Source organism: Sabethes cyaneus, chromosome 3 (genome assembly GCF_943734655.1).
Source record: "Sabethes cyaneus chromosome 3, idSabCyanKW18_F2, whole genome shotgun sequence".
NCBI lineage: Eukaryota > Metazoa > Arthropoda > Insecta > Diptera > Culicidae > Sabethes > Sabethes cyaneus.
The window spans coordinates 76,393,172-76,537,350 of record NC_071355.1 but is presented as its reverse complement, the minus strand read 5'-3'; the positions used below and the strand labels follow the sequence as shown (position 1 = coordinate 76,537,350).

The window sequence follows — 144,179 nt, the reverse complement described above, 5'->3', positions numbered from 1 at the left end:
AAGAATCCCAGATCATTAAACCCGCGCTGTTCGGGCGGCATCGTCGTCGTCGTTGTCGTTGTTGACAACAACCAGTTAGGGAATTGATAACAGTCGTCTCCGCACTTCGCATGAATATTTTACGCTCCGACAATAATGGATGGGATGCTGCTGGACTGCGACTTTCTTTCGTATCGTATCCGTCAGAGTTCCATCACTGCATGCTTTGCCGAGCCAACTCAATTTTGGTTCGAGCGCAGATCGAATGAATTTGAATTGTGTTTTGAAGTGGAAAGTACAATTCCGATGAACGAAGATATCGGAAAGTTTATTTTTAGTGCCGCTTTTCACTTCTATTTGCTTTGACATAAAATAATATCTACGGTACAGACAGATGCATGCTCTCCGATGGTATCGGAATAAAAGGATTGAAATTTGTTTACTTATCGTTCGCAGATGAATTATCATGGCTCTGTGAATTCATAGTAATGGCTGAAAGTAAAAACTCTTTTCTTTCTTCAGTTTTTCTTCGAAAGGGAGCTTTTCAAATAGAAACAGTGTTATATACTCTTTGACTTAGTTTTGCAGCAAAGTTGTTTACCCTGTTGAACACACTTCTTATGTTTGTTTAACTTCTGCCATCTGTCCAAAGGCGTTCCTATACTAGGATTGTGAACAGCTTTCAATAGAAAAGATTTCAATTTATCACTAAATGATTTTTTTTTAAATTTTTGTTTTACGACGCTTTGTTCAAGGAAATTTTTGAAAATAAGGGATGTTCGAAAATTGAAAAATTTCCTTTGGGGTTTTTGGACAAAATAGACGTTATCGCGCACCGTCTTAATCCAAACAAATCCTTATTCTTTCTTGATTGTTTAAAAATTCAATTATTTTTAATTCCGCATAACTGTGATACCACTGACATCGGCTAATACAAAGCCGTCTTCAATCACGTCAAATCCACCAAAATCTGTTGTATTAAGGGAACAACGAGATTACAAAAATGCCAAACAGAATTATTCCTTATTTGTGTGTAGATTAGCGCCATCAACCCTGTCTTCTCTTATCGTTGCACAGCGGTTTATTTTAGGCGAGTTTTGCAATTGTTGTGTACGATTCGTTTTGTATGGATTCTTAATCAAAATTGAATAAAAAATCGACACTATATGCTGCTATTGGATTTAATAATTTGAACATCAGATATTATAGTATTTAATCATACATTCAACAGAAATAAAATTGCTTTTGTCGGAAACAACGTCATCAATTATTTTTCCCATACCTAGCTATATACATCCATTTTTGGCTACTTTACAAAAATACTGTTTTGCTTTGGCACCGAAAACTTTTCCGCTGGTCAAATATTTGCCAGATTCGTCGCCCCTCTTTGAACCATTGTGTCAGGCAGCGGCAGCGGTTGGAAAGTTCATAATCCCCTTCCTTTCCCGGCTTACATAAGAAATGAAATTAAAACTGAAGTGAGCTTCGACGGCGAGATATTAATTCCCGCGCGCTGCCGAGTAATGGGAAAAATGGAATTCGTGACAAGTCAGTTGATTTACCGGGACGTGAATTATGCGCCGCGAAAGCCTGCAGGTGAACAAGATGTAGCCTAGGTATGCTTCCCATTACCGGCAAAATATTTCGAATTAATTAAACATTCACGAATCACTTCCACTGCTGCACTCAGCTGGTAGCAATTATCCTGTACGTGTTCTCGTTTAGAAGAAACCCCTTTCGCCGGGGAAGACTGTGTTGACAATCCGTTGGCAATTTTCACTGTTTGCCGTACGCTCATTTTCCTTTGAATGATGTCGACGATTTTCTCTCTTTGGTCGTTCGTGCTGTAGCTAACTGTTTCCATGTTCGAGGTGAAATTCCCAGAACGTACCCTTTGATGGCACCGGTTTGATGGATGCGAACGTTTGACGGAAGCATTGAAGCTGATCGTTTCGCTAACCATTTTTGATTCGATTATTTTACGAAATACGATTGTGTGATTAATTTAAAATGAAAACTTAATTTCAGTTGATTTGCCTCGTTGGTTGGTTTCGGTAAGTGACGTTATACACGAATTTTACTTTTACCTAACTATAGTTTCTGTTCCCTGAATCAAGAAGCGAAATTGATCTGAATTGAAACGGCAATATCCGTATGTAAGATAATTAATTAATTAATCAATTGACTCTAAACTTAAAATATGTCATCTGCATCATTTATGATACATGAAGTAAGTATTTTACTTTCTGTCAAGGTTTCGACACTAACTGCGTAAAGTTTGTTTACTTAGCGTTATCATTCTTAGCGATAATATGTTATTCTTATTATTGTTATTCTTAACCAAATTTAAAACTATAATATGATATGGTATACATCATTCGTTATCTATAAAAAATCCCTTCCAACAAGTTAAACTTACATCTAACAGCATAGAATCGGGGTGGCTCCTGCTGTAACGAGAAATTCTCTCCACTGTACTCGGCCCCGGGCTACTCGTCGCCAATTCGTTGAGCGTCTCGACACACGCAAGTCGGTTGAAACCTGGTCCAGCCATCAAATACGTTGGACCCCCTATCCCTGGTGCCGGTGGGATTCTTGACGAGAGCGAATTTCACTGCACAGTCATCTGACATCCTTGCGACGTGACCGGCTCACCGTACTTTCCCTACTTTCACCGGGGGTACGATGGGAATCTCTCCTAGAAGTGCCTGCAACCCGTGGTTTATATGCCTGCGCCACTCTCCGCTTTTCGTTTATACTCCACCAAAAATAGTCCGCAACATCTTTCATTCAAATATGGCAAGTGCACGTATGTCTTCCGTAAGCAAAGCTACTGTCTCAAATCCCTAGACGACCAGAGGTCTGATTACCATTTTGTACATCGCATCGTCAGCTTTGTGCGGCGGTGTATGCTCCTTGATCGCAGCGTCTTGCGAATGGATCAGTAGGCTCGAGTTCCAGCCTAAATGCGTCGTTAAATCTCATTAGTTGGCGGTGACCAGAGATTCCAAATATAAGAGCTCTTCAACCATTACCGGCTCATCGTCATCGATAGTCACTGTCGGTGGGTGCCGAACATTGTTTTCTCTGGAGCCTCTTGCTATCGTATATTGAATTTTTGACCATATATATATATATATATATATATATATATATATATATATATATATATAGTCTGGTGTAAATATTGTCCGTCATTATCTGCCAGTGCTGTTCACGCTCGACTGTATCGTATGCTGCCCTGAAATCCACGAAAATCTGATGCGTGGGCACGGTGTACTCTCGTTTATTCTGGAGGATTTACCGCAGTGTGAAAATTTGATCCGTAGTAGCACGGGTCCACATAAAGCCCGCTACTGGCCTACAAATTCTCTTGCTATTGGGGAAAGACGTCGTGACAAAATCTGGGAGAACACCTACTTGTAGGCAGCGTTAATCAGCGTAATATCGCGGTAATTATCAGGCTTTGATGTGTATCAGCTATGTGTCAGCTTTAGTTTCGATACATCATTTTTCTTAATTCAGCCGCCGGCTCCGGATCAAACGCTGTCGTGAGCCGCTCTTAACCCGTAGTGCAGGTTAGTGAGCTACCTTGAGGAATGTAGAACCGTCAAGAGCCGCCCCTAACATGAGGACAGACGCTAATGGCTGGCAAGGCTACTCCTCGTGCTGACACCCAGCATTTATGTAAGTGCCCCCTTCCCTGTCTGTATACGACCTTAGTTTCCACCAAGGTTAGTTACCCGATCTCGGGTCGGTTGCACGATTTTCTCCGAAACCGCTCAACCGGTTTCAATGATTTTAGTATCAAGTGAAAACTTGCAAGAGTTTTGTTGAAAACAAACAACTGGTTTAAAAGTTATGCTTAAAAATGTTTTTTACTAAGTCCAAGCATTTCGGAGTTATGGCCTTCCCCCCTCTTATGAACCCCCTACTCTGTTATGACCCCCTCCTCTTTTGTCAAACCCTTGGTTTCTGATTCCCTTATGCCAAGGAACAGGTATGCCAAGTTTGGTGAAGAATTTCCTTATATCAAGGAACATGAGTGCCAAGTTTGGTGGAGATCGGTCAAGGCGTTCTGGAGTTATGGTTGAACATACATACAAACATACAAATATACTCACGCCCACTTTCATATATATAGATAGATGAATGGTTCTGCACGTCACCTGATAGCTGATAGTTCAACAAAAGTATGTTTGATAATTTTCATAATCCATGGTAATACCTTAATTTTGTATCGAACAATCAATAGTGATAATAAATAATAAAAATTTAAAAACCGTTCGCTTTTGGTACGCTTCGGTTTGGCATCATATATTTTTCTGACGTGTTGCCACAAGCTAACCGATGCTGTGTTTGTTTTACCTTTGTTATACTATAACTTTAGAAATTGGTCGAAAAACACGAAAATGATCTAAGGCCCGCAGGGCCGAGTGTCATATACCAATCGATAGGGTTCAACGAACTGAGCAATGTCTGTGTGTGTATGTGTGTGTGTATGTGTGTGTGTATGTGTGTGTGTGTGTGTGTGTGTAACGATGTTTTTAGTCGCCTGTTTCTCGGAGATGGCTGAACCGATTCGTTTGCTATTATGCTTATTTGAAAGGGGTTATCACCTTGTATATCACTATTGAATTGTTTTGCGGTCCGACATTTTGTTTAAAAGTTATAAGCAAAAATGTAAAAATTACGTGACATGATTTTCTCCGGAACCGCTCAACCGATTTTAACAATTTTAGTATCAAATGAAGGCTTTTACTACTGCAAATTTTTTGTGGAGAGTTTTATCGAAAACAATCAAGCGGTTCAAAAGTTATGCTTAAAAATGTGCTTTTTCAAGGTGTCAATTAGTCGAACGTTTCTCAGAGATGACCAAACCGATTTAGTCTCATTTGGTAGGTAATATAGCCTCATAGATCACTATTGATTTGTTTTTTGATTGGATGTTTAATTTGGAAGTTATGAGCAGTGTCGTGTACAGCACAATAATATTTAGGCTGTGAACCATTTCGCGAAATATTTAACTTTTTGGTTAAAATTTGACAGTTCGATGGTTTTCCGAAAATAACCCTGCTCGGGAGCATGGTTAGTTTTAACCAAGTTCTGAGAGCCAATGAGATATGCACAGGTGAGGAAGAGAGCTTCGACAAGTTTCACTGATTTTTCGTTAGATTTTTTTTACATTGCTATGGATGCTTATCGCATTATAAATTTGTTCAAACAACCCGGGTTGAAATGAGATGAATTTTATCTATCAAATAAAAGCAAATGAAAAGCAAAAATTCCTCCGATTTTAACTCGGACAGAAAAAAACAATATTTTCATCCTCACCTTATATGCTCTCATTGAGCAAAAAAACTATCAATCCGTCAAATATGAAATGGTTCACATTCTGAACTGATTTTATACACTCGAGGAGAAATAACCATCGAACTGTCAAATTTTAACCAAAAAGTTAAAAATTTCGTGAAATGGTTCACAGCCTTACAATTATTCATAACGATTTTAACCAGATAATTAATCAGATTTCAATTATCTTAGTATCAAACGACAGGCCTTAACGCTGTGAACATATCTGCTAAATCTTGTTAGAATTGGCCTTACCAGTCAAAAGTTATTTGAAAAACATTGATGAAATTATTTAAGTAAACTCTACTGATATGAACCAAATAGAAAAAAAACGCGATCATGTGCTCTTGCGCAAAAATGCTTAACTTTCCAGGTAGTGTGTATTTGGAAGAGTTTATTTAAAAAATATGGCGCAACTTTCTACAGTATCAGGCTACCATCAATCTACCTATTAGTACTGAGATACTGAGATACATTCGATGAAAACATATGGCTTCAAGGAGAGCACGTTTAAACTATTGTACAGCACTGCACTTTCCTTCAAGTGATCCCACAGTTTTACTGCAAATTCTCAACGAGACCCCGTACCGAAAAATACTTTGGGCTCAACATTTCTGAAGGTAAAAGGCTCCTGAACATGCATAACAAACAAGTTTTTCGACTTTCCAGTGAGGGAAATCCCTTAAATATTAATCCTGCCCAAGAACTTTGCACACGCTTTTTTGATTGATTTGAAATATTCTACAAATTTATCAGTAGACTAGCTGACCCGACAAACTTCGTATTGTCACAAATTAACCTGTGTTGTACATAAATCATGAATCTCGGATGATCTTTGTCACAATCTCGAGTTTTGCAAGCCCCCCAGTGGGCGGCACTTCCGACGGCGGGTCACCGGCAACACTCGCGACCGTCTCGTCCTGAATGATCTAGTGTTACTATAGATAGTTTTTGTGGTCTTGTATTGACTAATGTTTCATGGAAGAGTCTCGAATTTCTCGAGTTCGATTAGTTTTTGAGTTTCGCAAAAATATCTGTTTTATTTGTATGAGAGTCCATATTCCCCTACCACAGGGGTGAGAGGTCTCTAACTATCGTAAAATAAATTCAAGACTCCAAAATCTCCCACATGCCAAATTTGGTTCCATTTGCTTGATTAGTTCTCAAGTTATAAGGAAATTAGAATTTCATTTGTATGGGAGCTCCCCTCTTAAAAGGGGAAGGGGTCGTAATTCACCATAGAAAAAATTTCTGCCATGTAAAACTCCCACATGCCAAATTTGGTTCCATTTGATTGATTGGTTCTCGAGATAAGAGGAAATTTGCATTTCATTTGTATGGCAGCCCACCCTCTTAAAGGGGAGATGGACCATAACTCGCTTTTTAAAGAAGAGAGGGGTCTCAATTCACCATAGAAAAAAATCTTGCGTCCAAAACCACTTACATGTCAAATTTGGTTCCATTTGCTTGATTAGTTCTCGAGTTATGAGGAAATTTGTTTTTCATTTGTATAGGAGCCCCCCCTCCTAAAGTGGGGAGGGGTCCCAATTCATCATAGAAAAAAATTTTGTCTCCAAAAACACCCACGTGTCAAATTTGGTTCCAGTTGCTTGATTAGTTCTCGAGTTATGAGGAAATTTGTATTTCGTTTGTATAGGAGCCCCCCCTCTTATAGTGGGGAGGGGTTCTAATTCACCATAGAAAATATTCATGCCCTCGAAAACTTTCACATGCCAAATTTTGTTCCATTTGCTTGATTAGTTCTTCAGTTATGAGGAAATTTGTATTTCATGTGTATAGGATCCCCCCCTCCTAAAGTGAGGAGGGGTCCCAGTTCATCATAGAAAAAGTTTTTGTCTCCAAAAACACCCACATGCCAAATTTGGTTCCATTTGCTTGATTAGTTCTTGAGTTATGAGGAAATTTGTATTTCGCTTGTATAGGAGCCCCCCCTCTTAAAGTTGGGATGGGTCCCAATTCACCATATAAAATATTCATGCCCTAGAAAACTTTCACATGCCAAATATGGTTCCATTTGCTTGATTAATTCTCGAGTTATGAGGAAATTTGCATTTCATTTGTATAGGAGCCCCCCTTCCTAAAGTGGGGAGGGGTCCCAATTCATCATAGAAAAAATTTTTGTCTACAAAAACACCCACGTGCCAAATTTGGTTCCATTTGCTTAATTACTTTTCGAGTTATGAGGAAAATTGTGTTTCTTTGGTACAGGAGCCCCCCCTCTTAAAGTGGGGAGGGGTCCTAATTTACTATAGAAAATATTCTTGCCCTCGAAAACCTTCACATGCCAAATTTGGTTCCATTTGCTTGATTAGTTCTCGAGTTATGAGGAAATTTGTATGGAAGCCCCCCCTTTTAAAGAGGAGAGGAGTTATAATTCCCCTTATAAAGAGGGGAGGGGTCTCAATTTACCATAGAATAACTTCTTGTCACCGAAGACACCCACATGCCAAATTTTGTGCTGTTTGCTTGATTAGTTGTCGAGTTATGCAGAAATTTGTGTTTCATTTGTATGGGAGCCCCCCCTCTTAGTGGGGGGAGGGGTTTCCAACCATCACTAAAACCTTTCCTGGTCCCAAAAAACCTCTACATGCATATTTTCATGCCGATTGGTTCAGTAGTTTTCGATTCTATAAGGAACATACGGACAGACAGACAGACAGAAATCCTTCTTTATAGGTATAGATTACATACACATGCACATGTGATGATGATAACTACCATTACTGCCCATAAATGCATAACAGTCCCATGTACTTTCACCACTTTGGGGATAAGCCTGGGGATCATCTTTGAATTGTTCATGCTTTCAATATTTCAAACAGTAATGTTAGGTTTGTTCCCAAAATTTTTAAAAAATATCAAACTATGTCAGTCACAAGTTACAAATAAACGCATACCTAACAGTCTCAGTAGTAAAAATATAACAATAAACATCTGCTTTAAGGAAATGCCTGGATCGATTTGACTGAATAACTACCAAACGCAAAGTTTTGTAGCCTAGAATAACTCTATTGAACAGAATTTGGAACGGATGCACGGTGCCGAAGATATGTCTGGAACAAGTTCCGGAATATATGAAGCTTGAACTTAGAAGCACCTTGAATCATAGCAAACCCGTCATGCGACACCTCCAAGCACACGATATTGCAAAGCTAGACCATTGGTAGTCGTATAAAATGTTCAAGACATCATCGACCACGTTTGAACACGTCCGGGAACGTTCCGGATCGGGGATCAATTTCTGAATTGAACTAAAATAAAACTTGTGACATCTTTAAGTACTCAGAATTGCAAAAGTAGTTCATTTGTCGTCATATAAAGTGTCCAGGATTACATTGGCTACAGCCGGACACGTTCTAGGAGCGTTCCGAATACTTCCAGGAAAATGGCTAGTTTCTAACTTAAACCATACCCCAGAATGCGACCCCCCAATTAACTCAAAATAACAAATTACAATTAAAAAGAAAACATTTTTGGATTGCTTTGAAATATATTTGTATAATATAACCAGTATATTACATAGACAAGCGTATGTATTGATGATAACTACCATAGTGTTATCAAAAAGCTGAATTATGTTCCGAAGGCGTGTCGAATTCTAACTCAAATGACAAATGAGATGGTATAACAAAGGTTCCTTTCACCATTTGGTGTGGGGACTAAAAAGACCTCCAATTTTTATATTTTTTTCTGGAAAGCTGAGAACTCTTTATATAAGATGTCAAAATTTAGAAGTGTATACTTTTTAGATTTTAAAGAAATGAAGTTGTGAGAATACGATGAATACGCATACGCATGTTGTTTTGTTTTTGTCGAGCATGTATTGTCAACGACACATTTATTTTTTGGATTTTTTTTGACAAAGATGAACCAGAAATATTTGTTTCTTTGCTTTAACAAATTACTTATTTAGAAATTTTAGGGTACACGTGTTGCAATTTTTTTTTCCAACTATCAAACGGTAGTTGCAACTAGCTGGTGCAAGGTTTAGATTAAAAGTTGTGAAAATCTCAGAAAAATCGAGGTACAGTGGCTTGTTCCGAGCGTGTCGAGAGCACATTCATTTACACAGCAAATGAAAACTCTAACCTCGATTTTTTCAAAACTTGTTTTTCAAAACTGGCCTCAAAATTCGTTTATTCTTTTCACTTACTCTTTTCTTAGCTTTGAATCTTCTGAAATTATCCCGCTTTTTCTACATTTCAGGGTACCGCTTTTTTGTGTCTTTATGTTTTTGAATGACCAACTTCATGAAGCGGTAAGGAAAGAATTTTCAACTGAATCAAATCAAATGACGAATTTGGTTTTTATAAATCTAACCATTTCTTCTCTGGGCAAACCTGTTGTATAACCCACATTCTTTCAGGTATAAAATGGCTCTAATGAATCTTGCAAACATCTGGTGCGCCAGATTCTCTTAAGGGCTTGTAACGAGCAAAGAATGTGTTCTGTGTCATATTAGTATAATTAAATGGAATATAAAAAAATCTGAACTTTTTTTGACTAACGATAATTTAAAAATATCCTGCTGAAAACAGTATGGAGCACCAGCCAAATATTTAAGAGGAGGCATAACTTTTCTGGTAATTACCGTTGGACGTTCGACCGACATCTGCAGATAATTAAAATTACGATGCGAAGCTTATAAAAAGAATCGACGTTGAAAACAACTCACTAAAATTGCGGACAGAGGTAGCGGAAGTCCTCCAGCGCCGGACAGCTCCCAGTACCGGACACTTCTGACTTTCATAATTCAAATGGTGCACCTTAGAATAGCTAATATGATAATATCAATAAAAAAGACAAAAAATTAACATGTGTGATTTTATAGGTCATTCCTGAAAACAGAGATTTGTTTGCTTTTATCTACCGACGATCGAATTGTTATGTTTCGGTTAATTTTCGAATCAACATTATAGTATTATTCGGTCGCATAAAATTTCGTTTTTCATGTATAAAATATCTTTCGTTAAAGATTTTTCAAGCTCCATAGCTCATTTTTCCACAAAGATATTCAATTCGCCAAAAGCTATAAATTGTAAGTACTCAGTTATTCCCGTCACCCAGTACCGGACACCGAGCTGTCCCCCAATATCGGACAGCAAAATGCGTTGCTTGGTTCAGTCAAATTCTTGAATGAAGTCAAGACTTTGCAAAAAAAGAGATTGAGAAGAAAGAAAACATCACTTATACCGAACCGGTTATCTTAAATCTGAAAAGGAACAAGGAAACCAGCTGATGACTAATTTTTTAAGAAAACAGGAGGGCTTCGATGTAGTGCAGAAAAAACCGTTAATTTTTATGCAAAGGAATTTTTCAAACATCTTTAGTCAACAAGTAAGTATGCAAGCAAGAAGAGATTTTAAACATTTTTACATGTATTTTTCATAACTGTGAGCCCTGAATTGCTTTATTTCATGCTTTCTATTAAGTATCCGGTACTGGGAGACATCATTTTTAAGTAACTAATGATTTTTATCGATTTCTCATTTGGCTTCTAAAATGGTTATCATTAGTGATGCAAGTATGTGTAACCTATTTTTATTGGAAAGTAGTCTTCTAAATTATTCTTCCGGTTAACAAAAACTGAAGTAATGCAAAATGTTGATTTTATATATGTCAAAATCCTTAGGTGTCCGGTACTGGGGGACTTCCCCCTATATCTTGGCAGGTAAATTGCTGCTTTTCTTTTACCCAGTGATTAGTTACACATTCACATGTGCTACCATCGCTGAAGTTAATTTAACTACCTACGATTCTATTTAAATTTTATTGCTGCATTCTAAAATAATCATTATGACAGTTGTAATTTTGCTGTACTGTTTATATATTATACAATTTCATTTAATTTCTAACATGAAGTTAAAACCTTAATACCTCCTTTTCTTGTGTTTATTTTCTATTGGTGTTCGTTCACCACTATTGTGTTATTCTCGGAAGTCCAGGGAGGTAAATCCACCCATGACCTTAACCTAACGAACCGTGTCGTAACTTTTGTTTACTCGCAAAACTCAATGGATCTGTTACTTTTCATACCGTTTCATATCGTGGCATATGTGTCTAGGTATGTTTCAAATCAAACTGAATCTAGAAACTGCTCACGGTTGGTACTTCTATAGCAGTTTGTTTTTCTGGTTCGGTGGTCAACTCGTATCATCTTTGTATGCTATTTTCAAGCACGATTCCCACACTCGTGAAATGGAAAATAATTTGCTACAAACGATCGTTATTTTGATTTACTGCGCTGGACAGCTTATTTTTAATACAGGAACACACATGCCGCATGTTGATGGTTCGCGCGAAGGCGTTGATATACGTTATTAAGTCTTCTTTTAGACGCACTGAAAATTTACTCATCAAACATACCGTGAAGTGTGTTGTTTCCAAATTTTTTATATTTTCACAATGATGTCTAGTACGAAAGACCAAGTTTAGAGTTTATTTTCTGATTATTTTTATTGATTTCTTATCGTTCGCACATCGCCGTTTTGAAAAAAATAGTGAATAATGTATATTTTGCTATTTCCAATCAATTTACTCCCGTATCGATAGAAGACATGAATTGGAACGCGCACCTCTGCGGATATAACAACGCAAAATATATACAAATACATATCACTTACCTTTCCGGTATATCTTTGCAGTACCGACGGACGCCAGCAAAGCGTGCATATGTACATAACGTAGCTTCCCCAGGTTGATGCGATCCGTGGTCTTCTATCGCTCACCATAACCGGTGCCAATAAATCAAATCCATTCGTCCGTCAATTCAATCATCCCTTCTGGTATGAGCTGGTAGAACGAACAGCGGCTATTTACTAGAATCGACCTTTTTCGCCCGCTTGGCACCGGAGAAGAGAAAATTTTCACTGGCTTTGTCCTTGAACATGATACGGGAAAAGCCCGGTGCGGTCGTTCTGAGCCCCGCACCGCACCGCGTTGGTTTTGTTTGTTTGAATGTTATCATGCTTGATAATCTCTTGATTCACGTTCACTTATGTTTGACCCACGTGTTGGTCATTTGATTGGGTTGAAAGAGGAAAATTCGAATTAATGTTGAACCACTCAATAACATATAATCGATTTAATCATCCTTGTCTGCCACCTTTTTACGGTTATTGCTCCATTCGTAAAATCAACTGAACTCTAGCAATTTATTTTGATTTTTTGCCACTTGTTGGTAGCTTTCCATCTCCTCAAAATCTGAGCAAAAGTATTTTCTAAGTCCAGTATAAGTCTAATTTTATAATATGTCCCTGAACTTCCATTTATTAATTCATAAAATATAAAATAGCCAACAAAAGTATCTTAATTCTAGGAATGAATGGTGTGAAAATATTCTGAAAAAATGTGGAGTATGAGCACAATTTTTGAGAGGAAATATAAACTTTTCAACAATTAACTCTAGGCGCTTGAGCGACGTCTATAGATAATAGAAATTTCAGTAAAGAATTCATAAAAGTATTCATATGTTTCGCGTGACATAAAACCAATCATCATCAACAACTCCAATGAAATAACGGATAGACTTTGGTATATATATATATATATATATATATATATATATATATATATATATATATATATATATATATATATATATATATATATATATATATATATATATATATTTACAGGCAAAGGCAGCATTGCTGCTGACGGTCGATTATATATGTACCATTTTAACCCACTTTTGGCCACAACAATATATATGTACAACAAAATATTGTACGATTCTGATGGTTTATCATATTATGTGAGAGTATTAATACTATTAAAATCAGAAATTTTGTAGAAATCCGAAAATAAAGAAATGCTTTTTATTCTTGTTGATCGATCCATCGATATTTGTCTGCCACTATTATGCTAATTTCCGAAAGCCGGTGAAACGAACCCACTCATCATTCTAACCTAATGGTCCCCGTGTATTTACTTTCCGATGCGATGAGGAAACTAACAGTAGCAGTTCCATTCTGTACTGCCAGCTAATAACGAGCAAATATGCTTTTCTTCACGCATACCATCTCTAAATCCGGATATTATTATACCCTTGGGCTGGGAGTGGGTTGAACGGTCAACAATCATTAATTGAGATTGGTTTTGGGCTACAGTAGGATATAGTTTCCTGCACCGGACATCCGGAATCGATTCTGGTGAAGGTTACAGATCGTAGAGGAAAAGTTTGCTGTCTCAATATGCCAATAAATATAATCTATTAGATGATTCGGAGCGCATTGCCATTTAAAAAACTGTAACTGTGTATTGCTGAAGATGTTCTTACTTGCAGTCATCCAACAAAGAGTTGTATCTATGACTATCCAAGATAATCTTTATTTATATCGCAAACTTTCAAAGATTCGCCTTGCGCCTTATAGACAACATATTGAATGTAAGATAAACCGGAAAGTCGTTTAAAATCGAATGGAAAATCGACCGGAATCAATTACGATGTCTTTGTTTTTTTGTGAAGTCTTTTGGATTTTCAAGGCCGAGCGTTAACTAATCACTGAACTTTGAATGATAAACTGGGAAGTATGACGTGCAATCTGTGAAAAATAATTTTCTTGACTTGGTGCGACTTGAATCCACATTTCTCAGTCTGTAGTCGAATACTGGACATCAGACTGTCTAATTATAAAGCGTAGTTGTTCTAGCTCATGTTAAGAAACAGTAGGAAAGAGAAGAACAATTTTATGTGAATCGAAACTATATAGAATTTTCAGTTCGCACATACAATAACGATGTTATTTGGATAAATTTGTATAAAAAATGTTTTTTTTTAATTTGCACATATAAATAAATTTTTTTCTAAAAACGCCACAATGATTTACTCTAAAACTTCCAACATCAGGTTCGCAACGGCATTTCGTTGTATTGCATTGAGATCAATTCAGCTGTCAAGTTAATTTTGCAGAGTGAAAAGCTATCGGATCAGAACTCCAGCTACTGACGATTTTCCGATTTCTCTGGGGCATTCGAACCCCAACCAACGGCATTCTATACAGAATTGAAGTTTCGTAATCGATTTTTTAATATTTCATTCCGAAACAACAGCCGTCCAAATTGCCTCCTGAGAAAGAAAACAAACAAATAAGGTACCCCGGGGCAAGTGGGAATACGGGGTAAGTGGAAACGGAACCCATAAATCGCTTCAACTTGATTTTCTCTGATTCACTGATAAATATAGACACGGCGTTACCAAGAGATCTTACACATGAATTTAAACGTGCAAAACGTGCAAACGTGCACGTGAAAAATTTGCACATACTATTCATATGCATATAATTTTTATGTGTATTTCTGGGAGGATTGTGTTTATATGCGGCACATGATAATCATATGGAATTTCATATGGAAATTTACTATTAGTTATGTGCAGAATATTTTGAGTGTAGATTGTTCGTTTTCGGTCAGAAAGCAAAAATTAAAAATTTGGTGCTGATCGGACATTCCCTCGATTAATGGGAGCACCTACATTTTTAAGGGAAATACCCTTTTTTGTCAAAATCTCTTATATTTTCTTTTGCTTATATCTCCGGAAGTATTGAGTTTAGAAAGGCACTTTTTTACATATTTAAAGGAAATTACCCAAGGAATTCGAAAAAAATATTATTTTTAAGCACCAATGCCGCCAAATATTTTTAAACTCAATTTGAAAACTGAATTTTCATTTTTCTCTCACAGGGGTGAGAGGTCTCTAACTATCGTAAAATAAATTCAAGACTCCAAAATCTCCCACATGCCAAATTTGGTTCCATTTGCTTGATTAGTTCTCAAGTTATAAGGAAATTTGAATTTCATTTGTATGGGAGCTCCCCTCTTAAAAGGGGAAAGGGTCGTAATTCACCATAGAAAAAATTTCTGCCATCTAAAACTCCCACATGCCAAATTTGGTTCCATTTGATTGATTAGTTCTCGAGATAAGAGGAAATTTGCATTTCATTTGTATGGAAGCCCACCCTCTTAAAGGGGAGATGGGCCATAACTCGCTTTCTAAAGGAGAGAGGGGTCTCAATTCACCATAGAAAAAAATCTTGCGTCCAAAACCACTTACATGTCAAATTTGGTTCCATTTGCTTGATTAGTTCTCGAGTTATGAGGAAATTTTTTTTTCATTTGTATAGGAGCCCCCCCCCTCTTAAAGTGGGGAAATCCATAGAAAATATACCATAGAAAATATTCTTGCCTACAAAAACACCCTCATGATAAATTTGGTTCCATTTGCTTGATTAGTTCTAGAGTAATGAGGAAATTTGTATTTCGTTTGTATGAGAGCCCCCCCTCTTAAAAAGTTAAGGAGTCCTAATTCATCATAGAAAAAAAGGTTGCCTCCAAAAACACCCACATGCCAAATATGGTTCCATTTGCTTGATTAGTTCTCGAATTATGAGGAAATTTGTATTTCATTTGTGTAGAAGCACCCCCTCTTAAAGTTGGGAGGGGTTCTAATTCACCATAGAAAATATTTTTGCCTCCAGAAACATCCACATGCCAAATTTGGTTCTATTTGCTTGATTAGTTCTCAAGTTATGAGGAAATTTGAATTTCATTTGTATAGTAGCCCCCCCAGCAAACATTTTCGTACGTATATCAAAGTAACAAATATGATATATGTACCGATATATATCTAGAAAAATCGCATTCAATGCACGAAACCAGCATATGCGTACTGCTTTGGAGGCGATATACGTACTGCAAATTATATGAAAACAATTCACATTCATAAGTATTTCTGTACGATGAAATCTGACTCAACATGATTAGATCCATAATGCTATACAATTCTGTGACGAAAATCGTATGTGAATCAGTTACTATCATTTTGTACGAATAAATGTAAACTAGGGTGCACTTTATTAAGCTCTATGTACGATTTCGATTTTGTTCAGCGATATTTAAGATGATTTTCACACATTATTATACGATTTGTGGTTTGCTGGGCCCCCTCCTAAAGTGGGTAGGGGTCCCAATTCATCATTCCATTTGCTTGATTAGTTCTCGAGTTATGAGGAAATTTGTATTTTGTTTGTATAGGAGCCCCCCCTCTTAAAGTGGGGAGGGGTTCTAATTCACCATAGGAAATATTCATACCCTAGAAAACTTTCACATGCCAAATTTGGTTCCATTTGCTTGATTAATTCTCGAGTTATGAGGAAATTTGCATTTAATTTGTATAGGAGGCCCCCTTCCTAAAGTGGGGAGGGGTCCCCACAGAAAAAAATTTTGTCTCCAAAAACACCCACGTGCCAAGTTTTGTTCCATTTGCTTGATTAGTTCTCGAGTTATGAGGAAAGTTGTATTTCGTTTGTATAGGAGCCCCCCCTCCTAAAGTGGGGAGGGATCCTTATTTACCATAGAAAATATTCTTGCCCTCGAAATCTTTCACATGCCAAATTTTGTTCCATTTGCTGGATTAGTTCTTCAGTTATGAGGAAATTTGTATTTCATGTGTATAGGATCCCCCCCTCCTAAAACGGGGAGGGGTCCCAATTCATCATAGAAAAAATTTTTGTCTCCAAAAACACATACCAAATTTGGTTCCATTTGCTTAATTACTTCTCAAGTTATGAGGAAAATTGTGTTTCTTTGGTACAGGAGCCCCCCCTCTTAAAGTGGGGAGGGGTCCTAATTTACGATAGAAAATATTCTTGCCCTCGAAAACCTTCACATGCCAAATTTGGTTCCATTTGCTTGATTAGTTCTCGAGTTATGAGGAAATTTGTATGGAAGCCCCCCCTTTTAAAGAGGAGAGGAGTTATAATTCCCTTTATAAAGAGGGGAGGGGTCTCAGTTTACCATAGAATAAATTCTTGTCACCGAAAACACCCACATGCCAAATTTTGTTCTATTTGCTTGATTAGTTGTCGAGTTATGCAGAAATTTGTGTTTCATTTGTATGGGAGCCCCCCCTCTTAGTGGGGGGAGGGGTTTCTAACCATCACTAAAACCTTTCCTGGCCCCAAAAAACCTCTACATGCATATTTCCATGCCGATTGGTTCAGTAGTTTTCGATTCTATAAGGAACATACGGACAGACAGACAGACAGACAGAAATTCTTCTTTATAGGTATAGATTACAAATATTTTATAAAGTTTTTGTCCTTCCGGTGTTCGGCCACTGAAGCGGGGGGGGCGAAAAAAAAACAAAGTGAATTTTTTAATCGAGCAAAAAAAACATGGATTTTAAGAATTTTTCTTGCTTATCGAACCGAATCTATTCTTGCTTATAATATATATACTTTATTATTTTCTATGCAAAAATATACCCTTTGTTCGAATTTCCATTTCTGTTTCGTGCGAGAAGCGTTAATTCAACTCGGAGACTCATTTTTCGAGTTTTTCAGACTGTAGAGCCCACAGACAATTGATTTTATAAAAAGAAATTTGACTCATATCCTACAAATTATTTTTTTGCTCCCCGATTTTTCAATCCAATTTCCAAGGGGGGGGGGACAAAAACTTTTAATATGATTTGCAATGGCCTAACTCCGGAAATATTAAGTTTAGAAAGACACCATTTTCACATTTTCAAAAGAAATCACCCAAGGAATTTGAAAAACATATTATTTTTGAGCACCAGTGCTGCCAAATATTTATAAACTCAATTTGAAAACTAAATTTATATTTTTCTCTCAAAGAAGACAATTTTATCTCGTGTTTCGTGTTTCATCGATTTCGACATCGACATCGACATCGTGTTTCGCTGATTGTTTTACATAAGAATCACTCATCGCCCCGAGATATTCTTTGCCGGTCCCGAGATACAGCGTTTTAAATCAAGCAATTCCCCATTTTTTATGTAAAACTATAAGCAAAATAACTTTTTTGAAGCACTGATTCTCTACGCAATGTAAAACTACTTTGCCATATCGGGAAAACATTTACACAATATATAGCAAAGTTTTTCTTAAAAGTATTGCCAGCTTTTCAGTTTTTCGTTTGATTTATAGCACTAGATGAGGAAATGTTACATCAAAAAGGCGTAAAATATACGTTAGTTGTTGGATCATAGGCTTGTAATCTTTTTTTCATCTCGCTAATAGGCATGAGCTCTTACCTTCCTTGTTTATTACGTTTATTGTTGCTAGGAGACTAATATTCCCTTAATTAATGTAACTAATCATGCGGTTTTACATTAAAAATGGGGAATTGATTGCTTTAAAATGCTGTATCTCGGGATCGGCAAAGAATACCTCGGTGCGATGAGTGATTCTTATGTAAAAAAATCTGCGGAACACGATGAAGTTGAAATTTTTGAGATAAAATTGTCTTCATTGAGAAAAAAATGTAAATTTAGTTTTCAAATTGGGTTTAAAAATGTTTGGCAGCACGGGTGCTCAAAAATAATATCTATTTCGAATTCCTTGGATGATTTCCTTTGAAAATGCGAAAATGGTGTCATTCTAAACTTAATATTTCCAGAGATAAATTCAAAAGAAAAAAAGAGGTTTTAACAAAATCGGGGTTTTCCTTAAAAATGGAGGCGCTCCCATTAATCGAGGCAATAATCCATCCGTACCAAATTTTGGATTTTTACTTTCTGGCCGAAAACGAACAATCTGGCAAAGGTTCAAATCCGTGAAGGTCGATTACACGTTTGAACTTTTTCTCGGTCACTTGGCATGGAATGCCCCTATGCATTTTTTACCGGGGGTGTAAGTGAGACAACGAGTATTGTATTCTGAGACACCTATTTGAATTCAATCTAAATCATATTTTTGGGTTATAAAGAATAGTTTAGAGGTCATCCTGTTCATTGTGTCTATAATGGATACATTTATCGTTGGTTGAAAACTCCGAATATTTCCACATACACATACGTATTTATATAAAAGAGAAATCCCGGTCATCTGGCTTTTAACTTAAATTTACTCGAGTTGTCATTTACAGTTAATCCCTATAGATTGATTTACAATTCAACACAAAAAAAAATTAAAAAAAATTCATGGCGAAAGTAATGTCTCAGTGTGTTACCACGTCTACTTGTTTCGCTGTTTCCAACAGGAATGTTTTATGAAAAAATGGCCAAGCGGATGTTTTAACAAACAACTCTATTGCTATATTTTTATCATTTTCTCTCATTACTATGGAATTCCATGTTGTAAATTCAATTTGAATTAAACATGCGTTTTGTTGTTGAGAAAACCTGAAATGATTGCAAAACATTTTACGTTGATTAAAATGGTAAATGCAAAACAAAATGATTATAAATGCGTTATTGGGGATGGATATTGCTGGACAGTTCATAACGGTATTTCAACAGTTAGATATCATCACTTTTGTTTTTTATAAAGCGCTATACCCAACATACCAACAAAGTTGCACTCTTGCATCAAAACTAATTTGCAAACACTATTTTTCCATTCCTACAAATTTAGTTTACTTTGGAGCACGGTTGTTGTTCAATTATTATAATTGGAATGGTTTGGTACTTTCAAAAAGGCTTCCCCAATTGCTAAGTGGAATAAATATGTTTTTTTTTCTGCTGAAGAATGACTTCAACAAATGATGATTGATGACCATTTAATTAGTTCGTAATCGTTAATCCAACAGCACTCTGTTGTAGCAATCAATATTTTGATTGATTCCGACATGCCATTGTTTAAAGTTGTTTTTATTTCACAGCCACTAATTTACCACTTGCTACGACCTTGATTTTTAATTCACCAGAGTGCATTAATTTTTCTTTTTCACACATTATTTATTCTACGGACGTTATTTGTAACGGCTAAATCGTTTCTAATTTGTAGCTTTGCTACGTGCTACATACGCTCTATGAACAGTTGTTCGAAAAAGCAGTAAAATTATATGGATTTTTCCTTCAATATAGTATCAGAGAAAAACACCTCGAACTTTAAAGACGGTGCATTTATAGGACCAAACTTTTACAATATGGACTCCAATGCGTGCTTGAACTTAATTACGTAAAGTAAAACGACTTTCTTTTTTGATAACAGGTAAAATGTTTTGTGCCATGAATATTTTATTTGTTTGGTCTATGCATTCTTGTTACGTCTATCTACGTACCTTTACTATGTTTACGATAAAAAGGATAGCCCTTGTTTGAATTCTTTATTATCCTTCTGCTTCGACCATACACCACTAAATGGATTCTATCACCATCTGTTCACAAATTTATTTTTTGTTAGCACAGGTTACAGCGCTCGTGTGAACCAATTCCAACGTTTATAAACAGACACGTCACTCACGATCCTAAAAATGCTGAGTATTTCATCAATATTCAAACAGAGGTAACGAACGTGACTCGAACTTCCCGCGGTATTTATGTGGTTTGGTTTTCACTTTCAACACTGCAGCATTCCAAACAAAGAAAACTTATGGTTAGGCGAAGCGTTCGCTACACACTCGTTGAAGTTGCACGCACTACTGTTGTTAAAGAAATGCTTTGCCCGTCCCGAGCGGTCATACATTTAGCTACACAGAAATCTGCTCATAAAGTGCTTCCCATGGATTAGCACACGGTGGTCCTTCAGTGCATTGGGTCATGCAGTCTGGGAAATCAGCACGAGAAATCTTCACTTTTACCCGGCAGTCACTACTGTATAATTCCACTGCTGTCCTCCGCCGGTCGTAAACTGTATTGTAGTCGGCCGTCGCACATTTACAAAAGAGGTCCTTATTGCTTCTTCAAGAGCCGTCGTTTGTGCTGACGGAGGTTAGATTCAGAAGGCTGACCGGATGGGGGTGGGAACAGGGTGGTATTTTTTCGTTACTATATTTAAGTTCAACAACTTTTAGAAGTCCGCCGGGGAGTGCGGTGAGCAGAGCGCGGCGTTACATATTATGGGTATCACTACAGCGAGAATTCTCCCGAACCGACCGATTCTCACAGATCCAACGCTACCGAACGACTGGTTGGGAGCAAGCCCGCACTTGAATCTTTATACGGTCGCAGTAATAAGCCGGGGCGACTGGAAATGGTCGCGAAGCGTCGTATTCGAGCGGGATGCTGGAGTTGGATGGGATGTCTTTGTTTTACGTTCAGTTTACTAACTAAAATGTATTAAATCTGTGTGTTAGTAAGTTGGATGCTAATAAATAGAAAAAATAGTCTGCAATAATAAAAATGTTGAAATATTTTATAATGGGGTTGGTGAGTATGAATTTTGAAAAATGCAAAATTAGCAAAATATAAAAGTGAAACAAACGAAGTTTCAGTTACTCCCTGGCGTACGCTTGCTGCAAATATCCCCGCGCACGCTACAGGTGGTTCTGTTGCTGCGGGGTTTTCTCCAGAACCCCCCCCCCAACGAAGCTGAATAACTTGACAAATGTGCACGCTTCCAACGGGTTCGGTTGGCTCGGGGAAGATTTTTCCGTCTGAATCTCTCGCACATTTCTCCGTATGCCCTACGATGGCACTCTCATCCAGCGAGGCGGGAAACCGTTCGTACTATCTTCGGCCGCGCGCAAGGTTGTACAGAAGAGAATGTTTCAATAATGAAAAACTGAGAATGAGCAACAACCCGATCCTGCCTGCCCGCTGACTGGCTGGATGCTAACCCCACATTTTCAGACACCTTTTCCTGTTGCGCGCTAGAAGCTGCAGACGGACGGGCAGCCTCGTCCATTAATGAAAATGAGAGTCTCAGTATTCATACTACAAGCTGGTTCGCCACATGTCGGTTCAGTTCAATTACTGGGTGAAATGAGTTCGATTGAAGCATGGTATGGGAATCCGATTCTCGGAATCCATGATAAAACGTTCATTCACTGCGTTCCAAAGAGGATTAAATGATGCTGTGGCGATATTTTTATATATTCAGGGTTCAATTATGCTAACAACAATAGAATAATAATGCTATTTCTCTTTATGATGTAAGGTTTGCTCAACATCAGTCTAAAAGCTGTTGTTTTCAAATCATATATATATAGGTACGTGACTAAGAAAATTTCTTTGTATATGTGTTACCGTCATCCTCTTCGGTAGCCAAATGATGGGACGAGCCCAAATTCGGCGAATGACTGTAGACATATTTCTTTCCATACCAAAACACAGAAACGGTATCGTACGGCTTGTCGGTTGTATACACGAAAATGACACGTCTCGCCATAGCCACTAAATTGCTACGTTACACGCTGATGCCCTATATTTTAAACAACGCCAGGCTAATCCACTGCAGTATCGTTAAACCGATTACATATAAAAGCTTCCCAAATTCGATATAACAAAACATGATAATGGCGACAGCGGTTTTCCTCAATCCGAACCATACGACCATGTATCTGAAACATTGCATAGGATTACCTTCCTTTTATAACAGTGTGGTGATTTCAATCGAATCACCAATTGTTTAAAGTTTTCCACTGCAGTATAAACTCAAATTTATCAGAAAATTACAGCATTTATTTTGCTTCATTTAGCTTGTCGCAAATATTAAATTTGGGGTCAGTCCTGGTGTAGTGGTTAGCATTCATGCCTCTTACGCCGAGGACCCGGGTTCAAATCGCAACCCCGCAGAAGTCACGAATGATTCAAGCTGTTAAAGTGACTATAATCCAACAAAAAAAAATATTAAATTAGCTTAGATTAAACGTTCGAAGTTGATACGAACATCGCATCGTCATATTACACATCTCAACTCAGTTCGCTTTACTGAATCGTACGCTGCCTTGAAGTCTGTTAACAGATGGAGCAGGTAATGCGGGATGTCAGGATATTGTTTAACCAGAGAGTGGCTTTTTTGAACCAACTGGTACAGCTTCAAACGAATCGTTTGGTCACAGTTAGCCATAATTAAAACAGAAATAGAGTTCAAGAAAGTACGTTTAGAGCATTCTTATGAACCTGTTTCATTTTTGCTATTAATTATTAGGTTTTTTTTCTAATTTGTTTCAAAGGTTTACCAATTTTTGCAATCCACAGGGCCTAAGAGGAAAACTTGGGTTCGACCACGGTATAAATGGCAATCATTATAGCTTGGTTCGCTCCGCAAATTCCCCATCTTGGGTAAAAAGGAACGTTGTACAAACTTAACACCCGTTGCTCCAATGACTCTCCATTACCTAATGTACCGCTCTTTCCGCTCCATGTCATGTCCTGCCTTGGAGACACTACCAACACTTTTATTTCATTACTTTCTTTTACCGTTCCCTCCGTCGATTGTAAAAAACTACCGTCATACTTTATTTTACTTTACTTTACCTTATCGGTGACGGATCGTCATCGATCATCGTCCTGCGCCGAATGAATTATGGTCCTCCAGTAATGTCGGTCCAGGGCTGACGTTCTCCAATCCACTCGAATAACAGCTTACCGTGCGTCGTCCTCGACAGCGCTTTTCCATCGGAAGCGGGGTCTGCCCCGAAGTCTACGGCCTCTTCTCTGCTGAAATAGTTTTGGATACTCTTTTGTCGGGCATTCTGGCCACGTGCCCAGTCCACCACAACCTACCGCAGCCTGCAACATTGTATTACCTTTAGTACATCAGCATATTTGTATACTTGATACAGCTCGTGGGTCATGCGACTGCACCATACTCCGTTTTCCATTTCACTAACATGTAATGATCGCTCAGAACCCCAAGCACTCGTCGCTCAGCTTCCGTACAGGGGTCCGTACAGGGCCACCGGGAGAATTAGTGTTCTGTAGAGTACCGGTTTTGTGCGATATTATTTATTTATTTATTTATTATATAATTCATCTGACCTTAAAATTGTCTACATGAATAAAATCTTATCCTAAGTTGGCTCTACGTAATCTCTGTGCAAGTGTGACGGTACACCAAAGTCAAAAAGTTCCTCAACATTAGAAAAGGTCCTGATACACTCAGTTATCGGTTCGCTATATCCGAACGCAGTCCGATGAAACTGCGTTTGAACTAGTCCAGTTGATCGCAACAAAGTAAAGCAAGTTTGGAGAGTCGATTTCGCCATTTATAGTTTTTGCCACGAATATTGCTTGTTGCATCTTGCATCGGTGTTCGAGGGTGTCCAAGTCGAGTAAACGGCACCTATCTACGTAAGCAGGTAAGATATCAGGATGTTCCCAGGACAAGTGTCGCAATGCTAGTCGGATAAATCTCCGTTGCACACGTTCAATCCGTAGATTCCATGTTAGCTGCTTAGGAAACCAAACAAGACTACAATTCTCCAGTAGTGGACGCACTAGGGCGCAGTACAATGATTTAAGACAGTGTGGATCCTTAAAGTTCCGACCAATTTTAGAGATGAAGCCAACCTGTCGAGATGCTTTGGAGATAATCAACTCACGATGTAGATTAAACGTCAGTTTGGTGTCCAGCAAGCTATGGAACTTCAGCTGGCTACGTAATCCGTTGAAAGCCCGACTCACAGCTGCAATTTGTCGTTTTACTTCGCGGCTTGCATTGTTGTCACATGTCACGAGCGTACTATGGTATATGAATTCTTCAAATATTTCATATCGTTCTCCATCTCCACCTCGGCACCAACACCATTTGGACTCTCACGTTCCCTGCTATCAACCATGTACTTCGTTTTGGTGGCGTTAATAGGTATTTAAATCCTAATCACGCTGCTTTCCGTTAGAAAGATTTAAAGGTCTCTTCCATAGTTCTACGGTCGATTCCGATGATATCGACCCCATCCGCAAATCCAAGAAGCATGTGATACTTCGTGATGATAGTTCTGTTCCTTTCCGCGTTTGCTTTTTGTGTTGCACCTTTCAAGGCAATGTTGAATAGCAGGTTAGAAAATACATCCAACTTCACAAAAGCGGTTGAGGTCTCGACCGCTATTCTGACACACGATATTGATCCATTCAGCGTCGCACGAATCAGCGTAATTAGTTTCGTCAGAAAACCATGTTTTAGCATTATCTACCACAGCTCATTTCATTTGACTAAATCGTACGCCGCCCTAAAGTTCACAAGCAGATTTTTTTTGTATGTATTCATCACTGCGACCGTTGATCTATTGTGATATCGTCCGGGTGTTTGCTGTACAACCCGCATTGCATTTATTTTTGCTATAATCGCTATTGATGAGCGATATACCTATTGAATTTTATGCGTACTTGTGTGTAATTGGGTACCCTCCCTTCAATCCTTTTCCCTACTTTACCCACCTCGTTCCACATGAAAGCGCGCAGTCCCCAGTTATAGCCATCCCTGGCGTGGCAAAACCAGTGCGTTTTACTATAAGGGTCTCATTTTTGCACTGTCAATAGGCCATCGGGATATTCGAATTCAGAATTCAGCATGAAGGAAGGGTGATGAGAGACCTGAGAATAAACCCATGCTAAAGTCACTTTGACATAGTAAGATTCGAACCCATGGCCATTTGCTTGTCAAAGCAGACTCGGTAACCTTGCGGTTACAGAGCCCCCTCATAAACAGATGATGAGTCTAAAAGTTTTACAACCCGTAACCAGGCTTGTTATTTCCTCATTCATTGTGCAAAAAATGCAACTATTTTTTTCAACACAATGAGCAGAACTGCTCTCAGAAATGAGAAATAAATCCACACAAGGAGAAACAGACTAAACATAAAGAGTAATACTGACGCGCAGAAAAACTTCTTATTGCGCTCTTTAAATGAGAAACCTTCGGTTTTGCTCTCGGTCCTCTCGGTAGCTACAGCAGTAAGCGTGAAAATGAAACAACCGGTGAGCATACAGAAACTTTAGACTCAGAGGCGTCAAGGCAATCAAAATTTGTTAAATTTTGAATTTTAGTGGAGAATTACCTTTGTTTATAATAGAACTTTCCTGTAGGTGTGCGTTAAGAAGCAAGTGCATGGGAATTCCAATGTTGCCATATCTGAATTTTTCGCACTGTTGCCGTTGTGACATGCCTAACCATATAGATGCAGTTGCGTCCATGAGCAGCCAAACTCCACTGAATGTAAAAATCATGATTCAACTGCATTAATGGATTAATATTTTTCTGATGACAATGACCGCTATTTACAATCGTCGTTTTTTCTCAACGTACTAACCATGTTAAAACTACCCGTAGTTGTCATACGTCAGCGCATCGCATCAACGTATTCAAAGTGTATTAACATTCTGTTGCTCCTCAATGTGCTCAATGTTGCTCATACAACCGCGTTCAGCAAGAAAGAGAAAAATCAAAATGAAACGGAGAAGAATAAATCGCGTTGAAGACTGAGCACAGTTTGAATTTTTCTCTTGTCTTTTTTCCTCTGAGGAGGAATTATCCCTGCCCGTAACTGACGCAGAGTAAACATCAGATCCATCGTGAAGCGACCCTCACAAAATCCAGCTTGGTATTCGCCGACGAAGGACTCCGCTAACGGTCTCGGTTGTTTGAAACTAGGCAAATGAAACTATCCAATCACTCCTCCGGCATATGTTCTTACCGTTTTTCAGATCACTGATTGCCTTCCTAACCTCTTCCTGTGTTGGTGGCTGACAATTCTGATCCTGTTTCAACTGATCTCCGTGTTTGATTCTCCATTCAACAAGCGCCGTTTCTTCAGTAAGCAGGTTGCCAGCGCTATCATTGCATATCACAGGCGATCTGAGGACGGATTTGGACGCCTCCAGATGTGTTTCCGAATATTCAGACGTGGAAAGTAGATTGTACAGATGGCCATTCCTCTGACCGCGGCGAGATTTATGAGCCTCAGACCAATATCGTTGGTCGACAGATGAAGGCTATGTGCTCCAATGACATGACGATCTATGCTTTTTATTTTTCCGATGATGATTTTCACGTCCTGTTCTGGGCACTCTCCATAGGTCCTTTTAAGTCTATCGCACGCTATGTCCGAAGGCAATTATTATTTAACTTCCATGCACCTCAGATTTTTATTCACAGGATGTTAGTATTGACCAAAACAATTAATTTAGTGAAGGTCCTAAAATATTCTATCTTGGGCTTTTTACAAAATTTAATATTCAAGATTATATAGGGGTCATTCCCTCTCAAATGATCATAGCCGTTGTAATCGACCACCTCCGATTTCAACCAAATTTGGTATAATTGCTCATTCCGACCCCACATTCAATTTTCCAAAGTTTTGTACAGATTGATCAATCCCCCTTGCAGTGACGCTTTTCCATTTTTCTCAGATTTTCGAAAAAACTCATTTTTCATTGCATATCACTGTAAGGGGGATTGATCAATGCGTACAAAACTTTGGGAAATTGAATGTGGAGTTGAAATGAGTAATTATACCAAATTTGGTTGAAATCGGAGGTGGTCGATTACAACGGATATGATCACTTGAGAGGGAATGGCCCCTATCCAGCTTTTTACGCGCTATAATGGCGGACGCTATAAATTGTGTTCGTAATATTCGAACAATCTTTTTGACAACTCTGCATCCATCAAAACAGGGCACTCTTCTCATGTACGGCAGTGTTGCTCTTTCTTTCGTTTACGCAAAAAAGGAGAGCAATAGTTTTGTTTACATTTCGCACATTTTTGCTCTCCTTCTTTGACGTAAACGAAAGAAAGAGCACGGTAGTGTTGCAAGAGAAAAGTGCCAGATTTGATGTATGCAGAGTTGTCAAAAAGATTGATCGCATATTACGAACACAATTTATAGCGGCCATCATTATAGCGCGTAAAAAGCTGGATATAACCTTGAAAATTAAATTTTGTAAAAAACCCAAGATAGAATATTTTAAGACCTTCTATAAATTAATTGTTTTGACCAATACTAACATCCTGTTAAGAAAAATCTGAGGTGCATGAAAGTTAAATAATAATTGCCTTCGGACATAGCGTGTATCGTAGAACTCGTCCTTAGCATCATCGGATTTATCATTTGTTAGTGCGTAAACGTTGATTAGACTGCAGTTGAAAAATTTGCCCTTAATTCTCAACACACATATACAGTAGAGTGTTCCAAAATAGCACTATGTCAGAAAACCCGGCCGCTCACCCCTCAAATGATAGCTTAGGGTGTCACAAAGAAACTTTTATGTGGCGTCAACATTGGTTGTCGCGATTTTAGGGGTCGTACATTTGAGTTTTATGAAAAAATGACATTTTTTAGGACTAAATTCAAAAAAATATTTTTAGAAATGTTAAGGTAGGTGAAACAAAGTATCTAACTATTTTTTTCACAATCATTGAGATCTGATACATTCATAAAAAAGTTATGGTGGCATGTCTGGAGTCATATTTGGTTACAGAAATTTATTGAATTCGGCAAAATTTTGAAATTTTAGAAATTTCATTAAAATAAACGTCAAAACAGGGTATCGAAAAGAGTCTCAGAGCATCGTAGATGGAAAATTTTATGACGAACAACTTTGCCGAAGAAAGTATGGACGTATGTTCAAATCTCGATTTGCGATTTACGATTTTATGAAGGTGGAGAAAAACACATTTCTGTAATTTTCAAGTTTTAGCAGTTTTATGTGAAAGAGGTAAATCACAACTACTATTGAACTATTTATTCTAAATATTACCTAAGTTTTTGATAAGAGAAAATATGCACTTTACACAGAATTTGGCACCATTTAGGCTCAAGAATCACTTTTTATAAGGGTGTATTTATTTTGTTTAATAATTAAGCTTACCTTCAACCGGCCCACAAAAGAGTGCGGGAACTCACTCAAATATACAGCAATACAGCAATAGTGTTATCTGTTATCTATAACAATAGCCAGGCAACTTATTTAAATACTGATATCAATCGAATTATAAAAGCTCTTACACGTTCAATATAAATAAATCGTTCAACGTGATCGCGTCGTTCTGTTCCTCAAGTACGTGTCTAATTTATCGAATAAAGATAGTGCACTTTAACGATTGTGCCTTCGTTTATTATAAAAAGAAACAGCGACCAGCGACATTATCGAAGAAGAACAAACATATTTTCTTAGGTACAAGATTTGAAAATTCGTATCTGGAAACTAGGTCTAAAACAATGTCGAATCGTTAGTTGTAGAAAATTGATTTTTAAACATGAAAAACTAAACACTCAAGTTGTTTTACCAGTTTTGTACAATCAGTAGATGGTGGAATCAGAAAGATGTATTCGGAAAAATTGTAAGGTAAGATTTACTGTAGTTTATAAAAATTTCATAGCTTGGTGATATAACACGGATAACATATGAAAAGGGCGCATTTAAAATAAAAAATAAAATATATTAAACTTTTTTTTTTTCAAATATCTCGAATACGGCTGCATTTAGAAAGTCAATTATTATTTTGATCAATGTGTTGTCAAGCACATAATAAGTTGTTCTTTAAATTCAAATTAGCTACATATATGTATAACGAGAAATATCTCAACTTGCGAAAGTTGCATAAAAGTCGTTGTTCTACAAAATTCTTTGATGAATATTGCCCCATTTCAGAAAAAGTTTCAAAATGCATCAAATCGCCACTATTTTTCCTGAAAATATAAAAATGTCGAAGTTACCATTTCCTGTAAGGGTAAACGGGGTAACAACGCCCGCCGGGGTAAAACCGCCCACCATGGTTTTACAGGGCCTTGCTCAAATTGGTGTTAAATGTTGATGACAGTCATATTACTGAATACGTACGCAATGTTTTACAATACCTTGTACAGCAATATCGTATAAACTATCGGAGAAATAAATAAAAACAGATTTTTCGTTATAATCGTTTCGTTTTTTATAACTTTGTTCCCGCAGAACTTAGGGTTTATTTTATTCAAAACGTTAAAACTTTTAGTAAATCCAACCCATATCGCATCTCTGATCCTGTCCCCATCCGACAGTACCTAAATTAGGTAACTGTTCATGCAGTTTTGTTGAAATAAATAGAGAAATGTGTAAATCGGTCATTTGGGGGTAAAACCGCCCACAACGAACGGCGCAAGACCGTCGTTCATAATGCTAGTGCGATAAGGAATTTTTTTAAATAATTGCATAGTTTGGACCAAAGAATCTCAGATTTACATAAAACAATATAAATGTGCTTAGTTTATAGCTGGTAGACTGTTTGGAAAAATCTAAATCGCCAATTTTCCCTGCAGGCGCTATGGACATTTTCTTGTTTTCTCGGATATAGCTTTTTTCAATAATTCCTCCCTCTTGGAACAAATATCATGGAATAAACATTTTTTTATGAAAATATAGCAAATTTTCTTAGCAATGCAAAAATAATATGTATCTGGTTTATCAATCAGAATAATTTGAAATGTTAAAAAATGACCCACCGGATCAATTGCAGGAACTTTAATACCATATTGTTATATTTTATCTTAGATCATCTCTAGTCCTTAAAGATTGACTCCAGGATGCCTAAACCGATCCCTCTTGTTGTCTCAGGAAACACACGGTATCAATTTCAAGACTGTTTGTACCTATATTACTGATATTCTTCAAATACGAGTGGTTGCCGGACACTCTTTCGAAATTGCAAATCTCGGGAAACCATGTATTGTTTGATGGCAAACTGATTTAATTTGTTTAAATGAGATAAATTCACGAATCCAATGCCACCAGTTTCGTTGAAATCGGTTGAATATTGTTAAAGTTATAGGCTATGGCGGTTTTACCCCGTTAGTGGGCGTGTTTCACCCCGCATGGAAAAATACTCTATTTTTTTGGACGTGTTTCCAAATCGCAATAAAAAATGGAAAATCATTACAAATATTTATGTTTTTATTTTTTACATGTAGGTAATAGATGAATTGTTCATTTAAAGCAGATAAATTAGAAATTGAGCTACAACTTTTTTTTATACAGGTGGTTTTGCTTAGGCGGGCGGTCTTGCCCCGATACCCTTATACCTTAATTTAAATTTTTTCTGACTTTAGAACATAGTAAAAGTTTTTTTCAGTGTTTATTTTTTTATATTTAAAAATCAATTTTCTACAAGTCACGCTTAAATATCACTTAGAAGCAAACCTAGATTTCGAGATACGCAAACGATTTTTCAAACATTGTACTGTACCTAATCAGCCCGGTGTCACCATCAATACACTCTCACAGAGGATTTGCCAGTACCCCCATACTGATGGGACTTGGGGCCCTCGATGCTGGGCCCCAAACAACAATGGCCGCTCCATAGAATTTCTATGAAGTGATTTCCCACCCAGTGCTTTTGACGTTTAGATTTTAGTCATAGAAAAATTGCGATGTGCCGGGGATTCGTACCTAATAAAATAAATACGGCCTTTTTAAAAGTGATTTTTGAGCCTAAATGGTGTCAAGCTCTGTGGAAGGTGTATATTTCTTCTTATCAAAAACGTAGATGGTGTTAAGAAATAATAATTAAAGTTTTGTGATTTATCTGTTTCACATAAAATTGCTAAAACTTGAAAATTACAGAAATGTGTTTTGTTCCGCCTTCGTAAAATCGTAAATATCTCAGCAAGATTTGAGCATACGCCCATACTTTTTTCGTCAAAGTTGTTCGTCATAAAATTTCCCATTTATACAGTATAGCTACGATGCTCCGAGACACTGTTCGATACACTGTTTTGACATTTACTTAACTGAAATTTCGAAAATTTCAAAATTTTGCCGAATTCAATAAATTTTTGTAACCAAATATGACTCCAGACATGCTACCATAACTTTTTTTATGAATGTATCAGATCTCATTGATTGTGAAAAAAATAGTTAGGTACTTTGTTTCACCTACTTGACCAATTCTAAAAATATTTTTTTTGAATTTAGCCGTAAAAAAAATGCCATTTTTTCATAAAACTCAAATGTGCGACCCCTAACTCGCATCAACCAATAAAAGTTTTGTTGTGACACTATAAGGTATCATTTTAGGCATGAGCCCCCAGTTTTTCTGGCATAGTGCTATTTTGGGACACTCTAATATACAGTCATCTACGGGCCCCCACCAGATAACTCATTGCTTTTGCTTTCCCAACACTTCAAAACCGACACCATATTATGTCTTTCTATCGCCACTGTAGTGAATGTTGTACTTGAAAGAAGTGCCTGCAATAGGGTCCAACTGAGCGGAACTCCCTTTCTCCGGAATTTGGCCATCGAGCTTCCTGAATAGCAACGATCTCCACTCCGAGACGATGTATCGTGAGCAAGCAAACCAAATCGTGCCAGTTCATGAAGAGTTCGGACACTCCTAGTACCAATTTTCCAATCGTTATCCACTAATCGTTTCTTCGTTCGTTGCCATGTCCTATGCCGATTGATCCATTTTCCATTCTCGTTTGTCGGATTAACGGAGTGGTAATGTATCTCCTGACCGGCAAATATTGTTTTTTCTCGAAGGCTGATTGTAAAATTAACTAGCGAACCAACACTTTGAGTACCGTGAACTCCCGTTCGTTTGACTATTTTCAATCTGAACACTTTGTAATTTAAATCGTGCTAGTTTGCACGACGTAAAAATTAAAAATGGTTCAAATGTCATTATCAAAATGACATCATTTGCTTATGAAGACAATGCATGTAAACGCGATTTATTTGTGTTGATCTAGCGTTTTTAATCTGTTTCACATTTCGTTTCCCGACGATTCTGATAGACATTCGATCGGAGAATGAAATATTCGCTGCTTATAATTTCCAACTAAATCACACCACCGAAACAATAACAAAGAGCAGGGCGGCCACTTCATACAAGTTTCACCATATTTATGGTTGCCAGTTGTTCATTTTGAAAATTAACCTCGTTAATTGGCATTAGGAATCGTTCAAATTAGCGGGGTTTCACGGTATTGTGAATTGTAAATAAATTCGGAGGTGTCTTGGGAATCATAATTTGAAATGTTTTGAATGACGCAGCGTGGAAAATGGTTTTATTCTCTATGAAGACCGTACTCGAGAAAATGCAAAAGACAGAAATGATTACCAAAAACTCATTATAGGTCGGATATTTTTAGAATTCTCAGAGAATAAATATACACATACTAGCTTTGTTTTTTCAAAGGTGGTTTATGCAACCTCTCCTAGGCTAAATGTCCGTACCTTGGACGTAACGCTACCCATCAAATCTTGTGCAACACTTGCGTCGTCATTCAACTTCACCCACACTTTTCCAAATCCTTGTCATTTTTGTAGACCTTTCCTGTTTTCCGGAGCTTGCCCTTCATAATCGCCCAGTATTTTTCTATTGGGCGAAGTTCTGGCGAGTTTGGTGGATTTGCCTCTTTTGGACAAAAACAACGTCGTTGGCTTCGTACCACTCCATCATGGGGGGCCCCATACTGCCGTTATATGCAAAAGTGACGTAAACGCCAATTGGTCAAAAATGGTTTCATTTTGCCAAATGGTGCTTTACGCAATGCTTTTGCTTCTGCTGTTGAGAACTCGATGTATTTTCATCGAAAACTATATAAAAATATTGAAAAAACAAAGTGACGTAACCGCCATTTCGCTGTAAAAGTGACGTTATAGTGTTAACTGCGGTATAAGTCACTTTGTGACACATTAATTCAATTGAATATGTCACATCAGATGTTTTTATTGAAAAAGTGGCTCAATTCACCTAAAAGTGCATTCTTGATTTTCTCATATTTAAAAACAATATTTAGATAATTCAATGTTTACCCAGGTTAACCCACATCTGAAACACATCCAAATTGTTCCAATATGGCCAGAAATGCATGCGATGGCCAATGCATGGTTTGCCAATAAGTAAGTTAAAACGACAAATTTGATACCCTGCATAACAGGGTTCTAGATATCCAGATCGGAAATTAGTCTTTTCCCTCGGGTAATAAGCAAAACGTCTAAAACTATTGCAAAACGGTGAATTAATTATCCCGCAAACACAGGATTGTGAAAAAATGGTATGTGCGGAAAAAATTATCGAACATTAAAATAAGCGCTTTATATTTGACATAAATTATATATGATAAATCTCCATGGAAGTTAGTTTTAGAGTTACTTTTTAAAAAAAGCTTCAATAAAAAGCATCTGCAAAGTTATTGTTATACAATGATTTTAGACGATTTTTTCTAAGTCATTATATGTTACAAAAGAGTTAAGGTATTTATCAAAGCTGCTTATTTTAATGTGTTCCAAATTGTTCATGAAGACGTCATATTTTTGTATCGATTTACAGGAAACAAATTTTTTATCACCCTAATAGGTGGATATATGATCACCACGATGAATTAAAAAGGTGGACAATATTTTTTTAAATAACTTCTCCAAAGACACCATCCATGTTAAAATCCGCATTTGCATGTTGTCCTTGCCGTTTTGTTCGCCGACGTCACTTTTGCAGCGAAACGTAAAAATTGAATTTGTATTTATACACAAAAGTGACGTTAGGCCTTGGATTTCACAGTAATCAACAAAACAATTAACGAAACTCCAATGGTTAAATAAAATACATCAAAATAAGCAATTTGTACAGAAACAAATTCCGAAATTGGGCTTTACTTAGAAATTGCCACGAATTTTCGTTTTTTTCTTGCACTGAAAAATGTGCAAAATGGATTAAGGTCACTTTTGCATATGACGGCAGCATAGCCGCAAGGTTACCGAGTCTGCTTTGACAAGCGAGTGGTCGTAGGTTCAAATCTTAGTAGGATCAGGCCATTCGGCGTCAAGTGACTTTAGCATGGTTTTATTCTCAGGCCCCTCATTACCCTTGCTTCATGCTCAATTCTATATGACCCCCATAAAAGCACTTTTGACAGTGCAAAGAGTCACTCTTATAGTTAAATGTACTGGTCAGCCTCGTCAGGGATGGCTGTAATTGGAGACAGTACTGACATTGAGGAGCAAGGTGGGTAAAGTAGATAGCATTGAAGGAAGGGTAAATCCCAAGTTGTTACTTGGAACTCCATCATTTGTTTCGCGTAATGGCACAATGCCAGATCCGACCAAAACAGAACGTCACCATCGTGGGACCGGAAAAAGGGCAGCAGGAATTCTTTTTTGACCGTTGATCGTCAAATGGTCGTTATGTACGGCTTAGTGAATTTGCCGCACCCACAAATTGCCCGCCACACCAAACACTTCTGGGCAAATTTGTCGACCTTCTTCTTCCGGAACTTCTCCGGAACATCCAGGCGGGACTTGCCGACGAAAAACTGTAGACTCCAGATTTGCTTGGCACCCGTTTTAATAGAGGTCTCGTTATCTATTACGATACATTTCGGCTGCACCAACCACTTTATTTATTTGACTGACTTTCGGTAAAGCTTCCTGGCGCGGGGTTCGGTCACCGTATTCCATTTATCGGTTTGGTTAAGCGCCATCCTTGCCTTGAAGACATGAAGTCCGGCCCAGTTCATTATCTGTTGTACCAGACGCATAAATAGATTTTCTGGCCAGTTTCGGCCTGTGCTCGGAGCAATTCTTTACATTCCTTGCCTTCACGGGGTCGGCCGTCTTCGCTTTTCTTCGCTGTCAGGTTGCCGTTGGGTAGTCTGGGGCTCCTTGAACGATTATAACACACGGGGCACGGTTGAATGGTCAAATCCCAACTGGTTCGCGATCCACCTGCGGAACTAGCCTGGATTTTCCACGACCGCGACCATAATTTTTTGCCGAAGCACTTCTTGCTTGGAAACCATCTCAATAACTACTTGACAGATTGTGACGAAAGTTTGCACATGTAAACATTACAGTCTAAAATAGTTTTTCTCAAAATTTCATTAATTTTTACCCATACAATAAAAGTTATACACAAAAGAAAGTGTTGCATTTTTTTTAAACAATCTGAAAATTAAAATGAAAGTTTATTTTTGCGGATGCTATTCTGTGGTACACACATATCCATAATATTATGTATTTAACAAGCTCGATTACACTGCAACTGCAAGCAATAAAGTTATTTTAAACATTGAATATATTAAGAGACGGAAAGCTCCAGCTTACAGTTGCTCCAAATACCGCAAGGGAGTATAATACTCATTACAATTTTCTTCCGCTCTCTATACGAGCGACACGCTGCGATTTTCCATTAACCTTCTCATCCCCCGCCAGATTACAGTGAACGTTAGTTTCATTCGATACGCTTACACACGTGAGTATAGCTGTAGCGCGTCCGTTTGCAACCTAACTGACCTACGGTCGTGTGGCCAATATTATCATCATTCGATGATGAAAAAAGTGCATTTAACAGCGGGCAGCTGAGTGAACATGATATCACACTCAGCGCAATATAAACACAGATACGCCGTATGATTGATAGCTTTCTCGGTTGTTTATCCCCGTGTTTGCGTCGGTATATTTACGGGTCGGTACATTTTTTGTTTAGCTCAAATTGCGAACAATTTATTGAATTTTTCACGAGCTATTGATTTAAAAATCGCAAGTCAGTTGATCGTCGATAAAATAACTGAAAAAAGTCTATGCATTCGCTTCAGTCTACGTCGTGTTTTTACAATTTTTTATTCATAGTTAGTGTCACGCCTACTCATTATCTTATTTTTTAGTCTCAAATTAAGACCGATGAAGATTTCAAAAGATAGTCGGATTTCTAGTATTATCTTATTGCATCGTTCGCGTGAAATTGTTTTGTGAAGTACGTTAAGCTGCTACTAACAGTTGGGTAACGATACTAAACACTTGTCGCTTTGCAACAAGAATTTTCCGAAAAAAGGTCACGTAACAGAAACCCAGCTGGGAAATGGCTCTCTTCCACGTTACCTCCACAGATTTCACTAGATTAAAGTACCTAGTCGTCACGAAAGTTGTGCCGCCCCACCCGTCGCAAATCATTCGGCTGTAAATTGTCAGGTTATGATTGCGGTCAGTCACGCACTGGGACTCGTTTATTTCGCGCTCGACCATCTGAGCTGAGCGGCAACCGAAATTCTGCTTTGGACACTTCATTATCCTCACTCTACTTCGGTTCGGTGTAGCAATTCGGTATCAAAATATGAGGTGCAGAAAGACAGATTCATAAGGATTGGATCCTTATGAGAAGTTAAACCCAAGTGTACAGACTGGGTTGACGGAAATTATGTCTCCAGTATATCGTTACATTTTATTTCAATATCTTGCTTGTTGAAAGCTTTCGTTTTGAAGATAAAACATAGTGAAGGTTGGAAACTATTTAAAGCTTCTAAGTGGAGCTCCAACAAACATATTTTTCGCAAAAAATAAAACAAAACATCCTTTTTGATTGTAAACTTTTAGCCGCGTTGTCTTCATAGTCATTATTTTTCATCTACCGCGTTTGATAGGTATCACAACGATAAAAGTATGTAAATTCCAGAGCAGTATCACTTTTCCCTCATTTAAAATATTCCTATCATTATGGTACCATTCATCTTTCGGCACGGATCATATGACACTTTAGCTTGGGATTTTATCTTTGCGTGAAACAAGGATAACTGCCAGCTCACTCATCATCCAGTATCCGATTATGCTATTCAAAAAATCATCACGGCACGGGTTGAGTTTATAAAATATTGCGGGAAAAAATTAAGGCGGCATTGATGGTACAAATGTTTGGTTTAAGCTTACCAGTTAAAGTTTCATGCTTACCAGCTCCCTGATTGATAAATATTGTTGCTTGGGCTAACGAAGATAATGCTTCTATTTATAACAATAATATAGACACAGACGACCTGTTTGAAACCAAGCTCTACAATGTTGTTTCGTCACAGGATAAAATTGCAAATTTATTGAATATACTTTTCCTACAGCATTTGACATAACTTCAAATTACACATAAGGCAAGAAGATACATATTCTTGTGTAGAAGTTTGTGCAGGCGACACAGATTCACACTTACGAGACAACGAATGACAAAAAACGAAACCGAATTAACCACAATATAAACGGAGTGGGGCTCGAACGAAATGACGTCATCGTTGGCGTCATTGTCACCATCATCGATGTTATTATAGAGTGCTGCTGCTAAGACCGAGTATCATTGTCGTCGTCAAGCATTGTGCTGATTCTTTGCCACATCCGGCTGTTTGCGTCGAAGGTACAAATTCAATCCAAATCTAGAAAAGGAATCACATTTGCTAGTGTATGCGGATTAGTCCCGAACCTTCTTACCGTCGTCTTATTGTGGGGCTCGTTCGTTCGTTCGTCCCGTCAATCCTTATTCCGAAGTTGATCCTGAAGAGGATGCCGTACTTGACACGTTCCTCGCATGCTGCGGCTTCTTCGAGCGTCCCCGACCAGTTTGCTTTTTTTCATGAATTATTTCGAACTCACTTGTATCGTTATCGTCCCACGTATTCCGCCCACCAGCTTGGACCGTCGCCGTCTGCGGTGAAACGACAGCATCTTCAGCATCATCATCTTCACCATCATCATTAACAGCGCCATCATCATAATCAATGTTGTCAAGTTCGCTTTCACTGAAGTTTCTGTCCTCCTCAAGGCACCGTTTGCTACCGCCACGGTCGCGTGCGGTTCGGCGTTGTTCTTTTCTGCGAAAGAAAGAGTGAAACAATCAACGTAAGAGCGAGACCAGGCTTCTACTTTGGTATGCTTATTATGGAGGCGTACTGTCATTTAATGATAATAATCAATGGAGAATAATTTTTGGATAACGAAGGGTGAATTTGGGTATAAGATTGAATATGCAAAAGAAAGAAAAGAGTTTGAGTATCAAGTTGTATCACAGAATATTTCGGTTTAATATTATTTTTTTCTAAAATCTGTTCTTTAGATGAGTGTTCTTGACATTGAAGGTTATTTTGCAATTCAACTTTGTATACCTACGTATTTAGAAAAATTATTGTGAGCTAACATCTTTAAATGACATTGAAGCAAAGATTTTTTTCCTCATTTATTTTCGATCAGTATCTTTTTGCCACTTATTGTGCCAATCACCTATGTCAGGGGAGACGACCCTAACCAAATAATCCTTGTATGATGGGACCGGTTTCGCCGGCTTTTTTAGCTCGTGTGTGAAGGCGTGACCCAGAGATTTTTTTAAGGGAGGGTCTGTTTGTATTTGAATGTTTTACTGTGTGATCAGGCCTTTATTGTACTCCACTGAGGAGGAAATTCTATATATTTTTTGCATTTGACCTTGAATCCTTTAAAGTATTTTCCTCTTCATTTAGCTTAAACAATTAACTCGTTTCCATGAAACTGATTGATATATGGAACAACTTTCTGCAAGAGTATTATGTATTAAAACCTCTCAGCTGAGGTAGGCAAATCAGAAAGTAAAATGGAAATAGTTTTAATGAGGTATTTTTTTCGTATTATTAGTTGAGCGGATGTTGAAGTGGCAAAAAAATAATCGATTTTCAATTACGACTTCTCACCTGTCAGTGGATTTTTTTGTGCCCTCCCTGCTGCGGTTTCGCTGACTTTGCCGTTCACTGGTCTGCTCCATCTCCGGCAGGTCGTAATCTATCCGGCTGTCATCCATTAGCGTTGTGGATCTTCCTTTCCTGGACTTTTCATGACCCTTTTTATTGTGCTTTTTTCTAGCCTCGACCTCACCGGTTGTTTTAGTTTTATTTTTCCGTTGATTCACTGCCGTTGGACTGCTTGCTGTTGAATAACCGGTGTCCTTACGAAGCTTCGAAGATGTACTGTTCGTAAGGATAAACACGGTCGGTAGCCCCGGAGAGAAAGAAAAATTACCATGATAAACAAGGTTCATGGGCATCGAAAACAAAGATACAAACAACAATCAGCCCAGAGTATGGGCGGATGCCGTTTTGGTTTTTCGTTCCAACGAAAACGATTCTATGTTTCTAATTAACATTCCCAGTGAAGAATCAGTCGGTTACCGTTTCTTCAGCTGGCTTATATCAAAACATGCAAAATACAGCTTGGAACATTTTCGAGCAAGAGGCAAAAGGATCGGGTGAAGATTGATTGTAAATAGAGCATGAACCTGATGCGAAATAGTCTACAGTACCTACCTTCTCGATTTGCGTTGTTGCTTTAACTTTCGTGCATCGTGAATATCTTCTTCATTCAAATCAGCAACTTTCCTGCTGTAAAGGAGAGGAAATATAAGTATATCAACTGTGCAAAGAAAGGTCACGAAACAGCATAAAGTGAGTGTAATTAAAATATGGAGTGTCACGGCTCTAACGACTGTAAGGTGTAATTAACTTTTAGACTGTGGAGCAGAATGAAGAGCGTGAAACAACTCTGTTGTGTGTTAAATTGAGAAAGTCAAAATCTTTTGAAGAAGGTGGAAACGTTAATTTTGATTTAGGCCTTTCCTTGGTAGTTTCCAACATCCACCCCGTAGAAAGATACACATGCCCATGAAGGGAGACATCGTATACATTGCTGAAACTCAAAAATTATAAAAGGATATTTCTAAGCTGAAAATCTTAAGTGAAGTAGCCGGTTACGTTAGGTTGAAACAGATTGAATGATTCAGTACGATCTGACCGACCGAACAACGATGAAGACTTTCATTCAATAACACTTAATTAGGTCAAATTGCTTTGTTTGCCACAGCAGAGAGGAAGTGGATTCCATTCCACTTCCGGTGCGGTGCGATGCGGACGCAATAGCTGGTTTGCTTACCTGCGATGAGTCTTCCTGAGCTGTTGCTGTTTCGCAGGACGTGCTGATCTGGCGTTGTTGGGTTTTTTCTTCCACTCTGATGTGGAAGATTTTTTTGCCGCCTTTCGGTTTTCCGAGTTAAGCACATACAATCGGTACAGTTGTAACAGTATTACCAATGTGTTTTTACCTGTGTGGTGAAGAATCATTGTCGTAGGCATTTTCCAGCGCGGTCGGTGGGTCATTGTGCCGAAGTATGCATGAAAGAGAAAACAAAGAAGAAAACCCATTAAATTGGACCGGGACATAAATTGATTTCGCACGTTAATAAGATATCCAGCTTCGTACTGCAAAGTCCACTGGGAGACTTGAAGCCTTGTATCGATTTTTACTGGTAATAATGGTTATGTTCTTCTGAGTCGGTTCAAGATAAGATTTCTTTGAATCAGTTTTGCTTTTCGTAAATTGATACATCGTGCCTGTCCAAAGGACCGTGACTACATTTATTTTGACGTGATGTGCTTTAGCTTAAGGAGACAAAATCCATTTTTTACAGCAAGAGAAATTGAATTCTTCATTTCACTATATTTAAGGCGACAAAATCGGGACACCTCAATTTAGCAATAAAACAAATTTGCTAGAAGTTTAATCCATGAAACAATTTTATATCATTTATGTGTGTATCGTTAGTAATTATCAAACAAATTAGCATTACTTATTTGGACTGCATGAAAAATTGGCGAACTTTGGAGTTTACCATTGCCATGAGTCAGTGCAGACTTGTTGGCAACCAATTTAGCTGCGTTTGTCCAAGATTTTCGAAATTTATCTATAGTTGTTGCTTGTTGTTTGTGCTGGGACAGCTCTCTCTAGACCAAAGCCCAATACCGCTCGATGGGGCGTAACTCTGGACTGTTAGGTGGATTCGCCTCCTTCGGTACAATATGGACTCCATTAGCATCATACCATTCCAAAAAATCTTTCGCGTAGTGACAGGATGCCAAATCAAGCCAAAACAGCGAGGGTACATCATGGCTGTGTAGGAACGGTAACAATCATTTCTGCAGGTATTCTTCACGGTATATTTCCTTGTTAACCGTTCCCGTAGTGATGTAACTTTTGCTTGCTCGACCACCATATGGCATACCACTGCATATGGCCTGCCATACTAAATATTTTTTGGGGAACTTGGTTTTCTTCTGCAACGCCATTCCGTTTCATGGCAGTGTAAAAAGACATACCAGAAAGCTGTTTAAAGTCTTCTAGGACATACGTTTCATCGTCTATTATAACGCATGGAAACTTCGTTAAATATTCGCGACAAAGCTTACGAGCGCGTGTTTTGGCCGTCGTATTTTGCTTATCATTACGGTTTGGCACAGTCCTCGCCTTGAAACACTTCATGCCTTGTCGTTGCTTAGAAGTGTGCACGAATGTTGGCGACATTTTTATTTCACGAGCAATGCAATGGTACGTACAGAAAGATCTGGTCTCCTCCGTAATATTTGTTTTACCTTCGCATCCTTGTGGTGGTTTCTCGGATTCGTTTTTGTTTCACTTCTCTTTTTCCTAGCTGTTGTCAAACGAGTATCGAACGATTTTAAAACACTGTGAATAGTGCTTGGAGAAAATCCAAGCTTTTTGACATTTTTTCTTAACGAGAGATCCGGATTTTCATTGCGACTGCACACAATTGCTTTTCGCGCCTGCTCTTCTTTAGACGCCATTTTACTCTGAGCGCTTGTAATACCTATAAACAAGTGTTATATTTTCAGAAAGAACAGACATACGTCTGCCACTCTGCAAAATATTTCACTCATTGTTAATGTATTTCCGAAGCTGTGTGTGTTTAGAGGTGTCCAAATTTTGTCGCGAACAAGCCTTATATGAAATGTTCCAAAAAATCTTTAAGACTTTAAGTCAATTTTGATTCATTTGATAGTACCGTCTCAGTCAAGCAAAATTTCAAAAAGTTAAATATTGGACATTTATAGAACTAGTTATTATCTACAAAATTGCTGAATGAAGTTTTGCTGTGTCGTTTGTATCTATGATGACATTCTCGGTGCTACTATTCCGCTGGTAGCCAAGCGAACGTTTATTTGATTATCAACGGGGTTTCAGCCCTATACCACTATAAATACAAAAGTTACTGTCTAGTTTCATTCAGCAAACTTGTAGATAATAACTAGTTCTACATATGACCCATATATAGTTTTATCAAATTTTGCTTGGCTGAGGGGGTACTGTCAAATGAATTAAAATTGAGTCAAAATGATTGAGCCATCCCTGCGGTCATTATTTGTTAATGATCCCACAACAACGAATGAAGGACACAGCAGCATCGATATTCATTGTTCAAATACGAAAGAAACCAAAAAGGATGAATGAGAACGCTTTTAAGGTTTTAACTGCCAAAGATTCTCAGTAAGGATTAGTGGGTACAGGTGTACCCGCTTGGTCAGATTGCGTTGTAATTTTGGTTGATCAATTGAGGGTTAAGGTTTTTCCGTATAACATATACTGCCCCTCACTCAAAAGCTCCCTGAAGGATAAAGTTTATGCCACTTGGCGATTAAATTTCGCATTTACGGTAATATTGAATGATTGCAAAAATACACAAAATGACAAAATCCGTCACAAAAGTTCTTCCAAGGCGTATTGCTGCAAGACATCAGCAGGAAGTCCGGATTCTTTCAACTACATGAAACAACAAACAATGAACAAGCATTCCAAAAACTGTTTCATTCTTGACCGCTGCTAATTTGTTTGAAGTTCACGTTTGCCGGTTAAATTTTCATTTATATGCTTGAGATATCACTAAGAAGTAAAATCAATAATTTTATTATAATATGTTCACTGACCATCTTACCCACACTAGCAGTTGTCCATTTCACCCCATCATTATACATTTTTTTAAAGCGTTCACAATTTTTCATACGCAAATGAAATTACGTATTATTTCAATGCAGACGTTACTAGAAAAGGTATTAAATCGAAATACTTCATGCTATGGGCAATATTTTGGAATTAAACCGCTCAAAAAGCTTAATTTCGATGGACAAAAAGTTACATCCAGACGCAGAATCATTTCCAATTTTTAGTTTTTCTGTACTTTATCAAAATTGGAAAGCACTAAATGATGATGGAAACGTTCAGACTTCATGAGATAGCAAGATGGCTGGATGCCCATCAAAACATTTACGAATTTTAATGCCTAACTGGTAGAAGCAACCACCTGTCCGCCTTACCCACCCTGTTCGTCTTACCCACAGTTCCCCTTTTAATTGCCGTTGCCGTGACGTGACGTAATTTCTCAGGGGGGTCATGAATGTGTGACAAAATGTGACAAGGGGGGAGGGGAGTTTGATTTTGGTCAAAATTTGCGTGATGTACTAAATGGATGTCGCCTAATAACCCAAGTAGCACCGGTTGTGGCAGCCGATTTGTTACTAATTTTAGTCATAGATGAGTTGCTGCTATTAAAAGTGCCAAATATGTGCTGCTTGGGAAGAAGATATTCGAGTTTGACCAAGGGTACTGAGGCCTCGAGATCTTCCCAAGTTATTTGCATACCTTGTGTTGTGGTCATGAGTTCTGGCCGGCAGAATAATATTATGATGTATGTTTGAATTTTTCTGATCGTAGATAAAATTTTGGTATTAATTAAACGCTTCTGAATTTGAGTTATAGTCGCGATAAATTATAACGTTGTTGCGGTTTGGGTTTTCCGCAGGCCGACCGCGCCTGTATGGTACAAACCATAAAACTTATAAGACAATCCCTCGAGTAATTCAATGGGTGGTACTGCGTGTGCGCCCACCCTAGGTTTTTAGCCACTCAATTAACGAAAAAACTGATTTTTGGCATATTGTTGGGATTTATCAAAGGTTTATCGTCTACCAAAAATCAGCTATATATATTTGAAGAAACCTGAGAAATTGCGATGAGCAAACAGCACCACCCAAGGGCATATTCGGTGGATTGCTATACTTCAACAGCAGACCAAAAGGAAGTCAGATGGCTTATGTATTGGTGTTTTTCAAGTGCTGCCAATATACCGGCAATATATTATGGAATTAAATACTTGCGATGACAGCGACATCATGCTTTAGTTAGCCGCTAAGCATCCCTCGAGCCTTCAAGACATAAAACCTTTTTACACCTCTCATTCAATGCTTATTAGTCTGTTGTCTGTGGTAGTAGTAGCACGAAGAATGCTGTTATTTATTTACTATATGAATAAATGTTCTCCAAATTTCACTAAATTACGTTTAGAATGTATGTTATTGTTTATGCAAGCTTATTCGCTATGATCTCTTCGCGATCGCGCTTATTCGCACTGCAAGATCTCTTTTCTACTTACGGAGTTGCCCATAGCTGAATGCATTAAAAAAATTTCAACATATTTTTTGGGTCTATTCTTGAAGGCGGGTGACCTGAGAAGCCAAATTTCGCTGCCCTGCCACTCGCATTTACCTCGGTATTCTGCAAATCGAGTCGCATGCCACAAAAAGGTTCGTCTTACAACTTTAATGTCATTCGATTCAAATCGACTAACGCCGAACGAAACGCGAGTCAGACCGAATTTATTAATACCATGGCATCGCCGGCACAAGTGCATCACGAATCGTTCCTGCACGCTCACAATGGAAATCCCGGTAATAGTCCTAGACTGATTTGAAGAATGTCTGTAGACTCATTCGAAAATAATAACTATATTCCACGGCACTCGAAATTGATATGAAAAGTCGCTGCAAAAATGGCAATCATATTTTTTTGATTTGGGAAGTTTCAACACAGAGAACAGACTAACAGCTAATGACATATGACCGGCTATGCCACTTTTCTTAAATTAAAAATAAACACTGTTGAGTTAAAAGCGTACTTACATGTAAAAAATATATTCATATAGGTAATAATTTTGTAATGAATAATAATTAGCAGCCGGAAGGTGAGAAAGGGGGCATCCTGGAGTAAAATGTTCAGCGCAATTCCCCACACGTCGATATTGCAGCAGGCAACGTTACAGCAGTGGGCGTCTTCCTCTTCAGATTGCAGTGCACTTCCGCCTCCACGAGGCTTCCGCGCCCGTGTGGCCGATAGAACAATCGTAAACTGCAGCAAACTCCAGGACCAGATGCTTAGTGTCAATAGTACCAGCACCGGTTCGTTTGCAATTTTACTGTCCTTAAAGGAGTCGAAAAACTCGATTATGTCCGCCGCCGTACCGATATATACCAACAGCAGCTGGCTCAACTGATCCCGGGTCAAGTCACCCTTCGGCAACATCCAGCGGCCAATTATTAGAACCAGCATCAGGAACTGTTCAATCAACGTCACCCAAGTATCGGCATTCAAATGTATATCCGGTAGTTGAATTTTTACTCCGAGCATTTTGTTCAAGTCCTTTAGATCTTTTCCGACCGTGGCCGCGAAATTGATAGTTTCGTTCAAAACCTGATCTTGAAAAAGGGAACGTTTTTCTAGTTTGTCCAACTCCAAGAGCCATATTGCAGGAACTATGGTGGACAAATAAATAAATACCGAAGGACAGAACCTGAAAATATCACATTTTTTCACTTCAAACCACTCTTAGATTTAGGTACACTTTAACTAACCATCGCCATTCCTGATTCTTTTTAATTGCCAACGTAAAAATTCCCTCGATAAACAAAACACCGATCGGAGTACAAAGACACCAGTACAAGGGATCCTTCGTATTCTGGGTCACTTGCCATATGGCGATAAATCCGTGGGTACTAAAGATTATCCTAGTAATAATCGCTTTAATTGTGGCCAGCAATTTGGCCATTTTGGCTAGTAGAAGAAATTCGCGTGCTCAACTTTACGAGCCAACCAATGCCAACGACTGAAGATAGACTAATGGCCCTGAAACGGGACACCCACTTAGGCCGTAGTGAAATATTTTAATGCGATTACCGATTGAAAGGTGTGAAAATCAGGCTAATTCATAACCGTATCGAAGAGTCATTGTACAATAAAAGAGGATCGATTTCCACGGACGGGGAGCAATGATTTGCTGTTTTTGCAAAGGAAATAACTGTCTGGTTAAAGGATTGCATGCAGAAAACTTTATCCTAGACGTAGTGTTGAGGACTAACATTAATTTATCGGGTCTCTTTTTGCAGCCAATGAAATAGTAAGGTTATACATCAATTTGTATTCTGTATTAATATGATAAGGTGCAGTATTTTCCTGATTGATAGAGTAAAAATACTTCCACTTGCCACAGTTTAAGTATTGAAAAGTTTATTGGTACGATATGCAATCTCATCGAAAGAAACATTCGTTGATTTAGTAACGAACTACCCATTACAATAAGTGGTTGATTGAAACACTTTTGAGCTGCAGCAGGCAATTACTAGTTTTTGAGTTAATCTGTATGTACGCCTAAAATAAATGTAGTCTAAAAGAAGCGATGAGCTAAACATGTGCAATGTCCATAACACAGGATTGGTTTTTGCGAAAAACAGTGATGTAAGGATGAGAATAATTATTGAAATATTTTCATAGAAAGCACAATGGGCAATACACGCTTCCAAAGATCCTTAGGATTTATTTATTGTCATAGCGAATATAAAGCAAAATGAAAGTTGAATGGAAACAATAGTTGAAAACTAATTCGGCTGAAGTCAGTGAAATTCTCAAATAAGTAAATCTTACCTTATCTTTTCTTATCTTATCTATCTTATTATCTAATGAATTATACTCACGATAGAATGCACAGTGATGTCCCCAATTTTACCAATTCGTCACATAATTTGTTTTAAGTCTACCAAAAATATGCAAAAAGGCTTTGGATTCATCACACTGGCGAAATATAGATCTTCTACCCTATTTATTGTTATGAAGAAAATCTTGTTCTGATTAGCGAGCTCATTTTCTATCTGAATATTTGGTAAATCTATTCCTAATAAACATTTTTGTTGAATAACAGCTTATTACGCGATTGTTGCCCGGTAATTGGCTATACAATGGTTGAATAAGCTACTATTCAAAAAAAAAAAATGTTTGTTGGGTTCACTTTCATATAAAAGCAGAGCGCGCACCCTTAGAGTTTGTTATTTTGATTTGACGAAAATAAACGTTTGAAAACGTATCAAACGTGCGTGAATTCTAAGCTTCCGGATTGTAGAAGATAATGAATTTCAATTTGCTCAGCAATTCCGACTGAAACAGTCTATTTTGAGTGCTGGTGAGATATAAGTTCAACAAAATTCAAGCAAATTCGGAGTGGAATATTCGGCATCTACCTAGGCGACGGAACAAGGACGACGAATGGAGACTCGGTACTTGGAACTGCAGACCGCTAAATCTCGCATGTTGCGAGCGGGTGCTGATTGAACAGCTTGAATCCCGCAAACTCGGCATCGTAGTTCTGCTGGAAATCTGTCGCAAAGGAGAGAAGGTATGGAAGATCCGTGGCGGAAACGCCCAGTTTTACCAGAGCAGTGGCACTACCAACGAACTGGGAACGGGCTTTGTAGTGTTGGGCGGAATGCAGGATCGCGTGATAGATTGGAAGGCGAGACGCTTCCACGGGGTGCGGATATTGATTCTGACCATTACCTAGTAGCAGTACATGTGCGCTCAAAGCTGTCCACCGTGTACCGGACACGTCAAAGCCGTCTTCCTCGGCCGAACATCAGGCAGCTAGATTACCCGCAAGCTGCCGAGAACTATGCGCGAATACTGAATGAGGAACTGCCTTCTTCCGAGGGGTTAGGTGCTTCAAACCTCGAAGACGCTTGGGGCAGAATACGCTCGGCCATCGGAGAGACCGCTACCGCGGCACTAGATATTAAGCCTCGGAGTACACAAAATGATTGTTTTGATGGGGAATGCCAACAAGCGGTGGAGGGGAAAAACTCCTTGGAAAAATTATTGAAGTATTACCACTAGAGAGAACCTGGCCAAATACCGACGAGCTAGGAACCAGTTGACCACGATCCTGAGGAGGAAAAAGCGCCAAAAGGAGGGCAGAGATCATGAAGAGTTAGAACAACTCCCAACAAACATTTGTCTTGAATAGTAGCTTATTCAACCGTTGTATAGGTAATTACTGGGTAACAAGTGCTTGATTAGCTGTTATTCAACAGAAATGTTTATTGGGTTATTCCGAGCTAATGACACGCGTAAGTTTCATGAGAAGGTGAACCAAACTCGGAAGGGCTACACACCGAAACCTGACATGTGTAGGGACGAGGGAAGGAATCTAATCACAAACGAGCGCGGGGTTTCGACAGATGGAAGCAGTTCTTCGATGAACACCTCAATGGCGAAGTCGCAGAAGGAGCTGGAACGGAAATTAACCTAGGAGCGTCCACGGAAGATAGTAATGTCCTAGCACCTGATCTCCAAGAAGTCAAACGAGAAATCAGGCTGCTGAAGACCAATAAAGCCCCTGGGACCACCTAGCGGCAGAGTTTTATAAACATGGCGGGGAAACGCTAGCAAAGGCTCTACACTGGGTTATTTCGAGGATTTGGGAGGAAGAAAAGCTACCGAAGGAAGGCTACCGAGGAATGAATGGAAGGAGTGGTTTGTCCCATCTACAAAAAGGGTGATTGGCTAGACTGCTGCAACTATCGCGGTATTACGCTGGTAAACGCCGCCTACAAGGTACTATCCCAGATCCTGTTACGCCGGTTGTCACGTATTTTCATAAGCGCTTTTCTCACCAGCACGCACGGACAGTTCTTTAGTAAAAAAACACGCTGCCTACTTTTTTGAAAGCTTGAAATCGTCGCAAAAAGAATCTGCTTGGTTGTATTGTTGATTGCAAGGAAAATTCTACCATCCAAAGTGAGAAATCGCTCATAAAAGTGCGATCCTGCATTAAATCGTTTCGGTATCTTCGGTGTACTTTTTCGTTACATTCCAAGCAATAAGTGCGCTGAAGAGAACGAAACGATTTAAGCCAGAATAGCACTTTTATGAGCAATTGCGCACTTATTGATTGTACAATCTTTATTGCAATCTGCAATATGTAAGTTATAAGTATTCAGCTTTTTACGAGCCATAATGGCGGACGTGTATGTAATATTTGAACAGCATTTTTGACATTTCTCTAATGCATCGCACGTTTTCTTTCCGTACGTTCCTTCAATTTTACCGTGAACGCGCGGAAAGAAAAGAGCGATGTATTAAGGAAATGACAAAAATGCTGTTCAAATATTACGAACACGTCCGCCATTATGGGTCGCAAAAAGCTGGATATATTTTGTTTGTCTAGCACGTAAAGTTATTGATTTTCTCGACAAAATAAACGATATTTGCCCTCGTGACCATTCTGGCGATGGTTTAGCCCGCGACGATTATAATTCATCGCGTTCGAAACGGTGATGGGAAATTTGCTCTTTTGAATGTACCGCCGCAGCAATTTTCAAAAATTCTAGATAGAATTAACAAAAGGACGAATGTCGCAAATGCTATGCTGGACCAGCATAGGAAAATCAACCCTCACTCAGTTTGTTTACGCTTGCGACATTCGCTCTTTTGTTAATTCTATCTTCAATTGTGTTCAGTGTAAATACACGGAACACTTTGCTTTGTACACGTTTTGTTTCTTCGTCCTTTTGACATGTTGCTCCAGAGCTCATCGGTTTTCTAGTGGGGCTGCTTCTGTCAAAATGACAGCTACGCAATTTTTCGTGAAAACAATTCGATTGGGTTGAAAAAAGGGAGACTCTGTGTTGTTTTAAAAGTTTCTAATTTTCTTTGTTGTGAAAAATATGATTAAATTAAGCTAACTTATCGGTAGAGTTCCATGATGGTTTACCACTGCATTTGGATGGGTATCAACTGAGTGTGTTGTCGAATCAAGCTCCGGGTAATGGAGTTCAAGTACGCCAGCTGGATCGTGCTCAGTGTGGGTGTTTCCATCAACATACTTGGCTTGTTTTGGTTCATCGCAGCAATTTTCGGCTTGGTCAGCTTTGCTGTTGGGTAAATTGGAACAATACAGAAAGTGATGCATAGCTTTTCTTTATCGATTTGGTTTTTCCATAGGTTTTTAGCAATACTCTACCTTCAACATGGTGACCTGGATAAATTCCTCGACAGTGGGCTGCTGGAGAATCCTCTGGATGAGCCAAAAACACTCGGGCTCAGTATCGGTAAGTTTTGGGTAGTATTATAAGCAGGAAGCTCTGTGAAAATGCAGATAATTGGTTGTTGTTTTGTCGTTGCTTTTGTATGCATGCTTATGTGCCACCGTTTTTGTTTCGCAAACCATTGTGAATCATGTCCTTGTGAAATAATTTTAGTTGCGTTTTATCACCAGGAACTCGATAACCAGATGTTAGTTGTCTTACTAAGTTTTATGTGCTCTTAAGTTTCTATTGTTCTTCGTTTCCCTTGTTTTAACATCGACTATCGTTTGGGTATGTATGGAATTTTTTTTAGTTCCTTTCAATCAACTCATGATTGAGATCCAGAATATATTTTAAGCGGTTTATTTTATCTTTGATCTCGAGAGCTAAATTATTCATAGATATAAATATTTATTTAAAATTATAAAAAGTATTTCATCAATTCTTGTTTATATTAAGCTTTCAATTGATATTCTTTTGCTAGCATGAAATGTTATTAAAGTACTTATTAAGCAGTCAAGTTTGTTAAAGCCTTTAAAATGTTCGTAAAAATGGATCAAAATCTGCTCTAAACTTTGATGAACAAACGTTTCTTTACGACCGTTTACAGTATGTGCTCAGAAACCCAATAATATGATTTTAATCGCACCTAATATAAAAGTGCAAACCGAATCGACAAAAAAATCGAAACATCATTTCTCTGGCACGTCTTCGGAGCAAGGTCGGCGGCGAAATTTGCTCGATGCCGGCATTGAGTTACTCTTTAAAAAGCGACCCGCAGAGGGAGCCGGTGCAAGTAATGGTTCTGGAGCCAGCACTAGTAGCGGGGCTAATAGTGGTAGTAGTGGTGGCTTGATCACCGATCATCTCATGCATAAGGGCCATCTGCATTTCCACCAAAAGGATAATACCATTCTAGATAACACCCGGAAACCACCGAGTGGGGTGACAAGCGGATCGGGCAAGCAGCAACCTTCGCCTACCGGAGAGGAACGAGCTAACCGGTGGAGACCATTCGAGAGTATAAAAATTCATACTGATAAAGGAAAACCACTTGCAGCACATCAACAGTTTGGCTCGCACGAAGGATCGCAGATAGCGGACAAACAGCAACATCGAAAACGTGACGGTGAGTTGAGCTTGATGTAAAAGATATTTATCTTTAAGTGGGAAATTTTAATAATACCTAATTATTATATAATATTCAAACCTGTCCATCTCATTATTGCAACTCAAGTCTCGTTTCGTTCAACGTACATTCGCACATACTAAGTCCATCGTTTTGTTCAAAATCATGTCCTTTTTGGAAATGGGATTTGCATATCGCTTCCACTTGGGCGTTGTCTTGTCTTTGCAATCTGTGACACTTTACGAATTTACTCTTTTCGTGTTCTATTAAGTTTGTAGGTTACACTTTAAAAATCTAATTGTGAAAGTAGGTACGAAAGTTTAAACCTCACTGACAAGATACATGTTCGTTAAAACTTAGTAACTAATGTTGATTTCATCTTTCACAGCCGGAACCATTTCAGTTGGTGAGGAAGTAACCGCCAGCTCATCTTCACCGTCACCACTGGCTTCGTTCAAATCATATATAACTCATCCGGAGGTACTGTTGCACCGAGATTCGCCACCAGGTTCACCTCGAAAGAAGAAAATACTCAGCGGAAACAAAGCTGTGGACAAACTGATTCATACGATCGTCGATTACGTGATAAGAGATTTCATCAACTCGTGGTACACTGTTGTGTCTGATAGTCATGAGTTCAGCGATACCAACATTCGCACCAGCGTGGAAACGCTTGTCCTCAAAGTATGCCAACGTATCAAGGTAGCGGAACTGCTTCCCCTCATGACCACTAAGGTGATAGATGATCTGGCCCGACATACGCGCTTCTATCGGTTGGCCACACAGGATGTTAGTAATAATTCGAAACCGCTCAACGCGAACAATCAGAAGCGGATGAAAATTCACGAAAAGTTGTCGCCGCAAAAAAAGAGTCTTCGAGGCAACGGTCACCGACGGAACAAAAGTGATACAGATTTAACATGGCATTTGGGAAATGCTGCTCTGCAAAAAAATGTAGCTAATTCAAAGTTTTATGGTGTGCAAGCGGATGAGCAGTCACTGGTCGATCCGGAGATGATGCTCTTAAATTCGTTCTTTGGATTCAGTGACGAATACAAACTGGAGTGTTTAGATGAAAATGCGTTGCTTGGTAAGTATTTCTAATCAACTTTTGAACGTTTCTATTTAACCTAAAAGATTATCGACACTTTCCAGAATATTTCAAACGAATCGCCGAAACAGTATTATATTTTACTCTGCCAGAGGAAGATTTTAACTGTTTAACATTGCGTACGCTTCTGTGCAACATTCTGGCGAACAGTATCCTCAAGCCAATGTTTTCCACGCTGGCTGATCCGGATTTCATCAATCTGCAGATTGCGAAGCACTTCACCAAAGAGCTGCCCAGCGGGGAATTCTTACTGAAAATGATTCGCCAGTCGAACGATCTGTCCGAACTGCGTGCGTGCAGGCAGCTGATCATTAAAGAAATGGACGCCAAGCATAAGGACACAAGCTATACGGCCGAGTTGGCCAGTTTGAAGTACACACAGAAGTTGATCGACCTAAGAATTAGTAACCTTCAGAATAATAAGAACGACCGAGGTAAAAGCGAGAAGGAGAAATCGGTTTCGAACCTACCGTTGCTCAGTTTGGATGATATTCTACGTAAGGAGCTAGCTGTTTCGTACTATCTGGATTATCTAAGCGTACTGAATTTGCAGAAATATGTGATATTTTATTTAACCGCTCAAGGTAATTGTTATTTTTTTTCGGAAATATGATAATATTATCTAATACCTTCGTTTTGTGTATTGCAGAGTGGAAAATAACAACGAGCCAAAGCTTTTCGGAAATTCAAGTTAACAAGACTAAACTGAGCCGGGAAGAAATTATGCGTATTATTCGGGAAAAAGCCAACAATTTATTTCAAGAGGTATGTTTAAAAATATTCCGCGTTATATTGGGGGATGCGGTCTGTGGTCGGACATTCTTTATATCCGGACACTAGATTTCTCAAAAACAGGAAAGTAGGATACAGGGATACCTCGATATAAGACAATTTATAATTTCAAAAAGTTGTCTTATATCGAAATTGTCTTATATCGAAACATGATTTTTTCACAAAAATTTGGCATTAGCAGTAGCCAATTTTGCTCTGTGTTATGTGTTTACGTTTTTTGAACCATTTAATATTGTTTCAGCTATTAGTTGATTACAATTTTTTGGATTATTTTGAAATAATGAACATCTTTATGGCGCCGATTTTGGAATGGAAAATTTGCTCTGGTGTCGTTACCAACTATGTCAAAGGGATTTCGTCTTATATCGAGGTAAAAATTGTCTTATATCGAGGTTGTTTTATAACGAGGTTCTCTTATATCGAGGTCTTATATCGGGGTAACCAACGGGAAAGAGGAAACTCATGCGAATGATGAGTGTTACGACCAGAAAAAGCCTGCTATTCTCGAGTGTCTGATCCCATGTCAGGGACGGTTCTCGACGATGATTCTGCCGTAAGATGGAACTTCGTTTCCTTATTCTTATGAGCATCTGCACTCCAGGTTAGATGTTCATGACGGTGTCTAACCAGAAGCTGAATTGTGAAACGTGTCATCTGGTACGCTTCTTGCACAGCTCTACGCCTAACACCGATGATGTCAATGTCATCCGCAAACTATAGGAGCATGTGAGATTTCGTGATGATGGTGATTCGTGACCGCTTCTCTGCACGCCTGCCCTTCGAATAGCACCTTTCAATGTAATGTTGAATAGCCAATTCGATAGCCCGTCACCTTTACTTCAAACCATTTAACGTCACAACGAGTTCGCTATTCTGACGCTTGCTTTTGAACAATCTAGGGTAGCACATATCAGCCTAATCAGTTTGGCTGGAAAACCATGTTCGTGTTACTGTATCGTACAAAATAGTCTCTTTTCACCATATGTTTCATCGTATGGAAACTCTCCCAGTGAATAGCGAAGGAAAAGAGACTGAATTAAATTATATTTTCGAAATCGCGGCACATTTTCGTGGAACTTACTTATCCTGGCTCGCTGTCCCTCAGGATTTGACCTACAAAATGACGTTTCGCCAACTAACTCGGTCCATGGCTGTGCGTCTCCAATTTCTCGACGGTCCCACACGTTCCAGATCCTCCTCCACTTGGTCTAGCCATCGAGCACGCTACGCACCTGTGCGTCTGGTACCAACCGGATTCGAGGCGAAAACCATTTTTGCGGGGTTGTTGTCCGGCATTCTCACAACATGTCCCGTCCATTGTAACCTTCCAGCTTTAACAACTTTCTGGATACTGGGTTCGTCGAAAAGCTGCGCCAGTTCGTGGTTCATCCTTCTCCTCCATACACCGTTCTCACATACTCCGCCAAAGATAGTCCTAAGCACACGACGTTCAAAAACGGCCAGTGCTTTCATTCCACCGAGCATTGTCCATGTTTCGTGCCCATAGGGGACTACCGATCTTATTAGCGTTTTATAGGGGACAAACCAACTTTCGTAAATAGAATAAGACAAGAGGTTCTTGATCTGACAGTATGCAGTCCAACGGTGACTGATAGAATAAAGAACTGGCATGTTTCGGACGAAGAATCCCTGTCCGATCACAAGCAAATTATATTTGATTACGAAGCTAATCAACAACTGAATGAAATTATGAGAGATCCTAGGAAAACAAACTGGGAGCAATATGATTTGAATCTCAAAGTAGGAGTCAATAGCTTGAAAGGTTGCTCAAAAACGTATGAAGAGCTAGAAAACAACTCAACGCAACTTTCAAGCCTGATCCTACAAGCGTATCATAAAAGCTGTTCTACAAAGGAACGCTCTACTAATAGAGATGTACCTTGGTGGAACAAAACCTTAGATAAATTTCGGAAGAAAACCCGGAAACTGTTCAACCAGGCCAAACGGACACAACAGTGGGAAGCATATAAGCAAACCCTCTGCCTATAATAAAGAAATAAGGAGATCAAAGAGGATACACTGGAGGCATACATGTGAAAACATTGAAAATACTCCAGCAACAGCAAGATTGCAGAAAATCCTCGCTAAAGATCATTCAAATGGGTTAGGTACCTTGAAAAAAGAGGATGGCTCTTTTACTAAATCTACTAAAGAAACATTAGAGCTAATGATGAAAGCACATTTTCCATGCTCAGTCATTAACTCATACGAAGACCAAAGTACACCGGCATTGAGAACTGTAACTCTTGAAACCAGGACAGACATTCATGAAATAGTGAATGAAATAACTGGGCTAGACAGAAACAGGAATGATGCATGCACTTTGGCCAAAAAAATTTTTACGAGAAGCAAAGTGGAATGGGCGATTGACTCCTTTGAACCCTTCAAATTACCGGGTAGGGATGGAATCTTTCCTGTACTACTACAGAAGGGCAAGGCGTTTTTAACACCTACTCTGACAAACCTTTATCAGTCCAGCCTGATACTAGGCCATATTCCAGCAGCATGGCGACAAGTGCGGGTCACTTTTATCCCGAAGGCCAATAAAAAGGACAAGACTTCACCAAAGTCCTTTAGGCCGATAAGCCTTTCGTCTGTTCTGCTGAAAATAATGGAAAAAATACTTGATGAGCATATAAAATCATCATATTTAGTTAAAAACCCTCTGAGCAAATATCAATTTGCATATCTAGAAGGTAAATCTTCAGTAACAGCATTACATACGGTTGTAAGGAAACTAGAAAAGTCTTTTGAAGCGAAAGAAATATCACTAGCAGCCTTCCTAGATATAGAAGGCGTATTTGATAACTCATCCCATAGTTCAATGATTGCGGCTATGATGAAGCGTGGTTTCGATGTATCCGTTATCCACTGGATTGGCGAAATGTTATCAAAACGAGATATATCAGCAAAACTTGGAAGTACATCCATTAGCGTTAGAGCAATGAAAGGGTGCCCACAAGGAGGCGTAATATCACCTCTATTGTGGTCTTTAATAGTTGATGATCTTCTTCAACAGATGACAGCCTTAGGCTTTGAAATAATTGGCTACGCAGTTGATATAGTCGTAATTGTTCGTGGGAAATTTGATTCTATCATCGCTGACCGAATGCAAATTGCTTTGAATTTTATTTCATCATGGTCTGATAGGCAGGGCCTCAACATTAATGCCAATAAAACTACTATCATACCATTTACGAGAAGAAAACAAGTTACATTGAGTAACATAAGTTTGAAAGGAACACTCATGAAACTTTCAGACACTGTCAAATACCTTGGAGTATTTCTTGACAGACAACTCAATTGGAATACACATCTAGAGCAAGCTGTAAACAAAGCTACAAATGCTCTATGGATATGTAACAGAACTTTTGGTAAGCAATGGGGACTAAAACCGAAGATGATCCAGTGGATCTATTCGGCTATTGTGAAACCCAGGATTACCTATGCCTCGTTGGTCTGGTGGCCAAAAACAAAAGAGAAAGCTTCTCAGAAAAAGCTAGAAAGACTTCAAAGGCTAGCCACTCTCTCAATCACAGGTGCAATGAGAAGTACACCGTCGAAGGCATTGGATGCTTTACTTTATATGCTTCCACTGCACCAGTTCATACAATTAGAAGCTGAAAAGAGTGCTCTGAGGATCAAAAGATCTATGAACCTCTTTGATGGTGATTTTACAGGTCATCTCAGTATTCTAAAGACTATTAGTATTAATCCTCTGGTAATCAATAATGAAGACTGGATGGCGAAAAAATACAACTTTGGCCGAATTTTTCGTGTATTTGAGCCTAGGCGTGATTCCTGGGAAGACGGTGGTCCCGATCTTCGCCAAGGCTCGACGGTTTTTTACACAGATGGTTCAAAAATGGACAACCAAGTGGGAGCAGGAGTAACTGGCTCAGGAATAGACATGTCAATTTCTATGGGTAGATGGCCAGCTGTGTTCCAAACTGAAATTCAAGCAATTCTAGAGTGTTCTACTGTGTGCTTGCGCAGAAACTATAGACATTCAAATGCATCATGCATCATGTCCGATAGTCAAGCAGCTCTAAATGCTTTAAAGTCGGCGACATGCACATCAAAACACGTCTGGGAATGTATTCAATCACTCCAAAAATTATCTTGCCGTAACCAAGTCAACTTATATTGGGTCCCAGGTCACTGTGGAATTGATGGAAATGAAAGGGCTGATGCGCTTGCAAGATTCGGATCTTCTCATCAATTTATAGGACCTGAGCCCTTTTGCGGCCTATCTGCTTCTGCTTTAAAAATGGAGCTGAAGGCATGGGAATGTAGGAAAGTGGAATCAAATTGGAATAACACCTTCAATGCTAGGCAGTCGAAACGGTTTATCTCTCCAAACATTTCTATGACTCGCAAAATACTGGAGCTTTCAAAGAAAGATCTAAGCATCTATACTGGTCTAATAACAGGACATTGTCCGAGCCGCTATCATCTGAAGCAAATGGGAAAACTTCAAGATGATATATGTCGCTTCTGTGGCATAGAAAAGGAAGACTCGGAACACCTGTTATGCCGATGTCCGGCAATTTTTAATAAAAGATTAAGGTTCTTCGACAGAGGGCTGTTAGAACCAGGGACCGAAACGGTTACATTTTTTCTATACATTTCCCAGTGTGCAGTGCCATGTCATAATCTCAGCCAATACCGTCGCTTCGTATTGCTTCTGTATAGAGAGAGCCTATCTCTCGATGTGTTGAAACTAGCTGGAATACGTACATGATAATAAGCAAACATTCATATTTCACTGTGACCAGTCATAAAAAGTGTCACAGTATATAAGTGACAGGCTTTCGCCGCTTTTTGCTTACAGTTCTAGCTGGAATAGTATGGACAAGCGATAGAGAATAAGGTGTAATTATTGATGTGTTTTTCACCTGAAATTTATGTAATGAATTTTTGCACGGTTTTGTGGTTGATCACTACTTTCAAGATCTTGTAAGAATAGATGCAGTAGAGTTCGTTTTCAAGTTTGGGAACGTTCTTCTTTGAATCCGCATTATTTGGGGAAAAGCTGTAGGCATACGAATGAAGCAGCACACGAGAATACCAAAAACCACTACACCTTTGGTCATGCATGGTGCTAAAATGTTGAACCGTGGCTCTGCCGCTACGAAATGTGTGCGACACGACGAGCAAGCGATGTTGTCGTTATTCTGGTATTTCTTCTCGGTGCGTGTGTACTAGAAATCTGCCACATGACTGGTCACAAGAAATAATGTCACATATCTTCAGATTTTGGTCACCAACCAGTACATTTTACGTCCCTGGTTAGAACCCTTTGATATTTGGAGAACAATTCCCAGTACGGTAGTGCACTTTATCCGAAATGTATCACCGGACTGGACAAATGCTATTAGTCAAATAATGACGGTCGCTTCTAATAGTGGTGCGTCATCTTGACAACATAGCTATAGTGAAATGGGGGATATATCACAATAGATCAAACAAATGGTCGCAGTGATAAAAATACCCAACATGGCAAAAATAGCGTTTTATACATGGTACATTTGGTACGGGGGTGAAGCTTACCAGACCTTAGGGTCTTGTGGAGTCCGTAGTAAGCACGACTTTCAGTAGAAATGCGTCTGCGTATTTCTCTGCAGCAGTTGTTATCCGACGTCATCAACGACTCGAGGTATACAAATTCATCCACCACCTCGAACTCGTCCCCGTCGACTACCACACTATTGTCTATGCTAGCTCGATCGCGCTCCTCCTGCTAACAGATACTTGGTTTTAGACGTATTCACCACTAATTCAACCTTCACTGCATCACGTTTCAGTTTGGAATACTGCTCAGTAACCGCATGGAACATCCTTCCGACAATGTCCACGTCGTCAACGAAACAGATAAATTGGCTAGATTTGTTGAAGATCGTACCCGCATGTTAAAACCCGCACGTTTCATAATACCTTCTAGCGCGATGTAGAATAGGAGACGGGAAATAGCATCGCGTTGTGGAAGTCCGCTGCATGTTTCAAACGGGCTTGATAACGCGCCCGTAATTCTCACACTGCACCGAACACCATCCATCGTGGCTTTAATCAGTCTAGTCAGCTTCCCGGGAAAGCAGTTTTCGTCCATAATTTTCCATAGCTCTTCACGGTCGATGGTTGCGTAGGCGGCCTTGAAATCTATGAATAGGTGATTCGTAAGGACTCGGTATTCGCGACACTTTTGGAGGATCACAAAGATTTGGTCCGTTGTCGATCTCCCGTCTACAAAACCGGCTTGATAACTTCCCACGAATCTACTTGCTAGCGGCGATAGACGGCTAAAGATGATATGAGAAAGCACTTTATAGGCGGCGTTGAGAATGGTGATCGCTCGATAGTTCTCACATTTCAGCTTGTCGCCCTTCTTGTATATTGGACATATTACTCCCTCCTTCCACTCCTCCAGTAGCTATTCTGTTTCCCAGATCTTGACCATCAACCGGTGCAGACAGGTAGCCAACCTATCCGGGCCCATCTTGATAAACTCCGCTGCGACCGTCCTTGCCAGCTGCCTTGTTGTTCTTGAGCTGCTTGATGACTTCGATCACTTTACCTATCGTGGGGTCGGCACGTCACCATCATCCGCCGTTTTGATGTAGTCATTCTTCCTGCTGTCTTGGTATTCCGTCTCCGCGCCATTCAGGTGCTCATTGTAGTGCTGCTTCCACCTATCGATCACCTCACGTTCATCCGACAAGACATCCCTCCGTCTTTATCTCGACATGTTTCGGCTCGCGGCATAAAGGCTCTGCGAGATACGTTGAGTTTCTTGTAGAATTTACGCGTTTCCTGAACGATACAGCTGTTCCATGTCCTCGCACCCCATCTCTTCCAAGCAGCGCTTCTTATCCCGGAAAAAGTGGGTTTGTTGTCTTCGTTTCTGTCTACATCGTTCCACGTTCAATCAAAACGTGGTCAATTTGCTATTCCGTCTGCTGTGGTGATCTCCAGGTGTACCGGTATGGGAAGCTGTGCCGGAAGAAGGTAGTTCGTATGGCCAAGTTTTTGGAGGCGGCGAAGTCAATGAGTCGATGACCGTTTTCGTACGTAAGCGGGTGTGCGCTGAACTTACCAATAACCGGCCAACTTCCTGGCCAACCTGAGTGTTGAGGTCTCCGATGATGATTTTGACGTCATGTCTTGGGCACTTGTCGTATTCACGTTCAAGCTGCGCGTAAAAAGCATCCTTATCGTCCTCGTCACTTCTTAGGTGTGGGTTATGCACGTTGATAATGCTAAAATGTTGAAGACGCGGCCTCTAATCCTCAACTTGCACATACGGTTGTCGATGGGTCACCACCCAATCACGCGCTTTTGCATGCCGCCCATTACGATAAAAGTTGTACCCAGCTCGTCTGTATTGCCGCAGCACTGGTAGATGGTGTATCCATCTCTATACGAATGTACCGTAGCCCCCTTTCAGCATGCCTCCCGCAGCGCTACAATGTCGAACTTGCGGGCCCTCAATAAGTCGGAAGAAATGCGGGTACTTCCCAGAAAATTGAGAGACTTGCAGTTCCATGTTCCAAACTTCCAATCGTTAGTCCTTTTTTGTTGCCTTGATCTATTAAGATTGTTCCGGTCCCTATTGACATTATTTGCTGACTGTACTAGTATGTTTTACGGATGGCTCGTAGGGCCTGCACCAACTCCTCGTATCGCCGGAGGACCATCGTGATAGTACTGTTTAGCGTCCCACACTGACACGAGGACGATGATTCCCCCTTCCCTGTCAGCATACAATCTTAGTTTCCACCGGGGTTGGTTATCCGATCTCCGCTAAGGTTGCTCGTATCCCGGCTGGTACCACGAGGAGGTAGAGATAGGAGTTGCTGGATAGGAGGCTAAGAATTACAATGGGGTTTAATATTTTTTGGAACGGTGGTTCTACAATTTATGTAGGGACGGTAGGGAAAAGAATGAAATTTTTTTTGGAATGGTGGGTAAAGGTGAGGGGGGCGGGTTGGTAGCTACACTAAACAAGTAGTCGTTGTGACTTCTACCTTTTGTCCAATGTTGGAAGGTGCATGGGTCGACCCAAGCTATAATCTGAGATTATAATCGGATTCGAACCCACAACACCCGCGAGGGCATGTGACTCGCTACTACTTATCAAAGTAGCAACGTATCTGGTTGGGTTATTTCTAGATACAAATTGTGCCTCTTCCTCCATCTACTGTAGAAACCACCGACCGAGAAGCTTTTAATCTAACTTGTTTTTACTGTCAGGACGACGACACTAGGCAGGTCCTTGCGACTTACAAGATACTGCGCGTGACGCATTTCGTCTGTCAGCGTGTTAGCCGCGATTCTCAGCGCGGGTTTTCGGGGAAAGGCTCCTTTCTTATGAAATAGACCAACCTCGTGTTTTTAGTCTCCACCCTGAAATGCGGTCAGGCATATAATTAATATTTTTTGAATCGCGCTAACACGTTGACAGACGAACAGCGTCCAACTTGGTTATGGCAATTCGACGGTTCAATTTGTCGAAAGCTGCGGTAAGAACAATGTAGGGTAAGGAACGAGTTAAGCAGTGTTACCTATTTTAATCAGTTGAACATAAATGATCCGAAAATGCACTTTTTTATTCATATTTTCAAAATCTTTTGATAGGATCATCTTCACAAATCACTTAACCATACATTTGATTCACACAAACACAATTTACTGGGTTTCCGACAAGAAATATGATGAATTAAAAATTGTCCAAAAACGTACATTTTTCAGCTGCTCTTCAGCAATCGCCACCTCGCTACTAACGAATACATCAAATTTTCAGCACTGATTACAACCACTCTGAAAGTCAAGCACTCAATTGTCACATACCATATTATTCAGTCTCTTTTGGGGCCATCCATATACCACGTGGACAGCTTAGAGGGGGGTGGGGGGGTATAAAAATGTCCACGCTTGTCCACGGAAGAGGGGGGAGGGGGTATGGAAAATGTCCACGTGGACAAGTTTTTTTTCCTACAAAAAATAGAAATTAAAAACATTGACCATTGATCAGTGATTGTTTTTGAGCTTAACGGGAAATTAGCAGTCATTAGCTTTTCGTCGGAGAGCCCAATTTCGGAAGCACTTTTTGGGCCCAAAAGCGGGATTCTGTTTATAAAAACATATATACTGCGTTCTTCTTGCCAATCTGAACACAGCGAATTAATTTTCTTGGACAGAATTTTTGTTTCAAACAAAAAAACTTCTTTTGAAATTGGCAGAATCGATGACGACTAATTACACCTTAAATAAAATTTTATCTTCTGAGGCATATGTTGACCTAAATACATGAACCGAGCATTACGAGAGCACATATCTGGCATAAATCTTGTTGAAAAGATTAAGCCTGCGTTAGTACACTTATATGTTGACTGCCTAGCCTGGATGAATCCACGAATATTGCATCGCTTGCACCAAATGTGGATGGCATTTTGCCTCAACATCAAATGCAGCTCACCACAAAAAAGGTATCCATAGGCAACGTATTTTTCAAAATGATTCGCCTTCAGAAAATTTTACGAATCACATCGTGTCGGAAAGATCTTGTGTTGTGTTGAAGCAGACTGCCAAGCTGAAGTGCTCTGGTTAGACAAAGGCCCCAGTAGCACACTTTAGGTCCATTTAGTTGAAGCAACCGAATTAAGACTGAAATTAATCATATTTCGGCTACCACAACAACTTTGTAACAACCGTGCTAGTAGGGGATGCTCTGGACAAAGAAGAATCGTCAAGCGAAAGTTAAGCTGAAACGGACTTTCTTGCAGTCGATAATAATAATTTGCAGTAGAACATGAATTAAGATCCAAACACCTTACATACGGATTTTAAGGCGCTGAGGAAAATTGACGGAAAAAACATGGAAAAACTCAAATTTCCGCAACGACTAAAAATTCGTATGCATTGTGTCGGTGACTTTAGACTGGAGTTTCCTTTCACGTAAGCTTTTTCAATAAATATTGCATAAATGAAGTTGAAAACCGAAATTTTCAAAATGTAAAAATGTCCACGTGGACAAACAGGGGATGGGGGGTGGGGGTTGAGCAAATGTCCACGCTTGTCCACGGAGGGGGACGGGGGGATTGAAAATTGGTATTTTTCTGTCCACGTGGTATCTGGATGGCCCCTTTTTTCTATTATCTAAGGCTTTGTCACTAGCCAAAAGTTTTATTATTTTCTAACAAAACTGAAAACAAATTCTGAATTGACGGAACTTGTTCACCACTAGCAGCAGCTGCAGCACAACTGATGAACTATCGTGTTTCCAAGACACTGTTTCGGTTCTGGAAATAAGAATTTTAAGTTTGAAATTAACTGAAACTTCCTATGGTGAAAACGTGGTTCAATACTTTCAAGAGAAATGTATGTTCATAATTAATTTTTCTTTATTAAAAACAACACAAAAGACAGCTTTTTCAATAATTTTCGAAGATTTTCTCAGTGATTTAATAAAGCAACGATGTGTTTCAATGTTATTTGCTTTGACAACACTGTTCAGTCGGATCGTTTGTACTGCTATATGTTTACCTCTTTTGTTCTCCCACCATCCTTATGAACAGCGAGTGAGACGTCAAACTCGCAGTTTCCCATAAGAACACCAGAGAATAAAAGAGACGACGAATACCGTTTGCCGAACGGTGCGGTGAGTGTATGCCCCGATAAACGAGGGTATGTAATCATGCTATCTCTTTCTCATGTAGGAGTGAAGAGAGCATCCTTCAACTAGTTCGCCGGCAATTAGAATTTCCATTGAATAAAGCGTTAGCCGTCACTCGGACCGAAACGTCAGAAAAAACGGTTACACTGCAATCATATGCATTTGACGTTCGTTTCAAACCCCTGCCGATAAACAATTTAGACAGATGGCATTTTACGCATCTATGCCGATACGCTATGCCGATTACGCATCAGATGCCGATTAGTAAGTCGCGGATAGGAACGCGAACTTACTGAATAGGGGGAAAAGTTCGAGGGATTTTTTAACGGGACGTAAAAAAATTCAGATTTCAGGATTGCTTAAAATAGCACCTTGCGGGTGAAAATGGGTTCGGTGTGTTCAAAATTAGTTCCGCCGCTCCAACTTTTAAAGCGAAAAATCAAAAGTTTAGCTCAACAATAGTGTCTTCCAATGGTAACAGCTTGAAGAACTAAAGATAGCAAGAAGATTGGTATGCTGATATCCCCCACTTAGTCAACCCATCACTTGTAATAAGGTAAAACAATCATGACCCGCTTAGACTGCTTAAAACTAGTTCTTTACCCTAAATAACATCTGTTTGCGATTGGTCAACGAAGCTATTTAGCAGATTTTATGATATTTGAGATACTATTATTGATAGATTTATTAGACTTAAGTTCAATTAATTCTCTTAACGCACCCCTGGATTTGAATTTTAAAATAAAACACTGGATTAATATGCGGTTGCGCCGTTGTTGGTAGTAAAAGTGACACGAGAATGATCAGCTTGAAAAATAAATGAAACAAGAAGACGATGCACAACATAAACAATATTGAGTTAAATCACCTGTATACTGATGAAAATTTGCCTGATTATAATTCTATGATTTCTCCCACAGTACCTTGTCCCCAAGTCGCCAAACTATCTGAACATCGATCCGGGCCTAATCGAAGCGCTGAGCATACGGATTCACGACACCTTCATGCAACCGGAGAACACCTGGTTTGATTCAATCTGTAAATACGTGTATGAAAAGCAGAAAAATGAGGAGGTCTTCCTGAGTAATTTCTATCAAAGTTCGGCCTACAAACAGCTGCTGAGGGAATTGGATTTCAGCAATGCTCCTGATCAGGAGCTACCTTCACTGGATCACCTGGGAGTGTCGATGAGTTTGATGGACAACCTGAGCGACACCAATTCGGGCGATCTGCGTTTCGATGAAACAGACGATGACGAAGCTACCGGAACTGGACCAATAACCTATTACCAAAGTGATATCAAAGAAGAACATGACGTAAAGGCGAATCTGCCTCAAAATGCACGAAAAACCCCCTTGGCGCCGGATGCGAATTTGCTTCCGGCGGTAATCAACGTGAAGCATGCGCGGTCGCACAGTGATTGCACGGGAATGTACAGCACCATTAATGATATTAATATAGAGCAACTAAAAGGATCGGACTGTTCCAGCAACGATTCGGGCAATGAGTTGGCTGTTCCAGCTGCTTCAAACTCCTCAAGTTCTTCGATGCTGGATTGCCCGTCTGCACAACCTCCAGTTGAGATACATATCGACCAAAAGTCTGAAGGCACGCAAGATTTCAAGCAGAAACTTTCTGCCAACATTATCAACACTGCGATTCACTGTGACGGGCACTATGCCGTCTATGCGATTCAAGTATGTGTTATCGATGATAACCAACAGAAGAGCAGTTGGCACATCTATCGAAGGTATTCAAAGTTTTTGGAATTGAAGAAGTTTCTAGTGAAACGGTTTCCATTCCTGTCGGAAGTGCCGTTTCCGGCGAAGAAAACTTTCCAGAACACGCAGCGTGCGGTGCTGGAGCATCGAATGAGAGTATTGAATTTGTTCATGCTCGAGATTTGTGCCAAAGCGGAAAATAACGATGAAATGCGTTCGATTGTAAGAAATTTCCTGGAACCAGATACCGATGATCGGAAGATGCACGGTGGAGCCGTCGTGAAAACGGTAAGTAGTTGCATTGAGACAGCATGCTAAAAAGTTGTGAGCTTATATTTTTATTGTAGATCGAAAGTTTTAAATCTGGGATGAGTAAAATTAGGAACATGCCCGACACATTAGTTGGTGGAATTTCCAGAATGTTTCTAGGCAAAGGACCACTGAAAGAACGTACCTTTTATGACATTCAGGACATACCGACGCTGGAATCGAAACAGTCCGAATATCCAGCCCTAACATCGGCTCTGAACTTGCTGGACGAGGTGTTTGATTTGCAGAACAAATCTCAGTGGTTGCGAAGAGGTTTGATCAATCGGTTGCTGGGAGCACCCTGGGTTAGTCATGCGACGAATAAGAAAATTGTACAACTCGCCAATACGATGCTGGCGGCGGATAAGGTCGAAGCTGTGCTGTTGGCTATTCTGTAAGTAATTTCTAATCTAGTATGACCAAATATTTTTTAAATACGAATTGAATAATTCCATTTCAGCAACAACGTTTGGCCCGAAGGTGATCGCTTCAATCCGAACCCGCCGCTCCGGGAGGACAGTACTAAACTGCGCACCAAACTTGCGGCCAAAATTGCCCTTTTTGCACTGTTGTCCGATGATCTTAAACACGTCGTTGGATCCGTCACGTGCAACACTGGACTGCTAAATTTTTTCCAAATGCTGCAGAATAAAAAATTGAACACTAGGCTGCTGTTGATTTTGATGGATCGCTTATTGTTGCTGTTGTTTCAGACCGACAGCATGACCAAACATGCTATCGCTGTCGGCGGTGCTGCCGGCAGAGGTGACAGTTGTGAGGATAGCGGGCCGTTCCGTATCAATACACCGTCCGGGTCGACATCAAGCTCAAGAAAGTCTTCCCGGCATCACTACTGAAGGATATTGCACGGTAGATCCGCTCACAGCACAGGTAACAGTGAAACATCAGAATCATTCCACCAATAACGAGCAAAAAACGAAACAATTAAGATTAGCTCACGAAGAAAAGTAGAAACAAAACTAGGAAATTGATATGCTATAGGTATAAGCATAAAATCGAAAGATGCTATATTTTATTTTTTTAGTAATCTTTTGTTTACTTGCCTTTATTTCTCGAAATGCTTGCATTTATATGCAATTGTCTGCTGAAATATGGGAAATAATTCTAAATCCCTCAGATATAGTTTATTTTTATTCACCCTTTTTGGGTTTAATTTTTTTTGTTGAAAAATTGCAGAATTGAGTTAAATAGTTTTTGATTAAAAAACTTGTCGAAGTATATAGGTACGAAACTGTGTTATTCTGTGAATGCCGAACAAAACATCATACGTTAGATGTGTAGTACGTCTAGGTTGAAAACCGAACTTTTACAATAGGTACTACATACTAGCATATACGCTGTAGCACTTCAATTACATATTTTGTCATTTTTAAGAACAGTAGTCCTACAGATCGGTGACTGATCTCTAATTGGTCCTTTAGAAATCGTCGATATTGATTGCTATTTGGCACATATTCACTTGATTTTCTTCGAGAACGTTTCATTGCTGATTCCATTGGTCACAATTAACGCACTTTACAAAATCGACCAAACATTCCTTGGCTTCGTGGAGTCTTCAATACTTGAACCAGCGTAGTGATTTGCTACGGGTGGTGCTTTATGGCCGTATTCCTGGCAGTTGAAACATCGAAAGACGCATCTTTTTTATCAGCGTGTAAAATGTGCACGGACAGCCACGTAGCCAGAGGTGGGGGCCAGGAGCCCTGTCTTAGCTCCTAATACATTATAAGCATATCTTACTGGTTAAAAATATAATACATCACAATACATTTAATGTGTTGTAGTTCTAAACGCAAAAATATGCATATAAAACAGTTAAAATCAAAATTGTGCCCCCGGGCCCCCCCTTCTGGCTACGTGGCTGTGCACGGATCAGTTTTAAGACTTTAAGACAGAATCGGGTAGTTGGTACTGTATTCGCAGTTTGTCGAGAAATTCAGTTACATTCAGACCATCACATAATCCCGAAATTTTCACACGTGACGCTGGTCGCCTGCCTAGACGTCGTCCACGAATATCTCCAGTCCAGCAGCTTTGTACCGGAGAGGTTTATGGTCATGAATAAATTTGAAGTACCTCAGTATTTCCCTGGCTTCTTGCCAGTCCAGCGGTGTCAGGCAGTTTGATGTTTGAATTATGATGGAAACACTTGTTGCTACGTCCTACCGGGTTTGAACTGCTATGTACTGCAGACCGCCGATAAGACTCAGATATTGAGCATTGTTTGGCAAATGTGTTTCGTCTTCTTCTTTCTGCTGTAGGTACGTAGGATCCAACGGAATTTTTGATGGCTTAGCATTTTCCAGACCAAATCGTCCCGCGAGCTTCAAAATGTATCTCCCGGAAAATTGCGTCGATCGTTTGGTTCCAAACACGAGCGGATTGGTTAAGCCCATACAAACTTCCCTTCAGCATGCAGACTGTGTTTGGAACTCTCATTTTGTAATCTTCTGGTTGCTTCACGTAGATGGCTTCTTCCAGCTTCCTATGAAGACACGCCGTCTTAACATCCTGCTATACCATCTCACCCCGAAAAGTCACTTGCTTGGCGCCGAGAGTGAATATTTCATCAAAGTCTACGCCGAACTTCTGCATGAATCCTTGAGCCACCAGTGACGCACTACGTTTCCCTTTATGTCCTCCTTCGTTTTGAATAGCCACTTGCAACCAATGACCTTGCGGTTCGGGGGCAGTTCACCCAGGTAGCGTTCTTAATCAGAGACAAATACTCGTCGTCAATCGCGTCCTTCTAGAGTTGCACTTTTGTTCCTCGCAGGGCTTCGGATGCATTTCGTAGATGGAGTGATATAGTTATTATCTCGGAGTCATATCGAATCCCATCTGGTGATGGGAATTGGGCAGCGGACAAGGCGAAAACGGCGGTAATTTGGACGGTGGGAAGACTGTGGGTTGTCTATTCTGCAGAAAAAGGCTTCGTGATCGTTACAATTAACGGTGTTTTCATCTGCAGTTGCTACGCGCCTCCACGATGGACGATAGAACGGTTTAACCAGATGCTGAATCGGCTGACGGATGCGCTGGTTGATCGGAGACCAGTTGTTATCGCCGGTGACTTTAACGCCTGGGCAGTGGAATGGGGAAGCCGCCTCACCAATCCAACGGGTCGCAGTCTGCTAGAGGCCCTAGCAAAGCTAAATGTAGTTATAGCGAACGAAGGCACTACTGGCACATACCTTAGGGAAGACCGGGAGTCCATCATCGATGTCACCTTCTGCAGCCCTGATGCTGCAAGGATTACGAACTGGAGAGTGTGCGAGGAATATACCCACAGTGACGACCAAGCGATTCGGTACCGCATTGGGAACGGGACGCAGATGGAATCATATGGCGGACAGATAAGCGAGCGGGGGTAGAAAACGGCGTGCTTTAACGAGGGTGTATTTGTTGAAGCGCTCAGGTTTCAAAGCATTCCTTCGAACCTAAGTACGGAAGGGTTGGCAGCAGTATTAACACGAGTGTGAGATGCCACTATGCCGAGGATAAAGAGACCGAAGAACGGTCGCCGCTCAGTCTACCGGGGGAACACGACGATCGCTGAAATACGGGCAAATTTCCTTCGTGCCAGAAGTAGAAGTCAGCGGGCTCGCAATGATGCCGATAGAGCAGAAAGAATACTAGCGCACAGGATATCCAGAACTGCACTTAACAGAGCAATTAAGCTCAGCAAGAAATCTTGCTTAGAGGAACTTTATCGTAGCGCCAACGCGAATCCTTGGAGAAATGCTTACGGTCCTTACGTAACACGCGAAAGGTGTCCGGAGAAGATGAAAGCCATTATCGACGGGTTGTTTTCGCAACATGAAATAACACCCTGGCCAAGCCCACCGTATGGCGAGGAAGCGGAGTATGTAGAGGAAGCTCGAATCACCAACGAGGAGCTAATCCAGCTGACGAAGGCCATGAAGGGAAAGAAAGCCCCAGCCCCATACAGAATTCCGAACCTGGCTTAGAAAGTAGCAATCATGGAGAATCCAGATATGTTTAGGACCACACTGCAGAAATGCGTTGACGAAGGTAACTTCCCCGATACCTGGAAGCGCCAGAAGCTGGGGTGGCTGCCGAAGCCAGTAAGGTAAACCCCCCGGAGATCCCTCAGCGTATAGGCCTATATGCCTATTGGATACGGTTGGCAAGCTGCTAGAGAGAGTAATCCTGAATAGACTCACCAATACACGCAGGGTGAGAACGGTCTGTCAAACAAGCAGTTCGGCTTCCGGAAAGGCCGGTCTACAATAGATGCCATACGAATGGTAGTGGATGCTGCGGAAAAGGCCCAGAAACAACAGAGAAGAGGAAATCGCTACTGTGCGGTGGTCACTTTAGACGTGAGGAATGCTTTTAATAGTGCCAGCTGGGAAGCAATCGCCCATTCGCTAGTTAGCACGACGGTTCCTGAACATCTCTGCAGGATTTTGAAGTTACTTTCATAATCGTACTCTGATATACGAGACAGACAGAGGGGGGAAAAGGATTACAGTCACGGCAGGCGTTCCCCAGGGCTCCATCCTTGGCCCGACGCTATGGAACGCGATGTACGATGGAGGATTGAAGCTGAACCTCTCCAGGGGTGTGGAGATTGTCGGCTTCGCTGATGATGTGGCGCTGATAGTAACTGGTGAATCAAGAGAAGAGGTGGAGGTACCCGCCATGGAATCCATACATATGGTGGAAGATGATATGTACGACAGAAAAGGCTTAGCTAAGGCTAATGCCAATGCACTCTCTAATCATCTCTCTCTGAGATCCTTTCCAGTGTTGTTAACCAACACATTTCTAAATGATACCTAATAAATAGCGCTGAGCGGGACTCGGCTGTCAGAACTATTCTGATACCCATAGCTACCGGTTATTTTGTATCGCGTGTGTATTCCGAAATCCCCGTACCGTGTTATAATTACAAAAGAAGATTATTAAAAGTGGCGACTAGGTAAAAAGTGTTCGGTATTGTGTGCAGAAATCCGGTTTTCTTAAGTCGGTTCGGTTTTCGCGAGTGAAAATTCTGTGCTAAAGGCACACAGCAACGAGTTTTCGGCTAAGGTCGTTACGCTATTAGTAGTGAAGTGATATTTCGGCGTCATCTTTTGCAACAGAAAAGCTACGGTAAATATTTTTTCTTGGAGTGCTACGGTGCTCAGAAAAAAAGGTTATTTGAAAAGGAAATTACTGTGGTTCATTTTTTTCTTTTGGGGTGCTACGGTGCTCAAGAAAAAAAAGGTAATTTTGCGCAGAAGACCATAATAATTTTTCTTTTGAGGTGCAACGGCGCACGGGGGGAAAAAGTGATTTTGTGAATAAAACTACGGTAAATTTTTTTTTTTTTTGGGTGCTACGGTGTCCAGGGGGATAAATTATCAAGAAAAATTATAAAAATCTATTAGTGAGAAAAATTTGAAAAGCGGTGTGAAGAATTTATAGTTAAATTATAAAGCCAACAATTGCAGAGAAGCTTAATAATACATAAGACAAAGGTCTTATTGTGATCATACAAAAGAAGAAAGCCGCCATTGTGTTGGAAAGTTTGAAGAATCGATGAAATAAAGGCTGTGGTGTGGCTTTTCTTTTACATAAAGGGTTTTATGTTAGTATAAACGGAGAAAAAGTGTATTAAGCTGGAATTTTGTGATAATTTTATTGTTGGAGCATAACGGACGACATTTTGTTTTAGAATTGAGGGTCGGAAAGCTTCGTACGTTGCGCACGAGAGCGGAGAGAGTTTCTGGATTCTGGATTGGTGAGAGGTTTATACAACTGGGCCTTTTTTTTGCTTACAGGAAGGATCGGCAAGTTTTCTTTTCGTCGTTAGCGAGAGTGCTGAGAGGTTTCTTTCGTTGAAAGCTTTCGCTTGGTAGTATACGACAGACTTGGTGAGTGACTTTTTTATTTTTCTCTGCTCTTGGTGATTGCAATTATTTTATTAGCTTCCAATTCGCAAGATGGCATCTAGTTCATCTAACATCGTAGGTTCAATTGAACCGTATGTCCCTGGAGCATCTTTCAGCAATTATATTGAACGTCTCGGTTATATTTTTCAATATAACAATGTACCAGAAAATTCTCAAAAAGCTCTGTTTATCACGCTCAGTGGTCCAGCAGTTTTTGATGAATTGAAGCTACTATACCCTGCAAGGGACCTTTCATCTATTTTATACGCTGATTTAATTAAAAAGCTGAAAGAAAGGTTTGACAAGAGTGAGTCAGATCTAATTCAGCGTTTTAAATTTTATAATCGTGTTCAGGGGGCCGACGAGTCCGCTGAAAACTTTGTTTTAGCCGTTAAGTTGCAAGCTGAGTTTTGCGAATTCGGGGAATTCAAGGACACGGCTATTAGAGACAAGCTTTTAATGGGAGTTTTTGATAAAAACTTACAACAGAAGATGTTAGGGGAAGAAAATTTAACTTTGGCTTCGGCTGAAAGAATGCTGGTAAACTGGGAACTGGCTGCATCGAGAGCTGTGATGATTGGTGGTCGAGCGGACCAGATAGCCTCTGTTAAAGCTAGGTTGGGTAGAAGAGATAGGTATGAGAATAATACACATAACAGGAATCGAAGCAGAAGTAGGAGTAGGAGTAGGAGTAAATCAGGTTTGCGATACGATATGCGGAAAGTTAATATGAATGGTAGCATGGATAGAAGTAGAAGTGGTTCGCGGTATGGTTCAAAGAAAAACGTTACTTGTTACTTCTGCGGTAAAACGGGCCATATTTTAAAAAAATGTTTCCAATACATTAACAGCAAGCGAAAACCATCGGTCAGATTTGCGGACGAGCCTCGACAAAGTTCTAGTACGGGTACTAATCTAGAACTGCTGTTTAATAGACTGAAGCCTGCTGGTCTGGATGAGTCATCGGACGATTCAGGTGAATTTGTTTGCATGTCAATTAATAACAAAAATAACTTTAATGAACCTTGTTTGGTAAATGTGGGGATACAAATGAGGTCTATTAAGATGGAGGTGGATTGTGGATCCTCCGTTTCTCTCATTGGTAAACAGTTATATGATAAATTTTTCGATATGCCGTTGATAAGGTGTTCCAAAAAACTGATAGTCGTTGATGGGGCCAGATTGTCGGTTTGTGGAAGTGTTTTGGTCGATGTTGTCTTGAATGGAGTTCAGAAAAATTTGGAGTTAATTGTGTTGGATAGTAAAAATGATTTTTTACCTTTATTAGGACGGAACTGGATGGATGAATTTTATCCTAATTGGAGACAAACATTTAAAAATACCTTTGATGTTAAAAATATTAGTGTATTTAATGTTGATAAAATAACAGCGGATATTAAAACGAGGTTTTCGAAGGTTTTTAGTAAAGATTTTTCTTCTCCAATTTTTGGATTTGAGGCTGATTTGGTGTTAAAGGAATATTCGCCAATTTTTAAAAGAGCTTACGATGTTCCTTATAGATTACAAGATAAAGTGGTTCAACATTTGGAAATGCTGGAAAAAGAGAAGGTAATAACTCCAATAAAAACAAGTGAGTGGGCATCACCAGTTGTGGTGGTGATGAAAAAGAATCAAGAAATACGTTTGGTGATTGACTGCAAGGTCTCTATAAACAAATTGATTATACCAAATACTTATCCTCTTCCGGTTTCACAGGATCTTTTTGCAAGGTTAGCGGGGTGCAAAATTTTTTGTTCACTTGATCTAGAGGGGGCTTATACTCAATTGTCCTTATCGGAAAAATCTAGGAAATTTATGGTGATAAATGCCATTAAAGGTCTTTATACTTATAACCGTTTGCCGCAGGGAGCGTCCTCTAGTGCAGCTATTTTTCAGCAGATTATGGAACAAGTGCTGGCTGGGTTGGAAAATGTTTCAGTGTATTTGGATGATGTTTTGGTAGCAGGAAATAATTTGGAGGACTGCCGTCTTAAACTTTATGCAGTTTTGGAACGATTAAATAATGCAAATATCAAAGTAAATCTAAAGAAGTGTAAATTTTTTGTATCAAGTTTACCATATCTGGGGCACGTTATAACTAAAGATGGTTTACTTCCTAGTCCAGATAAGATCACCACAATCAGTGAAGCGGCTACTCCAACTAATGTGACGGAATTAAAGGCTTTTTTGGGTTTGGTGAATTATTATGGAAAATTTGTTCCTCATCTGTCGTCTAAGCTTTTTTCTCTTTATCAGTTGCTGAAGAAAGAGGTAAAATTTATCTGGGACAGTAATTGCGAGAAAGCCTTTACAGAAAGTAAAGTTGCTTTATTGAAAGCAAACCTATTGGAATTTTATGATCCTAAAAAAACCAATTGTTATTGTCACAGATGCTTCGGGTTATGGACTAGGGGGAGTCATAGCACATTTAATTGATGGCATAGAAAAACCAATATCTTTTACATCATTTTCACTCAACAATGCCCAACGTTCTTATCCTATTTTACACCTAGAGGCTTTGGCGTTAGTAAGCACGGTAAAAAAATTTCATAAATTTCTTTATGGACAAAAATTTACGGTTTATACCGATCATAAACCACTGGTTAGTATTTTTGGTAAGTCGGGCAAACATGCAATTTATGTTACAAGATTGCAGCGGTATATTTTGGAGTTGTCAATATACGATTTCGACATTTGCTATAGACCATCAACTCAAATGGGTAATGCAGATTTCTGCTCACGTTTTCCGCTTAATCAGCAGGTTCCTGTTGATTATGACAAGGAATTTGTGAAAAGCATTAACTTGACGCAAGAAGTTCCTATAGATTTTTCCAAAATTACCAGAGAAACCAGTAAGGATGCATTTCTACAACGGTTGATATTATACTATCAGAATGGTTGGCCTGAAAGGTTCGACAAAGATTTAATAAACATCCATTCCAATCAGCATGATTTGGAGGTGATTGACGGGTGTTTAATATTTCAGGATAGGGTAGTTATTCCTAAGTCGATGCAGCACGATATTTTGAAGCTTTTGCACGTAAATCATTCTGGTATTGTTAAGATGAAGCAGTTGGCTCGTAGATCGGTATATTGGTTCGGAATTAATGCAGCGATTCTTATTGTTACTCTTGTGATATTTGTAATAGAATGGCAGTAGTGCAAAAGGACAAAAACAAAACACATTGGATTCCTTCGATTCGTCCTTTTAACAGAATACATGCTGATTTTTTTTATTTTGGTCAAAAGGTGTTTTTGTTAATAGTTGACAGCTTTTCTAAATGGATCGAAGTAGAGTGGATGAGATTTGGTACGGACGCGAGTAAGGTCATAAGGAAATTTATAGCGGTTTTTGCTAGATTTGGTCTTCCAGATGTGGTGGTAACAGACGGTGGTCCACCTTTCAATTCCTCCGAGTTTACATCATTTTTAAAGAGACAAGGTATAATTGTAATGAAAAGTCCTCCTTACAACCCTTCCAGTAACGGGTAAGCCGAAAGATCTGTCAGAATTGTTAAGGATGTGCTAAAGAAATTCCTTTTTGATGAAGAGGTGAGGAAATTGGATACTGAAGATCAAATTAACTTGTTTCTTATTAACTACAGAAATTCTTGTCTACCGAAGGATGGTAGTTTTCCTTCCGAAAAGATTTTTAGCTACACACCAAAGATTTTATTAGATTTAATTAACCCTAGGAAAGTATATAAACCTATAAAAATTGACGATTCTTTTGATGATATAAAGCAAAATAGTAGAAACTGTGATATTACTAGTAATACAAAAACAGTTTCGGTAGATCCAATTACTAATCTGACTTTAGGGGATACCATTTGGTATAAAAACCATAATCCTAGAGATATTTCTAGATGGATAAAAGCAAAATACTTAAAACAGTGTTCTCCTACGACATTCCAGATTGCTGTTGGAAGTGTGGTGGTGCGTGCGCACCGCGCGCAATTGAAGGTACTAGCGACGCGTAGAGCACGTCAGAACTTTTCGGCTCCATGCAGGATTAACTGCAAAAGAAGTCGAGCAAACCTTGAAGCTGAGTCTGAGGAAGAATTTTTGGGGTTCCCCGATGGATTGGCGGAGTCAAAAAGTAAGAAAAAGTTTTCAGGCGTTGATTCAACAGCTACAAATAAACGTCCAGAGTTGAGACGTTCGGAAAGGCTAAAAGGGAAGACGAAGTGCTTTAAACAATACAAATGATAAAGTGATGAATTCTATTAATGAACATTGGTGTCAACGAACGCATGCAGTTTTTACCTTTTGTTTTTTATAATTAATATCAGGGCATCAACGAATGCATTACGAAAGTTTTATAGCGTCAATGAGCGCTTTCAGTGTTTATCTATTATTATTAAGGCGTCAATGAACGCATTCAGAATGTTTTTAAATACCATTGTTAAAAATTAGTTTATTCTTGTTTATTGGCGTTATAAGGCGTCAATGAACGCATTCACATTTTTTGAATAAGATTTGGCGTTAAACGCACTCAAATAAGTTTATATTGGTATAGTTAAGGAAAAGTGCATTATAAACAATGTGACTAGCTTATGTATTTTTTTTTAATTGATTATGCATACTTTTTCAAAGGAAGAAGAATTGATATGTACGACAGAAAAGGCTTAGCTAAGGCTAATGCCAATGCACTCTCTAATCATCTCTCTCTGAGATCCTTTCCAGTGTTGTTAACCAACACATTTCTAAATGATACCTCATAAATAGCGCTGAGCGGGACTCGGCTGTCAGAACTATTCTGATACCTATAGCTACCGGTTATTTTGTATCGCGTGTGTATTCCGAAATCCCCGTACCGTGTTATAATTACAAAAGAAGATTATTAAAGAAGATTGGATGGGAGAGAATAGGCTGGCAATAGCTCATCATAAAACAGAGGTGGTAGTGATTAGCAACCGAAAGGCAGTGCAGCAGGCAAAAAACATAGTTGGGGAATGCACAATCGGCTCTAAGCGTGACGTAAAGCAGCTGGACGTGATCACCGATGACCGACTAAATTTCAATAGTAACGTAGATTATGGCTGTCAGAAGGCAGCAAAAGCGATCACAGCGCTAACCAGAATCTTGCCGAACAATTCGGCGATAAATAGTAGCAGGAGGAGGCTCCTGGCTAGTGTAACCACGTCAATACTTAGGTATGGCAGCCCTGCATGGATCACGGCATAAGGAAGGAAAATAAATCTATCGCGTTTGAATAGCACGTACAGACTGCTGAGCATGAGAGCAGTGAGCGCCTACCGCACCATGTCACTGGAAGCGGTCTGCGTCATTGCCGGTATGATCCCTATTGGATTGGTATTGGAGGAGGATCTAGAATGCTACAAAAATAGAGGCCAATCAATGGCAGATGGACTCATCGGCTGATCCCGAATGTGTCCACGTGGATGAACAGGAAACACGGGGAAGTTAACTTTCACCTGAGTCAATTCCTGTCAGGCCACGGTTGCTTCAGAAAGTACCTGCATTGATTCGGTGACGCAGTCACCGCTCTGTCCGGAGTGCGCTGAAGTAGAAGAAATACCGGAGCACGTGGTGTTTGACCGCCCATGATTCGGGGCAATGCGAAACGCAATGTTTGCCACCTGCGGTGAGGATTCCAGTTCAGATACTGTAGTCCAAAAAATGTATCGTGACTTTCACACGTAGCCGAACCATCACACAAATCATGTCGGCGCTGCAGTGAAAATGGCGCGAGGATCAACAGTCGAGTCCTTAGATAGAGTCTCGTGTAATCAGTCTCGGGGAATGTTTCATCGCCGGGGAACTTCTCGTCGGAGTAGGGTAGCTTCACCCACGGGGACTGCGCGAGTCGACGATAGCAGAGTGAAAGTTGACAAAATAACAACACTCACAGAAAGAAATCCTGCGAGGGTGGCCGTGAAGGGATGGACGTTAAGTTGGTCGCCGTCCCAGCATCGGTGCACGTCTCGACAGGCGTACGAAGCAGTGTAAAGATTATGTTGCAACTGCAACGACAGTGGAGAAACGACCAGCGAACTATACATCCCGATTAGCGATATCGGTGGAGTGAGAGCGGCCTTGAGTGGATACATGTTATGTTCGTCGCTATCCTTGGATCGGTTCGCGTCTCGACAGGTGCAAGGAAAGTGGACGGTGAAGGAGCAGGAGTAACATCAAGAATAGCAGAACTCTGAGAGGGTGGCTGTGAAGGAGTGGACGTTATGACAGTCGCCATCTCCGGATCGGTTCACGTTACAAACACAGCCTACCCCCGAACTAATACTTAACGGTAGTTCCGGGGGGGTTAAGATCAGACGGCCGTGAGGTTTTTAGTGGGTTAGAGTCCCACTCTGTGCCACATACATCATTAGTGTGCCTGGCATAGAGCGTGGCCGCAAGTTAAAAAAACACACACATACATACACACACACACACACACACACACACACACACACACACACACACACACACACACACACACACACACACACACACACACACACACACACACACACACACACACACACACACACACACACACACACACACACACACACACACACACACACACACACACACACACACACACACACACACACACACACACACACACACACACACACACACACACACACACACACACACAAACACACACACAGAAAATGCTCAATTTTTGAAACTGAGTCGAATGCACAGAGGAATTTTTGGGCCAAAGAGCTGGCCAAAATGAGGAAAATTAAAACTCGTTCAATCCCCTCCAATTAAACCTCGCTGTCTTCCCAGATACCTATCACACAATGTAACGGTAATTTTGAATCCATTTGTTTTGTTTACGTCTTCCATAGAGCTGTCAAACTTCGAGTAAAAATGGGCCATATATTTTCGCTCATATAGGTAAGGATGCTGCCTTTCACATTTCTAAGGCTATACATATCCTATCGACCAGCTGTAAAAAGGCTTTTGAAACTCAAAAAGATTTTACAATTATTTGTTGATATAGATATTAGATTTCAATGAATATAATGATGACAAGCGAGCACTATTTATTACAGCAAAATAGCGCAAATATGATGCTACTTTAAACTAATATTTGTTTATGTTCTCACCTTTTCTTATCACAATCTTTGATGCCATTTCATAGCTTAGAGTCCCAGGAAGAAGGTTGTGAGTGAAATTTTTGCAACTTTTTGCAATTTTATGAAATAAATACTTTTTACTAACTGATGAAATTTTCAATTTCGCAGCATTTTTCTGAGGATAAATTATACTATCATGAAATTTCAAGCATTTGAAAGATAAATTTTATGCCATTGTGATTGTGAGACACCAGAGGAATGCTCTATAAACTAATTGAACAAGAAATTTCATGCATTATAAGAAGAATTTGCCAAATTTCTTTAATTTCTATCAAATTTGCTCATGCTTTCAGTCTCTTCATTACGCAATTCATTCGATAAGCATGCTATCAGTCAAAAGGCCAGTTTTGTAAGAAAAATAAGTAGGGGAGTGTCGTCGTGGTTGGGCCACGTTTTAGAATTCGCCCATAACTTTCGTTTCAAAAGGAATTTTGGAAATCTAAATACATTATTGCAAAAGTCTAAGAATAAGGTATATTTCCGGAAAGTTTTGAACTGATAAAGAACTGATAAATAAAAAAGTTATAGGTAATTACGTGAAGACAAAAAATGTTGTCATTATCGGGCCATGTTGTACAGGTTGGGCCACCGCAGAAAATCTAAGACATACATATTGAAATTCTATATAGAGACATGAAAAGACTGAATTCCGTGAACAACGGCTCATATAGGTACAAATACCATATTTTTGATTGCATTTTTGCGAAATTTTGACGATCTTGTAAAATCAATATTGCTACAATGCAAAATTTAGGTTTTTATCGTATTAATTTTGCTTTATTTCATTACATTTTACGTGACTGTTATTCTCTAGCGATTATTGCGCTTCTGCGCTTAAAATTATGGTGGCCCAACCATGACTACTCAAGTGGCCCGACCTTTGCAAAAAGCGCTTTTCTAGTATTTCACCTTAGCCTTCCCAAACACATTACTGGAAGGGATTTTTCTATAGTCTTCGTGTGCAGCACAACACACTTCATACATTTTCAAAATTTATCTCGATAATTACATTTCATGAATCATTTCTTGAAGGAAAGATCATTGCGCCAGGAAAGCTTTTTTTTGTAAGATTTAGTCACTGAATTCAGTACGGGTGTTTTGAATACACGATTAAAACTCACAATATTGTGAAAAGTAAGCTATCACAGTAAGAAGTTTTACAATGATTGTATCATAGATATCATGAGTTACTAAAACTGTAAAATCGTGATGACCCGACCATAACAGTGGCCCGACGATAACGACAATACCCTACAGTCAGTCCACAATCATGGGTCACACACAATTGTGTGTAATTTTAGCTCTAGCTGCTAATGCTTAAATGCTTAAATATCACATAATAGTTGATGAAATTATTAGTGCTATTTGTGAGTAACAAATTAGTCAATCAATTAGTAAAACAATCATGAATTAATCGGCAGTTAAAGTTAAAATGACCCACAATTGTGTGTGACCCATGATTGTGGACTGATTGTACATGCTAGATCTGGATTAGGTTTTCCTGTGATCGAAGCCCATCGAAGGGGTTTCATTCATAATGGACCGAGAGAAGCATGCGTAGGAAAACGAAGGAAAGTGTTTAGACCTCTCTCTCTCACCTCTCTATCTTACCTCTCTCTCTCTCATATCTCTCTCCCTTAATTCACGCAATTTTTATAAAAGTTTCCATTCTTCAACTATCAGTAAAAGCAATAGCAGAAAAGTTGTGCTACACTACTAGGTAGATACAAACTTAATTCCATAAAAAAATACTTCATAGCACTAATGAATAATGATTTTCACTCATTACCGCTTGTTTACTCTAATAAAAATGATTAACAATACTTTTGGCCAACTTTTCGGCTCAAATACTCCTATGTGGAATGGTTTCCCTGCGAAAGCTGATGTCCGCTTTTTTTGAATCCGTCCTACTGTACTTTGGTACGAAAATTTATTTGTTCGCTATTATCATTGGTCGGTATTTTTAAGGCAGTCCGGCCAGTGGTAGAGTTCCGCCTTACTCGTCGCTGATCGTAAAACCGATTGCTCGTAGCTGGTGTGCCGTTTTTACGAGACCATCGATGAACGTTTCCAAGGAGTCGCTGGTAGTTGGGAACGTTGTCTGTAGTTTTCTCAACATTCCGAATTTCGGGTAAAACCGATGTCCTCGAACGCTGCTTCCAATCTCAACCAGGCGTCCGTCGAACAAATACCTTCCCTCGCATGTATGCAATTCACCGGATCTAGTAGAAAGATTATTTTTGTTTTGATTTTATGGTCTTTCAATGCATCCATCACGGCCGCTGGAGTTCCGTCTTCATTCAGCTTCGGCTTAACTGCTTCCCAAAGGTCTTCCAGTTCCAAGAACGTCTTGACAGCAAATATCCACGTCGATTTTCCACGTGGTCGCGATCTAGCAGAAGTGATATGGACGTTAGACTTGACGAATTGTACATCAGGATCGGTGCAGTATCTCCTCCGCCTGTATAGCAGCTTGTCGTTGAAGTGGTAATGTTCATTTTTAATAGCTTGAAACTTGTTTTCACTGGGTTTAGATCCATAACCACTTATGAATTGTTTAGAGCCGTAGAACAAACTACTCCAGTTGGTAGGTGAACCTGCAATGAAAACTTTAATGAACCAACTTGTTTGTCACACATCAGCACCTACTGTGATCGTATTGTCGCAGCATATCTGCAAATTGCCCTATTTACAAAACGGAACATCGACTCGAATGCAGCAATTATCGAGACGTTACTCTCCTCAATCCTGCATAAAACATTCTCTCCGGCAGGCATTCTGCTTCGTGGACTAAGGCCGTTGCAGAAAACCTTTGTTGGTGAATACCAAATCGCCAAAGACCAAATGTTCATCTAGCGAAAAAACATCGGGAATTCAACTTGTAGACTCACGATACGTTTATAGACTTCATGGCGGCGTACGAGTCAGTCAAACGAAATAAGCTGTGGTAGATTATGCTTGAACATGATTTTCCAACAAACGTGAGATACGTGTTACATGTAATGGTTCAAAAACAAGCGTCAGGATAGCCGGTGAGACATCGGGCGTTGTTTGTGACGTTAGATGGTTTGAAGCAAGGTGACGAACTATCGAATTAGCTGTTTAACATTGCACTGAAAGGTGCTATTCGAAGGGCAGGCGTACACGCATTTCAAGGAGGAAGCTGCGAGGATATAGCTTATCATAAATTCTACCAAAACAAAGTATATGGTGGCTGGATAACGGATAACGGCTACCAACTGGGCCTTCTATGGATTACGTAGCCATCTGAGGTGCCATAGCCTACCATTGCGTATGAAACTCGCGCTCTATAGGATGCTAATTCTCCCGGTGGTACTCTATGGCCACAAGGCATCGATGTTGAAAGAGAGCGACCGACAAGCTCTTGCCGTTTTTGAGCCTCATATCCTGCGATCTAAGATAAGGAAGGAGTGTGGCGCAGGCGCATGAGTCACGAAATAAATCAAGCATACAGAGATGCGGATACTGTGGAGTGACTAAAACACGGCAGACTACAGTAAGCTGGTTAACATAGTCAGGCAGGATGCCTGATGAGAGATCAACTAAAACAATATTCAGCGAAGAACCGGACGGAGGCCGATGATTTCGAGGAGACTCCGTAGCCATTGGATATGCGCTGTTGACGAGGATGCTAGAAAGCGGGTGTTAGGGGCGATTGGAGATTGGGAGCCTATAACCGACAAACGTGGAAATGGTTCCTAAAAGCGGCCCTGTTGATTTAGAAATAATATTGATTGGTATGGTCAACTATGGAAGTTATGCTCGTCAATTTAACAAGACTCAGAGACGGCTGAATCTAAATAACAAATATTCGGTTGTTTTTTTCGCGCTCATTGAAACGTTCGTTATGCTTACATTTTTTAGATAACCACTTTTTATTCTGTTTTAAATTTAATTTAAAATTTGTTTATACAATCTACACAATGCAATAAGCTTTCACCTTGCCAGTCGTCCAATCGACCGCCCGTTTGTTTTACACATTGTATCCTTCCATTTATCCTTTTTTGTGTCGTAATTTCTAAAGACCACCATCGCATCGTGCCGTCCGTTTTGGGGTGTTTGCTATCATCAACCACCCGTCGTCCAATCCACTTCCGATCGGAAATGGACTGGAGGACGGAAGCTGATTGAAGCAGTCCAATCTGATCGGTTTCGGCTGAGGCTTCCGTAATTATTATTACAGCGAAATTAATATTATTTCGAATATTTACTCTTAACACATAGATCGTACTCTTCTGTTTTTTCTTTCTTAGTCACCACATAGGACTTTGTTATCTGTACACAGGTTTGGGGGCGGGGGGAAAAATCATACTATTTAGCAGCGTTTGCTATTCATTCGTTCCACTTCTTGTATCACACACTCCTCCTCCGCCTACCGGGGCTAGAACTCGTTCGGTTCTATGTTCATTCATTTATTATAGCATTTTTTAAACTTTCTCTATAGATGATTTTTTGTTTTCTGTCAATGTCTAGTTTAATTAAACTTTACCTTATTTTACTATATTACAGCGGTGTTTTTTAACAGGTTTTTTTGTGTATGTGTGAAAAAGAACGTAAAAATGGTAGTTTGTTTTGTTAAGTATATTCTTTACAGTGAGCGTTTCATCTTTTTCTCTGTTTTCGAACGAACCACCAAATAATTGTTGGTGCCTTCTTCGAATTAACCAATAATTATCTGTTTTTTTAAGGGAAATAACTTAAATTTATCTTTTACTCTCTTTTTTATCTTTTCTTTATCTTGTGCTAAAAGTACGGGAAATTTGTCTTAAATAAGGATTTTTCTCTTGCAATCGATTATTTTTTCTGTACAACTAGTAAATGGGTAGTAGAGTGCTAGTAAAATTGGTGAAATAAATGCGAGAATAAAATAGAAACAAAAAGGAAAACATCACAAAATTTACAGACAGACAGAAAAGTAAAGGCGGTTTGAACCGGAGAAAAATGGCAGGACCTATTAGTAGTGCGGAAAGTGGCCGCCCAGTTGTTTTGTTTTGTTTTGTTTCGCTTGATGCTTACAGCTACTGTACCTAGAGGTTTCGAAATGAAATAAACTAGAATGAATTTTTCTACGCAGCACTATTCTTGTGTTCGAATGATGGTGATTTGCACTTTTTTGAGCTGGCGGAGTGCCCGGTTGTCGGACACAACCGTCGGTTTAAGAAAAGTTTTTGAATTAATTTGGATATTGACGTGTTTTGCTTTTTTGTTTGTAGTCATTAGTGTAGAAACTTACGCGCTAAAATCACCGAGATCTTGATTTTTGACAATAAAACGAAGTTTGATGAAAGTTCGATTATGTTTTTGTATCGCATTTCGCTTATTTCAAATCTATGCATTACTTAAGGGTCTGATGGTTTTTTTTGATGCCAACCTTTGACCTGTTCTTCTTATTCTGAAGGATCAATTTTTGATCCGTGCCATCGGCATTGATTTTGTTTCACAGGACGCTTCAGTGTTAGATTTAGATTTTTGTAATTGAATTCACAAGTCGTAAGTCGTTTGATCCTTACGGGGAAAGGTTTGCGGTTAGTGATTTGTTCTTGGTGATTATCAAACTTTCTCTAACCTGAATTCTTATTTTGAATTCTAGTCAATCAAATGTTAAACCATACAGTTTGACTAGAATTCAAAAGGTACTTATTTAATGGTTCGTCAAGATTGTTTTACTGCGGATATTTTATGAAACGACAAAAAGATCTTTGAATAAAAGTAATATATCTATTTAAAAATTCAACTTTTTAATGTTTAACCTAAGATTATATGAAAAAGTGAACCATAGGTAGCGATAGTAAATATTTCAAGAGCTTTCGCGCAGGACAATCACAATCTATTGGTTCACCATTTCTTAAACCTGTTGCTCACAAACCGAACTTACAAAATCCCCAGAAAGATCAAACGAGTCCTCTGCTTAGTTAGTTTAGTTGCTTCTTACCAACGAATATCCATACCGTACCCGCGCATTTTCCCTCCTTGTTCCACCAGTCTCTACCAGTTCTTCCACGAAAGGTGGCGCCTTTCTACTGTTTTTCCGTTTTGCCCACCCCACTCATCAGCAGGTGTTCGCCCGCTATCAGCCCGCTGGTCGGCTGGTGCGCGTAGTTCCGGATCTGGTGCAGCGAGATGAGCTGGTTCGGGAAACTGTTACCGGCTGCGTTGCCTCCGGCTTGCTGAATCGATTTCTGATTCTGGAAGCTGATGGCATCGTACAGGTAGGAAGGCCGCTGGGCCGCCGCCAGCTGCTGATGATGATGGGCGGCGGCCAGGTTCAGATGTGGCGGCATTGCATTGATCGGCGTGAACGCCGAGTTGGTGCTGCTTTTAGTCGCACTTGAGGCATCGTACGCCGTCACCACGACGTTCGCTGCCGATGAGGTTGGGGTCTGGTTATTCACATGTTGCTGTTGTTGCTGTTGCTGCTGCTGCTGTTGCGGGTTTTGCCGGATGACAACCAAATCTTCGCCCACGTCGTCGGAGTTGGCCGAACTGCCGCCGTTCATATTACGGTGATGATCTGGAAGAAATCGAGAGATAAGAAACAAAGCCGCACAACATCAAATTAAATAAAACTCACCATTCGCAGAGTTGTTACTACCGGCACCGCCACCACCGCCTCCTCCACTACCGCCATGCTGCTGCTGCTGCTGTTGTTGTTGTTGTTGCTGTTGCTGCTGCTGTTGTTGGAGGGCAAAATCGTACTGTTGCTGCTGCTGCTGTTGCATCGCTTCCGCCAGGGAAGCTGCCGAATCGGGACTAACCTTTGGCCAGTAGGGATGTTCACCACCGGACGCAACCAGCGTGGCAGCGGCCGCATTGCCGACCATACCGCCCATCCGGTTCAGGCCTAGTCCAGCCAGACCTGCCAGCCCGGCAGCGGCATCGGAAATTCCAGCGGCCGCTGCTGCCGCGGCTGCCACTGCGGCGGAGTTGTTGTTGTTGTTATTGTTATTGCTATTGTTACCCCGGTTGCGGCGCTTCTCCTCCTTCTCGGCATGCTTCTGCATGTGCTTCGCGAGGTAGGTCTCCTGAGTGTAGGACTTTCCGCACAGCTGGCAGATGTGTGTTTTCAGATGCTTCGAGTCCTTGTGCTTTGGTATGTGCTCCAGCAGGGACGCTTCGTCGGTGAAACACTTGTAGCAGGAGTTGCATTTGTACGGTTTGTCGGTCTGATGGCACCGCGAGTGGGATTGGAGGTTCGAAAGCTGCGAGAAAGCTTTCGGGCAGCCCGGATGGCGACACTTGTACGGTTTGTCTCCGGTGTGTGTCCGTATGTGCTGCTGCAGGTGCGACAGCTGAGTAAACTTCCGCTGGCAAATCTCGCACCGATAGGGTTTGATACCCAAGTGTATCCGCGTATGTTGCGACAGGTAGCTCGAGTTGGCAAATGCCTTTGTACATTGGGAGCACTTGTACGGTTTGGTTTCGCGCATATGCAGCTGGCCACCGTGAAGCTGCAGGTCGCCCTTGTTGGCAAAGATCTGAAAAAAAAAGAAAACAAAAATTCAGGATCAGTTCGGTGTTCGGTAAAACAGAAAAAATTTGACATTTATGCAAAATCATAGTAAGCCAGTCAGTGTTTCCCCTTTCAAAGCGGGTTCCCATCGAATGTTGGGGGTGACCTTGGCAGAAGTGCGCCTAACGCAGACCCCGTCTACGCCAAAGCACAGTCGAGTGAGTAATTAATAATTACCGAATTCGCTCGGCGTGCATAATTTGGTGCTAACATACACACTGACTGGAAGAAGCATCCGCGTGCGCAGCGCACTGACGAGCCTCGCGCGAGTTTACGAAGCAAAAAGAATGGGAAGACCGCGGCGTTGCGTTGCGTTTCGCTTCGGCAAGTGTTTGTTCGTCGAACAAACGGCGAAACAGCAATTTTGAAGTCATTATTCTCGCGTAAATTCATTAATCAAATTGATGAGCGTTATTCGTTGGCGGGCAAGCGCACAATCGGTCGTCACCATCACCGACGGCCGTGTACCCTCCTGTGCCTGTCTATCGCTGTGCGGCACTTTACGGCTTTTGGTTTCGAGTGTTTGAGCGCCCAATATACTACCTACACACAGGCTCAATGAAGCATCGGAAAGCTGCGCTAAGTGCAACCGGAGAGACTGTTTGGCAGTCTGTTAAATTATACCCCACCAAACGCTCGGCGCGAAATGGATTTCCTTGATCACTGAAGCGGCACAGGGTCAGGGCTAGAGCGGTAGAGTGCAGCACCGGCTGGCAGGGATTGTTGCACTTGTCCAGTCCGGTAGAAGGTTGCCTATTTTGCCGGCTACTTTAGAGTTGAGTCGCAAAGTTACCGGAAAAAAATATGACAATATCAAGCAAAAGCAAATGGGAAGCTCGGGAATGAAAAGCAAACAGGAACTAACAAGGGCGGTTTTTCTAAACAAAAAAATTGTTTTGGGAATGAACAATAAATATGTTATTAGAAAACCATAAAGCCATAATAAGACTATGATAGTCGCGACCTAATGGAAATGACAAAACTTATATTGAAGGGCACCTCTCACACGCTGAAGAAGCCTTGAATAAAATCAAACGGCAAAATTCTACCTTCAGATCATTCCTCTCTATCTTCACTGCTGCCATCGCGATTAGACTCAACAAAAGTCCGCAGCTTTCCGGTCTTTGAATGCATCAAGATTTACCCGTTGCCCATTGGTGTCTGGCAAACCAATTGGGTTTGGGATTCCATCCCCTTTTTATATCCTGGCTTCAAGGCTTGGCTAGGCTTTAACCAGATCTTGCCATCTAGCAAGATTGGGACCCTCTATTCCTGGTTCCGTCTATTCTTGAAGAGAACGGATTTCACAGCACAGTCGTCCAGCATCCTTACGACGTGGCCAGCCCACCCTAGTCTCGCAACTTTTGACAGGTGTACGATGGGAATCTTTCCAAGTAGCCTTGGCCACTCTCTACTATCGGTTTGTACTCCACCAAAAATAGTCCACAACACTCTTCATTCAGATACGGCAAATGCACGTATGTCTTCCGTAAGCAAAGTTACAGTCTCAAATCCGTAAAGCACTATCAGTCTGATTAGTGTTATGTACATCGTCAGTTTCGTGCGGCGGCGTATGCTCCTTGGTCGAAGCATCTTGCGGAGGGAAAAGTAGGTTCGACTTCCAGCTTGAATGTGTCGTTGAATCTCCTTACTCGATTCATTGTCGCCGGTGACCAGAGATCCCAAGTATATGAACTCATTAACCACTTCCAATTCATCGCCGTCTTTAGTCTGGGGAAAATTGCCTACGCCGTCCCAAGGGTAATGATGCCGACGTCGTTTGCGAAGGCTAACAGTAACCGCCCTCTGGCGCGATTCGAGGGAACTCGAGAGTGCCCTAGAAATATGCACGTGGCACATTACTCGTTCTAGGGTATCTTTGATCAGCCGACACAATTTGACCGAATAGCCGTTCTCATGCATTATCTGGTATAGCTGTTCGCGCTCGACTTTATCATATGCTGCCCTAAAATCTACGAAAATATAATGCGTGGGCACACTGTACTCTCCACCAGGGCCCGACAACGTCACCTTCAATTGCATAGCATCACTCAACAATGAAGCAGTGAAGCTTCGGTTTCAACAGAAGCAGCACCGCTTCAGTTTCAAACTAGCTTCAATCTGCGTCAGCGAAACGGGTTTCACTTCGTCATGACTATCGGTTTCAACTTTTCATTTGTACTTTTCTATCAAATATCCAGAAGAAGGCCAGCAACTATGAATGCAAATGAATTAGATTTGAGTAACATTTCCTACAATGCAACGCATATTAAAGTTAACCTTGTCAATGTCGACAAATCGTGCCTGACTTTCTGCCATCGTCAACTGAAACAGTCATCAATTTGAACTGAAGCTTGCTTGAAACGTTCTGTTCAAATTCAAATTTCAAATTCAAGTTTATTACCAACAGGCAAGACTTGCCCTAATGGACCTTAATAACTAATACATAAAACGTCGAAACATAGAGACAAAACTCGAACGTAACACTCGTGATAAATTAAAATCAAATACTCCCGAAACTCGGTTGAAAGAACGCTGTAGACCACAGATAGTGCTGTTGGCACTGTAATTCGTCCGTCGAAAAGGTAAGTTTAGTAAAGATAACCTCCGCAGTGATCTGGTTGGTGCATTCAAGTTGATTTGACGAAGGATGGTAGGGCAGTCGATGTTGGATGTCAAGATATCCGAAACAACCAAGGCGCACGCTGTTTCTCGGCGAATTTCGAGAGTATCGATTCGGATGAGTTGGCAACGATGCTCGTATCGAGTATTCCTCATTGGCTGTCGCCATGGAAGCAATCGAAGAGCGTAGCGTACGAAGCGACGATGGATACTTTCGATGCGGTAGATAGCGTTATTGTAGTGAGGGATCCATACTACGGAACAGTATTCTAGGGAAGCTCGAACCAGTGACCCGTAGAGCGCTACCAAACATTCAATGCTGTTAAAGTCACGTGTCATTCGCATAATTAAGGCTAGTTGTCTAGAGGCTTTGGCAACAATTAATGAAACGAGTTGTTTAAAAGTTAGCTTAACATCAAGTAACACGCCGAGATCCTTGAATTGTTCCACTCGCTAAATTGGAAGTCTATTGAGTTTGTAGTTGAAGTGAATCGGTTGATTTTTTCTCGTAAAAGTGATTGCAGAACATTTGATCGGATTTATAGTAACATACGATTCGTCTCGCACCAACTGGCAAATGCATTTAGCTGTTGTTGAAGAAACAAAGCATCGTCAATGTTGAACAATTTTAAATCATCCGCTAAAGCTAGACGTGGACATTCTAGCGAATGGATTTCGTTAAAATACAGGACAAACACCAGCGGGCCCAGATGGCTGCCTTGTGCAATTCTGGAAGTAGCAGGGAACGAAGCGGAAGTCACATCACCAATTTTCACACTCAGGATTCGTCCTGAGTCCAGCTCAACATATTGCCGCTAAAACCATACCTATCCAATTTAGCGACAGCGATGCGATGATTACCTTTATCGAAAGCAGCGGAGAGGTCTGTGTAAATCGCGTCGGTTTGAGCTCGTCCAATGAAGCTGTCAGTTACATAGCTAGTGAAGCAAAGTAGATTCGTAGCACCGGAACGTTTTGGGAGAAATCCATGTTGCTCATCTGCAATCGCTTATTGGCAATGCGAAAAAAGTGGTTTAATGACCACTAGCTCGAATAATGTGCCATTCACACATTCATGTATGAAGCGAATGTAAGAGAAAGTCAGTTTAATTTATTTGTTTCGAGGATGCCGGGCCCTCGCGTCTCGACATTTTTGTGGAGTATTTGTCGAAGACTGAAAATTTGTTCTGTAGTAGCACGGGTCGCCATGAAGCTTGCCTGATACTGCCCCATGCTATCGGGGATAGACTACGCAACACAATCTGGGAGTGCACCTTGTAGGCGGCGTTGATCAGCGTAATGCCGCGATGATTACAGCAATTGAGCTGATCGCCCTTTTTATAGCTTTTAATTTCTGCTTCTTCCAATTCAAATATCCAGTGAAGTGCCGTCGCTAGTGGTCCTTTGCTCCTTTTTGTACAGTTCTGCCGGGAGTCGGTCCTTTTCGGCGGCTCTGCTATTCTTCAGCTGACCGATTACTCGCCGTATCTCTTTGAGATCAGGAGCCTGCACGCTATTATTGTCGTTTGTAGGCACACCTAGGTTAACTTCCGTTCCATCTTCTTTTAATAAACTACGTCTCCGTCTTCCTACTAAAAAATCACGATTTACGCTTTTGTCACCAGGTTATGGCCCTAATTCAACAATAATTTGTAGATTCTTGAAGCAGTTTTTTGGAATTGTTCTAAAGTTAGAAGACTTGGAAGACAGAATGGCCGTAAGTTCGTAAAAAGCTGAGGTAGTTCAGTTTGCTGGTTTCGATACGTACAAATTTCGAGTTCAAACGCCATTAGCAATTTATGCAATTTTGGAGACCGTCAAACAAGATCCACCGGTTAAGGATGCAAATGAATCAGTGAAAATTGTGTTCAAGTACAAAAATGACAAGTCAAAAGCTCTTTTGGTAACCTTTATTGCAGATCCAGGTAGTCACTTGAAGTATGCATATTCGGGACAAGAAAACGGCCAATATATTTGAACGGTGAAAGGATTTGCTGCACAAACGGACAATCGTAAGTCTCATTCACTACTGAAAACGGAAGAGGGAACACTGCTGAAATATCATTTCCGGAAATTTTGTAAGGCAGCTCAAAGATGTGGGAGCTACCATGATGGAGCTTGATCAGGTCACCCTACTTTTCATAACTTTGCCGGTTTTCTTCGATGTTACAACAACAGCGATGGACAATCTTCCTAACAATCAGCTGCGCCTGGAAACCGGGAAAGCACGCCTGTTGGCACAAGAACTAACCTCTCCTGGCCTGTTGGCACAAGAGAACAGTGGAAAAGAATGGTCCATTTCTCAGGAAAATGTTACAGTTGTGGACTTTTCGGACATAAGCATTTATTCTGCCCAAAGGTAAAATGCCAAACTCTACGGGTAAATGCAGCGGATATTCCCGTTTTATTTATCAAGTCGACATCAACAAACTATAGTCCCAATGATGGATGCGTAACTTTAAATAATAACAACCACAGTCAAGAAATTACAATTACAAACACTAACAAATTTCTTAGTCATCATTTGTGGAAAAAACACATAAAAGTTACGAAGGATTTATCTTCTATACCTATAAAAAAGGATTTCTGTCTGTCTGTCTGTCCGTATGTTCCTTATATAATCGAAGACTACTGAACCAATCGGCGTGAAAATTTACATGTAGAGGTTTTTGGGACCAGGAAAGGTTTTAGTTATGATTAGAGACCCCACCCCCCACTAAGAGGGGGGGCTCCCATACAAATGAAACACAAATTTCTGCATAACTCGAGAACTAATCAAGCAAATAGAACCAAATTTGGCATGTGGGTGTTTTCGGTGACAAGAATTTATTCTAGGGTAATTTGAGACCCCTCCCCTCTTTATAAGGGGAATTATAACTCCTCTCCCCTTTAAGAGGGGGGTTTCCATACAAATTTCCTCATAACTCGAGAACTAATCAAGCAAATGGAACCAAATTTGGCATGTGAAAGTTTTCGAGGGCAAGAAAATTTTCTATGTTGAATTAGGACCCCTCCTCACTTTAAGAGGGGGGGCTCCTGTACAAATGAAATACCAATTTCCTCATAACTCGAGAACTAATCAAGCAAATGGAACCAAATTTGGCATGTGTGTGTTTTTGGAGACAAAATTTTTTTCTATGATGAATTGGGACCCCTCCCCACTTTAAGTGGGGGGGGGGGCTCCTATACAAACGAAATACAAATTTCCTTATAACTCGAGAGCTAATCCAGCAAATGGAACCAAATTTGGCATGTAGGTGTTTTTGGAGGCAAGAATTTTTTCTATGATGAATAAGAACCTCTCCCCACTTTAGGAGGGGGGGCTCCTATACAAATGAAATACAAATTTCCTCATAACTCGAGAACTAATCAAGCAAATGGAACCAAATTTGGCATGTGAAGGTTTTCGAGGGCAGGAAAATTTTCTACGGTGAATTAGGACCCCTCCCCACTCTAATAGGGGGGGCTCCTGTACAAATGAAATACAAATTTCCTCCTAACTCGAGAACTAATCAAGCAAATAGAACAACATTTGGCATGTGGGTGTTTTTTTTGGTGACAAGAATTTATTCTATGGTGAATTGAGACCCCTCCCCTCTTTATAAGAGGAATTATAACTCCTCTCCCCTTTAAGAGGGGGGGCTTCCATACAAATTTCCTCATAACTCGAGAACTAATCAAGCAAATGCAACCAAATTTGGCATGTGAAGGTTTTCGAGAGCAAGAAAATTTTCTATGGTGAATTAGGACCCCTCCCCACTTTAAGAGGAGGGGCTCCTGTACAAATGAAATACAAATTTCCTCATAACTCGAGAACTAATCCAGCAAATGGAACCAAATTTGGCGTGTAGGTGTTTTTGGAGGCAAGAATTTTTTCTGTTATGAATTAGGACCTCTTCCCACATTAGGAGGGGGGGCTCCAATACAAATGAAATACAAATTTCCCCATAACTCGAGAACTAATCAAGCAAATAGAACCAAATTCGGCATGTGGAGGTTTTTGGAGGCAAAAATATTTTCTACGGTGAATTAGGATCCTTCCACACTTCAAGAGGGGGGGCTTCTACACAAATGAAATACAAATTTCCTCATAATTCGAGAACTAATCAAGCCAATGGAACCATATTTGGCATGTGGGTGTTTTTGGAGGCAACCATTTTTCCCATTATGAATTAGGACTTCTTACCTTTTTAGGAGGGGGGGGGGCTCCCATTCAAACGAAATACAAATTTGCTCATAATTTGAGTACTAATCAAGCAAATGGAACCAAATTTAGTATGTAGGAGATTTTTGAGTCTTGAATTTATTTTATGATAGTTAGAGACCTCTCACCCCTGTGGTAGGGGGATATGGACTCTCATACAAATAAAACAGAAATTTTTGCGAAACTCAAAAACTAATCCAACTCGAGAAATTCGAGACTCTTCCATAAAACATTAATCAATAACAAGACCACAAAAACTATCTATAGTAACACTAGATCATTCAGGACGAGCCGGTCGCGAGTGTTGCCGGTGACCCGCCGTCGGAAGCGCCGCCCACTGGGGGGCTTGCAAAACTCGAGATAGTGACAAAGATCATCCGAGATTCATGATTTATGTACAACACAGGTTAATTTGTGGCAATACGAAGTTTGTCGGGTCAGCTAGTATATATATATACATAAAAGTGAGCGTGAGTATGTTTGTATGTTTGTTTGTATGTTCCACCATAACTCCGGAACGCCTTGACCGTTTTTCATCAAACTTGGCACACATGTTTCTTGACTTAAGAGAATCAGCCCTGGGGGGGCAACAAAAATGGGGGGTGAGAGGTTCCTTAATAGGTAGAGAAGGGTCCCTAAAGAACCTCCCCCCCCTAGGCCATAGCTCCGAAACGGCATGACCGTTCTTCATCAAACTTGGTACACATGTTCCTTGACATAAGAGAATCAGCACTGAAGGGGTTGACAACAGGGGGACCGAAATGTTTAGACGGTTCTCCCATAAGTACAGGACAAAAGGAGGAGCTGTGACCGGAGGTTACTGACGAGAAGGGGGAGTAACGCCCACATGACTGTAACAATTTATCCGTACTACAGAAAAAAATCAAAATACGAAACACTAAACTGCAATGCTCGCAGCTGTAGATTTGTCAAGTGTAATTATGCACCGAATCAAAGTGACCTGTATAAAAAGTGTTCGATCATTAGTGCTAATTGTTGTTGGCCGACTCTGTTTGAGTCCCAGGGGTAATCATTAAAACGGCGTGGAGTTCATCTGAGAACACCATGTTTTTCCCTTGGTAAACTTTATGTGGTATGCTGCAGAGTGGACTCAGCCAATAATTTGTGCATACTTGCTCCTGGTGGTGACACTAAAAACATTGTTTACAAACAAGTTTTGTCTTGAAGTGAGATGAAAGGAATGAAAGTTTTGTTGTATCCATGGAAGAAACACTGTTGCACCTTCTACTTTTTTTATTAGGATAGCACGTAATACTAAACTAATAAATAAATAAAAAGCTGTGTTTAGAAAAGTACAATAACAAAACTTTTCATTTCCTGCGGGTGGGGTGGCCATTGTTAAAAGCGGAAGGTGCAAATAGGAAAAATGGCTTTGTTTTTCTTTCCTTATAGGGTTTTATAGGGATTTCCGTAAAGCAAACAGGTGTGCAGGTGGCCGGGTAGACAAAAGAGGGGGAGCTAACAAATGGGGAGGAACGTCCGAAAAAGAAACAAGCGTTGTATTTTTGCCTTATAAGCATTTCGGTTACAATAACCGATTAAAATCTCGTCCGTAGTTGGTGCGTTGAAAAGATATTCTCAGCATCGAATTAGTCCGCAGTACCGTGGAACATAAGTTCCAGACACAATGCATATGGATTTTACTACGTTGCAGAAATTTGACAGAAAACCCATGGAAAAACTGTCAAATTGCCGCAACGTGGTAAAATCCGAATGCATTGTGTTTGGGTCTATACGTTTAGATCAATAGCTCCAAGAATGGTAGGACAACCAATTCTTCCCTGCAACGTATCGACAGCAAACAGACATTTGGCGATGTTTCTTTGTTTTTGCAGTGTCTCCAAATGAATTAATCGGCATCGACTTCTATAACTCGGCAATTGGAACGGGTTGCGGTATGGTAGACGACGGAGAGCAATATGGATGCTAGACAGCGGAACCATATTCGAGAGTCGAACGGACGAGTGAATAGTATAATGCCTTGAGGCGATATGTACGTCAGTGAAGACCTTAGTGATACGAAGCCGAATTCTAAAGTTGAAGTACAACAGGAAGATTAACGGTCCCACACGACTACCTTTTGCGATTCGAGCCCAATTGGTCGAGAAATAACGTTTTTCGGTTTAAGCTGTTCGGCAAGCTGGTGTGCTCTCGGGTAACAAACTGATCGTGGACTTCTTTACACAAAATAATTAGATTTTTAGGTTTTGTTTTTTCAAAGCCTTGCTTGGTATAATCAAATAAGGGCAAAAACGTGTTAAAAATAGAGAAAAATGAGTAAAATTGGGCATTTCCCGATGACAAACAGGAAATAGGTGGGCACCACTAATATTTTATCAGTCTGCAGGCCGTATCTTAATTGCGACCGTTTTTTGGCTCGTTTTTACCCAGACTGCATTGTTCAAGAAACATCATTTTGTTGGTCTTATAAAAAGTATAAAAGCCTAGGTGCGAAACTTGACCTTCTGTGTTATAGATAATACGACGACTGGCTTATTAGACATGCATAGTACCTCAAGAGACCAACTGGGAAGCTTGGTCTTATAATCCTTTTTTTTATTTATACTGTATCGAAGTACTATACTTAGGACACTTTTTAGAACGTACCATAATATTTTACATCTTTATTCTGTATTCCGGTGAATCTTTATTTCGAAGGACAGAGATTGGTAGTTTCACGATCGAAACTGTTTCTTTCGAATTTAAGATCGGTCGGAATACAGAATAAGGATGTTAGAACTGTAATTCCTTTGTTATTTCGTTATTGTATTTTCTTTTAGATGTCTGAACTCAAACGAAGCTCGTCCTCCGGTTGGCTACTGTTAACCTATCCCTCTCCTATGAACAAGGTCTTCACAAGGTTCTCTACTGCTCCCCGTTCCGAATTTGCTGCCCGTGAGGATCTTGTAGTATATTACACATGCTCTAGCATTTAATCATATAATAATGCATCTCATCGTTTCCATTACAATCTCCCAGAGCGTTAGCATTTTCATTAACATTTCACATTCCATTGAGTCATCTCAATGAACGTATTGTTTTGAAATATTGTTGAAGTGTTGTTAAGGACTTCCAAGCCGCGTAACTATTGCTGTAATTAGTGTAAGATATAAACGTTTAACTACTTCGCACTTTAAAATTTATATCCATGGAATGGATCATATTTCTATTGTTTTGTTTTTGTTCGCTCGGCGGTTATTGTCTTACGAGCAAAACAAATCGTTATGGACGCTCTTAAACAGTGCAGCTTAGTAGGCTATCACTTGCACGGATCCAACTAATTTGCGCATTGTGTCTGGGTTGGCGCAGTGAATGTCGTTAGGATCACGGATAAGAACCGACACTGGTAATGGCTTAAATATCTCAGGTAGTCTTGCAATACAATAGTTTATGTGCGGCATAATCATCGCATGCTTAATTTGGTATTTACTAACGATAGCAAACTGATAGTTGATAGTTGATTCACTACCAAGTTGCCCCTCAGGATTGTATTGTTCCAGTGAAACACGCGGTAAATCAGAAAGTCTACCTACATTTTTCGAACATTGATTGGTTCAGTTTATATGAAACGGACTTGGTTGATTGGTTGACTTGGTTGAAGGCTGTGCGCTTTTGTGATACCTACTGTTTGATTATTGTTGAATAAGAATTTGCCTTTCGTGAAACCCGCTTCCTCTCCTGCGTGGAGCATAAACTTGTTGCGGCGCTTGCAGTGTGTGTACGCAACAATAGTCAGCATAAGCGAAATTCTTTTGGATCTTTGTAAGTTACAAAAGAAGATGCTTTACGAGGGAATTTTTCGCGCAAGTAAAATTTCCGGATATTAGAAAGCATTCGTTCGTGCTCCCGGTATTCAAGAGTGGAGATCGCCAAAGTACTGGAAACTACCATGGCATTTCCAGTTTGTCTACGGCCTTATTCGTATTGTCTACGGCGGTCTTATTTGAAATTCGTAGCACTGGACACCTCTGTGTTCCTCTGATTCATGGCTGGCCGCTCCGTGGCGACGAACCTGCTTGGCTTCACTTCTAACTGCATTACTGAAATGGAGTGCAAGGTGCAAGTAGATGTGATACATACTGATTTGAAAACTATACTGATCCGTTCGAAAGATCAATCATTGCATACTGCATGACAAATTGTCACGACTGGATGTTTTGCAATAGTTTGTACCATGAAGATGCTCGTATTTGTGCGACAAGGTCGAGTGAGTCAAATTTGACTCTAAGGTATCATCCCCGTCCACGAATAAATGTGGTGTACTGCAAGGCAGCGTCTTGGGACCGATTTTGCAATTTACAAATTCCTTGGTGATGAATTCCGATTTTTTTGTGGGAAAATAAATCATAAAATCAGAGGGGTTGTGCACAAGACATGACCGCATGGTTGACGTAGGACTACGTAAGTCTCTTTGTTGCATGATTTTGAATATCTTACTAACTCTTCAGAGATAATTTGGTGAGCCTGAACAGGACCGTTGATTGATGGTGACGTGGATTATTCTACTATCGACAGAACTGGTCGATGATTGAATAGGGATGCTTTATAACTTGTACACTCTAGTTTGATGTTCTGGGCAAACGTGAGATCGATGTAAGATCCTCCGGGAGTGGTAAAATGCGTGAAATTCGAGGCCAGCTCAAGTCGCAGGAATTTCTTCATAAAATCCACATGCTCAGAGTTTTACGGCTTTAATAAATCAACATCAACAAATTTCGCGTCACGAAAGATCCCATCTATTTGATCGCTGTTTCTACCAAGAGTAAACTATATTAGTATAAGAAATGAAAACAAAAGAAAATAAAACATTGGATTTGTTTGAGTACCTGGCGAAATGTAAGCGCAAAACAACATTTGTCGCTTTGCCGTGGAAATCTCTGCCGAACAGATGTCACCGTATCCATCAGACAAGACCAACTCGAAATCAATGGATTCACAGACTTCCAATTCGGAATCCGGAGTGGCCGTATTTGTTCCTCTGCTGCATTAATGGTGTCACGCTTGGCTTTTAAGACGCACACAAAATTAGCTACTTGCGGATCGGTCTGTTGCCATGTTTTACACAATCTGATGCAATATCAGATGCATGCATAGCTAGATTGTCAACACCACCTTGCTGGCGGACTTGTGCTTTTCAATGATTTCAACAGTATTCGCGGAATCAAGTACCTCTGGGGGAAGGAATCAGCGTTCAAAACATTCGACCAATCAGACATGATGGTTTTACAGCTTCACGTTACACTTTGAGACAAATTCAAATTTTGCAATTTGAGCAAACCAATGAATTGATGTCAGCAGGCCCTGTTTTATTCGAATTCGACGTATATCTTCGAAGGCCAGCCCTTTTTTCGAGGTTAGTCATTTCTGCTTTTCATAGTTACCACCTTTTCGGCCGCTCGTTACTTTAATCTATACCTATAAAGAAGGATTTCTGTCTGTCTGTCTGTCTGTCCGTATGTTCCTTATAGAATCGAAAACTACTGAACCAATCGGCATGAAAATATGCATGTAGAGGTTTTTTGGGGCCAGGAAAGGTTTTAGTGATGGTTAGAAACCCCTCCCCCCACTAAGAGGGGGGGCTCCCATACAAATGAAACACAAATTTCTGCATAACTCGACAACTAATCAAGCAAATAGAACAAAATTTGGCATGTGGGTGTTTTCGGTAACAAGAATTTATTCTATGGTAAATTGAGACCCCTCCCCTCTTTATAAGGGGAATTATAACTCCTCTCCTCTTTAAAAGGGGGGGCTTCCATACAAATTTCCTCATAACTCGAGAACTAATCAAGCAAATGGAACTAAATTTGACATGTGAAGGTTTTCGAGGGCAAGAATATTTTCTATAGTAAATTAGGACCCCTCCCCACTTTAAGAGGGGAGGCTCCTGTACCAAAGAAACACAATTTTCCTCATAACTCGAGAAGTAATTAAGCAAATGGAACAAAATTTGGCATGTGGGTGTTTTTGGAGACAAAATTTTTTTCTATGATGAATTGGGACCCCTCCCCGTTTTAGGAGGGGGGGATCCTATACACATGAAATACATATTTGCTCATAACTGAAGAACTAATCAAGCAAATGGAACAAAATTTGGCATGTGAAAGTTTTCGAGGGCAAGAATATTTTCTATGGTGAATTAGGACCCCTCCCCACTTTAAGAGGGGGGGCTCCTATACAAACGAAATACAAATTTCCTCATAACTCGAGATCTAATCAAGCAAATGGAACAAAATTTGGCACGTGGGTGTTTTTGGAGACAAATTTTTTTTCTATGATGAATTGGGACCCCTCCCACTTTAGGAAGGGGGGCTCCTATACAAATAAAATGCAAATTTCCTCATAACTCGAGAACTAATCAAGCAAATGGAACCAAATTTAAAACGTGGGTGTTTTTGAAGACAAAATTTTTTTCTATGATGAACTGGGACCCCTCCTCACTTTAGGAGGGGGGGCTCCTATACAAATGAAATACAAATTTCCTCATAACTCGATAGCTAATCAAGCAAATGAAACCAAATTTGGCATGTGAAAGTTTTCGAGGGCAAGAATATTTTCTATGGTGAATTAGGACCCCTCCCAACTTTAAGAGGGGGGGCTCCTACACAAATGAAATACAAATTTCCTCATAATTCGAGAACTAATCAAGCAAATGGAACCATATTTGGCATGTGAGTGTTTTTGGAGACAAAAATTTTTTCTATGATGAATTGGGACCCCTCCCCGTTTTAGGAGGGGGGGATCCTATCCAAATGAAAAACAAATTTCCTCATAACTCGAGAACTAATCAAGCAAATGGAACCAAATTTGACATGTAAGTGGTTTTGGAGGCAAGATTTTTTTCTATGGTGAATTGAGACCCCTCTCTTCTTTAGAAAGCGAGTTATGGCCCATCTCCCCTTTAAGAGGGTGGGCTTCCATACAAATGAAATGCAAATTTCCTCTTATCTCGAGAACTAATCAATCAAATGGAACCAAATTTGGCATGTGGGAGTTTTAGATGGCAGAAATTTTTTCTATGGTGGATTACGACCCCTTCCCCTTTTAAGAGGGGAGCTCCCATACAAATGAAATTCAAATTTCCTTATAACTTGAGAACTAATCAAGCAAATGGAACCAAATTTGGCATGTAGGAGATTTTGGAGTCTTGAATTTATTTTACGATAGTTAGAGACCTCTCACCTCTGTGGTAGGGGGATATGGACTCTCATACAAATAAAACAGAAATTTTTGCGAAACTCAAAAACTAATGGAACTCGAGAAATTCGAGACTCTTCCATAAAACATTAGTCAATACAAGACCACAAAAACTATCTATAGTAACACTAGATCATTCAGGACAAGACGGTCGCGAGTGTTGCCGGTGACCCGCCGTCGGAAACGCCGCCCACTGTGGGGCTTGCAAAACTCGAGATTGTGACAAAGATCATCCGAGATTCATGATTTATGTACAACACAGGTTAATTTGTGGCAAAACGAAGTTTGTCGGGTCAGCTAGTATACATTAAAGGGTAGTCGAAAATCAGGTTCATTTTCATGAATTATCATCCTTCTGAGCTCACCACTCCTTAACCGATGTGATCACTGACTGAACTGTCAGCTGAGTTTAGCCACCATCACTGCCACAGTGAGCTGTGGGCAGGTGACGAAAGGTCAAATTTGTGACTTAAACTTAATGAACATTATTCGAGTAAACTTTACAATTCCGGTAACGTTAAACAGAGTGACCCAGAGAACATGAAGTGGTCGAATAATCCTACAATAGAGATAACATCCTAGATAGACGAAATTGGCAGACAATCAAAGAAGCATGTAATATAGGTGTCTGACTGAAGGAAAAAAAACTCGTTTCAAGGTTATTCCAGTTATTGTCAGAGTTAGCCAGCAAATTTTCTATGAAGTTCGGCTTACCAGCAGCAACGCTGCTGGCTGCTGTTTGCTTTGTCGATAAGTGGAATGATTTTTCACCTTCTTTTTCATTTTTATTGCTTCCCTTTGTCCGTACCCGTCAAGTCATCAATTGCCAAAGTGGTTTTGAGGAATTCCTCCCGTCGATTGATTTATGAGGTTCTTCTTCGGATTCGTGCGGTACGGGCGCGGCGTACGGTACGGTGGGATTCCCGCCTATCATCAACCAATAGGCAAGGGTCAAGTGAAAGTGTTTACAATTTTTTTTTGTCTATTTATCCATATGTAGGTTCATACGCAAATCGACAACCATTGTTGGGATGAACTTTCTTATTTCAATTATCGATAAGATGATGATTGAAAAGTTCAAATTTGTTTAGTAGTAAAAACTAATTATAATAGTTTGTCGTAAAATATCAAACAAAACAACGATTTATCGATATGTAAATCAAACTGTTAACCAAGATCGAGCAAAAACCTCTAGCCCTTTGTTTTATTTTTGACTTCCATTGAAAGAATCCTACGCACAACCGGACGAAATAAGAAAAAATCCTCCATTCCGACCAAATGGATCGAGACAAAAAAAAACATCAATACATATTTAAGGCGAACATTGTTTGTCCGCGTCCGACGCGTTCGCTGATGTCCCGTTTTTTCTCTATTTAGGTAACTTCTTTCCTTTACAACTTTCATTTTCTTTGGACCGGCCAAAGTAAATAGGAAAAAACGAGGAGAGAAAAAACCTCAACACGTTGCTTTGTTTTGGGTGTCGATTTTTTTTTGCACAAAGGAAAACATCGCTACCTAATCGTTCTTCATTCCTTGGTAGTTTCCGTCTTCTTTGGTGTTGCCATTTGACATTTCCGTGTTGCCGTTGTGCATTAACTAAATAATGCGATTGGTGAAGTGAGACTGTTGGGCATGCTGAGAAGTTGACAATTTTTCTAACATCGTTCATGTAATGTGTTTACTACCGGTGCGATGTTTCTACTGACTGACAGCGAAAATCATCGGACACGCATTGATTGTGTATTGGTTAACTGTGCAAGCTACCAGAATCAGCAGGGGAGCGCTAAAAATAGTGTCATTTCTAAAGATCTCGCTGATCCAACTTGGCATAATGCGAGACAGAGGACACAATAAATCTACTTGCCTATGACTCGAGACTTGCCGCTGTCTGCAGCTGTTGCCGAAAAGCAGAAACGTATTGCGGAAGTACTTGAGTGACGCTAATAAGAACTGCCCGGCAATCTGCTATGATCTACGGAGTAGGCTGAGTTGAGGACAGTTCGATAGATATAAGCATATGGCAGAAAGCGGCAGTCGGATTCGGATTCAAAGACTTCGGAGAACCTAAAACTATTTAATTGTAATTCTAAACAGGTGATTCTGTATCAATTTGATTTCGTAATGCCTGTATGAGTTCATTTTTTCACTTCAACCAGATGTTTTACACCATTACACAGGAAGAAAAAAAAAACGTTCGCACTAGAATGGGGCTTCAATAATTCAATCAAAGAAAACGTCAGCAAACAAACCAGCCGATCAAAACAAGTGTCTAGAACAACCCCTTCTCTCCCTATCCAAGTAATCACGAAGAAACTTCATCAGACGAAACGGAACTAAACACCCAACCAGTTAATCCTGTTTAAAAAAAAACCTCCATCCATACCACGATCCGAGTCAATCATTTTCGAACATTAAAAAAGTCAAGTCCGCAAGACCTCAAGTACCAAACACACTGCAGCAAAATGGTACAAATCCGTGTGTGTATGTGAGTGCGTGTGTAGCACATACTTTTGCGAACACTTGTTCTCCAGCTTGATTAATATCTCCGTCTGATGATGACGACCGCGACGCTTCGGTGGCACCGTCTCGTTCGCGCGCCGCTTCTATAATGCCAGCCGGCATGCGCAATCGACTGTTGGTGGTGTCGACGGACGGTGTCGGTCGGTGCGGAGGAAAGGCAGCGCAGAACTTTTGGCAGTGACCTTGAGCTACGCTCGGTCCATTCAAATTGCGCCAGGCGAAGAATTTCTGAACTGAAACTTTAGATCACCCTTCTGGCAACCCTGGGCCGTAATTTCCGCCACCCAGTTAACGAACCAGAGCCAGCCGAGAGTAACAACAACAATAATGACAACAAAGAACGCTGCGGAGGACCTAGCTCAAGCTGGTACCCCCCAAACAATAACAGCGAATGATCATCATCATTACGCATTAACCCACAGTTCGGGAGTCTTTGAAAGCGACAAACGTTCGCGGTTTTTTTCTTCTTGTTGTTGTAGTACGATCATGATGCTGCTCTTGCTTGGCGCGCGGGAAGAGGAGATCTGCTCCGACGAAACTAGTTTCCCCCCGTTTGATACCAATCAAAGTCACTACACGCTGGTCCGTTGGCTGGCTGGTCCGGCTGGTGTAGTGTTCAAGGTGTTCAAATTGGTCAATTTAACGAGTGCTGCTGGCTAAGTCGACAGGTAATTTGATCGATTTTTGGCAGGTACCGGGGGGCTGATCTGTGTGCGACAAAATGTCGTGTGGAGAACAATCGCCAAAGAAAACTCTCAGCCGAACTGCTCTGCAGAAGTGACATTTATATCTGTGAAAGATTAATTACTATTAATTTAGTCAGTATACAACCTTAGACACATTGTTCATTTTCATCTATTTTTTATCAATTCGTAACTCAAAATTATTGGTTACCGTTATTTGTTCAAATACAATTATTGATTCAAATCAATTCCAATTCTAATTGGTCAATTGATTGACCAATTTTTCGTTCCCAAATATTGGAAGTTACAAGACTATATAATTGGAAGTTAACTATGGACAGAACCGTGGGATCAGTGCTCAAAAAAAATGACAGCTCTGCATGAAGGCGAATATAAAACGCATTCAGCGCATACAGTTTTACCCCTTGGTGGTATTCTTGTATCTGTCAGCCCATGGATATGACTACTGAACTGCGCACAGTGTTTGTCTCTCTCAATTTTCTACCCTTCAAAACAATTCAAAACTTCGATGTACGGAAGTACGTTTTTTCAGGCACTTCTGCTTGTAAACTTTAGAATCAATAGTTTTGTTCGTCATGAAAACCAGGGTATTTTGACACAGCTGCAAACAACTTGCCAGATCATAAGCATTCTTTCTTCGAATTTCTCGGCAAAAACGAATTTGAACTTACTAGGGACGTCACCTCGACCGGTGGCTTAATAAACTTTTCTTCGGGAAGCTACCCATTGTCCATTTTCACGTACGTTTCGTCATACTTCGTAAGAACCTCATTGTACAACTTCTGGGAACGTCTTTTGGCCACTGGATTCTGCTTCCATGTCCGGCTTTATCGAAATTATGCTCGCAGACGAATCCTTCTGACGGCGCTTTGGCTGGAATCGAATTTCTTGGCGATATCATAATCGCCAATAGCGCTGGGTTTACCCTAATCGTTCCCAACACCTTCGAATGCAGCCTCCGATCCCTAGTTCCACTACGACACTTGCTATAATGCTACCGATCGATAGTAAGTAGGGTACTCCATCGAAACATGCGCTACCAGGGATTAAATGCCACATCGTCGCAGGAATCAGCGAATATGTTCTCGGCATTCTTTCAAAGTGTGTCAAGTAATAACTCACCACCTTTGTCTGAAACGTACCTGAGCAGCATTCCGTATTACGACGTGAACGTGCTTCCGATGAATTTCTCGCCCCACGAAGTCCTATTGAAGTTGCAATCCATCGATGGATCAAAAGGACCCGGCCCCGATCAACTACCTCCCCTCTTTGTGAAATAGTGTGCTAATGCTCTCGCTTATCCTGTAAGTATACTGTTCAACCGTTCAGTCGGCGAGAGGCACTTCCCAGCTATTTGGAAATCTGCTTCAATCACACCTATTCATAAATCGGGTTCGTTTATCGAAGTAGAGAACTACCGTCGTATTTCCATTCTTAGCTGTCTGCCAAAGGCCCTTGAAAGTATGGTACCATGATTCGCTCTACTAATCTGTCAAGCCCATAATATCTGCAGAACAACACGACTTCATGAAAAACCGTTCGACCACTACAAACTTGTTAAGTTTAAGTTAACTTGTCGATACATAGGACTATTGTGGATAAAATCGAAAAACGACAACGAATCGACGCTGTGTATGTTGATTTTGCCAAGGCATTTGACAAGGTTCCACGCACTCTGGCGGTTGAGAAGTTTAGGAGAATGGGACTACCTGAGTGGCTGACAGAATGGATTCTGTCGTATCTGACGGGGCGTAGCTCAACGGTGAGAGTTGGCGGGGCGTGCTCTACTCCGTTCCAGATACAATCTGGAGTTCCTCAAGGCAGTGTCTTGGGACCTCTGCTGTTCGTTCCTTTCATCAACGATCTTTGCGGAAAATTGAAATTCCCGAAACTGTTATACGCTGATGACCTCAAATTTTACAGTATAATCACAACACTAACAGACTGCTGTGCGCTTCAAATGGACATCAACGCGCTCACTGAATGGTGTAGATTGAATGGGATGAAAGCTAACGTCCACAAATGTTGCATAGTCTCATTCACGAGAGTATGTGCGCCGATTGTTTTTGATTACACTATGGAGACAACAAGCTTAGAACGTTAAGGCGTCGTAAAGGACTTGGGGATTCTCATCGACAGCAAACTGAAATGTGTGGGACATATCTCTGCCGTTACGGCTAAGGCATATGCAATGTTAGGTTTTCTGAGAAGGAACACCAATTTCTTTGTTGATGTTTATAGCCTCAGAACACTTCACTGCTCGCTCGTACGCAGTGTTCTCGAATACGGAGTGCAAGTTTGGGCACCATATCACGCTGTTCACGGCAACAAACTCGAACGAGTACAAAAGCAGTTCATCCGATACGCTTTGCGGAATCTCAATTGGAGAGACCGAACAAACCTGCCACCATATGTAAACCGGTGTATGCTGAACAACCTACCGACGCTGGAAAGTAGACGAATACTCCTCCAACGTATGATAATATTCGACGTGTTAGAAGATCGCATTGACTGTCCAGCTATTCTTGAGAATCTACGATTCAACGCAACGTCATGAGTAATGCGCCAATCTGAGTTCTTTCGACAATCAACTCACCGCACGGCCTACGGTAATAACAAACCGCTGGAAGTTTGTTGAAGTCGTTTCAACGAAGTTTATTATTTGTTTGATTTTGGCATGTCCAAAAATGTGTTTAGATTAAGGATTAGCGGTTATTAGTACTAACCCTGCTAGCATTTTCATATGTATAAAAAGGTAAAAATCAGCATTACGTACAGATATACATGCTAAATAAATCGTATTTCATGCGCAAAAGTGGCATATCCGTACTATTTTGGAGGCGATATACGTGATTACGAATAATTTTGAGCGTTACGACTATATAAGTATTTATATACGATAATATCCGATTAAGCACAAGTCGCTCCGTACTACTCCACGATTTTGTGCTGAAAATCGTATGTATGTCAGTCATTATCATTATATACGGCAGAAAATCAACTTGATCCCACTTTATCCAGCTTTAGTTACGATTTTGAGTTTGTTAGGAGATATTTACGATAGTTTTCGTACATTGATATACGAGATGGTGCTAACAGGGAAGTAACATGTCTGTGCGATGTTTTTTATTATATCGAAGATGAATAAACAAATTAAGTACTCGGTGTCTAAGGATCGACAGCCTACGACCGAAGAAACTGGAGAAACTTCGTTCATCAGGGTTTGTCTTAGATGACAACCAAACTAAGTAAGTGGTATAACTAGATGGCGTACTCGATCAGGGATTGAGAGTTGTAGGTTTAGGTCCCACCTCCTTTTTTCACAGATCATTTTCCCAGTTCGTTAAATTGTCGTTCTTCACAAAAATACAAAAAGAAGCATCCAAAATGATAGATGGTTTTGCATGGCTTTGCACGAAATGGGTACCTTTTTAGAACGAAAACTGCTGTTAGTAGTCAAATATCGCTATCTGACGGATGCCATGAGTGGGTCGTTCCGTGATAAACTTCGGAGGACAAAGTGAATAAAGAACCTCCGCTCCACCGTCTCGATACGGCTGACCCGGTTTTCGTATTACGAGCTCCATACGGGTAGATAATATTCGAGATTGACGAACCAACGCATAGAAAAGTGATTTGAAGTTTTTAGCGATACGCTCAATGAACCCCAAGTTTCTGCAAGTCTTGTCGACAACGATCGAAATATGCTGTTTGAATGTCAATTTGGAGTCGAGCAGTATTCTAAGATATTTTGCGCAATCCACACGACGGACGTAAAGATGTACTTAACAGTCGGTATTCGCACATTATCGGTTTCAGCTTTCTCAAGAACTTAATCACTTCGCATTTGTGGTTTAGTGTCAACGCTTGTTATTGTATTGTGGTATTGTGGTTTAGTGTCAACGCTTGTTATTGGACCATCCAGCGAATATCAACAGCTGCTCCTGGAGTGTAGGAGTCTCCGATGAATCAGACTTTGAGAACAATTTCAAGTTATCGGCGAATATAAGCCGACGACCTTCGACTACTATGTTGACGTCGATAAAATAAATAAGAAAAACAAATGGTCTGAGACGGCTGCCCTCTGAAATTCTGGAAAAAGCAGTAAAAGCTGATGAACGAGAGTAGCTGGCGAACGAGGCTCTTCAATACCGAGCTTGTCCAGTCTTGCGACGGCGATTTGATGATTTAGCTTGTCGAAATTAGTAGGGAGGTCCGTGTCGATGGCGTCTATCTGAAAACAGCCTGTCTGTCAAAGCAAACTAAAGCAACGTAGGAAGTGAGTGTCTGTAGATTGGTAAAAGTTGAGCGCATCCATGGGTTCATCGGCGATGCTGGACAAACAAAGAGATTGGGACACAACGAGCTCGAAGAGTTTCTATAATGCACGCAAGACCGAAATCCATGTACCGTGTAGTTGTCTATGTTTCTTTTGTTACCCTTCTGGAAATATGTAAGCGGATACTTGAGCTAAATAGACATCGGATTGGAGCAACAAAGGCATCGATAGTTAAAAAAAAAAGATGATTGGTATGTAATTACAAAGACTATCCAGCTAATAAATTAGCAGTAAAGGTCGGTATATGTATGAAAATTTCATGAAAGTAGTAAACCATGCAATTATTTTAGAACGTATTTATGTAACGTTAATAGTTTTATATCCACTTCATTTCTAATTGGACTCCTTAAAAGTGCGAACAAGCTCGTAAAATTGTGCTTTTGCGGTCAATTGCTTTGGTGCGTGAATTACCGAAGAAATGAAGAAAACGAAAAAGGAGTTAATACAAAGGCATTTTCTTTTTCGCGGGGCTATATCCTGTAGTATGGCATAAAGTCATTTACGCATAACGCTCGTTAGCATAGCGATCTTTTGTCGTAAAATTCATTTGGCATAATTGATAATTTAGCCATATTTTGCTGTTTAGTGCTTGCTTACAAGTGATGACAATTGATAATTACAATGATTGTTGTTTACAAGAGACGAATTCAGCAAGGACTTAGGAAAAATAACTCGTAGTCGGTAAACGTAGTGAAACGAATAAATCTAGATAGAGTGATTTCTGCCGTGGCTGTTATAGGCTGAAGTTCTAAAGATTCTGTGAATAAAGAAAAGGAAAGTAGGGAATTTTAATTAGATTTTTTTTTGTACTGTGAAAAGACAAGAATAACCTTTTCCAGAGTCTTTGTTTAGTACAGTGAAGGCGAAAATGAAACCAAAAAAATTGGGGCCGACCTCGTCTATACCAGCCGAAAGAGTCAACTGAAAAGCAAGCTGAATTCAACATAAAACACGTTCGAGGAATTGACAAAATCAGGGACTTCAGGGAAATCAGTTAGCCACACGACCAAAAGCCTTACATCGGTCAGACGAGGAGAAATCTGGAAACACGTACAAACGACAACTTGGCAGAGGTGGCAAAAGCAAGCAACCAGGGATACGGAAAAGGGTTTATCGCACCGTTTTAGATCAAATGTAGTGAAACATATCTTCTATGACAACAAATAATTAACAAATAACGATCCCCGACCAAAAAACTAACAGCTAACGTCTGAAAGGAAATTGCAGCGTAGAAAAAAATATTTCAAGACATTTTCATGAGACAAGACACATTCGTTTCTTACGTCTATCTTTTAGAATTTTCCATAACCGCAGAAAACTCTGCTAAAAATATTGTACAGATATTGTTTCCACGATTGCTGAGAAAGTTTGCTTGCATTTTCATACAAAAACGTTTATTCTGCGAAAAACAAAACAAAGTTTCGGGTTTAACAGTTATGAACTTTTTTAAACAAGAGACATACGAGAACATTAATAACTCTTCATTGGGGTTTTCTGACCCCACAAAAGTGGTTACCTCGAATTTTTTTGTCACAACTCTTGTAAAATTCTGTACTGTAATTTGAAAAAAATCTCCACGGAACAAATGAAACTCCTATATTATTGGGGACATTTAGTGTAATTCCTCACTTTAAAAATTAGGAAACACTTCAAGAAAGAATTACAGAAACCGTTGCAGTTCAACGATTGAATCCACACCTAAAGTATTTTTACTTCGTCGACATAAAAAGACCGACAGGTGGTGAGCTGGTAGTTCATTACATGAACTATCAAATTTTATAAAAAGAGAGCAGTGGTCTAAGGTTGCTCCACTGTGGTACGCCAGAGAGGTTGCACGACTAATCGGAAAACTCGAACCCGGTCTTCACATTCAGCCTTCGCTACGGTGTGTTAGGTACGATTGTAGCCAGTTGGAGAACGGTGCGGAAACTCCCAGCTTCTCAAGTCTTGCAAAGAGGATATACCGTAATTCACGCGATCAAACGCTGCTTTCAGGCTCATGTACACTGCGTCAATTTGCATTTGTTCATTCATGTTGCAAAGGCAAAACGAGACAAAATTGACAATATTTGTAGAGAATGAACGTTTTGGAAAAAAATAGCTAGCGAACAAAGCGTCCTTTACGATTATTTCGAGCACTTTAGAGCTGGAGAACAATGATGTAATCCCTCGACAGCCGACAGTCACCACTGCGGTGTCGGTGGTTTTTTGCTGGTTGTGATCACTTCTAAAGACGGAAAATGCGCTCCCACTAGCTGTTGCTAGTGAATCCTCACGCCCAGTCAGGTTTCCGTTAAAACGATTAGGAGGAAGTCGTCTATGCTCGGACACTTAAGGTTTTTAAGATAAAACACAAAACATACCGGTTTTATTACCTCTATTTACACTTTAATGTAGAGAGAAACAATATTATAAGCAAGAAAATACAAAGCAACAAAATTTGCGCTGCAAGGTTGATTTTGAAAGTAGATAGTATTTTGAGTACAAATTAGTTCAAATCGAAAGCTGTCTTCTACGCTCGGACATGATAAACTGATCTATAAAAACCAGCATCAATAGAAGAAGAAGATCCTAGAACAATTTTAAACTCCAGCACAGACCTTGTGACTCTAGTCCTGGCAGGTTTGCTGTATAAAAGTTGAATAAAATTCTATTCACATAAATTTTTCGTTGAGAGTGCTGGTAATGTGGAATGCATGCAAAAATGTACGCGGCAACTCCATTTACAAAGCATATCCGTAGGCTGACAATTTTGTTGATATTTTACTGCAATTTTTTCTGATTTTTTCTACGTTTAGCATTGCTAGTTTTACATTTCATATAGGAATCAAAAATATAGCAATTCTAGATGAAGTAAATATATTTTGCTGATTACCTTACTGTCCGGTCATAGAGGACAGGTTGGTGTCCGGCCATATAGGACACGACACAGTTTCAAAAAATTAATTGTTTTCTTCAAAATTTTGTATTTTCGGGTCAAATTTAAACAGTTTCGAACAAATAACTTCATCAAACCAACGCTCAGAAGTATTGCATCTTTTATTCATTAAAAACATTTGCAACTGCACTTGTGTGAAATTTACTCGATTCTCTTTGTTTTAGTGGTTGAGCCGTTTGACAGTTCTCATTTGTTTAGCTTTTGAAACAAAGACATCATAATTAGACATCATAAAATCTTGCAATTTACTATTGTTCCATGCTTTCCGAATATTTTTATCAATCTTTGTTTTTGAGAAATCTTAGTGTCCGGCCATAGATGATTATCCCCTTATATCGGAGTTGGATTCTGTTACAGCGATAAAAAAGTCGTCAATTTTGGTTCGAAGTCCGCGTACGTTCTGGTAGTAAATCAACGCTGGATTGGAGTTCTGCTGCGGGTCAGGCAGAGAGCTGGAAATATTGCATTCCGTTAACTATGTTTTCATAGACTTTAGTTTACGAAGTTTTTAGACAAAGACTTTAGTTTTATATAAATTCTAACATCATGTCGATACACTTGATAGAAAAGAAGGGGCAACCACGTATTTTCACAAGATGTTTTACTTTCAGGACATCATTTTGGTCTAGGTTCAAGTAAAACAAATTATCCTCGACCTACTGGAACGAGGAGACGCTGTCACATTTTTTTAATTTAAAATGGAAATAAACCCAATTGCAGGTGAACGAATGGTGTACGAAACTATCATCACGCGGGCTTGGAGGGCCAAAAGTTGCACGAAAAGCGTTGAGATTGACGACTTCGTTAAGAGTGTTTCTAACAGCGAAGGCAATTTGTCCCAAGGAAGCAGGAAAACTAAGGCGGACTGGTTGTAATCACCGAACAGCAGTGTTAGGTTATTTGACGCTACCTGAAAAAACACACTTTCAGCTGATTCGAGATGCTCGCTGATGCTCCTGGCGTCTTCCTTACGGCTGGGGGTTAATAGATTACCCTGACGCTCAGAGAACGACCGACCACTAGCATATTGACTCATAGCGTTTTGAAAATTGAGTATGGGTCGATAGCTTATTGGAAATCGTGACCGACACATCAACACTGCGGTGGTTTTTTGCTGGTTGTGATTACTTCTAAAGACGGAAAATGCGCTTCCGAAAAGCTATTGCGAGTGACTCCTCACGTCAAGCCAGGTTTCCGTTAAAACGATTATATCGGAGTTGGATTCTGTTACAGCAATTAAAAAGTCGACAATTTTGGTTCGAAGTCCACGTACGTTCTGGTAGTAAATTAACGCCGGATTGGAGTTCTGCTGCGGGTCAGGCACAGAGCAGGAAACACTTTAGTATAGTTAATAAAAGCGTAGTTCTATATCAACAGTATGGTTCTGATAGCTAACAGTAACGATGGCTCTTCAAAATGATATAATATCATTGAAGTGTAATGTACACTTCTGGTATGTCGGGAAATTCTACTACTCCAAATAATCTATGAATCATGACTTTCTAGTGGTTGAAAAACGACACAGTTATAGCTGAATTCAGTTGCGGGAAAGTTATTATCGTTTGAAACACCTATAACTCTTCAAGAATTCAATGTGATTTCTGTTTATGTCGACTTACTATAGCATGAAAAAGATAATATAATCAACTATTTCGTGTTCATTTTCAATCAAAGGTCGAGTCTATTAAATTTAACACACGTTCTATTAAAAATTTTCACACGAAATATCGTTTTGGAACCAAAATAAACTGTATAATGACATCACGTCCACACGTTTTATGCATTTTGCATCCAAACTCGAGTCTATATTTGCCCAATCTCAAAATTAAAAGAAGCGATTTTAACATTTTCATTATGCTTAAAATTTTTATTGCGAAGCGACGCCGCCACTAAATAGTCCGCTCGATAAGGTTGACGTTTTGCATAGAGAGTAGTTTTATGAGGTACCGGATAGAAAAAGTTTTTTTTTCTGGAAACTGCAGTGACCTATTATCGTACTTGATAGCGATGTAAAGCTTCAATGTTATTCATTGAATAACGTCGTGTTTCCTAGGTAGATCTTCAAAGACTGATCATCAAAACTTTCATTTAGCTCTCGGATTCGGTTTTAAATTTACGTACAAATTTCTTACGAAATCATTCTTGATATCAAGTTACGCTCAAAACCTGTTCAATGGGTCCTGTTAAGAGCCCAATAACACTATTTCGGACACCACAATAACAGGTATAAGACGGGGCGTAAAAGGGCATTTAAACAAATTAGATTATCGCCTATGAAAACTACATGATTTGCAACCGAATCAAAGCACTGCTGTCCTCCTCCTGTTGGTTGATTCGTCGGTCGGTCGGTGATGAATGAACCCGCAGCAACCCGCCCGGCCGTCGTGCCGTCATCGACAAGACAACAAGACTACTGCACCACGATGATGACTGGGACGAAACTTACATCGAAATAACACACGCAATCGCGACACTGACACTGGCGGACCCCCTCGAAGGTAGCAGTCAGCGGCGGCAGCGTAGTAAACTGCTAACATGGCCACATGTGCACAATAAGCAGACACTATAGTACTGAGTGCGGTTGAAGTTCAAGAGACGACTGCGAGGCGACGAACACATGTGAGAGAGTAATATTGTATTCAAATAATAATATCAGTCTACGCCTTCATCATCAGTCATTTGCATAAAAAATAAAGATGGGTGAAATGGTAGCCAGTGCATGCCGTTCGGGATGACATATGTACGGTTCTGAACATATTAAAGTTATGCTGGGAGAAACTGTTGGTCATGCGACGGTTACCCAGGACTGTTCTCACCAAGCAATTGATGATTCCAATTTTGTCAAATTTTGCACAAATTCTCGGTTCATAGAGGTTTTTCTATGAAACACAGCGTCATCTATGTTGCACATAGTGACAGTGGTGCCGGCTGAGGGAACTCTCCAAACAATACTCAAGTGGCCGTGAATTAACGCTCGGCGAGTTGTGGAGTTTACAGCTGGCTGGCTAAAGTTGTTAGTCGGTATATTATTTCACTTCAAACGAGGCAAAGAATTGGCAGTTGTTGCAGGGACAACACACTCGCTGCTCGTCGTGAAAAATGAGAACGTAATTACTGCCGCGGGCATATACTGCGCGGGACAGTATCGTAGTATAGTTTTCGAGTAAGTTACTAGAAAATTTGCGAACGATTCGTTTGCTTTTTTGACGCTCAACAGGTGATCTTCCGTCTACATGCATCTGCTTTGAGATGCACAAGATCATCGAATTCTTCACGCTGCTTTGCAGTGGCAATCACGGTCACTGTGCTCGTGTTCCGCGTAGTCTCAACAACGGCCTTCATTGTAAAAAGCCGACTGACCCCATCTAACAGATGCCCTTTTCCTACACAGCTACCGTCGTTGCGCCGTCACTAATTGAACAAAACAGTGTGCAATAACTGGCCGACGAATATCGTCTGGCCAGTGCGGTGCTGCAGCAGCACACGTGAAAAAGACGACGATGCTGCCAAATGAAAATCAAGTGGAATGGTACAAATCACCATAGGCGATAATTGTTCGATCGAAAATTATTGACAATTTAATTGGTGTATTTACGCAAGTACCCTAAAACTCGGATGGTTACGCTTTGCGCGGTAAAACGGTTCAGTACGGACAGTCGAAGAAATCACGTCAATCAGTCTATTGTTGCTTTTGTTGATGTTGTTGTTATTGTACAGCTGTATGTGCCTCCAAGTGTGGCTATTCAAATTAACGGCCATAGTTGGTAGCGGCGGCTGCTGCCGGTTGGAACCTACCAAAACTAATACGTAACCCCAAATGCCCCGTAACGCTCATCGCACGCTGCTGAGATCGACCCAAAAAAAAGCGTTGCAACTCACCGTGCGCAACATATTTAACAATTTCACGCCATTTCCGCCCCACTGTCTGAATAATTTGGTGGATTTTTTTTCTACATGCTAGTTACAACTTCGGAAGACTGACCTTCTGGGGGTTTTTGAAAGTAAGCTACCTGTTATCGAAAAATTATGCGCTCCTAGCTCCAGTTTCGAGCTAAGGCGGTCACTGGGATGGCTCGCAAACAAGTTCGAATTGTTCTGCTGCCCGTAGATGACGTAAACCCGTCAGTAATTAGTAGCAAAGTTGGCTCTAGCCTCGTCATCCCGTCGGCGACGACGACGACGACGGACGGCAGCAGCAGATGCCTGCCGCATCAGCTAGAGTTAAGCCTTCTTCGATTGCCTTCTGTTTGAACAAGAGCAACCGAGAGGAACACGAAACCGAATGTAAACAAAGTTGAAGAAATTTATTGAAAAATAAACAACCGTACCCGAAGAAGACGTAGTCGACTGCGTGATGCGATGCTTTGTGTGTTGTTTTGGCACTTGTTTACGGCTGCTTCCTTCATCCGAATAATATTTTTTAGTCCCCAATATGGTAGCTCGAAATTTGCAGTTTTTCCGTGTGAGTGCCACCACAGATCGATGGATGGGACGACAGATGACGAGGCGCGCGATGTTTCAGTTGTGTCGGTCGGTTTAGGTCTAGGTGTTGAGTAAAAAGTCATGTAGATTAATAGCGTTACGAGAACTCAAACTTGTTCGACCGTGCGTCTGGGCGATCGAATATGATGTAACACCGCTCGACCCTTGTGCAGTGTCTGCTATTCTATTTTCGGAAAGAATTGCACGTCAAGTTATTTACCGAAACTGGTTTGTCAAGAAGAATCTTCTTCACCTTTTCGGCGGGGTTCATTCAGGAAACCAACAGTGCAGTGAGGGCTGCTTTTCACCACCGAGAGGAGAGAAATATGCAAAGGTCAATTCGACAAATTGCCGTTTTTTTAAACAATAAATTCAATTAGAAATAAAAACAAACACATTTGGTGGACTTTAAGTTTCACATTATTTGAGTAGGTATGGTGCTAATATGAAGTATAAAGCGTGTTGATAGAAAGCTAATTCATATATTTATTAATAATTCAACATTAAATATCTAGATCTTGTTCTAAGCACGGAATAAGGGTGCTTGAATATAGAAAACTGTATTTTTCTTAGTGTTTTGCATTCAGTTTCATGCAATTGCTGAGCTAGCCTGGTTAATCTCACAGATTTTTTTTTATTATTATTTATTCATTTAGTCCATCTGACCGCCGTGCACATGAATTTGTGATAGGATGGGGAAAACCCCAGTTAAGGTGACGCTTCTCTCAATTGGGCGCAAAAATCCCATCCTTTTGATGTAGAATACAAAACATTATTTACAGACACATTTCTCGCTTAAAATACTTGTACAGATAGCAAATGGTCAAGCTTATAATCTACTCCTTGCAACTGAGCATTTAAATTTATTAAAAACATGACACACTGCCCGGATGGATTCGTTCTGGCCGCAGTTGGTGCGCTGGAAGAAAATCCTCATAAAGTCCAACGCCACGATTGTAAGCTGCATTTTTGGGGGAATGAAGTTTGTCGTTTAAAAGCTTTGCTATGAAAATGTTTCTGACCAAGTCTACTCTTTGGGTAAGCGTTTCCATGTTAAGCAGACGACGGCGCTTCATGTAACGAGGCAGAGATCTAAGAGCATATCGTAGAAATCTAGACTGAACCGCTTCAATCCTACCCACTCAAATATTTGCACAGGAGCTCCAAATTATCGCTGAGATTTATAAAAACGATTGCACAAGTCAGTAATACAGTGCTCTCAGACAATAATACGGATCAGTGAACTCCTTTCCAATTCATGTAATAAAGCCAAGATTTCTATTCGCTTGTGCAATAATTAGTGAGTACCCAAGTAACAATTTGGGTTTTATTACACTCTTATGATGGCATTTAAGACCAAAATTAGTCTTGAAGACCACCATAAGAGTACAATAAAACTCACATTGTTGCTTAGCTAATTATCTCTAAAGGATATGCGAGAATCCAGCAGCATCCCAAGTTCCTTAAAAGACTGTAGACTGTGTAGACTCATATTGCTGATCAGCTGATTATTGGAGCACCATTCAAGCAGATCATCCAGATATCATTGTGCAGTTCGGTTCAGTCTTCTATGGATCGTATCACAGGAAACAGTTTTAAATCGTCCGCATAAAGTAGTTTGCATCCTGGTGGTATTATAGAACATACGTCATTGAAAAACAGAGGAAATTGCAAAGGCCCGAGATTGCTTCCTTGTGGTACATGAGTTGACGCGAAGCGAAGTTTCTAATCTGCATAGTAAGAAACAGATATTTGACGAAGCTATAAGAAGCTCCCAATCGAGCAATTTTTTCCCCAGAATAGAGTTATCGACTCGGTTAAATGCGGTTTTATTATCTGTGTAAATGGTATCAACTAGCGCCATCTTCTATATGCAGTGTGATGTGAACTGAGGCAAATTAGTGGTTTTCGATCTGCCTGGAAAGTAGTCATGTTGGTCGGTCAGAGATATAGGACTAGTCGGCCTTTTTGAAGACCAGAAACATAATAGACTTTTTCCAACAAGTTGGAAATAGAGCTTGCGATGATTTGTTGAAAATTATTTTTAACGCGCCACAGAGGGCAGTTGCACATTTTTCAATTACATTTGCAGGAATTCCTTCAGGACCATAAGAGATAGAGGAGTTCAGCTTTCCAATCACAGCAATAACATCTTCATCGGGGAAATTTATGTTACCAATGTTTAGAACGTTGCTTGAAACATGACGGAGAGCACTTTCGAATTCTAATGAGTTAGCGGAAGTAGCACTAAATACGCCAGAGAAATGATTGGCGAACAGATTACAAATATCGCTTTGTAACACGGATTTGTTAAAAAAAACGCTCTACAGCAGTTGTGCCCAGGCATAGGCAAGGTGCGGGCCAAATCTGATCGTCCCATGAGTGCCGCGGGCCGCAATGACCTCTGACTATTCCTGCGCATAACAAATATAAAATATGCGGCAGCGAAAACCATTTAGGAATCACCATCGGAAAGGAATTTAGGAAAGGTTTGAGCCGGAAAGCATCCACAACATGCACGAGTCATTAGGACTAAACTGAGTGACCCCTGTTTCACTTACTCATAAGTCCACCGTCCCTCAAATCAGTCCGCGGGCCGCACGAATTATGTGGAAGGGCCGCAGTTTGGCCTTCCCTGCTCTACAATAACAAATAAACTAGAATTGGTTCCCAGAACGATGCAATGGATGTCGGATGATTACCAAGTTGACACTATTTATACAGATATGTCCAAGGCGTTTGATCTGGTCAGCATAGATGGAATGACTGGTGCTCTGCGAAATGGAACGGAATGGAATTGATGGCGTCTGTTTAGAATGGATGTGTTCATACACGGAAAGAAATCTGATTCCGATACCACGAATAAAGTCATGAAATCATGAAACTTGATTTGCTGTCAAATCATGAATGAACTGCCATATCAGGCAGCGCAAAATCATGAACAATAGTTCATGATTTTGCGTTGTGTTGTACTGTAAAAAGTTCGTGATATCATGATTATTATTCATGGTGTATTTTAGTAAAACATAAGCTAGAGACCTGAAATCATGAGTCATTTTGCACGTTTTGGAGAATAAATTTCTATCCGTAACTTAACTAATCGTTTACAGTATGTAAGACTACACAATACTAATTCTTAAGTATTTGCAGCGAGCTCAGGAGTAGTACCTCAAGGGAGTCATTTGGGACCTCTATTGTTTGTTGTTGCCATGAATGAACTGCTTGACTAGCCGTCCGTGAGATCATACCCGTCCGTGATATACGAGGATAGGAGAAGGATACGATTCTCCAAGAGAACTTAAATTGGCTTTTCCACTTTTGTGAATCGTTTGGGCTAAAAGTAAATGTTTTCAAGCGTAATGTGATTTCATTCTGTAGCAGATATAGTAGGCATAGCATGTAGTAGAAGTTGATATAAGAGTGACATTCAGTGCAAAATATATCATTAGCATTTGAGAAGCGAACGAATAAACATTGTTTTTAATATTTGTCTACAATTATCAGAAGTGGGATGATACCTTGTGAACGCCCCGAACGATCGAAAAAATTTCTAGAACCGAAGGATTGCTGGAAAGAAATTCATCGAATTTTTCAACATGGAGGAAATTTTGGATTCGAAGCTAGGCCGTCAGTATGGAACTCGTTTTTGTAACGAAACTAGGACCGTTTGTGCGACTGCTGGTAGGACTGTTGGAGCAGTCAGAAGCGAAACTGGCGCTGTTAGTTACAATGGAATGACGAAATTGCGAAGTTGATCAGGACAAATTTATGAAAATCGAACGAATGCAAGCAATTTATAATAGGGAAAACAGAGAAGTTCTTCAAAATTGAGGCTCAAAGAAGCAGAAAAAGCGGTTAATGATTGGACAGACTTCAAACTCAAAATAATGTAAGTTTTTTAGCGAATTCTACGAAAATTTTGCCTGCGACGTCATCGTAAAAGCAAGACTAGTGGATTTGAGGGGACTTCGGAGCAAAATTACAAGTTTAAACATACAAACAAAAGTTTTTATAAAAAAAATCAGAGCCGTTGGTGCGACTCTTGGAACTATCAAAAGCGAGACGTGCTGTTGGAGCAGCAACTAGTGAAATCACCGTAACTGTTGGAGCAGTTCAATCCGTCGTTGTAGCAATTAAAACTACGGAGACTATTTTTGTAATAAAACCAGAGCCGTTGGTGCGACTACTGGTATGACTGTTGGAGCAGTCAGAAACGCTGTTGGAGCAGCGCCTGGAGGATTCAACACAACTGTTGGAGCAGTTGAATGTGATTGCGAATTCTGCAGGTTCCTGGACGAATTGCTGAATAATGATATGTAATGTACATCGAGGACGATGTAATTTGTCAGGATGGCCGAACTGTAGCAGATATAGTAGGCATAGCATGTAGTAGAAGTTGATATAAGAGTGACATTCAGTGCAAAATATATCATTAGCATTTGAGAAGCGAACGAATAAACATTGTTTTTAATATTTGTCTACAATTCGATCGCAGATCCAGTAAAATTTAGTATGAAGTCTCGGTATAGACGTAGTTTCAAGGAAGACCTGCCAATGTATTTTAGATGTGGAAATGGACCTTCACCTTGACCTTGGCCTTCGGTAAACATATCGAGAAATTTGTAACGAAAGCGAACTCTATTTAGCACGGGGAAGCGATTCAGCCGCTAACTAGATGATCCGTATACGATAATTGCAATGCATATATAACGGTTTGCTTCGTACGACCATTGAGTATGGAAGCGTGGTGTGACGACCAAATTATACCGCCTTCATAAATCGAATTTAGCGGGTACAGAAAAATGTAATCTTCGTTGCAGGGACGAAATGCCTGACTGCCGATCTTTATGCTTATCAGTAGGAATACACAGTTTGAGCGAACGCAGAGTTTTAACCCCCACAACTCCCGCCAGGGCATGTGGCTCGCTGGTACTAATGTACCTTTGAACCATAGATGCGCTGAACAAAAGGACACTGCACAACCCTCTTATTAAACGCGCGACGTATCTTCAAGCTCCACCATCTGGTGGGTTGCGTTATTTATAGACACAAATTTTGCCTCTTCCTCGATCAAATGTAATCGAGCCACCGAATTGAGAAGTTTTAACTGGTTTTTACTTACGGAACGACGAAACTGTACATGTAAAACATGTTTTTAAAGGAACATAATTCTAAATTGAAATAAATTATAAATAAATGATATTAATTGCCATGAATGATGAATTCGACCTCATTCAGCAGTTAGGCCAATACTAATATTATATAAAGTTTTTGTCCTTCCGGTGTTGGGCCATTAAAAGGGGCCAAAAAACCGATTTTTGTAATCGAGCAAAAAAAAATTATTTTTTTTTATATAAACCATATCAATTTTTTCTTTTCATATACACGTTATTATTTTTAGTGCAAAAACCCACAAATGAAAAAACAAAAATGAGAGAATTTTTTTGCCGATTTTCGGAAATTCCGTTGTTCGAATTTCCATTTCTGTTTCGTGTTAGAAGCGTTAACTTCACTCGTACACTCATTTTTCGAGTTTTTCAGGCTGTATAGCCCACGGGCAATTGATTTTATAAAAAAAATTTGACGTAAATCATACAATTATTCTTTTACCCCCGATTTTTCAAGCTAATTTCGACGGGGGAATGACGAAAACTTCAAAAATAATTCGCAATGGGCTTAATTATTTGACATTTTCGATTGAATATGATTTCCAGCATATGGCTACCTCAGATGGCTTGGAGGAAGTCCAATTGCCGATCACTTTTTGCACAGTAATGCAGGCGAATATTGTCTTCCGAAGCGTTAATCGTCTGCGGATCAAAAAATACTCCAACAATGTTAAATCGCGTGATTTTGGAGGATTATTCAGCGAAATTATTCGTCTGCTCAACGTTTCGTTTCTTTAGGCGGTTTGGCATGTGGCACTGTCTTGTTATTTGTTATTTATTTTGTATACATTCATCGGACAAACAGTCCACATGAACACTTGTAAACTAGGATATAACATAATAGTTTGTTACACGGTCACGAAAAACGCTAGCACTAACATTGAAGTCAAACAAATGGTAACACTGGTTAAATAAAAAACACATCGATCGTATGGGCTCATTTTGTGCATAATTCGTTCTGTACTGCTGAAGTCTCGCGAAATCCCAGCGTCGAAGGGGTCGTGGTACTACATTTATGTTTATTCTGGAGAGAATCCAAGGCGCGTCGATATCCCCCAACAACAGTTTGCCGACAAAGACCGTCCTCTGAGCGTTTCTACGCTTTTGGAGGGTATCCATTCTCAGAAGTCTACATCTTGCTTCGTACGGTGGTAGCTCATTTGGATTTCGCCAAGGAAGAAGTCTTAAAGCGTATCTGATGAATCTCGCTTGAACTTTTTCAATTCTGTGGATCCAAATGCGACGGAATGGACTCCAAACGATAGCTGCTGTTTCCAACACTGATCGAACTAAGCTGAAATACAAGGCACGCAGGCAGTATGGGTCGCGGAATTCAGCTGAGATACGGAAGATGAACCCGAGGTTCTGTCGAGATTTACCAACGATATGACTATAATGCTCTCGGAAGCTTAGTTCTGAGTCTATCAAAACCCCGAGGTCACGTACAACATTTGATCTTTGTATTTCTTCGTTTCCTATTCTATAACTACATAGAATTGGGTTCTTTTTCCTCGTCAACGTGATTACCGAGTATCGTAACGTTCTTTCGTAAACCGGTTTACTTTCAGGACATCAAATTAGTCTAGCTTTAACAAATAAAAACAATATCAATCCTGTAGGAACGGGAAATCTCTGCTACTTTTTTGCGTAAATGGAAATAACCGAAATACTAGTAACCAAGGTGAGTTAAAATAGGTGATCTAGTTTTCACAGTTTGTAGAACAGGAGTGCGCGGAACGATTGGTTAGCAACCATCGACGTTGTTCATACATTCGACAGTTTCCGCTTTGAAAATTTCGGCGATCGTTAAGGGCAACCCAGCGGGGGTGAAAAACAAATTTGAACATTAGAAAACCTCTCTTGACTAACCTTGCTAGTAACTAAGATGTGAGTCTTATTGTGGTCTGTGCCTAGGAAGTAAAACGAACATTTTAAAAATGGAAAAATTTGATCTTAAAACAATGTTGATACTAATTAGCATGCAATTTCTACATATTTTATTAATCGATTAATTAATCGACCACTGAAAACCGTTTAGAATTGAGACTTTTTAGAGTTTGAAATCATATTTTTTCGTGACGCTCGTATTTTAAGATTTTTTGAAAAGGCACCTTATCAAACCATAAGAAGTACGTCTAAAAACTCGTCCTTTACCAGTTTGTAAATTATAGAAGGATGTTTCGGGGGGTGACATACTTTATTTCTTCCTCTTTAGAAATACTTGCTGACTCGTGTTGTATCAAAAAACACGTCCCCATTGTAATCAGTCCTTGGTTAGTCGTTGCTAATTCCTCGAGCGTCCCAACGGCGACGCTGGCAAGTCAGCTTCGATCTGGTCATGCAATCTAGTACGTTGCGTGCCAATGGCGTTTTTGAAGAGAGCAAATTTTGGCACACTGTCGTTCGGCATCCTCGCGGTGTGGCCAGCTCGATTTTCGCCAAGTTTTCTTCAAGTAGAGAATGCAGCTCGTGGTCCGTATGCCTCCACTTACTGTTTGTATTCCGCCATAAATAGTTCGCAACCCCTTTCACTTGGATACTTTCTTCAAGGGTCATAGTCTGCAGTCTGTAGATGTCTTGCGGAGGGCAAATCCCCAAATATAAACCCGAAATATGATACCTGTCATACATGTGAACTTATGAACTCATTTCAAGACCACCACCGTTAATAGTCAATGTTCGTGGGAGGCCCCATTATTTCGTTTTGGTCCTTACTATCATATATGCATTCAATTTCGGACACATGGACCGACGGTCCCCCCTTTTAGTCGGGCGTAGATTGCCTTCGCCGTGCCAGTTTCTAGAAATAACTTGTAGAAGTCCCCTGCGAGTCCTAGAAGTTTACTACCCTTATTCAAAATCGTGCCTCTTACCGAATCACACCCTCAATCTCCTTGAAGCTAATACAAATTTAAACCTTTGCAGACAATAGTCAACAGAAATACTTTTATTTCCCCTGCCAGTTTACTCTCCACTTGGGATAAACCAATACATTTTACAGAAGAAAAAAAAAGTTACCGCGTCGAAAAAAACAATAACAAACCAGGAACAACAAACTCGAACCACGAAGCAAAACATAGCAGCAGCGGTGGAAACAGCAGCAGCCGCATCAGCAGCGCGCGAGAGATTGAGAAAACATCGAAAAGTAATTTTACCCCGGGTCTGCGCGAAACGGGTGAAAATGGAAAAACAGCACAAAAGCGAACAAAAAAAAAAGAAGATGAAAAAATAACAGCAAAACAAAACAACCCCAAACATGCATGCGCGTTTTTTCCACGGCACAGTGGAGTGATGGAGCAAAAAATAGACGAGTAAAAACCCTCCGCTGGTGGTTCGACACCCATCTCAGGTTAGGTTTTTGTGGGACAGCGCGAAACGGCGGCGAGCCGGGCCGGCCCGGCCCGGTGCATCTTTGGTCGGATCCGAGTGCAGCAGTGCAATGTCGACGGATACTTGACAGCTAGACACCATTTTTTTTTGCTGCCTCACCGACGACGACTGCTGAGTCTCGCAGCAAACGCGAACTTCTGGTTTCTCACGACCGCGCGCGACGCGCGAGCAGTATCAGAAGCGTTGGGAACTCAGCAGGCCGCACCGGGCGGGGGCGTGTTACCGTGTGCTGATGATGCGGCGGCCTTATGTGAATTATCTGTGTGTTTGCGTTCGATTTAGACGTGTTTTTTTCGCAGTGAGAGTGAGTTACAGTATTTGCCGAAAGCAAGACGGTGAGATTTTTATTGAATGCAATCGTAAAAAACGGTATCAATGTCTTGGACTTCTATTTAGATCAGTACTATTTACCCAACTTGGCTTAGTAGCTGTTAGAACTAAGAATAAATTATTTTTCCAGAAAGGTAGACCAATTGCGAATTATATCTCGTCACAAACACATCTGTTCTTGGCGCGATAACAAAACAAATTTATAAAACACATCCCAAAATGAAAAAATGAGCGACTCAATGTTTCTTTGCCCGTTTTCGATGGCTGTGCTGCGTCGCCGGCCGCCGTACCAATCGGTACGTACGGCAACTGGGCGAGAGGGATTATCGAAGGAGAATATGTTTCGAAAAAGAAATGAGAAAATGAAAATAACAAAATCCGACGAGGCAAAAAAAAGAATACAACACAAAAGCTGAATTTGCCAGTGGGGGCACAGTTCCAAGCGGGTTGCTGAGTTACCTTAACATCGAGATCCTCGGCTTCTTCGCTTTTCTCCCGTTTCATCTGGACGACGGCCGACGGTGGAATTTTGCCGTTTTCCGCCACCGCGGCCGCTGTCGAGATAACCAGTTGACCGAAAACTGGAGCCAGCTTTGCAGAATTTGATACGGCTCGAAGGTTGCGGTTTGCGAATAACTTGGAATGGATCGAAATTGCACAACGATAGCGCTCCGGGATCGATGCGAATAGACGAAGCGATGAATGACGAACTTTCGCTTTTCAAACTCCTGAACACCGCCCGCCTGCAATCGTTCGGATATAAAGTAAATAGCGCAGAGGAGCGGAAAAAGCGGCAATTTTCAGTAATTATCCGAATTAATGAAACTCATTCATGGTACTCCTGTATGGTGGTACGGCGATTGAAACACCTTGACGTCACTTATCGAAATTGGCGAATAGCTTCAGGAAATGACACCCATGAGTGTATAACATGGTGTTTCTTCGCGAAATCTCGGATTGAGAAATAATTTATTTCACTGATTCGTCACTCACGGGTCACACTAGCGAATCTCGTTTTTCACTGCTGATGGTATTAGTGGCAGTACGCCATAACTTTTTTTGCCTTCACTTTTTTTTCGCTCTCCTACACCATATTTTTTGACTGGTGGCTCGGACCGACGTTGATTTTTTTCGATGCCCAGAGACGCTTTTGAGTCGAGTTTAGGTCTGCTCCGGAAATCGGCACCAAACTAATCAGATCGTACTGTCAAGCAAAGATTAATGCAAATTGAGCTTCAACATCCTATCAAAATGGTATGAAAGTGATTTAGCTTTGCACCAGCAGCACTGTGTCACCGACTACAAAAAAGAAGTTAAATAAACACAAGAGTACTGGGGTTTTTTGTGCACACACCCGTACGCGCCGACGTTGAACTCACGGATGAGGCTGAACTCGGTTGTCCTCTAGCAAAAAACTGGTCCGTGTTCCACGTTCGCTTGCCGGTGCTCACTCTCGCCGAGCGGAACGGGGTTCTTCGTCTGGAGCGTTTTGAAAACTGTGGCCTCGCGACGCTCTCTGTTATTGTTGAGAATGAGTGCATCCGTACCGACGATAAGTCGCATTTTAATCAAACGACCATCGAAGCCAGCGCAGCGGAGGGGACAAAGAGTGCAATTCTTTTGCCCCCTATCCTGGACAATCGGTTATGCATGTAGTATATTTATATGTAGCTAAAAGCAAGCATCGTCAACTTTTCGGAAATGTCTACTTTCCAGCGAATCTCAAGTGGATTGTAACTCATGATTGCGATTATGCCGATATAGTGATTCCCCTCCAGCTCCAGCGGTGACAGATACATTCCAACCAAGCGATCAAAGTGAACGGCTGATCTTAACCTTGAACCGGCCCAAATTCTAAACACCCAACAGTTAGGGGTATGTTTGAGCAGAGAATGACCTAAGTCGAAGGTTGGCTTTTAGAATAATTGGAGCGCAAAGTGTGAGTTTGATGAATAATCCAATGACATACTTAAAAATAACAAATCAATTTTAGATGGAATTATTCATATTTCCATAATCTGGACGGCGGGTTATGAACCTCCCCATCTGTCCCAGCTACTACTCCTTCTAACACTTGCTACTACATATCAACATGCACAAGCGACCAATACAAGAAAAAAAATCGCAATATCCCCAACCGAGCAGCAGCAGCAGAGGCGGTTATATCAAAGATTGTATCGGTTTTTTTTGGCTCGCCAAATTTTTTTTCGGATGTGGTCGTGCGATGTGACCGTTCCTCGGTTTACCACCCGCTGCACAAACTCACCAAATTCCTACCTTCTTTCACCGCACCGCACCAGACCACTCTCGCGCACGACGGCGCACGTAAATTCAAACATGTGTGCGACCGCGACAACGACGGCGGCGTGGTATACGGCCGGTCGGCCAGCCAGCCTGCCAGCCGTGTGCTTTGGCTTGGCTCGAATGCAGTTTTCGTCTCCCGCGTAGTGTGATCGTAGACGAACGGTGCGCGGGCTTTATCTGACTTCTTCTACCTACGTGTTTAGCAGCGTTTCATTCTTCTTCCTCTGGGATTTTTTTTCGGGCATGATAACTTCTCACCACCCAGTTCCGTCGTTTCGTGCCTGCGCCTGATGCGTTCCACTCCTGGACGGTGGTGATTAAATTTGGGACTGGTGAGAAGAATGTTAGAGCGCGAGCTGTCTAGTGAAGTCGGTGTTTTGTCCTTCTTATCGAGAAATGGCTATGATTTCGCTTAAATCGTTAGTTTTAGCGTAGAACTACGTTTTTTGTTTTCCATACTGATGTGCATTTTAGAAGTACGAGAAATAAACGTGTAACGAAAAGTGGCTACGTTATACGAGATAATTGCATCAATCGATTAGAAATCTTCCTATGCATTGATAGATGTAGAAAATTTAAGAAGAATTTGTCAAATCACTATTAAAATAAGCTGGGCCGGCACTAGCCAGTTTGTCGCTCCACACAAATTCTTAAAATGGCGCCCCCAGAACAAATGAAAAACAGCCGGGGTTGCTATGTGCAGACATTTTACTACCTACACACTCGCAAACGCACAGACTCATAGCGTCTTTCTGCATAACCACTCACGAGGCAACGGGGCTAGCGGCACACTGAGGTACAGATTTTGCATTACTTTTTGTTTTCTTCTTCATCTTACGCCCTCGATTCTACACGCGGTTGGGAGTGCGAGTCCTCGCGAGTGATCGGTATCAATTATTTAGGCTGCAATGACGTGCGAGAGCGACGCCCGTAGGTAGCTGTTAGCTAAATACACACTCGCAAAAGTCGTTGCAGTGCATAAATAAAACAAGAGCGGGTGTCCGAAAGGAATGCTTATGCCGGCGTGTTCGTTAGAACCAGTACGCGTGTGTGAGAAAATTAGCCCACACAAGTGCGCAATACTGGTCACAGTCAACCGCCATTTCTTTTGAATAATTGTCAGTTTCTTGAAACCCATTATTAGAATGATAAACCTTCAAGAACGAAAAAGTTCGGTTCATATTTCCTGTTACTTCAGAAATTCCATTCTCATACCTTGCTACTTCACCGAAGTTAAATCTGCTGCTTGCGGATTCTGAAGAGATTCAAAAATCTCTCCCGAAAAATTACTAAATAATTTAACATCAAATAATGTTAATGTCACTTTCCCACCACGTTTATCTAAATATTTTGATTGTTGTGTTTTGTTGCGAATAGATTTTCAACAGGAGGGGGAGGAGCGCAAACGCAAAGCGAAGAATGGCGTAGGCGTATGAACTATGTACTGCAGGTACTTCTTGGAATAATTCTCAAAGCCTCATTGTCTCATCGTAGATGATGAGAATTACCTCAAGGTGGACTTTCGGCAGCTTCCGGGGCTACTGTTCCCTACTAGCACAGTTGTTATAATCTAGTTGTGGTAACTGATTAATGACTAATTTCAGTCATAAATAGGTTACAGCAACCAGAAACGACAAAAGTGTGCTCCTTGGGTTCTGTACCGACTAGTGCAAATTTGATGTTCCGGAGGAAGAAAGGGAGCAGAAAGTTTCAAAGTTTGCCAAGAAATACATGATTTGGTAAGATCGCTTGCTCGTGTGGCAAACGGAGTGTGTCGTTCGTGATTAGCGGGACTGTAAACGGGCAGATCTACCTCAAGGAGTGTTTACAGAAGTATCTGCTTTCTCTGTTGAAGTAACACGAGGGCCTTACGATCTTCTGGCCGGATCTAGTTTCGTGCCACTATTCAAAGGATTTCCCGGAGTGGTACGAAGTCCCGTTGGGTGGTATGAAGCCAACGAGGTTACTTTCGTACCCAAAGACAGGAAGCTCTCAACGCACTGGAACTAAGGCAATAATACTGGGCTATTATGAATCAGGAAGCATCCCAAGGATGTCAAATCTGAGATAGACATAAAGAAAAAGTGGGTTTCCGTACAGAAGAAACTGCAGCCAGATTTGTACACAACCTTATGAGTAATCTGTGCGTAAGGTGCGAACATTCGGTTATGATATTGAAGTTTAATGAAATAAACATGCCAAAAGCTGAAAGTTTGAAAAGGATCAGTCAACTAGGTAATTTTCTACAGCACTTTTTCTGTGAGGCAATTTGATGTAGGATACCCTTTAGACAAATTCTGGGTCAAAAACTTTGTATTTTGTTCGGTTCGCAGAGTGGCCTGGAAGTTTCCAAAAAAGGTGCGCGTTTGGCAAGCAGTCTGCAAGTGAGCACTGAAAAGTGAAGCTTTCGTACCTTCAGGAACTGGAACTGAACTAGAAAAAAAAACTTATTCATCAAAAAGAGTGCCTTTAGAAGAGGTTACGACCTTTTCTGGAACAGCATGAGATTGGCTTTTCTGGTCCGACCTTGCTAGCTATCTTTATTTAGATGCGATCACACAGTGAATGTACAACGACAATAACATCGCGTCGCTATGTTTTCTAAGGAATGCAATCCAACCAATTACGTTAACTTTGAGTTAACTAATTTCGACTCTACTTAGCACAGTTTTGTCTATTTTTGCTTGTTTTACAGATTAAAATTCAAGTCGTATGCTTAGTCGTATGCGTTGCTGCTTATCAAGTAGTATGCTTATTATGTAGCCATCCGGGCTTCGTCTACGGCGGGTCTTCGTCTACTTTCCGGACATAGGTACGAAAAACCAGCATTGTAACTAACTTTGATGCGAATTACATTCAAACTAATACTTGGCATCAATATTTATGTATTGTCCCTTCGTAATCGTCAAAAGATAATGTAAGTAAACCACTATTTTTCACTATTTTTCCAAAAACAAAAGTCCTCTTGGTTTTACTATTCGCTTTGAATATGGCAAAAAGCATCAGCAGTAGCTCAGCAGATTACTCGGAGTAAAAACTTCGAAATCCCAGCTCTGATTCAAACTACTTACACTGTTTTTGTGTCAGTGTGTTTGTCCATGGTACAGACGAAAGCAAATCTTCGTCATGACAAAGTTCAGTTTCCGTATGACGAACTGCCGTTGAACAAAAAAAATGTTTTTATAAAAAAACGCGAATTCTGAAATATTTTATCTGTCTACATCTAGAGGCAAGAAGTGAATGATTCATCTCGTGCCAAAAACTTGAGTACTTGTGGATATAATTCCTTAAAGAATCCGAAATAAAGTGTGAATCGTGACTACGTATGACGAGGTGGTTCCGCAACCCTACATATTTTCAATTATGTTGAACCCAACTCAATCTTGTATTATTTTTGTTTAAAATCATACATAACTTTAACTTATTTTAGTTTTGCGCCATTTAAAAAAAAGCGACGCGAGTGTAGAGTGTATCGAGGATAACATCGCTCAATTCTGCCTATTGCTGCATGCTCTCCCGTTAGACTGAGACCGTTCCAGGAGTCCTTCGCCGTCGAGTACCAAGCTGGTTTTCGTGAGTGTCGCTCAACAACTGATCAGATTTTCACCCTGCGTCAGTTACTATAGTCAAGTTCCGGGAGTACAACTAACAGATGCATCATCAGTTTGTAGATTTAAGGGCGGTGTGGATCAACTTTGCTGAAAACAGTAATTTTCTTTATTGTTGGAATCCCGAAATATACCGAGATGAAGTTTACAGTTCACAGGCGTTGTACAAAAGACAACAGAGCGAGTAACGGAAGGTTAACATCACCAAAATGAAGTACATAATTTGCCGGCAGAAAACATGGAACGGTAAACAAATGGTGTTATTGGCGAAGAGGGGCTGGATGGGCGACGAATTGCAGCCGGGATTCCGAATTTCTACAGCTTACGTAACCAGTTGAAGTTCCGTAATTTGCAAATTCGCACAAAACTCGCGATCTACAGAACACTAATATTCCCGGTGGCCTTTTACGGATAGGAATCATGGCCGCAAAAGGAAGCTGATAACGACAACTTGGGATTTTGAGCGTAAAATTCTGCGACTAATACTTGGTGGCAAAATTGAAAATAGAGTGTAGCGCATGAATCATGAGCTGTATCTAGTATTCCATTATGGTGAAAGTAGCCCAATGTAGAAAACTGCGGTGGACTGCAACGTTGCAAATCGTTCTTGCTCGAAACGATGCCTACTCTTACGCGAACGAGTGTGATTACAACAAACAATCGCTGGTGCTACCTACACATTCGCTAGCGTAAAGCCTCGTAGCGTCTTTCTTCACAGCCCGCTCACGAGGTAAGCCTATGTCAACAGCTCGAGAGCGCGAACGGCACACTATGATGCATGGATACAGATATTGTTTACTTCTGCTTGTCGTTTCCATGTTACGCCCTCACTGACACACACGGGAAGGAGTGGGGACCCTCGCGAGCGATGAGATATCAACTGTTGGGCTGCAATGACGACCGAGAGCGACGACTATGACTATCAACTAAATACACATTCGCAAAAATAAAAAAGAGAGTCTAAAAGAGAAGCCCATACAAGCATGTTTGTTAGAACGACAACGCGCGTGTGAGAAAAATAGCCACACGAGTGCGCAACATTGGTAGGCTAGGCACTTGGTGAGAATACCCGATGAAAGAGTAGGCAAAACTATTTTCAGTAGAGAGCCAGGATGAAGTTCGATACTCTGAAGTAGACCCCGCACCCAATGGATGTGCACTGTCAAGGATGAGGCACGTTTAGGCGGTGTCCAAGGGGATTAGAGAACGGCAGCCCTGGATCGATAATCGACCGTCGCACCGTCACAGGTAGCGGTAGGAAACGTGGCACCTGGCACCGCATATCCAAAGAATCCCAAGACGGTAGTTATCCAATTCAAGTGTCAACCCATCCTTTCGACTGGGGATGTGGCAAAAAAGGCGAAAACGTTGATTTGGTTTGTGTCAAATCAATAGAAAACGCTGGAATAGATGTATACAATGTTTGGAAGGAACCGAACCGGAATGACAAACAAAACACGGTGGCCAGAACCCGTGCAAGGAAGTTGTATCAGGGAGTGGCACAAGAAACATACTACAGTCTTTACACCAACAAACGCCCATTATCAGAAGATTGAATTAAGTATATGACTATCACAAATTGTCTTTAAAAGTATTAAGGGAATCATAAAAATTTGTAAGAATGGAAAAATGGGCAAAGAATAGGTGTTCTGTGCTAAATAGTAAATCAATGAAACTTGAAAGCTACGGAAAAGACCTTTGTTTTGATTATAGAAATAGGCATATTTATCCATCTTCACGATTTCTGAATTCTTGACCTATTTGAAATCTAAAGTCAATCCGTTACGTGTAGAATGGTTTAAGAATTCAGAAATTGTGAAGATGAAAAATATTTGTCGTTCAGAAATTGGTTCTTCGGATATAAGATTTTTTCACCCACAATTTTTCCCCGCGTTCTGTTTTATCAACTTGCCCTATCAACTCATCCTACCTGGGTACGAGGTAGGTCGGCCGTGCACGGCTTTTTGCCTGTCCCAACCGATGATGATGATGCATTGCGTTGCAGCGCCAGAATGGTTTACAATCCAGCTTGTATAATTTTGACAACACAGTGCGTCAAACGTTTGCAATGACATTTATCTTACTACAGTATAGTACAGACAAAAACATGCGAACCATTATTGTTTTGAGTTCAACGGTGTGTTTACAGCGGTAAGCATGTTCTGAAGGCATGTTAACCACCCCGAGGACGTGAGTTTGGGGTGTTTGTCCACACTACCTAATAGCAAAACACTTCAAATGGCGGAAAATGAAAACAACGACGCCTAGAGTAAAATTGTCACACGCAAACGCAACAAGAGTTTACAATTGGCGCGCTCCAAACATATACCACCAGTCGCCAGACATTGTTGGCTGACATTTGCAAAATTCACCAACAACGGCTCAGTTCCAGTACTCTCCGTATGGCGGTGGCCACTACTTAGTGGGGGTTGATCGGTTGTTTATTTATTTTTTTGGCTTATTGTTTGCTACTTACAAGTTAGGAATTTAGCACGAAAGTGTCGAATTTACTAAGTGTGTAACATACCTGAAAAGAAAAGACGGAAAAAAATGTTAGTAACGCACGGCTATTAAAGTTTGAAGTGGGTTAATAAATGTGTCGAACAAGCTATGTTTTACAAATATCTACATTGTTTGAAACTTATTATCGGGATGGTTCTGCTGACTTAACTCACAATTTGTTGAAAACGGTAAGGGTATAATTTATGTAATTTACTGATATTTTTGTTTCGACGGTCGACCGAAGGTCGTAAGATTGATAAAATTACTGGCATTAGTTCCCAATTGTTATGAGATGTCAGTCGAGGTGGCAGGTTTTGGTTTTTCTTTGACGAAATTCGCGATTCCATCAATTTCATCAAATTAGTTGCAACTGGTTTAAAAACATTATGTATTGCCTAGTTAATATGGCCAGGATAGCAATCAGCATGGGCAAAAATAAAACTGTGCGTGTGTCAGACGTTATGCTTGAAATTGTTCACATCACACCGTTGTTGAAATTGTTACCCCCGAACAGTCCATGGTCCATGGTCATCAATGGATCGAGACGATTGTATCTCGCATGATCGAGCAAGTACCAGCGCTTAGCGCGAGCAACAACGTGCGGTGAACGGATTTTGGCTAATCAGCCTCCGCACATGCCACACCGCCACCGCCACTGAGCGGGGTGCTGCTACTACATATCCGAACGTGTTCAGCGCCCCTGGACCCCTAGAAGTGGAACTTGAAGTCATTGAAGAGTGAATTAGGCAGCGCACACGAACGCAAAATGCTTCAACAAAATGCCAAAATGGTTTAACCTGTTTGAGAGGATAACGCGTGTTGGCTGGCTGGCTGCTGGTGGGTAGCTGGTGCGGAGTGCACGAGAAGGCACGCAGGTGCCGTAACCAAATCGAAAGTCCCACGCTGTCCAATATTCGGGGCACTTCTCGTTGGCGAAACTCTAAACAGACAATGGTTCTTCTCGTCGCGGAGGCCATCAACAACGGCGAACGGCGAATAGAGTGTTTGTGGAACCGGACGGACGGACTCCGGTGTGGCGAAAAGAGGGTTCCACTTCAAGTTAGGTACCTGCCGGGTAGACCTCGGCCCGGGTCCTCAGCAGCAGCAGAAGCAGCGGTAGTGATCGCGATTCGAGAGACACGACGGAAAAAACTAGTTTCGCGAACGCGCATCAGCACGGACTTTCCGTCGCGTCGTGGGTCCGAACAAAACAAACAACTGCGATTGCTGACTGCGGAGCAGCACTTGCCAGCTCGGCTCCGTTTGCGTTTGGGCCAATTTGATGATTTACTTGCCAAGCGATCACATAAATTAACGCTAGCGCGGAAATTGTCGAACCAAACGAGAAGTAGAATCAAAATATTTTGATGCGCGGCGGAGTGAGTTGTGATATCCGTTCACTAGAATCGTATTCGTAACTCCGATAGATATGAGGTTAGAAAGGTGGCTTTGATAATAATTGAAAAGAAAAGCAAGCGTCCATTTTTATTGCGTAAATTAATTACTGGTAATTCACACTAACGTGCATTATACAACACAGAGTATACCCGTTTACAACGAGCTTCCGATTGACTTATTGAGTAATGAGTTGACACAATTTTAATTTGAATTTAATTTTAAAATAATTAAACATATTTTGAAATACTCTTCGATTTCAATTACAAACTATATTTTCTCGATTGTGTGTGAGCTGCTTTTACTAATTTTAATTGTAATAGAAGTTTATCTTAATTTTATTTGTTTGCCTGACAAAGACGGTTAGTTTACCAGATATCTGTTTCACAGCTTTGCAAAATTGCATCCAAAGAATTGCGTTATTTTGTCTCAAAAGTTTATTGAAAGGTCGTGTTTTGTGACCATCTTAAATCAGAGAGGGGCATTCTGAGCGTCAAATAAAAGTTGTGGGCCGAAAAAGAACAAATACAAACGATTCAACTTGGTTTCATACACATCCTTCACAGCTCGCTCGTTGCAGAAACATCTAAAAGCCAGCGCAATCTACACCGACTGATCGGTAGCTTTTAATAACATAAACCATTAGATTGCAATAGCAAAACTTCAGCAGCTTGGAATAAGTGATAAAACGTTGCGCTGGTTATTGTTATACCTCACTGGATGCTCAATGTCCATCCAAATAGGTAGTCTCTTCACGTTTTCTGCCACATCCACATGTACCTCAGGGTAGTCAACTGGGGCCGTACATCTTTCTTCTTTACCTGAACGGTATCAATTTTACACTAAATTGTATAAAATTATTATACGTCGATTATTTCGCACTCTTTGCAATTATCAGATATTAATAGACCAACCCACGGTGGTCCGGATTCGAAAAAATGCGGACATTAGCAATTGGGTAAAAAATGCGTAATTTTTCAAGGGTGGTGTCTTCGGAGGAGTTTAATAATAAAATATAGCGCATCTTTCTGCACTATTAAAGTGACCGTGAATTCACTTATTAGGGTGATACGAGCTTTTGTTTTTTAAATAATTTCAAATTTTTTTTCTCCAAAAAATTGCATAGCATACCAAAATCTCTTACCGGTTCCGAAATATAATGATGTGTTAAAAAGGAGCACTTAAAAATCAATTAGGCTCAATAACTTTGCACACGATTTTTCTATTGCTTTCGAGTGTTCTACAAAGTTTTTCAGTATGCTAAAATACGCATTTTCTATGAAGACTGTTTGTCGCTAGGACGCATATTTAATAAGTTATAAAATAATGAAAAAAAAAAAAATAATTTGCAGTAGGTATTCAAAATTTTTGTTTCAATTTCGGACAACTTCGCGCAAATCAGACAACCATTAGTTAAAAACACTATATTTTATCTATAAAAAAAAATATTTCCATCAAGAGATCTTTGAAGGAATCTCAGAAAAAATAAATTGAAAAATGTGCTATTTTTTGTTGAAATTTTTTATAGCCTTATTAAATTATGCATCGAAGTAAATTATATTTATTAAATATGCATCTTAGTGAACAACAGGCTTCAGAGAAAATGTGTATTTTAGCATACTGAATAGTTTTGTAAAACATTTGGAAGCAATAAAAAATCGTGTGCAAAGTTATTGAGCATAATTAATTTTTAAGTGCTCCTTTTAAATTATATTTCATTATATTCATCATTATATTTCGCAACCGGTTTAGAGATAGATATCTATAACTAACCGGTTTTGAAATTTAATATTAAAAAAACAAAAGTTCGTTTCGTATCACCCTGATAGATGAATTCGCGGTCACCTTAAGATTGCAGAAAGATGCGCTATATTTTATTATTAAACTTCTCCAAAGACATTGTTTCGAAAATAATTCATTTTTACGTTATAGCAAACTATTGTGATTTTGGTGGTTTCATTAGGGTGATACAAATTCGTTTATTTAAATGCGTTCAAAAAGGTATGGTGTCTTCAGCAAAGTTGTAGAACACATTAAAATAAGCAACTTTGTTAAATATTGTAATTCGCTATCTCTTTAGCCTAACGAGCTATAAAAGTTTTTATCAAAAACTAACACATTTTTCAATTGTTTTTTTTTTGAGATTCCTTTAGAGATCTCCTGATGGTAATATTTATTTTTTATAGATAAAATATAGTACTTTCACCTAATGGTTTTCTGGTTTGCGCAAAGTTGCCCGAAATTGAAAAAAAAAATTGAATTTTGCAATTTTTTTTCATTTATTTTATAACCTGAATAACTGAATAACTTTGTAGAACATTTGAAAGCAATAAAAAAATCGTGTACAAAGTTATTGAGCATAATTGACTTTTAAGTGCTCCTTTTATGCACATCATTATATGTATTTCGTAATCGGTTAGAGAAAGATAGTTACTATATTCAGCAAAATTGTTTATTTAAGTATGTTCCGCAACTTTGTGGAGAAAAATTATTTTTTTAAATTTATTTAGAAAAACAAAAGTTCGTATCACCCTAATAGGTGATTTCACGGTCACCCTAATAGTGTAGAAAGATGCGCAATATCACCTCCAAAATAATACGTATATGCCAATTTTGCGCATTAAATACGATTTATTAGCATGTATATCTGTGATTTTTAACTTTACTAGATAACACATAAAATGCTAGCTTGCTTTTGTGTCTTCTTCCTGTCATTTTTGGAGTTCATTCCATGGTTTTTGGTTTTATTTTATTGTGTTTTTATTTCTTTAATTTCACTTTGCACCATTTCTTTATCATTTTTGTACCGGTTATAGGTCATTTTATTTTATTACTAGCTGACCCGACAAACTTCGTATTGCCACAAATTAACCTGTCTTGTACACAAATCATGAATCTCGGATGATCTTTGTCACAATCTCGAGTTTTGCAAGTTTCTGAGGAGTTCAACCTAAGATGATTCATTTTGGCAGTTACGTAACTATGAAAGCATCCCAGGTAACCAATAAGTATCACCAATGCTATTCAAATGTAGGCCGATAAGCATTTAAGTCGCCTTAAATGCTACTTAAATGCTATTTTGGCAAAATATAGAACTACTTTACTGATAACCTTCTTATAGTGCTGATAATACTAATTTACAGCTAATTACCGACACGAAGAATTTTGGATACCAATTTACAATACCTATGCAGTCAAAAAGCTAATATACAACAACGTGCAGTATAAAATACCAGATATGCTGATTTACTGCTTATGTTAACGCTTATTAGTTACCAGAAATGGGTAGTTTAATACAGCCCGGACTCGATTATCCGGGTTTTCATTTTTATTTTCAGCCCGGATAATCGAATCACCCGGATAATCGAATCATTATTTTTGGAACAAATTTTTTTTTGGTATGTCAAGTTTTTTGACTTTTCGGTATCATGAATGTTTTACCTTTGTTATACTATAACAAAGGTTTAAAAATTGGTCGAAAAACACGAAAGTGATCCGAGGCCCGGAGGGCCAAGTCACATATACCAATCGATAGGGTTCGACGATTTGAGCAATGTCTGTGTGTGTGTGTGTGTGTGTGTGTGTGTGTGTGTGTGTGTGTGTGTGTGTGTGTGTGTGTGTGTGTGTGTGTGTGTGTGTGTGTGTGTGTGTGTGTGTGTGTGTGTGTGTGTGTGTGTGTGTGTGTGTGTGTGTGTGTGTGTGTGTGTGTGTGTGTGTGTGTGTGTGTGTGTGTGTGTGTGTGTGTGTGTGTGTGTGTGTGTGTGTGTGTGTGTGTGTGTGTGTGTGTGTGTGTGTGTGTGTGTGTGTGTGTGTGTGTGTGTGTGTGTGTGTGTGTGTGTGTGTGTGTGTGTGTGTGTGTGTGTGTGTGTGTGTGTGTGTGTGTGTGTGTGTGTGTGTGTGTGTGTGTGTGTGTGTGTGTATGTATGTAATGATTTTTTCTATCGCCTGTTTCTCAGAGATGGCTGAACCGAATCGTTCGCTATTACTTTTGTTTGAAAGGTATTATTGTCTAGTAGATCACTATTGAGTTGTTTCGTGATACGACGTTTCGTTTAAAAGTTATAAGCAAAAATGTGAAAAATACGTGACACGGGTTTCTCCGGAACTACATGACCGATTTCAACGATCTTAGTATCAAATTAAAGCCCTTATTAAAACTAAATTGTTCAGGAATTTTTAATTGAAAACAAACAAGAAGTTTAAAAGTTATGCTTAAAAAACCTGTTTTGACAAGGTAATAATTATCGCCTGTTTCTTAGAGATGACCAAACCGATTTATGCGCTATTAGTCTCATTTGAAAGATAATATATCCTAATAGATCACTATTGAATGATTTTTTGATTGGACGTTTAATTTGAAAGTTACGAGCAACCGTATACACCACACCAAAATTAACAAAAATTAATTCAGATTTTAACCAAGATAATTATCCTAATTTCAATTATTTTAATATCAAACGAAAGGTTTTGACACTATGAATATATATGCAAAATTTCATAAGAATTGGTTTTACCGGTCAAAAGATATTAACCCTCGAACACTCGCACTAACTTTTGTAACGCAGTTACTCGCGCGCACAATAGCCCAAAACCAAAGAAAACGTGTGCACTAGAGTTTTGACTGGGAAAACTTGGTTCTAGGTTTATCGAACCTTTGGAAGAGTTTCTTGAAATTGAAAGCTCTATCGTTTGGTAGAATTCAAATTTTGATCAATCCCCCTAAAAGTGAAATAAATAAAATATTTTTCTTCAGTGTCAATATAACACATTGATGTGTTCTGCAAAGTTATAGAGCATATTATTACAAGATATTTTGCTAAAGACAGTAACCTTCTATCTCTGCAACGAAGATAGAAAAATCTTATTTATTGTATATGAATTTGTAAAATCAGTTTTTCTATTTTTGCTCTTTTTGTAATTGTTGTATGATTTTTTTATGTACTACAAAATTGTACAAATAGTAAAAATACACAACTTTGCTGAAAATAGTATACCTGTATGTTTGCTTGTTTAGAAACTGTACAACTTTGATTATAAAGAATACCCTAATTTTGACTCCGAATTACTCGACTACCAGCAGACGGATACATTTTAAACATTTTCTGATAGTTTTGCTGCATACATTTTCCCAACAATTTAAATTATTAATGCATTGAATAATTATGACATTTTGCGCACAATAAGTTTGTTTAAGAATATACGTTAGTTAAACAACGTTTTGTAACTTTATAACAATATGGCGTTGAAAAACCTACACGTGTTGTACAAAATACAACAGCGTGAGTAACCGAAGGTTAATAAAAATTGATTAAAATTATTCAAGAAAACTCTATTGATCTGATTAAAATAGAATGGCATTACAGGAAACTATGCATAGTTCAAAAACCTATAAACTAGACCTTTACTAGACAATGTATATGTTAAAGAATAAGATTTCCTCTTACAACTTACTTTTATTTGCACTTACTCCGGTTAATAACAACTTACTTATCCTTACTCAGCAATTTCATGAAAAAAGGATCTATCAAAATGTAAAAGTTTTTTGTTCAAATTTTGTAAACTTATTCAATTTTCAAGTAAACCAACGCACTACGCAACGATAACCAATAGATGAATTATGTTCCGAAGACGTGTCGATTTCTATCTCAAATAGCAAGTAAGACCGTATAACAAAGGTTCCTTTCACCACTAGGTGGATTAAATCGGGTTTTATTTATTATTGATCAATTTTCCCAAAAGTCAGAAAATTCCTTTCTTACGATTTTTTCCACTGATGATTTTTTTTTGGTACAGAATTATTTTTTGTGTGTTATGATTTTCAATATTTAGGTATTATAAATGATTTTTTTTATTATTGGTCAATCTCCCCTAAAGTCATAAGATACCTTTTTTGCATTTTTTTAAATTAATGATTATGATAATGATGATGATAATGATCATGATGATGATGATTTTTAAATAAAAAAATTGATTTCATTATCACAGGATTTATTTTGTTTTTGTTCGCCGATAAAAGGGATATAAGAAAGGAATTTTGTAGCTTTAAGGAGGTGCATCAATACTTGTCAAGTAAGAATTATCATGTATCATGAAAACTATAACATTTAGGTTTGAAATAAATCATCGAAAAAAAATAATTTTTTTTCACCCGGATAATCGAGTCTAAAAACCCGGATAATCGAATCCCCGGTTTATCGAATCTCCGGATAATCGAGTCCGGCCTGTATTTGCAATTTGTAATTTTGCAATAAATTTTCAATTTTTCCTCACAGTAAAGTAGAAAACAACTCCCCTGTCCCCTCATTGCATAGTCAGAAAGCGGATAGTAATATTCGCCTTGATTGTACAACATTCCGCCGAATATCATTTTGCGAAAAACCTTAAGCGGAATGTACCATTTCACGGAAAACTTTTTCGTGGAAAGTACCATTTCGCGATCCTCTCCTTACTCGCTATCGCTCGTGCCAGGAAACCCAAGTAGACCTAGGAAAACAAATAAACCTAAACAGTAGGGATTTCTGTGGGGGGTTGCCTCCCCCCAGTGGGCGGCGCTACCAACGGCGGCCGTCTCGTCCTGAATGATCTAGTGTTACTATAAATAATTTTTGTGGTCTTGTTATTGATTAATGTTTTATGAAAGAGTCTCGAATTTCATTAGTTTTTGAGTTTCGCAAAAATTTCTGTTTTATTTGTATGAGAGTCCATATCCCCCTACGACAGGGGTGAGAGGTCTCTATTATAAAATAAATTCAAGACTCCAAAATCTCCCACATGCCAAATTTGGTTCCATTTGCTTGATAAATTCTCAAGTTATAAGGAAATTTGAATTTCATTTGTATGGGAGCTCCCCTCTTAAAAGGGGGAAGGGTCGTAATTCTCCATAGAAAAATTTCTGCCATTTAAAACTCCCACATGCCAAATTTGGTTCCATTTGCTTGATTAGTTCTCGAAATAAGATGAAATTTGCATTTCATTTGTATGGAAGTCCACCCTCTTAAAGGGGAGATGGGTCATAACTCGCTTTCTAAAAAGGAGAGGGGTCTCAAACCACCAGAGAAAAAAATCTTGCCTCCAAAACCACTTCCATGTCAAATTTGGTTCCAGTTGATTGATTAATTCTCGAGTTATGAGGAAATTTGTATTTCATTTGTATAGGAGCCCCCCCTCCTAAAGTGGGGAGGGGTCCTAATTCATCATAGAAAATATTCTTGCCTACAAAAACACCCACATGCTAAATTTGGTTCCATTTGCTTGATTAGTTCTAGAGTTATGCAGAAATTTGTGTTTCATTTGTATGGGAGCCCCCCCCCACTTAGTGGGGGGAGGGGTCTCTAACCATCACTAAAACCTTTCCTGGCCCCAAACACCTCTGCATGCAAATTTTCACGCCGATTGGTTCAGTAGTTTTTGATTCTATAAGGAACATCTCGACAGACAGACAGACAGAAATCCATTTTGATATATAAGATTGCGTCATTTTTGAGTGTCATTTTTGTAACATTTTTAGTTTAATGGTCCTTCCTTAAGCTTAATTTAATTGAGATTGAGAAAAATGATTCTTTGACTTATTGTTGTGATCGATTCGTTGTACGCCTCCGACTCGTTCCATCAAGTTCAACATAGTCACTGATTTCGAAAAAAATTCAAATAAACTGCCTCCGTATTCTAGAAAAATACTGTAAGAAATCTTTCTAAATTTTTTCAGGGTTGTTGACACAACTATTTTGCAGTTTTTAAAAAAAAATCGTTCTACGTTAATTGCTTCATGAATAATGAGTTCTCGACAATGGTCTAATCTTAACTGTGAAATATTGAGTAGAATTAATAGGACCGTAGCACTAGCCCCTTAACCCCGCAAATGTCCCGTATTGTAACAACTGGGCTCCTCAAAATCTCGAAATTAAAAACTTGGAGTTTACCGGAAAAATTGGTGATCGTAACTTTTTTTAATCCATTATCCATTTTAATCCATAAAAAATTGAAAAATTCAATAGACTTTTTGAAGCAACTTGTCTATTATTTTGAAAACTTGTCAATTCATCAGAGTTCAGTTCCTAGGTCTTGAACAAAGAAAACCGTCAGGCATATTTGTTAGTTTAAAAGAATTTAACCTATGGATAGGGAACTGCCATTGAATGAAACAAATGGCATTATGCTCAAATCATTATGTAGGTACGACATTAAATGTTAAACAGAAGCTGGGCCACGTGCCTCAACCTAGGCACGCCAATGCTAATTAAGCACAGTTATGAGCCAGAAAGCCATATGATTATGTTCATCATTTTCATCATTTACACTTGTCAAACAGAGGAAAGTACTGCAATCGGAGTCATTCTATGCTTTTTAAAACTTGCTTCTCCAGCGATACAATTAAAGAAAACGCCACATTGTGCTTTAAATATGAAGAACAGAATTATCATAAATACATAAATTTGTCCAACAACATTATCAATAAACTTTTTGTAAACATACAAATTTACCGGAGCTCATGGGCATTAGCTTATCAAATTGCTTTCACCAAGCACCCAACAAGCGAGCAAGCAAGCAAGCAAACGAGTGATAAACCGAATCGGTTCCCCTTTCTCCGGAGCAGTAGTGGCGAACATCCGGAACGATCCTTACAAAACATACCTACACTAATTACTAGGTTTAAAGAAGCTGTTTACTGTCAGAGCCATCAATTGGCTTCCTCAACTGTCGAACCAACAACAACAACAACAACAACAACGGGAACAGGAACGGAACGGAACGGATAGTACAGCAGCAAGAAAAGAGGCGAAATGCTTCGATCGCATACTGAAGGCTCGCGGAAAGCAGCTGACTGACAGTTCAGCTGGTCGCTCTCCGTCCGAGGTGTTACCGACAAACAAGATTAACAAGGCACGATAAGCGGAAGAGGAAGCATTAGCAGGCCCAAGTAGTGGAGAGAAGAAGGACGAGCGCCCATTCGGTTTCAAAATTGTACGCTATCAAAAGTCAATATTTTCACCGCAGATCGTGGACGTCTGTCTGGGGCGCACAAGGTTTCGCAAGGAGCAAGTATAGGTAGGTACTACGTTGCATGCGCAGAGAACGTTAATGTTGCCCGGCGGTCCACGTTCTTCGGACGGAACTGCACACTGGCTAAGCGGCAGGCAAGCGCTTTAATTTCGTATTAACAGACTTGTCAAAACTAATTTTTGGGTGATTACACTTTTTTGTGTGAGGTGTTCGGATGGTTCCTATTAACCTGTCAAACGGAATCAAACGAGTGGCGATGAGGCGGTGAGCCCGACCTTTAATTTTCCCATTGGCAATTCTAAAATTGTTTTTGTTTCGAACTAAAAATCACTTTTTAGTTTACATTTCAATGCTCGCATCTCAGAGT

The 144,179-nt window shown here is 40.0% G+C and overlaps 3 protein-coding genes across 5 annotated transcripts; 1 reads left to right on the top strand and 2 right to left on the bottom strand.

Moving 5' to 3' along the window:
- Positions 1–38,249: 38,249 nt before the first annotated feature.
- Positions 38,250–46,457, bottom strand: LOC128739733 (transmembrane protein 26). The gene is made up of 6 exons (XM_053835231.1): positions 46,264–46,457; positions 45,535–46,202; positions 40,664–40,832; positions 40,042–40,113; positions 39,433–39,705; positions 38,250–38,583 (listed from the first exon to the last, which is right to left on the bottom strand). The coding sequence occupies exons 1-6, from the start codon at positions 46,455–46,457 to the stop codon at positions 38,250–38,252; spliced, it is 1,710 nt and encodes a 569-aa protein (XP_053691206.1).
- Positions 46,458–50,349: 3,892 nt separating this feature from the next.
- On the top strand, positions 50,350–67,706 carry LOC128741417 (sorting nexin-13-like). Of its 3 annotated transcripts, none has more exons than XM_053837220.1 (9): positions 50,350–50,614; positions 50,678–50,784; positions 51,680–51,889; positions 52,278–52,979; positions 53,045–53,584; positions 53,650–53,765; positions 65,406–66,494; positions 66,554–66,909; positions 66,976–67,706. In XM_053837220.1, exons 1-9 carry the CDS (start codon positions 50,502–50,504, stop codon positions 67,370–67,372), a joined length of 3,630 nt encoding a protein of 1,209 aa, XP_053693195.1. In that variant the 5' UTR covers positions 50,350–50,501; the 3' UTR covers positions 67,373–67,706. The 3 variants fall into 3 exon arrangements, with proteins under 3 accessions (XP_053693195.1, XP_053693194.1, XP_053693196.1); XM_053837219.1 differs by having other exon boundaries at positions 51,371–51,889; XM_053837221.1 differs by lacking the exon at positions 51,680–51,889.
- A 17,889-nt stretch (positions 67,707–85,595) lies between these two features.
- Positions 85,596–126,276, bottom strand: LOC128742864 (zinc finger protein rotund-like). Its single transcript, XM_053839347.1, has 3 exons — positions 125,463–126,276; positions 86,150–87,053; positions 85,596–86,089 (listed from the first exon to the last, which is right to left on the bottom strand). The coding sequence occupies exons 1-3, from the start codon at positions 125,505–125,507 to the stop codon at positions 85,596–85,598; spliced, it is 1,443 nt and encodes a 480-aa protein (XP_053695322.1). The 5' UTR covers positions 125,508–126,276.
- Positions 126,277–144,179: the final 17,903 nt, after the last annotated feature.

Bases quoted from the DNA above. Each gene is read 5' to 3' on its own strand.
- LOC128739733 (XM_053835231.1), bottom strand. From the start codon at position 46,457: ATGGCCAAATTGCTGGCCACAATTAAAGCGATTATTACTAGGATAATC. The intron at 46,203-46,263 runs GTTAGTTAAAGT...TGATATTTTCAG, and splicing joins AAGAATCAGGAATGGCGATG to GTTCTGTCCTTCGGTATTTA. The intron at 39,706-40,041 runs GTAGGTACTGTA...CCTTACGAACAG, and splicing joins CAACAACGCAAATCGAGAAG to TACATCTTCGAAGCTTCGTA.
- LOC128741417 (XM_053837219.1), top strand. From the start codon at position 50,502: ATGGAGTTCAAGTACGCCAGCTGGATCGTGCTCAGTGTGGGTGTTTCC. The intron at 50,615-50,677 runs GTAAATTGGAAC...GTTTTTCCATAG, and splicing joins TTGGTCAGCTTTGCTGTTGG to GTTTTTAGCAATACTCTACC. The intron at 66,910-66,975 runs GTAAGTAATTTC...ATTCCATTTCAG, and splicing joins GCTGTGCTGTTGGCTATTCT to CAACAACGTTTGGCCCGAAG.
- LOC128742864 (XM_053839347.1), bottom strand. From the start codon at position 125,507: ATGAAACGGGAGAAAAGCGAAGAAGCCGAGGATCTCGATGTTAAG. The intron at 87,054-125,462 runs GTAACTCAGCAA...TTTTTTTTTCAG, and splicing joins CCGAGGATCTCGATGTTAAG to ATCTTTGCCAACAAGGGCGA. The intron at 86,090-86,149 runs GTGAGTTTTATT...GATTTCTTCCAG, and splicing joins TAGTAACAACTCTGCGAATG to ATCATCACCGTAATATGAAC.